We start from the raw sequence: 144,179 nt of genomic DNA, 5'->3' as shown, positions 1-144,179 counted from the left end.
CTGAATGAGAATCCCCAGTGAATAAACCTTTTAATTTGCATTGATGTTCAGAAATTGACTTCATCTGCAAACTTAACCAAACTGGTTGACCAATTACCCCACGAAACAATTCAACATTGTGTCTAGAATCATGATTTCATGCTTATTTTCAGCCTGTAGTTTGTCCAATCTATTCCTGTTAAATTGAACTCCTCCATAACATCTGTTCCCGTGCATGCTTCCCTCATTAAGGCTCTTAGTCCAATTCTTTCTCCTGACCTGGTGCCCTATAGCAGATGTTCAGTTTCCTTCCTGTCAAATGTCTAATCACTGTCCAAGTATATTTAAACCACCATCGCTCTTACAACCATCTTCTCGTCCCAGTTTGTCTGTACTAAGTTTTGAAGAAATCTGTTTTTCTTTACGGTCTGTAACACTGTAGATTTACCCAAATGGTTATTGAGTTAGCTCTCTGGTGCCTATTATCATAATATCCATCTCTGGGAGAGGCCTCTTCCATTTTATTCCTAAGACTCCGAGCATTGATATATAGAACTTTGAGGGCTCCATTTCCTAAATGTGGTAGTTTTGTCATTGTTACCTTGTGTGATCATATTCTTGTCTAGGGCACATTTACTTGCTTCATCAGTATCTTGCTTAATCTGTATCATAATGTAAAGCTTCAGCATTTTTTTCAACCTCTAACACTTTATTTTCCCCCTACCATTTCTGCTGTTAATCTTTTCCGGACTGTTTTATTTATCCTCTTTGCTAGTGGGACTGATTTACTTGGTCTGCCTCATTTCTAGAACTGAAACCTTCCTTTCCATGCCATCCTTTCAACCACACCATCTGCCTCATCCTGTGCATGGCACTGGGAGTAATCCTGAAATTATTACCCTCAATGTCTTGTAGATATTCTCCTGGATACTTTGCAGTTCAGTGAGGTACCGAATCTCTCTCTCTGCACACATCAGCTGATAATGCAATTGCTGTACTCCTGCCATTTATGCTGCTCTGGACTAATCTCATTTACCTGTCTAGTTATACTGATCAATACTCCCACTACAAGGAACCATAGACCGATCAATACTGCCACTGCAGGGGAATCATAGACTGGTCAGTACTCACTTCTAGCTGCACTGGAACCAATTTGCAAAGGAATAGAGAGTTCCAGTAAACATAACCATCTATATAACAGATGTTAAAAAATTAATATGGTAAAATCGAATGCATTATGAAGGCCCCTGGGATGTGATTTATATTCCTCGTGGCTCCAACTGTAACTCTCTCACAACTTCAGTGATCATGAGTTATCCGGTCAGTTCACTTGTGAGAGATAAATTATAGCCTTTGGGTCTTCATAATGTACTATTCGTTTACAGCCACTCATGGCCTCGCCTTCAAGCCACATGCTTACCTCAAAAGCACAACAGGCTAAAAAGAAAAATTCTCCTTTAGTTTACACATCAGGGAGTGGAATAACTTAGTTAAATGTTCACTAAATATTAAGTGCTTTCAAGGGAGGCGACAGAGGATTTAAATCTTTCGCATCGCGTGCTATGTGCCAGGCTATCCACTCTCTGGCCAGGGGTTGTTTGCTGTGGTTTTTTTAAAATTAATTCTCAGGATGTGGGTGTTTGCTGGCTAGGCCAGCCATTATTGTCCATCGCTAATTGCCCTTGAGAAGATGTGCTCAGCTGCCTTCTCGAACCACTGCAGTCTGTGTGGTGAAAATACATGCACAGTATTGTGAAGGAAGGGGGTCCCAGAATTTTTGGCCCAGCAGTAGTGAAGGCACGGTGATATACCTCCAAGTCATGATGGCGTGTGGCTTGGAGGGAACTTGGAGATGACAAGTGTTCCCATGTGCCTACTGCCCTTGTCCTTCTAAGTGGTGGAGATGCAAGTTTGGGAGATGCTGTTTAAGGAGCCTGAGTGAGTTGCTGCAGTGCATCTTGGGGTACATGGTAGGTACACAGTGCTGCCACTGTCCACTTGTGGTGGAAGGAATTGTAAACATTGCTAGAAATAATGCATTTAAAACTTCATTATAAAGTTAGAAGTGAGGATATCATCCCTCTTCCCTCCCTCCGACACTGCATTTTCCAGTTAGAGAGAGCTTGGATTTATCGCCTGCCTGTCATGTCACCAGGACATTCCGAGGAGTTCAGAGCTGTTGAATTAAATTTGAAAGGTAGTCACTGCTTCCATGTAGGCAAACGTGAAGACAATTTCAACCCCAGCAGAAAGATAAATGATTCATTACTGTGTATTGATCCTATTGAGGGATAGATGTCAGCCAGGGGATTAGGTTAAAGCCCATATAATATAAGGGCAAAATACTGCAGATGCTGGAAATCTGAAACAAAAACAAAAAATGCTGGAAAAGCTCAGCAGGTCTGACAGCATCTGTGGAGAGAAAGACAGAGTTAACGTTTCGAGTCTTCTTCAGAGGTTAAAGCCCATGCTTTTTTAAAATTATCATAGAGCATGTACACAGAAGGTGGCCATTCAGTTCATTGAATCTGTGCTGGCTCTTTGAAAGAGCTATCCAATTAGTCCCACTCTCCTGCTCTTTCCCAACAGTCCAGCAAATTTTCCCTTTTCAAGTATTCATCAAATTTCCTTCTGAAAGTTACTATCCACCATCCTTTCAAGCTGCATTCCAGATCACACCAACTTTCTGTGTAAAATCATTTCTCTTCGCCTCATCTCTGACCCTTTGGAATTTAAAATTCTCACCCTTGTTTTCAAATCCCTCCATGGCCTTACCTCTCCATATCTCTGAAATCTCCCCACAACCATCGGAAACATCTGCACAACCCCAATTGCTACACTATTGGTGGTCATGTCTTAAGTTATCTAGACCGCAAGCTCTGGCATACTCTTCCTACACCTCTCTACCTTGCCTTCTGCCTTTAAGGCACTCCTGCAAACCTACCTCTTTGACCAAGCTTTTGGTCATTTGACCTAAAATCTCCTTATGTGGATCGGTGTCATACTTTGCTCCCCTGAAGTGTCTTGGGACGTTTCATTATGTTAAAGGTGCTATATAAATATGAATTGTTGTTTTGCCAATTACCTTAAATCTGTGTCCCCTGGATCCTCCTACCTGTGAAAACAATTCATTCCTAAATACTCTATCAAAATCCTAAATGATTTTGAATGCTCCCTATTATATCTTGCCATGACCTTCACCAAGGCTCCTTTGACAGCACCTTCCAAACCCATGATCACTACCACCTAGAAGGACAAGGGCAGCAGATAGATGGGAACACCACCACCTGGAAGTTCCCCTCCAAGTCACTCACCATCCTGACTTGGAAACACATCGCTGTTCCTTCAATGTCGCTGGGTCAAAATCTTGGAACTCCCTCCATAACAGCACTGTGGGTGTGCATACATCACATGGATTGCAGTGGTTTAAGAAGGCAACTCTCCACCACCTTCTCAAGGGCAACTCAGGATGGGCAATAAATGCTGGCCCAGCCAGCGAAGCTCACATCCTGTGAATGAACTTAAAAAAAACTCAGGAGACCAATCCCAGCTTCTCTAGCCTCCATATAACTGAAGTCCCTCATTCTTGGTATCCACAAGAACACAAGAATTAGGAGCAGAATCTTCTCTGCACTGTCTCCAATGCCTTGACATCCTTAATATTGTTGGATAAGAATTGAGCACGAAACACCAGCTGAGGCTTAACATATGATTTAGGTAGGTTTAGCATAATTATATTCCTCTATTAATAAAGCAAAGGATCGCATTTTTTTTAAACAGAACTTCTCACCTTCAAAGATTTATGTACATACACCCCCAGGTGTCTGTTTCTGCAGCACCTTTAAAATTGTACCATTTGGTCTATATTGCTTCTCCTCATTCTTCCTTCCAAAATGTATCACTTCACACTTGTCTGCATTAAATTTCACCTGTTATGTATCTGCATATTTCACCATCCTGTCTATGCCCTCCTGAAGTCTGCTACGTTCCTCCTCACTGTTTACCACATTTCAGGACAGAAATCCTCTTTTTCTTTCAATAATACTTTGCGATCTTTAATATTCACCTGGTTCAAGAGAGAGGGTCTTGATTTGACCTGTCATTCAAAAAGTGAACACCTATAGTAATAAGGCACTCCCTTTGTATTGTAGCTTGAACCCACAACGTTCTAACTCAGGAGCAACAGCATTACCAACTGAGATAAGCGCACATGTGAATTGTGATCTTCTCCTCCATAAACAAGGAGCACATGGAACAGCTCAGCTGGGATTAGTTAACTAGAAACAAATTTCTATTATGTACGGCTCAGGCAGTATATTTATACGTATATAGTATATTTATGTATGCTCAGGCAGTATATTTATACGTATATAGTATATTTATGTGTGCTCAGGCAGTATATTTATATGTATATAGTATATTTATGTGTGGCTCAGGCAGTATATTTATACGTATATAGTATATTTATGTGTGGCTCAGGCAGTATATTTATACGTATATAGTATATTTATGTGTGGCTCAGGCAGTATATTTATACGTATATAGTATATTTATGTGTGCTCAGGCAGTATATTTATACGTATATAGTATATTTATGTATGGCTCAGGCAGTATATTTATACGTATATAGTATATTTATGTGTGCTCAGGCAGTATATTTATACGTATATAGTATATTTATGTATGGCTCAGGCAGTATATTTATACGTATATAGTATATTTATGTGTGCTCAGGCAGTATATTTATACGTATATAGTATATTTATGTGTGCTCAGGCAGTATATTTATACGTATATAGTATATTTATGTGTGCTCAGGCAGTATATTTATACGTATATAGTATATTTATGTGTGGCTCAGGCAGTATATTTATACGTATATAGTATATTTATGTGTGCTCAGGCAGTATATTTATACGTATATAGTATATTTATGTGTGCACAGGCAGTATATTTATACGTATATAGTATATTTATGTGTGGCTCTGGCAGTATATTTATACGTATATAGTATATTTATGTATGGCTCAGGCAGTATATTTATACGTATATAGTATATTTATGTGTGCTCAGGCAGTATATTTATACGTATATAGTATATTTATGTGTGGCTCAGGCAGTATATTTATACGTATATAGTATATTTATGTGTGGCTCTGGCAGTATATTTATACGTATATAGTATATTTATGTGTGGCTCAGGCAGTATATTTATACGTATATAGTATATTTATGTGTGCTCAGGCAGTATATTTATACGTATATAGTATATTTATGTGTGGCTCTGGCAGTATATTTATACGTATATAGTATATTTATGTGTGGCTCTGGCAGTATATTTATACGTATATAGTATATTTATGTGTGGCTCAGGCAGTATATTTATACGTATATAGTATATTTATGTGTGCTCAGGCAGTATATTTATACGTATATAGTATATTTATGTGTGGCTCTGGCAGTATATTTATACGTATATAGTATATTTATGTGTGCTCAGGCAGTATATTTATACGTATATAGTATATTTATGTGTGCTCAGGCAGTATATTTATACGTATATAGTATATTTATGTGCGGCTCTGGCAGTATATTTATACGTATATAGTATATTTATTTATGGCTCAGGCAGTATATTTATACGTATATAGTATATTTATGTGTGGCTCAGGCAGTATATTAAGTCACTGATGGAGCCGACCTCCCGATTGAAATGAGGGGTATATTTTCAAGTTACCATCCTTCTGTCAATGTGGTAACCATAACTGAGGAAACGAGAGTCACTGGATCAGATAATCCAGGCTGTTACTTCAGTAATAACACTGAGAGAGTGCTGCATTGTCAGGGGCTCCATCTCTTGGATGTAGTAAACATCCCTATTTCCTATTCAGTTTCTTAGATGAAATGTTAAACTGAAACTCCGTCTCCCTGTTCCCTGTGCAGAATCCCGTGGCATCATTTGAAGAGAAGGCATACGTCCCACTGTCTTGGCCATCATTCATGCCACAATCAATTTGACTTGAATGGGCCCATTTGTCACTTAACTCATTGCGGTTTGTGGGAGTTTGCTGCGCACAAATTGGCAGCTGTGTTTGCAAAGAGCAATGACTACATCAGCAATTCATTGGCTGAATGACTGTTGGTATGTGCTGAGGATGTGTTAGGTGTTACACAAATGCTAGTTCATTCCTGTTATGAAGGCTGACACCTTTGGGCCAGTGTGAGCTAATTGGGAGTGTGCTCCTCTGTATTTAGAAGTTGTTTTCTGCTCTATATGCAGTATTTTTCCCAGTGTTGAGTTTGACAGATGTCTGTTTGTCAAAGCGTTGCCATGATTAATTGGCCTGTTGTGCACATTTAGTTTGGCACAAAGCCTCATAATATGCGGCTTGAATGCTTTTGTGTATTGAGTGAGTTCCAGGAGTGATCTGCAGGGTTATTAATGGAAAGGCCCGACCACGTATGGTCCAGTTTGCTGGGACTCTTCACTCGTCTGCTATGACAGAGATGCCGCAACTAACCAGATCGCTTTCAGCAAGAGTCCCTATCGCTAGGGTTCCTCGGATGAATGAATAGCACACAAGTATGGCTGTGAGTGACTCAGTGCCTTGGGGGAATTTGCTGATCTGTTCTAGTGTTAACACACAGGCACTGCAGCAGCACCTCCCACCTAACACCACCCCTCCCCGTGTAAACATTTTATTTCTAAGAAACTAAGTCAACAGACCGAAGTTTTGCAAATTGAAACAGAAAATTGGGTAAACATTTAACAATTCCAGGTCCAATCACAATTCATGCCTTGAATTTTCCTACCAGCAGAATTAATCTGTTGTTGACTCCTTTTATTGTTTTGAAACATTATTATTTTAAATCAAATTCCCTCCCCTTGTCTCCAATCTTCTCATTTTGTGGGAATTAGTATCTACTAAACCTTTCCTCATACCTCTGACAGCCTCACACCTGGTAACATCCTGGTAATCTCTGGTGCCCACTCTCGAGCATTAATCTATCACTTTCATAGTGGAAGACCCAGAACGTCACGCAGTAATCCAGATGTTGCCTAATAGTACAGGGCCAGCATGATCTCTTTGCTTCTTGCATTCAATTCCTTTCAATGTATGTCTACTTGCCTCCTCCAAAGGTTTTCTCTCTCCACTCATTTTAAGGATTTCGGTATCCATGCTTCTATTTCATTTTTGCTCCTGCACTGAAGCGGAAATTGTACCATTTAACAGGAATGTCCGGTCTTTATTCTTGCTTTCCTCTCACAATGCATTACTTCACCTTAAACTGCATCTGCCGCTTATCTGCCCATTCTCCCATAATTTGTCACTCTCTTCTTACCAGTTTGCAGTTCCTCTCAGCATGGCGTTCTCAGCAAGTAAAGGAGTAGGAAGATGGAAAATTCTAGAACAAAATCGGCTCTTAAGAAGGGTCATACGAACTCAAAACATTAACTCTGGTTCTCTCTCCGCAGATGCTGCTAGACTTGCTGAGTTTTTCCAGCATTTTCTGTTTTGGTTTAGTGTGCTTCATTAACCAGTGCCTGGCATCTTGGAAACCCTACACCCCTTTAATGTGTGCTGTGAAACTATCTCTCCACCCATACTGCTTGTTCCCCCTTTATTCCTGGGCTCAAATTTCCTCAACTGATTCCTCACGCAACACATTATCAAATGCTTTCTAAGAGTTCTCATAAACTACATCTATTGCACCCACCCACCCCATCAACACAATCATGTCTACACTCTCCAGTCAAACATAACCTAACCAGCACAAATCCATATTGATTCCATTCTGTTGGATGACATTCTCGATAATAACCGCAGGGCTGGGCATGTGGTGAGTCAACAGTAAGGTGCATTTATGTAGCAGCTGCGATGTAGTAAAATATCCACAGATGCATTATCAATCAAAGGCTGACAATGAGTCATATAAAAAATACAGAAGACCACAGTCCTGCATATAGGGTTTAAGAAACGCTTTAAAGGAAACAGTGAGGCAAAGAGGTTAAGGGAGGAAATACCAGAATTTAAGTCCTTGCTAGCTGAACACGTGACTGCCAACGATGGAGTGAAGGAAATCACGGATGCACAAGAGGCTGGATATCGATGGTTTGTTGGAGAAGTTTTAGCTCCTCCCCCTCCGGTGGAAATGAGGTGAAATTTGGATTTGAAATAGAAGTGGTGGACTTACTGCTTCAATTCCTATACTGCAGCCTTCCACCGGTCAAGATGCCGCCCTGAAACGGCCTGGTAAATCTACAGAAATTGAGAGGTGGGGGGTGGTGGGGAGGGGGAGGGGGATATGCTATGGGGTTATGCAGGATGCTAAACTCATTTTAACTGCTACCTGGACAGAATGACAATATATAAAACCTTTCGGTATCACAGAAGAAGACACAAACATAAGGGATAGTGTATTGGATAGTTCTTTCAAAGAACTGGCATAGATATGATGGACTGAATGGCCTCTTTTAGTGCTGTCTCAATCTATAATCCTCCAACAGGTTGAAGAGGTGCATGCTGTAAAGAGCAGACACTCACTACTCTATCACCTGACTTGCATGTCAATGGAAGTCCTTGTGTCCATTACATGGAAAGGACATGTGATTACAGCTCTTACACCACACCTTCAGCTACACCACACTGCCACTGCCTACTTATACCTGTGGATTACAAGTCACCTGTCACTCCCTTGCTTATTATATTTCTTATTTCACAGACCAACACTGCATTTCCTCTGTAACATTGTGCATTGCATTCAGGAAGGGCCACCAACTCATGTTCAAGGTAGATCTATAATCGCTACCTTAAAGGTCTGGCACCATGAATAAAATATTGAGGGTAGATTTTGACAACGAGTGATAGTGTAAAAGGACTGATAGTGAATTGGCAGCAAGTTTTATATCTCTCTCCACCTTTATATCCATTGTCTTCAACAACTTCCAAAATCATCGAAAACCCCGACACATTCCCAATCATCGAAAACCCCGGCACATTCCAAATCATCGAAAACCCCGGCACATTCCCAATCATCAAAAACCACGACACATTCCCAATCATCGAAAACCCCGATACATTCCGAATCATCGAAAACCCCGACACATTCCCAATCATCGAAAACCCCGGCACATTCCCAATCATCGAAAACCACGATACATTCCGAATCATCGAAAACCCCGACACATTCCGAATCATCGAAAACCCCGACACATTCCCAATCATCGAAAACCCCGGCACATTCCAAATCATCGAAAACCCCGGCACATTCCCAATCATCAAAAACCACGACACATTCCCAATCATCGAAAACCACGATACATTCCGAATCATCGAAAACCCCGACGCATTCCCAATCATCGAAAACCCCGACGCATTCCGAATCATCGAAAACCCCGACACATTCCCAATCATCGAAAACCATGACACATTCCCAATCATCGAAAACCACGACACATTCCCAATCATCGAAAACCACGACACATTCCGAATCATCGAAAACCCTGGCACATTCCCAATCATCGAAAACCCCGGCACATTCCCAATCATCGAAAACCCCGGCACATTCCGAACCATCGAAAACCCCGGCACATTCCGAATCATCGAAAACCCCGACACATTCCGAATCATCAAAAACCCCGGCACATTCCGAATCATCAAAAACCCCGACACATTCCCAATCATGGAAAACCCCGGCACATTCCCAATCATCGAAAACCCCGGCACATTCCGAACCATCGAAAACCCCGGCACATTCCGAATCATCGAAAACCCCGACACATTCCGAATCATCAAAAACCCGGGCACATTCCGAATCATCAAAAACCCCGACACATTCCCAATCATGGAAAACCCCGACACATTCCCAATCATCGAAAACCCCGGCACATTCCCAATCATCGAAAACCCCGGCACATTCCGAATCATCGAAAACCCAGACACATTCCCAATCATGGAAAACCCCGACACATTCCCAATCATCGAAAACCCCGACACATTCCCAATCATCGAAAACCCCGACACATTCCCAATCATGGAAAACCCCGGCACATTCCCAATCATCGAAAACCCCGGCACATTCCGAACCATCGAAAACCCCGGCACATTCCGAATCATCGAAAACCCCGACACATTCCAAATCATCAAAAACCCCGGCACATTCCGAATCATCAAAAACCCCGACACATTCCCAATCATGGAAAACCCCGGCACATTCCCAATCATCGAAAACCCCGGCACATTCCCAATCATCGAAAACCCCGGCACATTCCGAATCATCGAAAACCCAGACACATTCCCAATCATCGAAAACCCCAACACATTCCCAACCATCGAAAACCACGACACATTCCGAATCATGGAAAACCCCGACACATTCCGAATCATCGAAAACCCCGACACATTCCGAATCATCAAAAACCCCGGCACATTCCGAATCATCAAAAACCCTGACACATTCCCAATCATGGAAAACCCCGGCACATTCCCAATCATCGAAAACCCCAGCACATTCCGAATCATCGAAAACTCCGACACATTCCCAATCATCGAAAACCCCGACACATTCCCAATCATCGAAAACCACGACACATTCCGAATCATGGAAAACCCCGACACATTCTCAATCATCGAAAACCCCGACACATTCCCAATCATCGAAAACCCCGACACATTCCCAATCATCGAAAACCCCGACACATTCCCAATCATCGAAAACCCCGGCACATTCCCAATCATCGAAAACCCCGGCACATTCCGATTCATTGAAAACCCCTACACATTCCCAATCATCGAAAACCCGGCACATTCCAAATCATCAAAAACCCCGGCACATTCCAAATCATCAAAAACCCCGGCACATTCCGATTCATCACGAATTGCAACACACTACAAATCACCAAAACTCCAACATATTCTTCTTCTTGGGCTGTCCCTCAGGGTCTAGGATGACTTGCTTCCACACTAAAAATAAGTTCTCAGGTGACGGAAATGACCAATGCGTGACCTACAGTCTCTGTCACAGGTGGGGCAGACGGTGGTAGGGGGAACGGGTGGGTTGGGTGCCCGGGTTGCCACGCACTCCTTTCAATGTCGACACTTGGCTTCAGCTAGCCCTTGACGATGAGACTTGAGGTGTTTGACTACTTTCCGGATGCTTCCCCTCTACTTTCGACTGTCTTAGGCTAGGGACTCCCAGATGTTGTTGGGGGTGTTACACTTATTCAAGGAGGCTGTGAGGGGGTCCTTGAAGCGTTTCCTCTGCCCTCCTGGGGCTCGCTTGCCATGTAGAAGCTCTGAGTAGATCGCTTGTTTCAGGAGACTCATGTCAGGCAAGTGGCCGTGTGACCTGCCCAGCAGAGCTGATCGAGTGTGGTCAATACCTCGATGCTGGGATGTTGCCTGAGTGAGAACACTGACATTGGTGTGTCTATCCTGTCAATGGATTCGCAGGATCTTGCGGAGGCAGAGCTGGTGGTACTTCTCCAGAGCTTTGAGGTGCCTGCTTTATGTAGTCCACGTCTCTGAGCCATATAGGAGGGCGGGTATCACTACTGCCCTGTAGACCATGAGCTTGGTGCTGGGTTTGAGGTCATAGTCTTCAAACACTCTCTTCCTCAGGCAGTCGAAGGCTGCACTGGCACACTGAGGGCGGTGTCGAACCTCGTCGTTGGTGTCTGCCTTTGACATTAGGCTCCCAAGGTATGGACAGTGGTCCACATTGTCCAAGGCCTCGTTGTGGATTTTGATAACCAGGGGGTAGTGTGGTGAGGAGGGGGCAGGTTGGTAGAGGACCTTTGTCTTATGGATGTTTAGTGTAAGGCCCATGCTCTCGTACGCCTCGGTGAAGGTGTTGACGATGGTTTGGAGCACGGCCTCCGGGTGTACGCGGACACAAGCATCATCTGCATACTGGAGTTCAATGACAGAGGATGGGACGACCTTGGATCTGGCCTACAGGCGGTGGTGGTCAAACAGGTTCCCGCTTGTTCTGTAGTTTGGCTCCATTCCAGCGGGGAGCTTGCTGAGGGTGAGATGGAGCATTGCAGCAAGGAAGAACGAGAAGAGTGTCGGTGCAATGACACAGTCTTGCTTAACCCTGGTCTGAACATGGATCGGGCCTGTGGTGGATTCACTGGTCAGGATCACAGCTTGCATGACATTGTGGAGCAGGCAGAGGATGGTGGCAGACGTTTGGCGTCAGCCGAGATGGAGGAGGATGCTCCATAATGCTTTGCAGTTGACAGTGTCGAAGGCTTTTGCGAGGTCAAAGAAGACCATGTACAAGGGCTGGTGCTGTTCCCTGTATTTCTCTTGTAGTTGCTGCACGGTGAAGATCATGTCCATTGTGCCCCTTAGTGTGCGGAATCCGCATTGCGACTGTGGGAGGAGCTCTTCAGTCACAGGGAGAAGGCGATTGAGGAGGATTCTTGTGATGACCTTCCCTGTGGCCGACAGCAGGGAGATCCCTCTATAGCGACCACAGCCCGACTTGTCACCTTTCTTGAAGATGGCCACGATTATGGCGTCTCTGAGATCTCCTCGCCGGCTCTGTTCCTTCCAGGTAAGGGAGATGAGGCCATGTATTCGTGCCAATGGTGCTTCTCCGTGTGCTTTAGTGCTTCGGCGGGGATTCCATCTACTCCTGATGCCTTGTTGTTCTTTAGCTGTCGAATGGCCCTTTCTACCTTGTGCCGGGTTGGGGTTGTGCCGAGATGGCGGCGGGTAGCATGCTGCGGGATGAAGTCGAGGACACTCATGTTGAAGACAGAGTCCCTGTTAAGATCTTTGAAGTATTCCTTCCAGCGGGCACTGACTGCCTCTCTGTCCTTGGTGATAAGCTCTCCACTCTTGGCCAGCGGTGGAGTGGGGCCTTGGGTGCTTGGGCCGTAGGTGGCCTTGACTGCGCTAAAGAAACCTCACAAGTCACGGTTGTCGGCTAACTGGTGGGTCTCCTGTGCTTTCTCCACCACCATTGGTTCTTTAGGTCGTGGAACTTCTGCCTTCAGGTGATGTCAATGTCAAAACGTCTGAACTCCCGGCTAATGATGGCAGTACGCCGTTCCAGTCTGTCATTGTTGGGGCTGTCCATGAGGGTCCTTACGTTCCAGGCCCCGAACTTCATTTTAAGGGGGTGGAAGACGCCTGTATGTGAGTTCTTTTAATGTGGAATGGCCATTGCACACCAGCTACCACACGGGCTTCATGGAGCAAGGCCTTGGTCCAGTGACAAGGGGGTCTGAGACAACTGGAGGCCAGGCTCCGCTGTGTGGGCCTAGGATACAAAAAACTTATACTTCATTCCCTCGGATGTGAGGGATGCCAACTCCTCCCTGTAAGATCTTGTACAATTTGCTCTCATAGAGAAGCCGAGGACGCCTCGCTTTCTGTGATTCCAATTTCACTGCCACCTCCTCCCTGTTGGTGATTTACATTACAAATCACCAAAACCCCCACACATTACAAATCACCAAAACCCCCACACATTACAAATCACCAAAACCCCCACACATTATAAATCACCAAAACCCCCACACATTACAAATCACCAAAACCCCCACACATTATAAATCACCAAAACCCCCACACATTACAAATCACCAAAACCCCCACACATTACAAATCACCAAAACCCCAACACAGTACAAATCACCGAAACCCCAACACATTACAAATCACCAAAACCTCCAACACATTACAAATCACCAAAACCCCAACACATTACAAATCACCAAAACCTCCAACACATTACAAATCACCAAAACATCCAACACATTACAAAATCACCAAAACCCCAACGCATTACAAATCACTGAGAAACCCCAACACGTTACAAATCACTGAAAACCTCCAACACATTACAAATCACTGAGAAACCCCAACACGTTACAAATCACTGAAAACCCCAACACATTATAAATTACCAGGAAGATCAAAAATTTCCACAGAACAATCAGTCCCGCCCAGTCGAAACTGGATGGAAGTGCAAAGTGAACTGGGATTTGCTGGGACAAGACCTCTCTCCATTGTGTGCTTTTCTGTGGAACCATAATTCCTTCATGACAATGCCTTTGTGAGAGGAGGGAGGGAACATTAGAGAGTTGATTGCCCTCGTGTTGTTCTGATTCCCCAGCCACGATCAGGATTATGGGTCCACAGCGTGAAAGGTATGAATCGTTCAGAATGGATCTGTTGGGGATTTTTTTTCTCATTTATTGTAAATTTAACTATTGATTAGATCATGTTTATCTGGAATTTTTTTTATTTTTACAGGTATAGCTTTATGCCATTGCGTATTAGAAAATCTGAGACAGCTGGAAAGACAAAGCAGTTCATTCCACATCTGAGAACTTGTCAAGATTGTAGGCTTAGGAAGAAACAAATATCTATTAGTTTTCAAAACTCAGGTGAGGAGAGGCCAGAGTACGATGCATTCTTTTGTCCAAATGAGTAAAGGAGTCAAAGAGACACGTAACAGGCAAATTATTAACACCCCAGGCAGCCTGTGTTTTATGGGATGTGTGGGGGCCTTTTCCCCCACTTTGCTGTTTTGCTCGAGGGGGTCTTTCCGTGATCGACTGGCCTGGATTCTCCATCTGGTTTGTGACCATTCCAGGGTTTGTTAATTGTGCTGCTGCTGTTGTGAATTTTCCAAATTGTTCTCGGATGTTGTAATTTTGCGGTGGTACTTTTTGCATGTTTTTTTTCTGACGGATCCTTCTTTTGTTTCCCCCCTCCCCGCCCCCCTCTGTCTTTTCCCTCTCACCCTCCCATCTCCCAACCCCCTCCCCACCGTATGCTGCTCACCAGATGTGGGGAGCGAAGGAAAAACACTTTTTTACATTTATCATTTTAACAAATTCCATGCTTTTTTAAAAAACAACTCCAGGGTTTGGGGTGGAAACAATCGATTGCTGATTGGCTGCCTGTTTTGCACACTGTCTGAATGGAATTGAGAATCGCTGGGAGCCCACCCAGACTGCCCACCCTCTACTGCCCAACCTATACTGGCCACTCAGACTGCCTACCCAGACTGCCCACCCAGACTGCCCACCCAGACTGCCCACCCAGACTGCCCATCCAGACTGCCCAACCTATACTGGCCACTCAGACTGCCCACCCAGACTGCCCAACCTATACTGGCCACTCAGACTGCCCGCCCAGACTGCCCAATCAGACTGCCCACCCAGACTGCCCAACCTATACTGGCCACTCAGACTGCCTACCCAGACTGCCCACCCAGACTGCCCACCCAGACTGCTCACCCAGACTGCCCAACCTATACTGGGCACTCAGACTGCCCACCCAGACTGCCCACCCAGACTGCCCACCCTCTACTGCCCAACCTATACTGGCCACTCAGACTGCCTACCCAGACTGCCCACCCAGACTGCCCACCCAGACTGCTCATCCAGACTGCCCAACCTATACTGGCCACTCAGACTGCCCACCCAGACTGCCCAACCTATACTGGCCACTCAGACTGCCCACCCAGACTGCCCAACCAGACTGCCCACCCAGACTGCCCACCCAGACTGCCCAACCAGACTGCCCACCCAGACTGCCCACCCAGACTGCCCAACCTATACTGGCCACTCAGACTGCCTACCCAGACTGCCACCCAGACTGCCCACCCAGACTGCCCAGCCTATACTGGGCACTCAGACTGCCCACACAGACTGCCCACCCAGACTGCCCACCCAGACTGCCCAACCTATATTGGGCACTCAGACTGCCCACCCAGACTGTCCAACCAGACTGTCCACCCTGTACTGCCCACCCAGACTGCCCACCCAGACTGTCCACCCTGTACTGCCCACCCAGACTGTCCACCCTGTACTGCCCACCCAGACTGCCCAACCTGTACTGCCCACCCAGACTGCCCACCCAGACTGTCCACCCTGTACTGCCCACCCAGACTGCCCACCCTGTACTGCCCACCCAGACTGCCCAACCTGTACTGCCCACCCAGACTGCCCGCCCAGACTGTCCACCCAGACTGCCCACCCAGACTGTCCACCCTGTACTGCCCACCCAGACTGCCCAACCTGTACTGCCCACCCAGACTGCCCACCCAGACTGTCCACCCTGTACTGCCCACCCAGACTGCCCACCCTGTACTGCCCACCCAGACTGCCCAACCTGTACTGCCCACCCAGACTGCCCGCCCAGACTGTCCACCCAGACTGCCCGCCCAGACTGCCCACCCAGACTGCCCACCCTATATTGGCCACCCAGACTGCCCAACCTGTACTGCCTACCCAGACTGCCCACCCAGACTGCCCACCCAGACTGCCCACCCTGTACTGCCCACCCAGACTGTCCACCCAGACTGTCCACCCAGACTGTCCACCCAGACTGCCCACCCAGACTGCCCAACCTATACTGGTCACCCTGTACTGCCCACCCAGACTGCCCAACCAGTCTGCCAATCATGTGCTGCCCACACAGACTGCCCACTCAGACTGCCTACCCAGTCTGTCCACCCAGACTGACCGCCCTGTACTGTCCACCCAGACTGCCCACCTTGTACTACCCACCCAGACTGCCAATCGTGTACTTTTCACCCAGACTGCCCGCCCAGGCTGCCCAACCTACACTGGCCACTCAGACTGCCTACCCAGACTGCCCACCCAGACTTCCCACCCAGACTTCCCACCCAGACTTCCCACCCAGATTGCCCACCCAGATTGCCCACCCTGTACTGCCCATTCCACCCAGTTTCCTACTGAGAGCAGTCAACAATTGTGCTTGTTTGCACAATTTCGTTTGCTGACTATTCCTCGTCACTGGATGGTTTTTTTTTGCCTCTGATGAAGTACTTTTTCAAGTATGATTAATGTTGAAATTTAGGAAATGCAGGTGTTCTGTACAGCAAGATCCCACAAACAGCAATGAGGTAATGAATGATCAGATAATCTATTTTAGTGAAAGGAAAACAGAAAATTCTGGAAATGCTCAGCAGGTCTGGTAGCATCTGTGGAGAGAGAAATAGAATTAGCATTTTAGGTGGTTTGCTGTTCCGATGAAAAGTCATCAAGCTGGAGGATTGACTGGACTCTTGCTCCACAGTTTTTGCCTGACCTGCTGAGTATTTCCAGCATTTCTGTTTTTGTTTCAGGTTTCCAGAATCTGCAGTATGTTTAATTTCTGTTTCAGTGATGTTGGCTGAGGAATAGAGATTAGCTCAGTGGAGCTCTCCCTCAAAACAGTGCCAGAGAGCTGGCAGGACCTCGGCTTAATGTCTTATACAAAGGCAATACCCCCTGCCAGGAATTTCAGCTCAGGTTATGCGCTCAGGTCTCTGGAGGAGGACTTGAACCCACAACGTTTGGACTCAAGAGGTGAGCGCGCTACCACTGAGCCACGGTGATGGGAATCTTCAGCTGTTCCTGACCCCGGCCTCACTTGACATTCACACACACACAGCTCACTGCACAGTGAACAGGAGCCCGGCCTTCGTTCCCCATCTCAGCTCCCAGACACAGAGACCAACCGTAGTGCAGACTGAGGGGGGGATTTTCTGTACTCGCCCACCGCTGGGATCTTCCTGTCCCGCCGCAAGTCAATGGACTTCTGGCTGGTGGGGGTGGGGTGGGGGTGGGGTGGTTGGGGGGGGTGCAGACTCGCCCGGGGCAGGTCCCACCCCCGAGTGGGGCTGTAAAATCCTGGCCTGAAAGTGCAATCCTCCTAGCCTAGAGAGCTCAGTTTTACACTAAACCAACCACAAGTAATAGTTATGTTACTGGATTAGTAATCCAGAGACATGGATTAATGGTCCAGGGACATGAGTTCAAATCTCACCATGGCAATTTAAATATATCTGCAAGGAAAAGTTAGTATCAGTAATGGTAACCAGATAACTAGCGGGGCAGGCTTGAGGGGCCAAATTGTTTCTTATGTAACTACCAGATTGTCATTCAAAACCCACCCTGTTCATTCATTCAGGAAATTAAATCTGCCGTCCTTACCTGGCCTGGCCTACATGTGACTCCAGACCCACAGCAATGTTGTTGACTCTTAACTTCCCTCTGAAATGGCCTAGCAGGCCACCCAATTGCCAAGGAGGTAGCTCACTACCACCTTCTCAAGGTCAGCGAGGGATGAAGAACAAATGCTGACTTTGCCAGCAGCTCCCACATACAACGAATGAATGAAAAATAAGCGTCATGGAGCGTTGGTCAGGGGAGAGAGGTATTGGGAAATGGATGGGCACTGTGGGAAGAGTATTATCCATGACCTTCTTAGTCAGTCATTCGATGAGCTCAAAAAGCATAAGAATAGTAACACGAGGAGCTATTTCAGTTAATGCCAGGAGTCCATGTACTGACACTGCCAGTAATAGGTTAGGTCAAGTGTGGAGAGATAAGCTGCTGAATTATTTTTGATATCACAACCCTATCCCCCACCCCCCTCCATTACCCTGACATCTGTTTGCCAACCTCAAAGTTTGTCTCACACATACCATTAACTAATTAGCTCATTAAATGGAAAGGATGGTGATAAATTAACTTGCATTTGTATAGTGCCTTTAACGAAGAAACACTTAATCAGCATCAGAGCCAAGGAATAACTAAATAAGACTTGCATTTATATAGCGCCTTTCACTACCTCAGCAATTCTCTAGTACTTCTCTGCCAATGAAGTATTTTTAAAGCATTATCATAATGTAGGAAATGCAGCAGCCAGTTTGCCAACTGTAAACTCCCACAAACAGTAATGTGAGAATCACCAGACAATCTGTTGTTTTTTAGGTGTTGGATGAGGAATAAATTTCTGACCAGGACACCGGAGAGAACTCCCCTGCTCATACCACGGGATGCTTTATGTCCATTTGAACATAGGAAGGTGCTGTCAAGGAGCCTTGGTGAGTTGCTGAAGTGCATATTGTAGGTGGTACACACTGCTGCCACTTTGCGCTGGTAGTGGAAGGAGTTAATGTTTAAGGCAGTGGATGGGTGCCAATCAAGTGGGCTGCTTTGTTCTGGATGGTGTCAGTCCTCTTGAGTGTTGTGGGAGCCGCGCTCATCCAGGCAAGTGGAGAGTATTCCATCACACTCCTGACTCGTGCCTTGTAGATAGTGGACAGGCTTTGGGGAGTTAGGAGGTGAGTTACTCGCTACAGAATTCCCAGCTTCTGACTTGCTCACAGTAGGAACAGGAGTAGGCCATTCAGCCTATTGAGCCTGCTTCCCCATTCAATGGACACATTTCAAGTTTTCTCACACTTGGGGGTGGGGGTGTGATGAGCAATTTTCGGAAAGATAAGGTTTGGCGCAACATTAAACATGAATTTTTTTTAAAAAGCTGCATATGATTAGAAATAACTTGCTGAGCAAAAATTCATAATTAAAAATGAGTAATAAATAAAGATGACCGTTCGAGCGTGAAAGGGTGAGTGTGAGTGTCCAGCTAACTCCGAGTCTCAGGGTTCTCACTCACTCACCCTCACCCACTGTGAGAATGCCTCTTGCTGTTTGGGGGTGAAGGTGAATGAGAGCTCTGAGACTGGGAATAAGCCAGACACACAGTCTCCCCTCCCTATCACCCCCCTCTCTCTCTCTCTCATACACACACACACACACACACACACACACACAGACACACACACACACATGCAAAGGTGCACGAGCTCACCATCTCTCCCTCAACCACACTCACCCACCCTCGCGTGTTCACCCACCCACCTACTCATCCACTCACCCACCCTCACACCCACACACCCACCCACCCCCATATTCACTCACCCACCCTCACACCCACCCCCACACTCACTCATCGTCATTCATGAGATCAGCTTGGGGGGTGGGGGTAGGCGCGACGTGAGCTGGAACGAAGCCGGAGGCCTAGCGGCGCCTGTACTCGGGTGCCCGCCCAGGGGCAGGCCCAGAACCGGGGGGGAACCAGGGGAGAACCGGTGGAATGCAGCCGGGCCAGAGCACTGGCAACCGTGGGAAAGCATGGTGAACATGCGCTCCAAAGTCTCTCTCTCTATCTTTAAACACTCGCAGTTACCAGCGTACACTGCTCCTCCAATCACAGCCTGTTTCTCTCCCATGTTTGATGCTGATTGACTCACTATTGATCCCATCAGCAGCAAAAGCAGGAGAAAACCAGGCTGTGATTGGAGGAGCAGGCCCCTGAAGAAATCTTCAAATGCACTGAGCCATCTTACTGGCATATTTAATAATCGCTCTGGAGGGCCTTTGGGCCATGGGTTGAACAAGCCTGAATTAGATCATGGCTGATCATCCACCTCAGTGCCACTTCGCCGGACTATCTCCATATCCCTTGTTGTCATTAGTCTCCAGAAATCTATTGATTTTTGTCTTGAAACATGCTCAATGGGGTAGAGAATTCCAAAGATTCACTACCCTCTGAGTGAAGAAATTTCTCCTCATCTCAGTCTTAATTGGCCTACCCGTTATCCTGAGATTATGTCCCCTGGTTTTAGACTCACCAGCCAGAGGAAACATCTTATCTACATCCACCCTGTCCTGTAAGAATTTTAGTAAGTTTCAATGAGGTCACCCCTCATCCTTCAAAACCCAGGGGCATACAGACCCAGTCTCCCCAACTTCTCCTCGTAAGACAGGCCCACCATCCCAGAGATTAATCCAGTGAACCGCTGTTGTGCTCCCTCTATGGCAACTATATTCCTCCTTAGATAAGGGGACCAAAACTGTGCACAATACTCCAGGTGAGGTCTCACCAAGGCTCTACACAACTGCAGCAAGACATCTTTACTCCTGTTCTCAAATCCACTTGCAATGAAGGTCAACTTATCATTTGCCTTCCTGAGTGCTTGCCGCATCTGCATGCTAGCTTTTAGTGACTCATGAACAAGGACACCCAGGTCCCTTTGGACACCAACATTTCCCAACCTCTCACCATTTAAGAAATATTCTGCATTTCTGTTTTTCTAGCTAAGTGAATAACTTCACACTCATTCACATTACATTCCATCTGCCATGTTCTAGCCCATTCCATGTCCTCTTGAAACCTCCTTGCCTCCTCCTCACGACTTACGTTCCCAACCAGTTTGATGTCATCAGTAAATTTGGAAATATTACAATTGGTCACCATATCCAAATTATTTATATAGATTATGAACAGCTGTGGACCTAGCACTGATCCATGTGGTACCCCACTTTTCTTTATTCATTCATGGGATGTAGGGGTCACCAGCATTTATTGCCTATCCCTAATTGCCCTTGAGAAGGTGGTGGTGAGCTGCCTTCTTGAACCACTGCAGTCCATGTGGTGTAGGTACACCGACAGTGCTGTTAGAAAGGGAGTTCCAGGATTTTGACCCAGCGACAGTGAAGGAACGGTGATATATTTCCAAGTCAGGATGGTGAGTGACTTGGAGGGGAACTTCCAGGTGATGGTGTTCCCGTGTATCTGCTGCCCTTGTCTTTCTAGATGGTAGCGGTTGTGGGCTTGGAAAGTGCTGCCTAAGGAGCCATGGTGAATTCCTGCAGTGCATCTTGTAGATGGTACACACTGCTGCTACTGTGTGTTGGTGGTGGGGGGAGTGAATGTTTGTGGATGGGGTTCCAATCAAGCGGGCTGCTTTGTCCTGGACGGTGTCAAGCTTCTTGAGCGTTGTGGGAGCTGCACTCATCCAGACAAGTGGGGAGTATTCCATCACACTCCTGACTTGAGCTTTGTAGATGGTGGACAGGCTTTGGGGAGTCAGGAGGTGAGTTGCTCACCTTGTAGCCACAGTATTTATATGACTAGTCCAGCTCAATTTCTGGTCATTCCCAGGATATTGATAGTGGGGGACTCAGCAATGGTAATGCCATTGAATGTCAAAGGGCGATGGTCAGATTCTGTCTGGCTGGAGATGGTCATTGCCTGACACTTGTGTGGCATGAACATTACATGCCACTTGTCAGCTCAAGCTTGGATATTGTCCAGGTCTTGCTATATTTGGACATGGACTGGAAACAGCCTGCCATTTTGAGAATGATCCATTTATTTCTACTCTGTGCTTTCTGTCTGTTAACCAATTCTCTACCCATACTAATATATTTCCCTCAACCCCATGCGCTCTAATTTTATTTACTACCCTCCTATGTGGGATCTTACCAAAACCCTTCTGAAAATCCAAATACAGCACATCACTGGTTCTCCTTTATCAATGCTACAAATAATATGCTCCAAAAGCTCCAATAAATTTGTCAAATATGGCTTCCCTTTCATAAATCCATGTTGTCTCTGCCCACTTTTACCTTTCTTTCCTAAATGTCCAGTTATCACATTCCTTATAATAGAATCCAACTTTTTCCCTACTACTGATGTCAAACTAACAGGTCTGTAGTTCTCCATTCTCTCTCTCCCTCCCTTCTTAAATAATGGGGTTACATTTGCTACTTTCCAGTCTGCAGGAACCTTTCCAGAATCTATAGGAATTTTGCAGGATAACCACCAATGCATCCACTATCTCTCTAGCCACCTCCTTCAATACTCTGGGATGAAGCTCATCTGGTCCAGGGGATTTATCAACCTTCAATCCAGTTAACTTTTCAAGTATTACCTTTTTACTAATACTAATTTCTTTTAGTTCCTCAGTTTCACAAATTTCTTGGTCGTCTAGTATTTCTGAGAGATTGTCTGTATCATCTTTCGTGAAGACAGACACAAAGCGACTGTTTAGTTTCTCCGCTATTTCCCTGTACTTAATATAAATTCTCCTGTCCCCACCTGTAATGGGCCCACATTTGTCCTAACCAATCTTTTCCTTTTCACCTACCTTAAAGAAGCTTTTACAGTCTGGCTTTATGTTTCTGGCTAATATGCATTCATATTCTCTTTTCCCTTAATTAGGTTCTTGGTCTTCCTTCGCTGGGTTCTAAATTGTTCCCAATCCTCAGGCTTACCACTTTTTCTGGCATCCTTATAAGCCACTTCCTTTGATCTAATGCAATTTTTAACTTCTTTTGCTAACCATGGTTGATTTACCTTTCCCTTTGCGTGTTTGTACCTTAGAGGAATGTACATCTGTTATAGACCATAAAGTATTTCTTTAAATACTAGCCATTGCCTGTCTACTATCAAATCTTTGTGTATTTTCCCAATCCACCATAGCCAGCTTGCCCCTCTTCCTTCATAATTTCCATTCTTTAGATTCAAGACCCTAGTTTCAGAATGAACTATATCACATTCAAACTTAATGCAAAATTCTATCATATTATGGTTACTCTTTCCCAAAGGCTCCTTTACAGCAAGGTTATTAATTAGCCCTTTCTCATGACACAACACTAAATCCAAAGTAGCCCAATCCCTAGTTGGCTCCTCACCGTATTGTTCCAGAAACCCATCTTGTACACACTCCAGGAATTCCTCCTCCACCACGTTAGTGCTGATTTGGTTAACCCAGTCTATGTGTAAATTGAAGTTCCCCATTATTACTTTATTACTCACATTACATGCATTTCAAATTTCCTGATTTATACTGCGCCCAACATTACCACTACAGTTTGGTGTCCTATAAACAACTCCCACCAATGTTTGCTGCCCCTTGCTGTTTCTTAGTTCCACTAAACTAATTCTACACCTTGATCCTTCGATCTAAGATCCTCTCTCACTAATGTACTGTTCTTGTCCTTTATTAAGAGTGCTAACCCCCTCCTTTTCCTTTTTGCCTATCCCTCCTAAATGCTCAACATCCTTGGATATTCAGCTCCCAATCATGGTCGCCCTGCAGCCATGTCTCCATAACGGCAATTAAATCATAGCCATTTATCTCAATTTGTGAATTCAAAATCATCAACCTTATATGAATGCTACATGCATTCAAATAGAGTGCCTTTAATTCTGCTTTTCTAACATTCTCTATTCTCATCCTATTTGATGCTTCCCCATGCTTCATCTGTCTACCATTTTTGCTTTCTACTTCCTTTCACCAGTTTTATTTGCCTTGAATCTGAGCTCTCTCCCCTGCCAATCTAGTTTAAACCCTCCCCAACAGCACTATTGCGTCTCCCTGTGAGGATGTTAGTCCTGGTCCTGCTAAGAAGCAGCCTGTCCATCTTGCCCAAGAACCGATCCCAATACCTTGGAAATCTACCGGTGACCGAGACGACCACATGTGCAGGAAGTGTCACCAGCTGCAGAAACTTGAGCTCCAGGTTTCAGAGATCGAGTGGCAGCTGGAGTCACTGCGGTGCATCCACGAAGCTGAGAGCTATGTGGATAGCACATTCTGAGAGGTGGTCACACCAAACCCTAGGAGCATGGAGCCCTCCCTACTATGCCAGCTCTCTAGCCATGTGTTCAATCGCTCAATTCTCCTATTTCTATGCTCACTAGCACATGAGACAGGAAGTAATCCTGAGATTACTGCTTTAGAGGTCCTGCTTTTCAATCACCATCTTCACTTCCTGAAATCTGCTTTCAGGGCTTTATCCCTCTTCCTACCTAAGCCATTGGTACTGACGTAGACCATGACTTCTGGCTGTTTACCCTCCTGTCCCAGAAGAATGTCCTGCAGCCACTCTGTGACATCCTTGACCCTGGCACCAGGGAGGCGACATACCATCTTGGAGTCACGTCTACAGCCACAGAAACGCCTGTCTGTCCCTCTAACTAATGAATCCCCTATCACTACTGCTCTTCCCCTCTTCTTCCTCCCCTCCTGTACAGCTGAGCCACCTGTGGTGCCACGAATGCATTCCTCTGAGGAAACAACACCCTCACCAGAATCCAAAACAGAAAACTGATTAGCGAATGGGACCTCAGGGGGATCCTGCAATACCTGCAGTTACTCTTGGACTGTCTGGCAGGCATCCATTCCCTTTCGGCCTCCATGCTCCTAGCGTACAGTGTGACCACCTCTCAGAATGTGCTCTCCACATAGCTCTCAGCTTCACGGATGCACAACAGTGACTCCAGCTGCCACTCGATCTCTGAAACCCGGAGCTCAAGTTTCTGTAGCTAGTGACACTTCCTGCACATGTGGTCGTCTAGGTCACCGGTAGTGTCCATGACTTCCCACATACTACAAGACGTGCATTTCACGCGTTCGAGCTGCCCTGCCATTTCCTATCTTTAGTTCACTTACGTCAATTTTATTTTACTTTGGTTTACTTATATTAACTTTATTTTATTTGGCCTTAACTTAATAACCCTTGCAACTATTGATAAACCTTACTAGTACTGATAAATCCAACTAATACTTAACACACATTACTAGTTACAATAAACCTTACTTGAAACACCTCTTTCCCCCTTGCACCAAATTCCCACATGAACCTAATTCACCATTCACTCGGTCTACAACTTACTCAGGGGTAGTCTCTGAACCATGCACCTCTTACTGACCATATTTATAGGGCTGGTCTAGTTCAGTTTCTGGTCAATGGTAACCCCCAGAATGTTGATCATGGGTGACTCAATGATGGTAATGCCATTGAATGTCAAACGAAGATGGTTAGATTCTCTCTTGTTGGAAATAGTCATTGCCTGGCACTTGTGTGGCATGAATGTTACTTGCCTCATATCAGCCCAAGCCTGAATGTTGTCCAGTTCTTGCTGCATTTGGACATGGACTGCTTCAGTATCTGAGAAATTATGAATGGTGCTGAACATTGTGTAATCATCAGCGAACATCCCCACTTCTGACTTTATGATGGAAGGAAGGTTGTTGATGAAGCAGCTGAAGACAGTTGGGTTTTGGACTCTACCCTGAAGAACTCCTGCAGTGATGTCCTGGGAATGAGATGAATGACCTCCAACAACCACAACCATCTTCCTTTGTGCTAGATAAGACTTTGGACAATTGGAGAGTTTTCCCCTGATTCCCATTGACTTCAGTTTTGCTAGGGCTCCTTGAAGCCACACTCAGTCAAATGCTGCATGATGTCAAGGACAGTCACTCTCACCTCAACTCATAAGTTCGGCTCTTTGGTCCATGTTTGGACCAAGGCTGTAATGAGGTCCGGAGCTGACTAACACTGGCGGAACCCAAACTGAAAATCAGTGAGCAGAATTATTGCTGAGTAAGTGCTGCTTGATTGCCCTATCGACGACACCTTCCATCACTTTGCTGATGATTGTGAGTAGACTGATGGAGCAGTAATTGACCGGGTTGGATTTGTCCTGCTTTTTGTGTACAGGACAAAACTCAGCAATTTTCCACATAGCTGGGTAGATACCAGTGTTGTAGCTGTACTGGATCAGCTTGGCTAGAGGCACCACTAGTTCTGGAGCACAAGTCTTCAGAACTATTGCGGAATATTAGAAACATAGAAACATAGAAACTCGAAGCAGGAGTAGGCCATTCAGCCCTTCAAGCCTGCTCCACCATTCATTATGATCATGGCTTTCTCCCCATACCCTTTGATCCCTTTTGCCCCAAGGGCTATATCTCAGTCCTTCTTGAAAACATACAATGTTTTGGTCTCAACTACTTTCTGTGGTAACGAATTCCACAGGCTCACCACTCTCTGGGTGAAGAAATTTCTCCTCATCTCAGTCCTAAATGGTCCACCCCATATTCTCAGACTGTGACCCCTGGTTCTGGACTCCCCCACCATCGGGAACATCCTTCCTGCATCTGCCCTGTCTAGTCCTGTTAGAATTTTATAGGTTTCTATGAGATCCCCCCTCATTCTTCTGAACTCCAGCGAATATAATCCTAATCGACTCAATCTCTCATCATATGTCAGTCCCGCCATCCCAGGAATCCGTCGGGTAAACCTTTGCTGCACTCCCTCTATAGCAAGTACTTGTCAGGGCCTGTAGCCGTTGTAGTGTCCAGTGCTTTCAGCCATTTTTTGAAATCATATGGAGTAAATTGAATTGGCTGGAGACTGGCATCTGTGATGCTGGGGACCTCAGGAGGAGGCCGAGATGGATTATCCACTTGGCACTTCTGATAGAAGATATTTGCAATGCTTCAGCCTTGTCTTTTGCACTGATGTGCTGGGCTCCCCCATCATTGAGGATGAAGATGTTTATGGGGCCTCCTCCTCCAATTCGTTTTTTAGCTTTCCACCACTGTTCACAACTGTGGCAGAGCTTTGATCTGATCTGCTGGTTGTGGGATCACTTAGCTCTGTCTATTGCATGCTGCTTCTGTTGTTTGGCTTGCAAGTAGTCCTGTGTTGTAGCTTCACCAAGCTGACACCTAATTTTTATGCATTTTTGGTGCTGCTCCTGGCATGCTCTCCTGCACTGCTCCTTGAACTAGGGTTGATCCCCCAGCTTGATGGTACTGGTAGAGTGGGGTATATGCTGGTCCATGAGGCTACAGATTGTGGCTGAGTCCAATTCTGCTGCTGCTGCTGATGGCCCAGAGCAACTCATGGATGCCCAGTTTTGAATTGCTAGAACTGTTCTGAGTATATCCCATTTAGCCTGGTGGTAATGCTACACAACACGAATGCAATTGGGATTTCTTAATTACAGGATTGAGAAAGAAGTCCTGGATAATTATTCAAAGCAGGATCTATAAGGGTCTGAAGAGAGAGCAGGAAATTGGCACCTTGTCAAATCAGCACCCACTCCCAATCCCACTCCCAAAAAGGGTTCCATTTAATGCAAGCAAGATAGAAGATGAACTTCCAAGCCTGCGGCCCCTGACACCAAGAAGAACAAGTGCAGCAGGGAGTGGGAACACCACCAGCAGCTAAGTTCCCCTCCAAGTCACACATCATCCTGACTTGGAACTATATCGGTGTTCCTTCACTTTCGTTGGGTCAAAATTCTGGAATTCCCTCCCTAACAGCACTGTGGGTGTACCTACATCGCAAGGGCTGCAGTGGTTCAAGAAGGCAGCTCACCACCGCTTTCTCAAGGGCAATTAGGGATGGGCAATAAATGCTGATATAGCCAGTGACTCCCACATCCCATCAATGAACATAAAAAAAGGCCTCTACCTGGTGAAAAGCGTTCAAAGTTTTTGAAAAGCTTTCTCGCTTATAAATGAAATTAAATATGTGGTTGTTTGTTAAAAATGTAATTTTTTGAAATGCAAAATTGTCAGGAGATGCTCACTATCTGTTATACAGTTCCATGGGACTCACTGAGATTGAATTTACTGCTGTGTTGCTGTGGGCGGAGGCTTTTCTTGAGGCTGGTGGGGAGGGGGGGCGCGGGTGCATTTTCTACATCAATTAACAAGCTGAAGCCTCCTCTCAGGGGCACAGTTCATATCAAAATCTTTTTCAGAATCTATTGCATGTGAATTATTCAGAACTGGAAAAGACCATTGGGCCCAACAAGGCCATCCTATTTATTTGATTGATGTGCATCAGCAGACACTTCTCCCTGTGTTAAACATCACACCGAAATCTCCAAAGCTCACACATCCCCATAAATCTGGTCAGTCAGCAGCTGCAGCATTTCCTGGTGTTTGATTTGTTTGTCTGGGTCCTAAGCTCTGGAATTCACTTTTTAAACCTCTCCGCCTCTCTACCTCTCTCTCTCTCTCTTCCTTTAAGACGCTCCTTGAAACTGACCTTTTTGACCCAACCTTTGGTCATCTGTCCAAATTTCTCCTTACGTGGCGCGGTGTAAAATCTTGTATGGTAACACTCCTGTGAAGCACCTCAGGATGGTTTTAACTGTGTTAAAGGTGCTATATAAATGCAAGCGCACATTTGGTGAAGTGGGGCTATTGTTTGAATCTCCAACATAAACTCACCGGTCAGTGATTGGCAAAACCTGCCAGTCTCTGCTCTTGTGTAATTCGAAAAATGCATTCCTTGAACTGTCGCAGTTCCAGATCTGGGTCGGTTAATTGCAGTTAGCCCAAAGGTAACTAACTCCAGAAGCTAGCAGCAAGATGTACAGTGCAAAATTTGCTGTGTGTACTATTTCTTTCCCCATTGATCTGAGATATGTACTGGAAAATTTACTTGCTTCAATTTGTTGCAGGAGTTCGATTGTAATAGATTTTCTGGTCTTGCACTGTTGCTGTTTTTGTCTGGGAGCTTAGCGTGGTTCAATAGATTGTATTTGATTTCATGAGTCACTAAGTGCACAATACTAAACGAGGTCCTCTTACAATTGCTAGTTCCAAGTTTTTAGGATTGAATGCGATAGGTTTTCACACAGTACAAATATTTACTTAAAATTTTCTTAAAATTTTCAGCCTTGTCTATGGTTGCTACTTTGGGATTTTTGTTTCAGTTCCATTCCTGCAATAATCTCCCAATGGAATTTCTTTTCCCTCTCTGTCTTGTCTGTGCTGATTGGAGTGAGGAATATCAGTGGTGGGAGGGAGAGAGGGATGGGGATGGGAACTGAGGGATGGGGGGGAGGGGAGGGGGGAAATGGAAAATTATTCCACTTTGCAAGCATCTGTAACTCCGCCACTCTTCCCCAGCTCCCTTGGCACCTCAGAGGTCAAGGCGCAGGGAAGGGCTGGGATTGGTTGGCCTTCCTGATTATGCAATGCGGCGAAGTGCACAGACAGGAGAAGCATCTGCTGGGCAGTGTCTGAAGCCAGGGGGGCCGTCTGGGCATGCGTCTGGTCTGGCTCCATACGGCCCATTGAGCTTGCTTTGCCATTGACTCAACTCCGCTTTCCCACCCTAAACCCATATTCCTTAATTTTCTTAATGCCCAAGAATCTATTGATCTCAGCCACGAATATACTCAATGATACAACTCTGTGTGGGGTAGAGGATTCCAAAGGTTCATAATCCTCAATGAAAAAAAATTCTGACCAGCCATCATCGTCAGATTACAGAGGCCACTTGTTCAATCCCATCCACTAGGATTCCAATTAATGTAGACCCAAGCTGCTGGTTATGCTATGGCGTCTTTTGTATGTTTTTGTAGAGGGATAACCTTTATTCCAGATTACACAACACACTGAAATGCAACAACTAAAGGAATTCTTCTATATCCCCAACTGGCAATAGGGTCAGCTGCTAAGCAGCTGTGAGCTTTTTTTTTTGCCAATAATCTCACGCTTCCTAACTCCATTCTCGGAGCTGCAACTTGGTGACTCCATTCCCATTCACCATCAATGCTGACATCGAGTCTGTGAGATGCTGCCAGTTTTGGAGTAGTTTGTGTGTAGTGTTTTGATGGATGGAGAATGCTGACTCTAGATGGGTATATTGCTGCAGATTTTATCATTGACTTCCCACCTCCAACCACCCTACTACCTCAGCACTCCCGCCATTGGCCACCCACCAGGTCCATCTCAGTGTCAGTCGGAAAGTTGCCAGGCTGTTCATTGGCCGATTGGATGAAGCTTGACTGTCAGTCCAACAACCTTTTCCCCTGTCTTCAATAACTGTTCATAGCATTCTTTTTTCAAAAAAAATGCACAAGGTTATTTTAGTGTCCCTCTGATTTTTCTCGAGGCTTGCTTTCAGCAGTGTCCAGGAGAATTCCTGGAGACTCCAGGGCCAATTCTGGAGATTTGGTAACGCTAATCAAGACTGAAGCAAGCTCACTGCATGGAGGAAGGATCCTTGTGGCAGAGTGAGACAGAGGGAGAAGATTTTAATCCCATTTTTCTGGGCTGGATTCGATCCTGGGTATCAGATAGTGGAAGGAAGTTATCCAGTCAATTAGACCCTCCTGTGATGATGCTCAATGAGAAATCCTAAAACTATTTACAATATCAACTGAGCCAAGATAATAAATAGAAAACGTTCAAATAAAATTTTAAAAACACAATTTTCTTAATGCCTCTGATTTTCCTCTGGATTCTTGCTTGTAGCAGAGCCCCTGAAGATTAATCATCAATTGTCGAAAATTACAAGAAAGTCCTGGAAAGTTAGCAGCCCTTGTGAAGGCCCATATTCAGGACCAAAAACCCCAATACAAAAGGAGAGAAAACAAGCTATAAGGATAAGAAATAGGAGCAGGAGTAGGCCATATGGCCCATTGAGCTGGCTCTGCCATTGTCTCAACTCCGCTTTCCCACCCTATCCCCATATTCCTTAATTTTCTTAATGCCCAAAAATCTATTGATCTCAGCCACGAATATACTCAATGATACAACTCTGTGTGGGGTAGAGGATTCCAAAGATTCATAATCCTCTGAATGAAAAAAAATTCTTCTTATCTCAGTTCCAAATGGCCGACCCCTTGTTCTGAGCCCATGGGCAGGATTTTTTAGGTAATCAGGCGGGCGCAATTGGCAGGCCCAGGATCGACAGGGGAACGGACAGCTGCCCGCGATCAGCACCTGACCGCGATTTCAAAGCTGGCCGGCCAATTAACAGCACTGCTGGGGTGGGGGCAGGAGGAGGGCAGGCACTGACGTAAGCATGGGGGCGGGCGAGCGCTGAATGAAAAGCGCCCTGAAGGCAGAGAGCTGCCTCAGGGAGCTGAAGACTTGAAAACAATTGAATAAATTTTTTTAAATCAGGGAAAAATGTCCAAGCATCACAATCAGTGACCTGAACATATACATGGTAAAAATGCTGTCCATAGATTTTTATTGTTTTTTTTATTTAATAACGGAAACCTCATCCCGCCCTTGGATGAGGTTTCAGGAAAAATGCAAAGTCCGCCTGGCCGTAGGGTTGGACGCACCATGAAAAATCGGAGACAATTGCAACTTTAATGACATTAATTGGCCTCTTAATCGTTGGCGGGCGCTCTTCCGACTTTTGCGTGTGGCTGCCAACCGAAGTATTGCGTGAACGTGGGATGACATCGGGACGCTTGCCTGACATCACCTCGCGCGATTTCGCATCCAATTGGGTCCGACGCTCGCCCACATGCTGACCTAAAAATCCTGCCCCATGTCCCCTAGTTCTATACCGTCTAGTCAGGAGAAACAGCCTCTCAGCATCTACTCTGTCAATCTTTCTGAGGATTTTTATGTTTCAATGAGATCATCTCTCATTCTTCTAAACTACAAAGAATACAGGTACATCCAGACTGAGCAACTGTGTTGACGCCAGGTTTGGTTTTGAAAGCCTTTAGGCTGTAGGAGGGAGGGCGATCGGGAGTTATATAGGGTTCAGGTTTTGGGAAAGAATGGATTCAAATTGGGGTTGCCAACTCTCTCCAGGGTTCTTCAGGAATGAAGGAACTCTCCAAACTATAGTCTCCACGATGTATGGAATTAAGAACCTGAGACAGTTAAGGGGAGATTTAGTAGAGGTGTTCAAAATGATAAGGGATTTTGATACTGTAAATAAGGAGAACAAGGCAATCAAAGGGGCATTACTAACATTGTATGAATGTTTTTCATTGTTTTTGGATGCTTTAATTTATTCATTATAACAATATTGGATATAGAATACTGCATGACTAATGGTTCAGAATTATTTTTTACTGGTTTATGAGATGTGGACATTGCTGGCTAGGCCAGCATTTATTGCCCATCCCTAATTGTCCTTGAGAAGATGGTGGAGAGCTGCCTTCTTGAACCGCTGCGGTCCATGTGGTGTAGGTACACCCACAGTGTTGTTAGAGAGGGAGTCCTGGGATTTTGACCCAGTGACAGTGAAGGAACGGCGATATATTTTCAAGTCAGTATGGTGAGGGGCTTGGAGAGGAACTTGCAGGTGGTGGTGTTCCTATGTGTCTGCTGCCCTTGTCCTTCTAGATGGTAGTGGTCGTGGGTTTGGAAGGTGCTGCCTAAGGAGCCTTGGTGAGTTTCTGCAGCGCATCTTGTAGATGGTACACACTGCTGCCACTGTGCGTCGGTGGTGGAGGGAGTGAATGTTTGTGGATGGGGTACCAATCAAGCGGGCTGCCTTGTCCCTGATGGTGTCAAGCTTCTTGAGTGTTGTTGGAGCTGCACTCATCCAGGCAAGTGGAAAGCATTCCATCGCACTCCTGACTTGTACATTGTAGATGATGGACAGGCTTTCGGGAGTCAAGAGGGGTGTTACTTGCTGCAGGATTCCTAGCCTCTGATCTTATCCAGTCAGAACCAAAGAATGTCTTCATTGTGGTGGGAAGGAATTATGCCCCAATGATGGATGGATCACGTGATCAATGGCAGGAACGTGGGATGAGACCTGATCGGAAATACTTACAAGCAACTCTAATAATAGTTGGAGGGGGCTTGATTAGCCCTGGTTTTGACATGGTGAGAAGTGGGGAAGAGGAATGTCCTTTCAGTTAAAGCTGCCCACTCCACAGGCAAGCTAAAAAACCGGGTCTGTCGTGACTGACCAAAAACACAGCTATTTAATGTGTGGAGGCTGTTACGCTGCAGCTACCACATGGCTCTGGTTGGACCAGGAAACTCTCCCGATCTTACCACCTCGCCATAGGCCTTTCAGAAGGATTTGCAGGTTGACTACCAACCCGCACACCACAAACGCACCTTCTTGTGGCCATCAATCCTGGGGGGGGGGAACTCAAACCCGGAGCTTCAGCTGGGATCGCTACCCACTGTGCCACAAGACCTCCCTCACAACCCCAGCTACTCTTCCCCCATGGGCCTGCAAATATTCAGTGCATTCCATAACAGCACGGCCGGCCGTTTGAATAAGTTGTGCCGTGCTTGAGTATTGCACCCCGAGGCGGGGGGGATTCAGAAAATCTGTGTTTATGTTTGCTTTGGCCTGGCTGAGTGTTAAACCTGGGAGAATGCAATTAATGGATTTCTTTCAGGTTAAGTGGGGGAACGGCTCGGGAGGTCTGTGAAGTGTTGCTGACCCAGCAGGGGATCCTGTTTCATATCCTCCCAGCGGGCCCGGTCAGCAGCAAAGATATGGCTCGCCGACAGTTAAGTTGCTCCTCACTAATCTTCGTCAACTCACTGCCTTCCAGCCAATTACTACCCCGGTTGCAAGGGATGGGGAATGGTCTAAACTCGAGGAAACAAAACAGGTTACCTTTCCGCTCCCTCGGGGGACTATACACAGACCCTTTCTTCTGTGGTTCAAAAACATTTCTGTGCTCCATGAAAGTCATATGCTGAGTTTTTGCTGCTGACATCTGAAGCCCAGGTCCCCTCCCCTCCAGATATCCTCTGGCAGAAATACTTAACAGATTTAGGCACAGGTTGATGAGTGAAACCCACCCACCACAACCCCTCCCCACCTCCTTCACAAATGCAGTCATCAATCTTTATCTGAGCAGTGATTGCCTGAAGCTTTCTGTTTCAGTCAAAGATGAGCTGAGGGAACATTATAAAGGTGTCAGGTTCCACTTTTTTTAAACTCCTCCAAACTTCACATTTTTTTCCCATTCCTCTCTCGAAGGGGGTGTTGACTCATGTTGATTAGGGTTTATTAGTGTCAGTACCCAACACAAACTGGCCTTTTATTATGCGTGGAACTTGCTCACTGGCCTATTGGCTCCCAGTCTGGCGACAATTCCATTTTAAATTTCTCATCCTTGCTTTCAAATCCTTCTTTAACGGATTTACCTCTCCCTAGCTCTGTAATCCCCTCCAGGCCTACCACCCTCTGAGATTTCTGCTCCTCCAATTCTGGCCTTTTGTGCAAACCCAATTTTCATCAACCCACCATTGCTGGCCAGGCCTTCATCTGCCTTCTTGAACCGCTGCAGTCCATGTGGTGTAGGTACACCCACAGTGCTGTTAGGGAGGGAGTTCCGGGATTTTGACCCAGTGACAGTGAAGGAACGGTGATAGTCCCCCACTAAACCTCTCCACCTCTTTCTCAGTTATTCCTTGAAACCTGCCTCTTTGATCAAGCTTTTATGTTTTGTCATCAGATATTGTCTGATTACGCTCCTGCAAAGTGTGTTTTTACTACATTAAAGAAACTATATGAATGCAGGTTGTTGCTGTTGTAAACTCTTTGAACATCTCAATTAGATTCCAGTCTGTAACTCACTCCCAGGTATCTGTTATTCTGCTTATAAACCATCTGAATCCCTTGATTCGATTAAGATCCATCTGTGTATTGTTCCTGTCTTCTCTAATCCTTCCATGTAGAGTCGACCCCTCTTAATTGAAAGCTACTTAATTTAGATTATTCAATAATTCAATTTCTCATTCAAATTCCCATTTAATTTAAATTATTGGGTAATTCAAACTTTTAGGCAATAAAAATCCTTTAAACGATAAGGAGTTCAGATGCTGGTTTCTTCACTGGTGATGTGATTCTACCTGTACATTAGTGTTATATTTGGTCCTATGATAACCGAAGTGCTCATTTGTTGTCTTATTCCAGTTGCAATCTTACTTGTCTTTCAGATCACTAATGTCTTTATTCTATAATTCTCATCCCTCCATGGCCTCTCCTTTCCCTATCTCTGTACCTCCTCTAAACTACAACCCTCCAAGATCTCTGTAGTCCTCCAATTCTAGTCTCTTCTGCGTCCCTGACACTCACCACTCCATGATTAGTGGCCATACTTTCAGCTGCCTGGGTCCTAAGCTCTGGAATTCCTTCCTTTGTCTTTCTCCTTCTTTAACAAACACCCTAAAACCTATCTCATATACATGAACATATGATTTAGGAGCAGGTGTAGGCCACTCGGCCCTTCGAGCCTGTTCCGCCATTCAATAAGATCATGACTGATCTGATTGTAACCTCCACTCCACATTCCTGATAACCTTTCACCCTCTTGCTTATCAAGAATCTATCTACCTCTGTTTTAAAGATATTCAAAGACTCTGCTTCCACCGCCTTTTGAGGAAGACAGTTCCAAAGACTCACAACCCTTTGAGAGAAAAACATTCTCCTCATCTTTGTCTTAAATGGGTGACCCCTCATTTTTAAACAGTGACCCCTAGTTCTAGATTCTCCCACAAGAGGAAACATCCTTTTCACATCCACCCTGTCAAGACCTCTCAGAATCTTAAAGGTTTCAATCAAGTCGCCTCTTCCTCTTCTAAACTCCAGCCGATACAAGCCTAGCCTGTCCAATCTTTCCTCATAAGACAACCCCCCCCATTCCAGGTATTAGTCTGGTAAACATTCTCTGAACTGCTTCTAATGCATTTACATCCTGCCTTAAATAAGGAGACCAATACTGTACACAGTACTCCAAATGTGGTCTCACCAATGCCCTGTACAACTGAAGCATAATCTCCCTACTTTTGTATTCAACTCCCTCACTATAAACGATAACATTCTATTAGTTTTCCTAATTACTTACTGTACCTGCAAACTAGCCTTTTGTGATTCATGCACTAGGACACCCAGATCCCTCTGCATCTCAGACCTCTGCAATCTCTCACCATTTAGATTATATGCTTCTTTTTTATTCTTCCTGCCAAAATGGACAATTTCACATTTGTCCACATTATACCCAATTTGCCTAACCTTTGCTCACTCAACCTATCTATGTCCCTTTGTAGCTTCCTTATGTTTTTTTCACAACTTACTTTCCTACTTATATTTGTGTCATCAGCAAATTTAGCAACCATATCTTCAGTCCCTGCAGCAAAGTCATTTATATAAATTGTAAAAAGCTGAGGTCCCAGCACTGATCATCTGGCACACCACTAGTTACATGCTGCCAACCAGAAAAAGATCCATTTATGGCTACCCTCTGTTTCCTGTTAGCTAGCCAATCTTCTATCCATGCCCATGTGTTATCGTGTACACCATGAGCTTTTATTTCCTTCAATAACCTTTGGTGTGGCACTTTGAGAGAGACAGTGTTACCACAAGCACAGTCGTCTATCAAGGATGGAGGGAGGAATTTATCCCTTGACAGCAGGGAATGAAAGGTCAGATGTATTTGAAACAATGCAAACACCTCCTCGTTATGTGAGCCCGCCACCAACAATCCTATAGCAATGAACGAGGCTCCGTCTATTTCTAACTGTACTCCAGCCACGTTATCCAGTTTCTATCACCCTTTCAGCCTCGGCTGCACTCTTCGCATGTGGGGCATTGAATTATAGGAAGAAACCATCATCCCTTTTGCATTTAATCATTCCCACACTCCACCCTAATACACACATTTCCCTTTGTTCTTTCCTCCCCATCCATCCCACCCTTTCCATGGCTCCGTGTTCATTGAAAAACTATTTGAGCTCTAACTACTTCTTCTGGTCCTGATCATCAACCTGAAACATTGGCCAGAATTCTATGCTGGTTGCGCGGGAAATCAGATGCGTGCCCCGACGTCATTGCGCACCCGCGCCAATATTTCGCTCGGTGGACATGCCCGGCAGTTGGAAGCGCGCCCACTGACAATTAAGTGGGCAGTTAAGCCCATTAAGGAAGCAATTGAAATCGATTTTACGTGGCCCGTCCACTTTTATGGTCGGCGGATGGGCCGATCGGCCAGGCGGCCTTCACATTTTTGCTGAAGCCTCGATCCAGGGTGGGGTGAAATGCCAGGGGTGGGATATAATGAAATGATATCCGGGAGCTGATGTCTTTTGAATTCTGCTGTCAGGTGCTTGAATGTGTTGCATAGACACAGTTTGGTGCATTTTTATTCTTGCCATTTAATCTGTCCAGGTCTGCGGCTGCCTGAGGCAGCTCCGCAGCAGCTGCCTGCCTTCAGGGAACTCGCTAGAAGCGCCCACCCGCACCCTCACTTTTGTCGGCGCCCGCCCACATCCTGCCCCCACCCCTGCAACGCTGAGGCTTTCTCAATGCGCGTTTTTTTTAATTCGTTCACGGGATGTGGGCTTCGCTGGCTGGGCCAGCATTTATTGCCCATCCCTAGTTGCTCTTGAGAAGGTGGGCGGTGAGCTGCCTTCTTGAACCGCTGCAGTCCATGTGGTGTAGGTACATCCACAGTGCTGTTAGGAAGGGAGTTCCAGGGTTTTGACCCACTGACAGTGAAGGAACGGTGATATATTTCCAAATCAGGATGTTGTGTGGCTTGGCGGTGAACTTCCAGGTGGTGGTGTTCCCATCTATCTGCTGCCCTTGTCCTTCTAGGTGGTAGTGATCGTGGGTTTGGAAGGTGCTGTCAAAGGAGCCTTAGTGAGTTTCTGCAATGCATCTTGTAGATGGTACACACTGCTGCCACTGTGCATTGGTGGTGGAGGGAGTGAATGTTTGTGGATGGGGTGCCAATCAAGAGGGCTGCTTTGTCCTGGATAGTGTCAAGCTTCTTGAGTGTTGTGGGATCTGCACTCACCGAGGTAAGTGGGGAGTTTTCCATCACACTCCTGACTTGTACCTTGTAGATGGTGGACAGGCTTTGGGGAGTCAGGAGGTGGGTTACTCGTTGCAGGATTCCTTGCCTCTGGCCTGCTCTTGTAGCCACAGTATTTATATGGCTAGTCCAGTTCAGTTTCTGGTCAATGGTAACCCCCCAGAATGTTGATAGTGGGGGATTCAGTGATGGTAATGCCAAAGAACATCAAGGGGCGATGGTTGGATTCTCTCTTGGTGGAGATGGTCATTGCCTGGCACTTGTGTGGCGCAATTGTTACTTGCCACTTGTCAGCTCAAGCCTGGATATTGTCCAGGTCTTGCTGCATTTGGACAAGGACTACTTCAGTATCTGAGGAGTTGCAAATGGTGCTGAACATTGTGCAATCATCAGCGAACATCCCCACTTCTGACCTTATGATGGAAGGAAGGTCATTGATGAAGCAGCTGAAGATGTTTGGGCTGAGGGCACTACCATGAGGAACTCCAGCAGTGATGTCCTGGAGCTGATATGACTGACCTCTAACAACCACAACCATCTTCCTTTGTGCTAGGTATGACTCCAACCAGCGGAGAGTTTTCCCCTGATTCCCATTGACTCCAGTTTTGCTGGGATTCCTTGATACCACACTCGGTCAAATGCGGCTTAATGTTTCACGCTGGCTGGCCATTAACTGGCCAGCTGAAATGCTGGAATTGCTTCTGAAATGGGTTTGGCAAAGTTTCAGTGAGTGGACGTGAGTGTACAATACAAACCATCAGCTTTGCTCAGTGACACTGGCCCTACTGGGAGGCACAAGGTGTGGCTATAAAATCTGCTCTAGCTTTCAGTGCGGCACTGAGGGAGTGTGGCACTGTCAGAGGTGCGGTCTTTCAGATGAGATGCTAAATCAGGTCCTGTCTGCCTGTTCAGGTGGATGTCAAAGATCCCATGGTACTATTTTGAAGAAGAGCAAGGGAGTTCCCTCAGTTGTCCTGGCCAATATTTATCCCTCAATCAACATCAATAAAAATCTGAATATCTCTGTTGTTTGTGGGACCTTGTGTGTTAATTGCATGACTATATAACAACTGTGATTTATATAAAGAGCAGAAACCCAGTTTAGACAGCTTCACCCCAATAGAGAGTCATTTATATTAACAATTCTAACAGTCCTTATATAAAGGTCTCCAGTGCAAAACAGAACCCCTTACAGTAACTGCTTCATTTCAATGCAGATCTACAGCATCACCCCAATACAGAATCCCTTAAATAAACAGCATTATCCCAATACAGAATCCCTTAAATAAACAGCATTATCCCAATACAGAATCCCTCAAATGAACAGCATTATCCCAATACAGAACCCCTGAAATAAACAACATTGTCTCAATTTGGAGTCCCTTAAATAAATGGCATCTAGTGTTTGGTTCATCCCGCAGCACTGTCAATTAGGGATGGGCAATAAATGCTGGCCTAGCAAGTGACGCTTCTACCTGATGAATGAATAAAAAAATAGCATCACCCCAATACCAAGAACCTCTTAAATAAATAGCCAAGTAACAGCCTGATGTAGTCATCCTCATGGAATCATACCTTACAGATAATGTCCCAGACACCACCATCACCATCACCATCCCTGGGTATTTCCTGTTGCACTGGCAGGACAGACCCAGCAAAGGTGGCGGCACAGTGGTATACAGTCAGAATGGAGTCTTCAACATTGACTCTGGACCCCAGGAAGTCTCATGGCATCAGGTCAAACATGGGCAAGGAAACCTCCTGCTGATTACCATGTACCACCCTCCCTCAGCTGATGTATCAGTGCTCCTCAATGTTGAACACCACTAGGAGGAAGCACTAAGGGTGGCAAGGATGCAGAATGTACGCTGGGTGGAGAATTTCAATGTCCACCACCAAGAGTGGCTCGGTAGCACCGCTACTGACCGAGCTGGCCAAGTCCTAAAGGACATAGCTGCTAGGCTGGGTCTGCGGCAGGTGCTGAGGGAACCAACAAGAGGGAAAACATACTTGACCTCATCCTCACCAACCTGCCAGCCGCAGATGCATCTGTCCATGTCAGTATTGGTAGGAGTTACCACTGCACAGTCCTTGTGGAGACGAAGTCCCGTCTTCACATTGAGGATATCCTCCATTGTGTTGTGTGGCACTACTGCCATGTGAAATGGGATAGATTTCGAACAGAACTAGCAACTTAAGGCTGGGCATCCATGAGGCGCTGTGGGCCATCAGCAGCAGCAGAATTGTATTCAACCACAATCTGTAACCTCATGGCCCAGCATATCCCCCACATTACCATTACCATCAAGCCAGGGGATCAACCCTGGTTCAATGAAGAATGCAGGAGGGCATGCCAGGAGTAACACCAGGCATACCTAAAAATGAGGTGCCAACCTGGTGAAGCTATAACACAGGACTACTTGTGTGCCAAACAGCATAAGCAGCAAGTGATAGACTAAGTGATTCCACAACCAATGGATCAAATCTAAGCTCTGCAGTTCTGCCACATCCAGTTGTGAATGGTAGTGGACAATTAAACAACTCACTGGAGGAGGAGGCTCCACAAATATCCCCATCTTCAATGATGGAGGAGCCCAGCACAGCAGTGCAAAAGATAAGGCTGAAGCATTTGCTCCAATCTCCAGCCAGAAGTGCCGAGTGGATGATTTATCTAGGCTTCTGCTGGAAGTCCCCAGCATCACAGATGCCAGTCTTCAGCCAATTCGATTCAGTCCACGTGCTATCAAGAAATGGCTGAAGGCCCAAGATACTGCAAAGGCTATGTACCCTGACAATATTCCGGCAATAGTACTGAAGACTTGTGCTCCAGAACTTGCCGCGCCCCTAGCCAAGCTGTTCAAGTACAGCTACAACACTGGTATCTACCTGACTATGTGGAAAATTGCCCTGGTAGGTCCTGTACACAAAAAGCAGGACAAATCCAACCTGGCCAATTACCGTCCCATCAATCTACTCACGATCATCAGTAAAGTGATGGAGGGGGTTATTGACAGAGCTATCAAGCAGCACTTGCTTAGCAATAACCTGCTCACTGATGCTCAGTTTGGGCTCCACCAGGGCCACTCAGTTCCTGACCTCATTGCAGCCTTGGTTCAAACATGGACAAAAGAGCTGAACTCCAGAGGTGAGGTGAGAGTGACTGTCCTTGACATCAAGGCCACATTTGACCGAATGTGGCATCAAGGAGTCCTAGCAAAACTGGAGTCAATGGGAATCAGAGGAAGAAAACTCTCCACTGGTTGGAGTCATGCCCAGCACAAAGGAAGATGGTTGTTGTTGTTGGGGGTAAATCATCTCAGTTCCAGGACATCACGGCAGGGGGTAGCGTCCAAGGCCCAACCATCTTCAGCTGCCTTATCAATGACTTCCATCATAAGATCAGAAGGGGGATGTTTGCTGATGATTGCACAATGTTCAGCACCATTCGCGACTCCTCAGATACTGAAGCAGTCCATGTCCAAATGCAGCAGGACCTGGACAATATCCAGGCTTGGGCTGACAAGTGGCAAGTAACATTCCTGCCAAACAGATACCAGGCATTGACCATCTCCAACAAGAGAGAATCTAACCATCACCCCTTGACTTTAAATGGCATTACCATCGCTGAATCCTCCACTAACAATATCCTGCCAGGTTACCATTGACCAGAAACTGAACTGGCCTAGCCATATAAATACTGTGGCTACAAGAGCAGGTCAGAGGCTAGGAATCTTGCAGCAAGAAACTCACCTCCTGACTCCCCAAAGCCTGTCCACCATCGTCAAAGCACGTCAGGGGTGTGATAGAATAATCTCTGCTTGCCTGGATGAGTGCTGCTCCCACAACACTCAAGAAGCTTGACACCGTCCAGGACAAAGCAGCCTGCTTGATTGGCACCCCATTCACAAACATTCACTCCCTCCACCACCGACGCACAGTAGCAGCAGTGTGTACCATCTACAAGGTGCACTGCAAGAACTCACCAAGGCTCCTCCTGGAGCCACCTGAAAGTTCCCCTCCAAGCCACCACCATCCTGACTTGGAAATATCGCTGTTTCTTCACTGTCGCTGGGTCAAAATCCTGGAAGTCCCTTCCTAACAGCACTTTGGGTGTACCTACACCACACGGGCTGCAGCGGTTCAAGAAGGCAGTTCACCTCTCAAGGGCAATTAGGGACGGGCTTAAATGCTGGATCCCATGAATGAATTTTTAAAAATTCACCCCAATAGAGTACTCCTTAAATAAACAGCATCACCCCAATACAGAACCCCTTAAATAAACAGCGTCACCCCAATACAGAGCCCCTTAAATAAACAGCATTATTTCAACACAGACCCTCTATGTATCCATTCCACCCTAACAGGCCCACCAGGATACAAACAGCTATTGCCTCATCTGAAACCCTATACACAACAACTCAAATAAAAAGAAAATGCTACAAACTTAGAATTCTGAAGCTTATACAGAAAATGCTGACAATACATGAGGCAATAAACTGGACGACGAGACCAGTTAATGTTGATAACTGGGCTCTTTGTCAGAGCTCAGACTTATTAACCTATCTTTATTTTGAAGGGATAATTGATTGGTTAGTCGCATTGATCCTTTGGTCAGTTTCTAACTGGACTCTGGTCATGTGAGTACCTCACAACATAAGAATGCCTCAGCTCAAGAGTGCAATTGGCTTCCTCCCACCCGCTCACCATGGCGAAATAACAGCCTCCCCCAACTCCACAGTGTAGACCATGTCATTCTTTGGTATAAGATGTTAAACCGAGGCCCTCATGTGGATGAAAAATACCTCAAAATGAGCGGGGAAGTTCTACCTGATCTAAAAACAGAAAATGCTGTAAACACTCAGCACGTCAGGCAGCATCTGCAAAGAGAGAAACAGAGTTAATGTGTCAGGTGGGTGACATTTTGTCAAAACTAGAAATGTTGGAGATGTGACAGATTTTCAGCAAGTTCACAGGCAGGGAAAGTGCGGAGGGAAGGAAAGATCGAAAGGGAAAGTCTGTGATGAAATGGAAGGCAGCAGTATTTAAACGGCGAAAGGGATGAGGGTGCAAGACAAAAGGGGATGGTCATGGCACAAGTAAAGGAACAAAAGATGGACCGATAGGAGGTGTAAACAGTGAATGCAAAATCATTACCGACAGCTGCTGCCTGAAAATATGGGCGCAGAGGTTATGATCTGATAGAAGCAAGAAACTACAGATGCTGGAAATCTGAAATCAGAACAGATTGGCAGCATGATCCGAAAGTATTGAACTCAATGTTGAGTCTGAAAGTTTGTAAAGTGCCTAACCGAAAAATGAGGTGCTGCTCCTTATGCTTGTGTTGGGCATCATTGGAACAATGTAGGAGGCTGAGGACAGAGAGGTCAGAGTGGGAGCAACGCAGAGAATTAAAATGACAAGTCACTGGAAGCTCTGAGTCACGCTTGCAGATTAAATGGTGGTCACTATATCTGTGTTTGCTCTCCCCAGTGGATAGGAGATCAGTGACTACAGAATACTAAGTTGAAATAAGTACAAGTAAATTGCTGGTTCATCTGGAAGGAGAGTTTGTGGCCTTGGATTTCTTCCAGATAAAAGGTGTTACTATGGGAACCCATATGCCTGCTTTTTTCTGTGGGATATGTGAAACATTCCTTGTTCCAGTTCTTCTCAGCCCTCCCTCCTTCACCTCGTTATTTGATATATTGATGAATATATTTATATATACATATTTCTGATACATTGAAATATCAGTGCCATTTCCTACTTTCACTCTGAACTGGGTAATTTAAACAATGGTGCATCCTACTTTGCAGCCTTCTCACACCTTTACGTGGTCCATCTTCAGCACTTCCCTTCACTTCCTTGACTTCTCTGTCTCCTTTTCTGGGGATAGACTATCGATCAATATCCACCACAAGCCCACTGACTCCCATTGACTACCATTCGTCACACTCGCTTCCTGTAAGGACTTCAGTCTATACTCCCAGTTTTTCTATTTGTGTCTCATCTGTTCTGACAATGGTACTTTCCACGCCAACACTTCTGATATGTCCTCCTTTTACCTCAACTGAGGATCCCCCTCCACCATGGTCGACAGGGTCCTTCATTGTGTCCCTCCCATTTTCCTGCACTTCTTCCCTCACTCCTTCCCCTCCCTCCCAGACCTGCAATAGGGCTCCCCTTGTCCTCAGTTTCCACCCCACCAGCCTCCACATTCAATGGATCATTTTCCACCACCTCCGGTGTGATGCCACCACCAAACACATCTTCACCTCTCCTCCTCTTTCAGCATTCGGGAGGGACTGTTCCGTCTGCGAAACTGTGGTCCATTCCTCAAACACCCGCAGTATCCCCACCCCTTCCCAGGGCACCTTCCCATACAAGTTCAGGAGCTGCAACACTTGACCTTTTACCTCCTCCCCTCCCACTGTCCAAGGCCCCAGAAACAGCAAATTACTTGTATTTGTTCACTTTAGTGTATTGTATTGGCTGCTCATGATATGGTCGCCTCTACATTGGGGAGATGAACGTAGATTGGGCGATGGCTTTGTGGAGCACCTCCATTCTGTCTGTAAGCGTGAGCTTCTGGTCACCTGACATTTTAATTCTCTGTTCAATTCTGAACTCTCTGGCGTCTGCCTTCTACACAGTTCCAATGAAGCTCAATGCCAGCTTAAGGAACAGCACCTCATCTTTCAATTATACACTTTACAACCTTCTAGCCTGAACACTGAGCCCAACAATTTCACTTTGTAACCTCTGCCCCTGATTTTCCCCAACAGTTGCTATTGGTAATGATTCTGTTTCCATTTAAACCTCCTCTAGACACATCTTTTGTTTCTTTACCATCTCCTTTTCCTTGCACCATCGTCTCTTTTGCCATTTAATCTGCCTTCCATCCTATCACAGAGCTTCCTGCCTATGCCTTTTCCCTGCCTCTGTACCTGTTCAAAATCTCTCACGCCTCTAACATGTCCAAGTTCTGACAAAAGGTCATTGACCTGAAATGTTAACTCAGCTTCTCTCTCCACAGGTGCTTCCTGACCTTGAGCATTTCCAGCATTTTCGGTTTTTGTTTCAGATTTCCAGCACCTGCAGTATTTTGCGTTTGTTTTAGAATCCTCCCCTGGTGACCTGGTTCATTTTTATCCCTCAACCAACATTATTAAAACTCATGTCTGGTCATTATCACATTTCAGTTTGTGGGAGCTTGCTGTGTGCAAATTGGCTGCTGTGATTGGTTGCCATGTCTCCAACAATATTACAGTCAGTACACTTCAAAAGAAACTTTAATTAGCTGTAAAGCACGATGAGACATCCTGAGGTTGTGAAGGGCTATATAATTGCACACCTTTCTTGCTTGAGATCTGTATAAGCCTCCATTTTTCTCCTCTCCATTCCTACTGTTGCTGTGGTAGACTGGCATAGATGCTGATAGGTTGTCTGCTACTCCTTAATGTGTGACCTCTCAGTGTCGAGTGTCAATAAGCCATTCAGCAAAGTGAGCAGCAGGAAGTGTCCAATCTCCTCCTCTCTCCACACGTGCTGTGTCCAGCAGCGGTAAATGGACAGTGATGGGGATGTACTAATTCTGGCTACTTCACCCATCCATAACCCAGGAGCCATTGAGCCTTGTTGCTTCACCCTCACTGCCATCTTGGCCAGGGGTCAGCTAACTCAGCACAGATCAGGGATCGAACCTGGGGCTGTTGGTGATAGGATTCACTACCATACCAGAGGAACAGGAGTAGGTCGTTCACCCTCTCGAAAGAACATAAGAAATAGGAGCATCTGTAGAGAGAAAGACAGAGTTAATGTTTCGAGTCCGTATGACTCTTCTTCAGTTCTCTGTCTTTCTCTCCACAGATGCTGTCAGACCTGCTGAGTTTTCCAGCACTTTTTGTTTTTGTTTCAGATTTCCAGCATCCGCAGTATTTTGCCTTTATATAAGAAATAGGAACTAGAGTAAATTGTTCAGCTCCTCGAGCCTGCTCTGAAATTCAATAAGAACAGGACTTTCTGATATTTGACCTCAGCTACACCTTCCTGCACTATCCCCACTTAATGCCCTTAGCATGCAAAAATCTAGCAATCTCCATCTTGAGTACACTCAATGATTGAGCATTCACAGCTCTTTGGGATCGATAATTCCAAAGATTCATAACCCTTTGAGTGAAGAAATTTCCCCTCAGCTCAATCCAAAATGCCCGGCCCCTTATTCTGAGGCTATGACCCTGTATTCTAGATTCCCCAGTGAGGAGAAACACTTTTTCAGATCAGCATTAACCCCGTCAGGTCGCTTAAGAATTTTATACGTTGCAATTAGACCACCTCAAGCCTGTTGCGCCATTTGAAGACTGACTTGTACTTCGACTCCTTTCACCAGCCTTTGCTCCACATCCTTTGATACCCAACGAAAAAAATAAATCCATCGAACACAGATTTGAAAATTTTCAATTTCCGGTTTCCACAGCTTTCGAGGTGGAAGTTGGGGCGAGTTGTGTGTTTCCACTACCCTTTGTGTAAAAAAAAATTGATCCTAAATTCACCTGTGAATTGCTTGACTCTGATTTGAAGATTGTACTTCCTCCATTTCTGACTGGAGACTGAACTCACAATACACACGGCAGAACATGGGCTCCAGCCTAACTTTTTTTTTTCTTTTTTAATTAGAAAAAGGTTTGTCTGTGAAAATGCAAACAATATATGCAGCTGGGATACCTTCAAACTACGGTACAGTGTAGAATGCATTTATTTTGCATTAGCTTATGACTGTAGGAACTGCACTTGCAGACTGCCAAACATGAACATACTGATATGAAAACAGAAAATGCTGTAAAAACTCAGCAGGCCTGGCCAGCATCTGCGGAGCGAGAAACAGCGTTAACGTTTCGAGTCTGAATGACTCTTCTTCGAAGCATTCTCTGAAGAAGAGCCATAGGGACTGGAAACATTTAACCCTCTTTCTCTCGCCACAGAGGATGTCAGACCTGCTGGGTTTTTACAGCATTTTCTGTTTTTATTTCAGATTTCCAGCATCCGCAGTATTTTGCTTTTATATTAACATACTGATAGTAGTGTAAGAATTATTACAATATTTTAAAAAAAAAACATTCTTAAACCATATAAAGTTCAGGTGAGTTGCACTATTGAAATCAGCAGCAGTGAACCAGAGCCTCATTCTTAATGTCTTCACAGACTTCCTGTTACAGTTTGAAGGCTTATATGGACGCGAATCAACGGATAGATTAGTTATAACCAGGCAAGTCCCTCTATCACTCTCACTCGCGTTGTCTCCCTCTCTCTCTCTCTCTCTGCTATCCTCTTGTAGCTAATGTTCATAGTGCAGGTTGTCTTGTTAATACAGAGTTATACAACTGCCTTCAGAAAGTGCAGGCCCTTGTTTCTCGTGCAGAATCGCAGCTTCACATCCTTCTGAATGATCTTTAGGAGCGGTCAGCAGCTTTTCCACTTATTAATAAGGCATTGACGTACCAATAAAAAAAAAACAAAAAAAAAAAAATACCAGATTGGAGAAATTAGTCGCATGCAGCTGGTGTTACAGGGAGATCCTCATCACTTGACAACTACAGAAGCCGTGGTGTGCTTCACCTTACAGAGTCTCTTGTTTAATGGGCAGTTGCACTGTCCCATTCCAAAAAAAAAATTAACATTGCGAATGATAAGGTTCAGGATTTACGCTTTATATTGCAATTCCCCCTACTGATAAGGAATATGCGATGATTTACTGAACATGTCCAGCGGTTCACCATGGTCCCCTGGGAGGTGTAGTCCATTCTTTAGTGCTTCACAGGGTATTAATTAAAGACAAAAGCCATGCAGCTAAACTACAACTCCCCAAAAATGCCACGCGCCTTCACGCATATCCCATATTAAGGCGGCTCTGCTCGCTGAAATCATGTCTGGTCAAGCCAGTCTGCACGTTTAGGCGCTTTGCAGGTGTGAAAGTCGACTGTCTCCTGGCACTCTTTGCACTTCACCGCACAGCACCAGTGGAACTTGCACTCGCACTTAGTGACTCGCACGACTCGAGTGGTGTCATAGCCCCGACCGCAGCACATCACTTCGCACCCATCCGTATCCCTCGAGGACTTGTTGCACATTCTTCCTGCTGTACCCAAAGACCCTGGAAGAAAGAACAAAGGTGGGACTGTTGAAAGGTGGTAAATGCAGCGAGACACACGAGACAGGCATTCCCTTTGTAAAAGTTCAATGTTAAACAGACGTCAGGTAGATTTGGAAACCAAATGACTTTGGTTGAGGTCACTCATTGGCCAGGTCACTCAAGAGAAGCCCCTGCTCTTCCTCAAAACAGTGTCACGAAATTACACCCGCCTGACTGGGGGACCAGGGCCATGGTTTAATGTCTTATCTGAAAGATAGCACCTCTGACAGTGATTCAGAGACAAGAGGATGCAAAGCTTAATGAGCTGGGGCAAAAACAAAAATAGCTGGAAAAACTCAGCAGGTCTGGCAGCATCTGCGGAGAGGAAGACAGTAAACGTTTCACGTCTGTATGACTCTTCATCAGAACTGAAGTTCATGAAGATCTGATGAAGGGTCATACGGACTCGAAACATTTACTGTCTTCCTCTCCGCAGATGCTGTCAGACCTGCTGAGTTTTTCTAGCTATTTTTGTTTTTGTTTCAGATTTCCAGCATCCGCAGTATTTCGCTTTTATCTTAATAAACTGGGACTTTGATTTGAGGTGCCTGTGATTTATATCCTGTGCTCCACAGCACAGTTATGGATATGCATAGATATGGATGGACAAAGTTTCTGTGAAACACAAAGGGTCCATTTCAGCTTGAACTATGGGAATTGTACAACAATTTCCTTTTATTGAAATATAATCGGAACATTCACTATGGAGAAGGACGATATAGGTGTAGAAATCAGGGAGGAGGACTCTGATATACTTGAACAAATTAGCATTGAAAGGGAGAAGGTGTTAATGGTTTTAGTGGGCTTAAAAGTGGATAAATCCCCAGGGCCAGATGAGATGTATCCCAGGCTGCTGTGTGAGGCAAGGGAGGGAGATTGCAGGGGCTCTGACACTAATTTTCAAATCCTCTCTGGCCACAGGAGAGGTGCCAGAGGACTGGAGGACAGCGAATGTGGTACCATTATTCAAGAAGGGTAGTAGGGATAAACCAGGTATTTGCAGGCCAGTGAGTCTAACACCAGTGGCAGGGAATCTATTGAAAAAAATCTGAGGGACAGGATTAATCTCCACTTGGAGAGGCAGGGATTAATCAGGAATAGTCAGCATGGCTTTGTCAGGAGGAGATCATGTCTAACAAATTTGAATGAATTTTTCAAGGAGATGACTAGTTGTGTAGATGAGGGTAGTGCAGTTGATGTAGTCTACATGGACTTCATAAGGCTTTTGACAAGGTACCGCATGGGAGAATGGTCAAGAAGGTAAGAGACCATGGGATCTAGGGCAATTTGGCAAATTGGATCCAAGATAAATTAGTAGCAGGAGGCAGAGGGTGATGGTCAAAGGTTGTTTTTTGCAATTGGAAGCCTGTGACGAGTGGTGTACCACAGGGTTCGGTGCTGGGACTCTTGTTGTTTGTAGTGTACATTAATGATTTAGATGTGAATATAAGAGGTATAATCAGTAAGTTCACAGATGGCACAAAAATTGGTGGTGTCATAAATAGTAAGGAGGAAAGCCTTAAATCACAGGACGATATAGATGAGCTGGTAAAATGGGCAGAGCAGTGGCAAATGGAATTTAATCCTGAGAAATGTGAGGTGATGCATTTTGTGAGGACTAACACGAAGGGAATACACAATGAATGGTAGGACCCTAGGAAATACAGAGGTTCAGAGGGTCCTTGGTGTACATGTCCATAGATCCCTGAAGGCAGCAGCACAGGTAGATAAGGTGGTTAAGAAGGCATATGGGATACTTGCCTTTATTAGCCGAGGCATAGAAAAAAGAGCAGGGAGGTTATGTTGGAGCTATATAAAACACTAGTTAGGGCACAGCTGGAGTACTGTGTGCAGTTCTAGTCGTCACACTGTAGGAAGGATGTGATTGCACTGGAGAGAGTGCAGAGGAGATTCACTAGGATGTTGCCTGGGCTGGAGCGTTTCAGCTCTGAAGAGAGACTGGATAGGCTAGGGTTATTTTCCTGAGAGCAGAGAAGGCTGAGGGGGACCTGATAGAGGTATACAAAATTATGAGGGTCATAGATAGGGTAAGAAGAAACCTTTCCCCTTAGCGGAGGTGTCAATAACCAGGGGGCATAGATTTAAGGTAAGGAGCAGGAGGTTTAGAGGGGATTTGGGGAAAAATCTTTTCACCCAGAAGGTGGTTGGAACCTGGAACACACTGCCTGAGGGGGTGGTAGAGGCAGGAACCCTCACAACATTTAAGAGGTATTTAGATGAGCACTTGAAATGCCATAGCATACAGGGCTACAGGCCAAGTGCTAGAAAATGGGACTAGAATAAATAGGTGCTTGATGCCCGGCATGGACATGATGGGCCGAAGAGCCTGTTTCTGTGCTGTATAACTCTATGACTAAAACTTATGAAATGGCAAAAATCAGAAAAGGTCATTAAAGTTCATCTCTCAAATTCGGCAATTGTCTGATTACAACATCCAGTTCCATTTGAAACACCCTTCATGTTTTTATCTCTCCTATCCTGTCCTTCAGATTATTCTAAATGCTGAGTTGAGTAAAGAGTTGTTCCTAATTATCTATTTTAAATTTGCTTCCCACTAATTTCTGTTTGTATCCTGTAGTGTTCACTTAATAACTGCTGAAGATCTTAGTGTTCAAACATTTAACTTGCACAGACCTCATCTGGAGCAACTGCGTTCAGTCTTGGGGACCACAAACCAGGAAGGACATATTAGCCTTGGAGGGGGTACAGTGTAGATTCACCGGAATGAAAACAGCGTTTAAATTATGAGGACAGGTTGTAGAAAATCGGCAGGCATTCGCGTGAGTTTAGGAAGGCAGCTCACTACCACCTTCACAAGAGAAATTAGGGATGGGCAATAAATGCTGGCCTAGCCAGTGACACCCACATCCCATGAATGAATAAGAGAAGGAGGTTGAGGGGGTGATAAAATCAAGGTTTTTCAAATAGCACAGGGATACAAAGAAACTGTTTCCTCTGGTGGGGAAATCCAGGACAAGATGGCATCAGCTTAAAATTAGAGACAGGCTGTTCACCGAATCACAAAATTGTTACATCACAGAACAAGGCCACTCAGCCCATTGTGACTGCACCGGCTCTCCAAATGAGCGATTCACTTTCCTATCCTTCCGTCTTCTCCCCATAACTCTGCACATTCTTCCTTTTCAGATAACAGTTCAATTCTCTTCTGAATGCTTTGATTGAACCTGCCTCCATAACACTATCAGGCAGAGCATACCAAACCCTACCCACTCGCTATGTGAAAAAGATTTTCTCATGACGCTTGTGCTTCTTTTAGCAATTACTTTAAATCTGTGCCCTCTTGGTCTCGATCCTTTCACAAGTGGGAACAGTTTTTCCCCATCCACTCTGTCCAGATCCCTCATGATTTTGAATACCCTCTATCAAACCTCCTCTCAGCCTTCTTTTCTCTAAGAAAAATGGTCCCAACTTCTCCAATTTGAATAAAAGCAAAAAACTGCGGATGCTGGAAATCCAAAACAAAAATAAAAATACCTGGAAAAACTCAGCAGGTCTGACAGCATCTGCGGAGAGGAACACGGTTAACGTTTTGAGTCCGTATGACTCTTCAACACAACTAAGGAAAAATAGAAGAGAGGTGAAATATAAGCTGGTTTAAGGGGGTGGATGGGACAAGTAGAGCTGGATAGAGGGCCAGCGATAGGTGGAGATTGCCATAAGATGTCATAGACAAAAGGACAAAGAGGTGTTGATGGTGGTGATATTAGCTAAGAAATGTGCTAATAGGTGACATTAAGGGTAGAAAGCAGGGCGAGCAAGGGACACCCCCACTAGGGCTATCTGTTCCTTCCCTAGAGTTTCAAAGAATGAGGAGTGACCTCACTGAAACTTACAAACTTCTTACAGGACGTAACAAGGGGGATGTAGATAAGATGTTTCCTCTGGCTGGTGAGTCTAAAACCAGGGGACATAATCTCAGGATAAGGGATAGGCCATTTAAGACTGAGATGAGGAGGAATTTCTTCACTCAAAGGGTGGCGAATCTTTGGAATTCTCCACCCCAGAGGGCTGTGGAAACTCCGTCATTCAGTACGTTCAAGAGAGAAATCGATAGAGTTCTGGAAACTAATGACATCAAGGGGTATGGAGATTGTCCGGGGAAAGGCATTGAGGTTGATGATCAGCCATGATCTAATTGAATGGTGGAGCAGTCTTGACAGGATGAATGACTACTCCTGTTCCTATGTTCCTATGTCTGAAGTCCTCATTCATGCCAGGACACAGAGATTTGAAGTTCCAGTTCCAAGCTGGAGACTCTTCACCTTTTTTTCTTGGCTACCCATTTACCATTTGCTTGTCAGGGCAGGATCCTTAATCCTCATGCACCCATCAAGGAAGGCTGCTTTTTGGGGGTCAGTACTTCATTGGCTGGGGCTGCCCAGCTGAGGCAGGTGATGGTTGGCGAATAGAATGTGATGATCTTTTCCACCACTGGGGGCAACCCTTCCCCTTCCTCTTCCCTAGCTCTCCCCCTACACTAATCGAACTGGACTTCTAAACCATAAACTGCTACCTCCCATTCCCTGTTGAGATAAGGGTGAAATGTCCACTCTATTTGTTATGGAGGATGAAGCATCCTCTTCATTTGTTTTTTGGCTACATAGCTTGGGTAGGATTTGGAGACACAGATTGCCCAGTATCTGCATCTCCTACATGACCGAATCCAGAGGCAGTGATTCCCTATGCTCGGAACTCACTTTGTTGCCGGAGTTGCTGGAAGTTGCTTGCTTAAAGGGGTCACCAGCCACTTACAGGACACCACTCCATTTCCTTCGACTCTTCCAAGCTGGACCCACAAGGCAGTGGGTAATATTTGATGCATAGCTGGGACCTGGTTGATGGATGCCAGGCCGTACCCACATGCCAGTGGTCCTATATATTGCCTCTCTGGAGGACCAAGGTTCCCCTGAGATCCCCTGCAGTTCCGCCTAGGGCCCAAGGGTGCCTAGTTGCCATGTGTCACTGCGAGGAGGCAGTACAGGTGATCTTGGTAATGCAGAGGCTGGGCAGTGGCAAAAGAGACTTACGCAGTCGGCTCCCTTTTTGCAGTAAGCTAGATAGTGGCAGTGGATCATGCAACTGCACTTGACGCATAACATCACACTGTGGCAAAACCATTGACACACAAGCAAGTCAATGCTAAGAGCATGGAACCACGGTGCAAATGGAATTTTTTTCCCCTCCATAGAGATGATGGCAATTAGTGCAATGTTGGGCTGGGTAAATATCAGAATGGAAGTGTTATCAAGGTTATATTAATGGTCTGAGGTGATCAGCAATCATTGGGCTTAGTGGTTCCAACTCATTGCTGAAATCATGGGAAAGTTATCCCTGGAAAGCAACCATCCTGGGCGGGATCATTGGGACTGAGGTTGGCTAAATATTCTGCAGTTGGTGAAAGAAATCATTAGCATAGTTTATGACCTGCCCATTTCACTGTCCAGCTGAGAACCAGTTTCACCTCCTAACTTGTCTGAGCTAAAAGCAGAAATGCTGGAAATACTCAGCAGGCCTGGCAGCACCTGTGGAGAGAGAAACAGAGTTAACGTTTCAGGTCAAATGGATGACAGCCGTATACCCAAAGACCAGTGAAATGGCCACTGGGTCACAGCCTCCTGGGTACCCATACCTGCAAGCAACATATGAAGATGGCGGATATTGGTACAGACAACTGGGAGACAGTCGCTGCCGACTGTGACCTCTGGTGGCTGACTGTTTGGAGGGGCATTGGAAGAGGTGAGCAGAAATAAAAAGCACAGCTGGCCGAGGAGAGGGCCCAGGGAAAACAGAGGCCAGCGCATCGTACACCTTCTCAGCCCACTGTCTTCCTCAGCAGCAAAGTGGCAGAGAGTGCCATGTAAGAGTGGGGATACTGAGCCACACCATGTGATGCTTAACACCGAGTGGACCACCAGGGCGCAAACCACCGTCTTATGTAACATGATTGAGTCCTTGATAGGGAAAATTTTGTAGGATTGGATTTGATGACATTTTGATTAACACGCTTCATTTGTCATAATGTTCTCATTAAGTACTTTTGAATATTCATATGAAATCCCACTTAGCTTTTTCTGAAGGCTCATTTTCCAAATTGAAACAATATGTGTTCAAACATTAAGAGAAGTCAATATCGGCAGTTGAGTGCTAGTCTTGTGTGATGTAAAATCTTTGATCTAATACATGAATCGAGTGGTCCCCACTTTGTGTGCTAATCTTTACATTCAAAGCATGATATGATTAAAATGCCCCCAGTGTGGTCTTAGTAACATTAATGAGCCTAATTCTTGCTTTTGTGCCAATTTATCATAACAACCAGTAAATTACAAAGGTTAAATGCCAGATGCAGTACATTGCATACGCAAATCTGCAGGTTACAAAAATTCTAGCAGAAGTCCTTCAAATGTGCAGTAATTTCTAATTGTGCAGTTACACGAATCCCAGGGTGCAGATATATGGATCTCAGGGTGCAGATACACCGATCTAGGGGGTACAGATACACTGATCTAGGGGATGCAGATACACTAATCTAGGAATGCAGATAGACTGATCTTGGAATGCTGATACAATGATCAAGGAATGCAAATACAATGATCCTGTGGGTGCAGATACACTGATCGAGGGGGTGCAAATACAGTGATCTATGGGTGCAGATAGACTGACATAGGGAATGCAGATTCACTGATCTAGCAAAGCAGATACATTGATCTGATGGTGCAGATACATTTATCTAGGATGGCAGATACACTGATCTTGGAATGCAGATACAATGACCTAATGTGTACAGATACAATGGTCTAGGGTGTGCAGACAAACTGACCTAGGGAATGCAGATTCACGGATCTAAGGGGTAGAATATACTGATCAAGGAATGCAGACTCACTGATCTAGCAATGTAGATACACAGATTTAATGGGTGCAGAAATATTGATCTAGGAATGCAGAAACACTGATCTGGGAAAGCAGATACACTGATGGAGGAATGTAGATAAATGCCCTGGGGGTGCAGATACACTGATGTATGGATGCAGATATACTGAAATAGGTGTGCAGATACACTGATCTAGAAATGCAGATACACTGATCTAGGGGAGCAGTAACACTGATCTAGAAAAACAGGTACACTGATATAAGAATGGAGATACACTGATGTGGGGGAGCAGATACATTGATCTAGGTGGAGCAGATACACTGACCTAGGAGTGCAGATACATTGGCCTAAGATGCAGATGCACAAATCTATGGGGTGCAGATACATTGATGTAGGAATGCAGATACACTGATCTATGAACGCAGATACAATGATCTAGGAATTCAGATACATTGATCTTGGATTGCAGATACAATGGTGTAGGGGTGCAGATACGCTGATCAATGGGGCACAGATAGTGACATTGGAAAGCAGATACACTGATCTAGGACTGCAGATACACTGATCTAGGGGAAGCAGGTGCAATGGTCTATGAGGAGCAGATGCAATATCTAGGGGGACCAGATGCAATGATTTAGGGGGAGCAGATACATTGATCTAGGGGTGCAGATACACTGGCTTAAGATGCAGATACACTGATCATGGAATGCAGATACAATGATCTAGGAATTCAGATACACTGATTTGGAATGCAGATACACTGATGTAGGGGTGCAGATACACTGAGCAATGGAGCGCAGATGGTGACATTGGAAAGCAAATACACTGATCTAGGGTGTGCAGCCACACTGATCTAGGAATGCAGATATACTTATCAAGGAAACCAGTTACACTGATCAAGGAATGCAAATATACTAATCTAGGAATGCAGATACAATGATCTGGGAATGAAGATACACTGATCTAGTGGGTGCAGTTACACTGTTCTAGCAATGCAGATACACTGATCTAGGAATGAGGATACACAGATCTTGGAATTCAGATACACTGATCAAGGAATGCAGATACATTGATCGAGCAATGCAGACACACTGATTGAAGAATGAAGATACACTGTTCTAGGAGTGCAGATACACAGACATAGGACTGCAGATACACTGATCTAGACAGTGCAGAAACCCTGATTTTTGGGGTATAGCCACACTGATCCAGGGGGTGCATGTAAACTGATCTAGGGTGTGTAGATACACTGATCTAGGGCGTGAGTATACATTGAACTTGGGGGTGCAGATTCACTAATCTAGAGGTGCAGAGACATTGATCCAGTCTAGTCGTTGGTTTGTAGTTACACTGATATTGGAATGCAGCTAAATGTTTCTTAGAGGTATAGATACAGTCATCTAGGAATGCAGATACAATGATCTAGGCGGTGCAGACACACTGATCTAGGAGTGAAGATACACTGGTCTAGGAATGCAGGCACACTGATTTAGGGGTGCAGATATACCGGTTGAGGAATGCAGATACACTGATCTATGGGTGCAGATGCACTGATGTATGGGGTATATATACATCACTGATCCAGAGGTGAAGATACACTGATCTAAGGGCTACAGACACACTGATTTAGGAATGCAGATACACTGTTCTAGGGGGTGAAAATATACTGATCTAGGTGGTGAGGACACACTGCTCTAGGGTGTGCAGATACACTGAAGTAGGGGTGCAGATACACTGATCTAGGAGGTGCATATACACTGATCTAGGAATGCAGATACACTGACCTTTGCAGTGTAGATAAATTGATCTAGGGGCTGCAAGTACACTGATCTAGGAATGCACATACAATGATCAGTGTATGTGCATTCATAGATCAGTGTTTCTTCACCTCTAAGGTCAGTGTATTGGCATTCCTAAAATACTGTATCTGCACCCCCGAGATCAGCGTATCTGCACACGCTTGACCTGTGTACCTTCATTCCTGGATAAATGTTTCTACACCCTCTTAATCAGTGTACCGGCATGTCCTAGATTAATCTATTATAACCCACTAGTTCAGTCTATCTGCATTCCTATAGCAGTCTACTGCATTCCTAGATCAATATATCTGCAGCACCTAGTTCACTGTATTTGCTTTCCTAGATCAATGCATCTGCATTCCTCAATCATTCAGTTCCTGTCCAAGTCACTCGCCATCCTGACTTGGAAATATATCACCATTCTTTCACTGTCACTGGGTCAAAATCCTGGAACTCCCTTCCTAATGGCACTGTGGGTGTACCTACATACATGGACTGCAGAGGTTCAAGAAGGCAGCTCACCACCACCTTTTCAAGGGCAACTAGGGATGGGCAATAAATGTTGGCCCAGCCAGCAAGGCCCATGTCCCATAAATGAATTTTTAAAAAATGCACTGATCTAGGAATGCAGGTACACTGATCTAGGGGGAATATATACACTGAAATGGTGGGAGTAGACACACTAATCTAGGGCGAGCAGATACACTGATCTAGGGGAGCAGATACACTGATCTTGGGGAGCAGATACACTGATCTTAGGGTGCAGAAACACTGGTCTAAGAAAGCAAGTAGACTGACCTAGAGGGAGCAGATATACTAATCAAGGAGTGCAGATACAGTGATCTTGGAATGCAGACACACTGATCTAGGAGGTGCAGATAAACAGATGTAGAAGGGCAGGTACACTGATCTTGTAATGCAGACAGAGTGGTGTAGGGGTACAAAAACAATATCTATAGAGTGCAGATACACTGGCCTGGGAATGCAGATACACTGATCTAGGAATGCAGATGCACTAATCTAGGAATGCTGATACATTGATCTAGGAATGCCGATACACTGTTCTAGGATTGCAGATACACTGGTCTGGGGGTTGCAGATACACTGGTCTGGGGGTTGCCGATACACTGATCCAGGAATGCAGATACACTGATCCCAGAATGCAGATACACAAGGGGTGCAGTTGCACTGATCGAGGATGCATGGGTCTAGGAATGCAAAAACACGGATCCAGAGAGAACAGATGAGCAAATCTAGGAATGTAGTTACAGTGATCGCCGAAGGCAGATACATTGATCTAGGAGGTGCAGATGCTCTGATCTAGGAAGTGCAAATTCACTGATCTTGGAATGCAGATAGAGTGGTGTATGGGTACACAAACAATATCTTTGGGGTGCAGATACACAGACCTAGGAATGCAGATACACTGATCTGTGGGAATATATACACTGATCTGGGGGTTGCCAATACACTCATCCAGGAATGCAGATACATTGGTCCCAGAATGCAGATACACAGTTGAAGGGATGCAGTTGCACTGATCAAGGAGTGCGGATGCACGGGTCTCGGAATGCAAAAACACTGATCTAGAGGGAACAGATAAACTAATCTAGGAATGCAGATACAGTGATCTCCAAAGGCAGATACATTGATCTAGGAGGTGCAGATACTCTGACCTAGGAGGTGCAGATTCACTGATCTTGGAATGCAGATAGAGTGGTGTATGGGTTCAGAAATGATATCGTTGGAGTGCAGGTACACAGACCTAGGAATGCAGATACACTGATCTAGGAATGCAGATACTCTGATCTAGGAAAGCAGATACATTGAACTGGGAATTCCATATATCGATCTTGGAATGCAGATACACTGATGTAGGGGTGGAGACACACTATCTAGGGCATGTACATACACCGATATAGGAGGAGTAGATGTACTGATCAATGGGGTACATATACACCGATGTAGGGGTTACATATACACTGCTCTACGGGGTGCAGACCTAGTAAAGCAGATAGACTGATCCAAGGAGTGTAGATACACTGAGGTTGGAATGAAGATACAGTGATTTTGGGCTGCAGAAACACTGATCCAGGAGGTGCAGTTACATTTATCCAGGAATGCAGATATACTGATCCAGGAGCGCAGGTACAGTGATCTCAGAGTGCAGATACACTGATCGAGGAATGCAGATACACTGACCTAGGGGAGTGGATACATTGATTTGGAGTGCAGAAACTCTGGCCTAAGAATGCAGTTACATTGACCTAGGAGTACAGAAACACTGATCTAGGAATGCAGATACACTGAACTAGGAATGCAGAACCATTGATCTGGGATTGCAGAAACAATGATATAAAAATTCAGAGACACCGATCTTGTAATGCAGATATACTGATTTATGGGGAGCAGATGCGCTGATCTGGGAATGCAGAAAGACCGATCTCATATATGCAGATTCACTGAAGTCTGAATGCAGATATATTTATTCTCAGTGTGCAGATACACTGATCTAGGTGTGCAGATACAGTTATTGAGGATACACTGATCTAGGAATGCAAATGCAATGATCTCGGAATGCAGATGCACAGATCTTGGAATTTAGATATACTGAGTAGCGGGTGCAGGTGCAATGATCTAGGGGGAGTAGATACATTGGTCCATGGGTGAAGATACACTGATCTATGGTATGCATAGATGCATAGTGTGTACTTATCAAGAAATACAACTACACTGACCTAGCAATGTAGATAGACTGACCAATGAATGCAGATACACTGATCTAGGAATGCAGGTTCAGTGATGTAGGGAGTGCAGATGCACTAATCTAGAGGGAGCAGATACACTGATCCAAGGGCGCAGATACACTGGCCTAAGATTCAAATACACTGATCTATGGGATGCAGATACACTGATCTAGGAATGCAGATACATTGATAGAGGAATGCAGATAGGCTGGTGTAGGAATACAGATAAACCGATCTAGGAATGCAGATACAATGATCTAAGAATGTAGATACACTGAACTTGGAATGCATATTCACAGATCTGGGGGGGGGGGGGGGGGGGGGTGGGTGACAGATACACTGACCAAGGATACATTGATCTAGGAATGCAGATACATTGATTTGGGAGAGCAGATACATTGATCTAGGCACGGAAGGGGGCCATTTGGCCCATCGTATCAGCACCAGCTCTCCAAATGAGTATTATGATCTAGTGTCATTGCCCTGCCTTTTTCCCATACTCTTGCACATTGTTTTCTATTCAAATAATCATCTGATGCCCTCTTGAATGCTTCGATTGAACCTGCCTCCACCACACTTCCAAGCAGTGCATTCCAGGCCCAAACTACTCATTGTGTGAAAAAGTTTTTTCTCACATCACATTTGCTTCTTCTGCAAATCACTTTAAATCTGTGCCTCTTGTTCTTGATCCTTTTATGAGCGGGAACAGCTTCTCCCCACCTACTCTGTCCAGCCCCCTCATGATTTTGAACATCTCTATCAAATCTCCTCTTAGCCTTCTTCTCTCCAAGGAGAACAGTCCCAACCTCTCCAATCTATCCTCATAGCTGAAGTTTCTCATCCTCGAAACCATTCTTGTAAACCTCTTCAGCACTCTCTCCAATGTGTTCACATCCTTTCTATAATATGGTGCCCAGGACTGTACACAATATTCCAGCTGAGGTCTAACAAGGGTCTAATATAAATTCAGCATAACCTCCCTGCTCTTGTACTCTATGCCCCAATTAATAAAGCCCAGGATACTAAATGCTTTGTTAACTGCTCTCTCCACCTGTCCTGCCACCTTCAGTGATCTATGCACATATACACCCAAGTCTTTCTGCTCCTGCACCCCCTTCAAAATTCCACCCCTTATTTTGTATTGTCTGTCCATGTTCTTCCTATCAAAATGCATCACCTCACATTTCTCCACATTGAACTTATCTGCCACCTATCTGCCCTCTCCACCAACTAGCCTATGTCCTCTTGAAGTTCCATACCGTCCCCCTCGCAGTTCACAACACTCCCAAGCTTCGTGTCATTCGCAAACTTTGAAATTGTCCCCTGCACAGCAAGTCTAGATCATTAATATATATCAGGAAAAGCAAGGGTCCCAATACCGACCCTTGGGGAACTCCGCTACAAACCTTCCTCTAGCCTGAAAAACATCCATTGACCATTACTCTGCTTCCTATTTTTCAGCCAATTTGTATCATGTTGCTACTGTCCCTTTTATTCCACGAGCAATAACTTTTCTCACAAGTCGGTTGTGTTGTACAGTGTCAAATGCCTTTTCCAAGTCCACGTACACCACATCAACAGCATTACCCTCATCGACCTTTTCTGTTACCTCTTCAAAAAACTCCAGCCAGTTAGTTAAACTCAATTTCCCCTTTAGAAATCTATGCTGGCTCTTCCTTATCAACCCGTATTTTTCCTTGTGACTATTAATTCCATCCTGAATAATTATTTCTAGACTCTTTCCCACCACTGAAGTTAAACTGACTGGTCTGTAATTGCTGGGCTTATCTTTACAACCTTTTTTGAACAAGGACATAATGTTTGCAATTCCCCAGTCCTCTGGCTCCACCCCCAAGTCTAGGGAAGACTGAAAGATTATGGGCAGTGCCCCTGCAATTTCTACTCTCGCTTCCCTCAATATCCTTGGATGCATGTCATCTGGTCCCGGTGCCTGGTCAACTTTAAGTACCGAAGTCTATTCAACACTTCCTCCTTGTCAATTCTGAACCCTTCTAGTGACAGAGTTTCCTCAGAGTCTGTCCCCATGGCCTGGATAGCTCCTTGGTAAAGACAGATGCAAAGTATTCATTTAATATCTCAGCCATGGCCCCTTGGTCCATGTGTAAATTCTCTTTTAGGTCCCTAATCATCCCTACTCCTCCTTTTACCAGCCTTTTGCTATTTATATGCCTATAGAAGACTTTGGGATTCCCCTTTATGTGGATTGCCAATCTTTTATCATAATCCCTCTTCGCTTCTCTAATATGCTTTTTCATCTCCCTCCTGAATCTTCTGTATTCCTTTTGGTTCTCAATTGTATTTTCTACCTGACACCTGTCATAAGCGCATTTTTTCTTCTTTATCTTAATTTCAATCTCCTTTTTCATCCAGGGAGCTCTGGACTTGTTTGCCCTACCTTTCCCTGTCGATGGAATATACCTTGACTGTGCCAGAACCAATTCTTTTTTGAAGGTAGTCCATTGTTCAGCTACAGTTTTTTCTGCTAATCTTTCATTCCAATCTATCTGGCCCAGCTCCGTTCTTGCCCCATCAAAGTTGGTTCTTGTCCAGTCTATTGTCTACTGTCCTTTTCTATCATCATCCTAAAACGCACAATACAATGATCACTGTCTCCTAAATGTTCCCCCAATGACACTTGATCCACTTGGCCTGTCTCATTTCCAAGAGCCAGGTCCAACAGTGCATCTTTTCTTGTTGGATTGGACACATACTGCATAGAAAATTCTCCTGAACACAATCTGGGAACTTTTGCCCCTCTCCACCCTTTACACTACCACTGTCCCAGTTTACACTTGGATAATAAAAGCCCCCATCATAACTACTCTGTAATGCTTGCATCTCTGTAATTTCCCTGCAGATTTTTTCTTCTATGTCCTTCTTACTAGCTGGTGGTGTGTAGACTACACCGAGCAATATAATTGCACACTTTTTGTTCCTTAGCTCTAGCTAAATTGATTCTGTCCTTGAACCTTCTGGGACATCCTGTTTCCCCAGCACTGCAATGCTCTCCTTAACCAATACCCCACCCCTCCTTTCCTTCTTTTCCTATCTCTTCTGAACACCTTGTACCTGGGAAAATATAACACCTAGTTCTGCCCTTCCTTGATCCAGGTCTCTGTTATGGCCACAACATCATGTTTCCACATGGCAATCTGTACCTGTAACTCCCCAATCTTATTTAATATACTCCATGCATTCACAAACATGCATAATAACCCTGATTTAGATTTTTTTAACTTTATCCCTTGTCCCAACTTTACCTATTAACTTAATATTTTTTATACTAGTGCTATCTGTCCCTCCCAGTTCACCCTGGTATTCCTCTCTAATATTTTCTCTTGGTTCCTGCACCCCTGCCAAGGGCAGGGGAAGAGCAGATACACTGATCGAAAGGTGCAGAAACACTGGTTTAAGGATGCAAATACACTGTTAAAAGAATGTAGATACATTGCTCTAGGAATACAGAAACACTGATCTAGGTGTGCAGATAAACTGACCTATGAGTGCAGATACACTGATCTAGGAATGCAGAAATGCTGATCTCGAAATGCAGATGAGCCTTTCTTGGAATGCAAACACACTAATCTAGGAATGCAGATAGACTGATCTAGGAATGCAGATACACTGATCAATGAATTCAGATACACTGACCTTGGAATGCAGATATAGTGGTATGGGGTGTAGATACAATGATCTATGAGGTGCAGAAAGTGACATAGGAATGTAGATAGACTGACCTGGGGGTGCAGATACACTGATCTGGGGGTTGCAGATACACTGATGTGGGGGCGAAAATACACTGATCTAGCGAGTGCAGATACACTGATCTAGGGGTTGCAGATACACTGATGTGGGGGTGAAAATACATTGATCTAGCGAATGCAGATACACTGATCTAGGGGTTGCAGATACACTGATGTGGGGGTGAAAATACACTGATCTACTAAGTGCAGATACACTGATCTAGGAGTTGTAGATACTCTGATCTAGGGAAGTAGATATACTGATCTAGGAATTCAGATACACTGATCTTGGAAGACAGATACAGTGGTGTAGGGGTGGAGAGAAACTAATCTACGGGGTACATTCGAATGCAGATACACTGATCTGGGGATGAAGACACACTGATGTAGTGAGCGCAGACACACTGAGCTAGGGGATGCAGATAAACTGATCCACGAATACAGATACACTGATCTAGGAATTCAGATACACTGGTGCAGAGATGCAGATACAGTGATCTACGGGGTACAGATGCACTGATCTAGGAATGCAGTTACCCTGAACCAGAGGGTGCAGATACTTTATTTTAGAAATGTAGATACATTATTCTAGGAATGCAGATATACTGATCTAGGGCTGCAGATACACTGATCTCAGGGATGCAGATACGCTGATCTCAGGGATGCAGATACACAGATCCCGGGAATGCAGATACACTCATCTAGGGGCTGCAAATACAATGATCTCGGGGATGCAGATAGAATCATCTCAGGGGTTGCAGGTACATTAGTGGATGCAGATACCGTATTCAAGGAATGCAGATACACTAGTCTCAGAATGCAAATACAGTGATCTAGGGGGTGCAGATACACTGATCTTGGGCTGCAGATAAAGTACTCTAGGAATACAGATACACTGATCCAGGTGGTGAAGATACACTAATCTAGGGGGTGCAGATGCACTGACCTAGGAATGCAGATACACTGATTGAGGAATGCAGACACAATGATCTAGGAATGAAGATATACTGACTGACCTGGGAATGCAGGTGTACTGATCAGGGAATGCAGATGAATCCATGCAAGAATGCAGATAAATGATCTAGGGCATGCAGATACACTGATACAGGGCATGCAGATGCACTGATATAGTGGATGCAGGTACATTGATCCAGGAATGAAGATACACTGATCAAGGAATGGAGATACACTGATGTAGGGGGAGCAGATGCACTGATGTAGGAATACAGAATCACAGATCTTTGAATGCAGATACAGTGATCTAGGAATGCAGATGCACTGACACTGGAATGCAGAAACATGGATGTAGGGGGTGCAGGTGCTCTGATCCAGGGGGAGCAGACACATTGACCTATGGGATGCAGATACACCGATGTAGGAATGCAGATACACAGATGCAGGAATGCAGATATACTGATCAAGGAATACAGATACACTGATCTAGGAATATAGATATACTGATCTGGGAATGCAGATGTACTGATCACTACACTAATCTAGGAATGCACATAAATTGATGTAAGAATGCAGATACACTGATCTAGGAATGGAGATACACTGATCCAAGATTGCAGATACACAGATCTAGGGGAGCAGATATGCTGATCTAGGAATGCGGGTATACTGATCTTGGGGTGCAGAAACACTGATCTCAGAATTCAGACAAATTGATTTCTGGGGCGTAGATTGATTGAGGGGTGCAGAAACAATGGTGCAGGAATGCAGATACACTGATGTAAGAATGTAGATACAATGATGTAGGAATGCAGATACATTGATCTAGGACCAAATACACTAATCTAAGAATGCAGATATACTGATCTAGGTGTGCAGATACACTGATATATGGGCTGCACATACACTGATCCAAGGGCTACACATACAGTGATCTAGGGGCTGCACATACACTAATCTAGGGGCTTGAAGATACACTGATCTAGGGGCTGCAGATACACTGCTCAAGGGGCTGCAGATGCACTGACCTAGGGTCTGCAGATAATCTGATCTAGGAATGCAGATACACTGTTACTAGAATGCAGATACACTGATCTAGGCACGCAGATAACCTGATCTAGAAATTCAGATGCACTGATCAACAAATTCAGATACAATTATCTTGGAATGCAGATACATTGATCATGGGGTGCAGGTGCACTGACGTAGGAGTCACACAAGGATCTAGGAATGAAGATACACAGATCTAGGCAGTGCAAATACATTGATCTAGGAATGCAGATACACTGATCTAGGGGGAGCTGATACACTGATCTTGGGGATGCAGGTACACCGATCTCAGGAATCCAGGTACACTGATATAGGGGGTGCAGATACAGCATTCTAGGAATACAGATGCACTGATCTAGGTGGTGCAGATACAGTCATCTCAGATCTGCAGATACACTCATCTAGGAATGCAGATACTATGTTCGAGGAATGCAAATACATGAATCTTGGAATGCAGTTACACTGATGTAGGAGTGCAGATACATGGATCTAGGGGGTGCAGATACACCGATCTAGGAATGTAGATATACTGATCTGGGAATGCAGGTGTACTGATCTGGGAATGCAGATACACTCATGTATGAATGCATATAAGCAATCTGGGGGTTCAGATACACTGGTCTAGGGCATGCAGGTGTACTGATTTAGGGTGTGGTGATACACTGTTCCTGGAATGCAGATAGGCTGATCTATGAATACGGGTACACTGATCTAGGAATACAGATATACTGTGCCTGGAATGCAGATACACTGTTCCTGGAATGCAGATACACTGACCTAGGCATGCAGATAACCTGATCTATGAATGCAGAGGCACTGATTTAGGAATGCAGATGCACTGATCTAGGAGATGCAGATACACTGATCTAGGGGATGCAGATATAATGATCTAAGGGATGCAGATACACTGACCTAAGGGATGCAGATACAGTGACCTAAGGGATGCAGAGTCACTGAGGTAGGGGATGCAGATACACTGATCTAGGCGATACAGATACACTAATCTAGGGATGCAGATACACTGAGCTATGGGATGTGGATACATTGGTCTTGGGGACGCGGATACATGGATCTTGAGGATGCAGATACACTCATTTCGGGAATGCAGATACACTCATGTAGGAGCTGCAGATGCAGCATTCTAGGAATGCAGATATAGGTGGGTTAAGGTAGACTTATCTCGGATGTGAAGATATACACTGATCAAAGTGGTGCAGATACATTTATCCAGGAGTGCAGCTATACTGGTCGAGCGTGTGCAGATACACTGATCCAGGAATGCAGATACACTGATCTGGGGGTGCAGATACACTGATCTGGGGGTGCATGCATTGATTTTGGATTGCTGATATACTGATCTGGGGGTGAAGACACACTGATCTAGGGGTTGCAGACACACTGATCCAGGGATGCAGATAGACTGATCCACAAATGCTGATACACTTATCTAGGAATTCAGATACACTGGTGCAGGGATGCAGATACATGAGGTGCAGACACACTGATCTAGGAATGCAGATACACTTATCTAGGGATGCAAAAACACAGGTCTAAGAATGAAGATGCACTGTTCAAGGACTGCAGATACACTGATCTAGAAATGCAGACACACTGATCAAGAGATGAAGATGATTGAGGAATGCACTGATGTAGGAATCACACAAGGATCTAGGAGTGAAGATACATAGATCTAGTTTGTGCAAATATACTGATTTAGGGGTGCAGATACAGTATTCCAGGAATGCAGATACACTGATCTAGGAAGGAAGATACACTGATTTAGGAATGCAGATGCACTGATCTAAATATGCAGACACACTGGTGCAGATACAGTAATCTCAGGTCTGCAGATACACTCATCTAGGAATGCAGATACAATGTTCGAGGAATGCAAAGACATGAATCTTGGAATGCAGATACACTGATGTAGGAGTGCAGATACACTGATCTAGGAGGTTCAGGTACACTGACCTAGGAATGCAGACACACTGATCAAGTGCTGCAGATTCATTGATCAAAGAATGCAGATACACTGATTTAGGAAAGTAGATATACTGATCTAGGAATGCAGGTATACTGATCTGTGAATGCAGATACACTCATGTAGGAATGCAAATAAATGATCGAGGGGGTGTAGATACACTGATCTAGGGCATGCAGGTACACTGATCTAGGGCATAGTGATAAACTGATCCGGGAGGGCAGATATACTGATCCAGAAACACAGATAGACTGATCTAGGATTTCAGATAACCTGACCTAGGAATGCAGATATACTGGTCTAGGCATGCAGATAACTGGATCTAGGGATGCAGATGCACTGCTCTAGGAATGCAGGTACACTCTTCCTGGAATGCAGATACACTGTTCCTGGAATGCAGATACACTGATCTAGGCATGCGGATAACTTGATCTAGGAATGCAGATACACTGGTCTAGGAATGCAAATGCACTGATCTAGGAGATGCAGATACACTGATCTAGGGGATGCAGATATAATGATCTAAGGGATGTAGATGCACTGACCTAAGGGATACAGATATAGTGAGCTAGGGGATGCAGAGTCACTGAGATAGGGGATGCAGAGTCAGTGCAGTAGCAGATGCAGATACACTGACCTTGGGGATGTGGATACATTGATCTCGGGGACGCAGATGCATTGATCTGGGGGATGCACATACACTCATCTTGGGAATGCAGATACATTGATACAGGGGCTGCAGATACAGCATTCTAGGAAAGCAGATACACTGGTCTAGGTGGGTTATGGTAGACTGATCTAGGATGTGCAGATACACTGATAAAGGTGGTGCAGATACATTTATTCAGGAATGCAGATGCACTGGTCAAGCGTGTATGGATACATTGATCCAGGAATGCAGATACACTAATCTTGGAGTGCTAATACACTGATCCAGAGGGTACAGATACCATATTCTAGGAGTGCAGATACACTGATCTAGGAAGGCAGATACACTGATCTGGAGTGCAGATACAGTATTCTAGGGGCTGCAGATACACTCACCTAGGAATTCAGGTACATTGATCTATGCGGCGCAGTGACAATTATCTAGGGGCTGCAGATAGATTAACTTAGGGGCTGCAGATACACTAATCTAGGAATTCAGATACACTGATCTTGGAATGGAGATACACTGGAGTAGGGGTGCAGATTCAATGGTCTACGGGTGTGCAGGTGCATTGATCTAGGAATGCAGGTACATTGATCATGGGGTGCAGGTGCACTGATGTTAGAGTACAGATGCCAGGATCTAGGAATGAAGATACACAAATCTAAGCAGTGCAAATACGCTGATCTAGGAATGCAGATGCACTGATCTAGGTGTGCAGATCCACTGATCTAGGTGTGGAGATACAGTGATCTAGGAATGCAGATACACTGATGTAGGAATTCAGATACACTGTTCAATGGGGATTAGATACATTGATTTAAGGGTGCAGAAAAACTGGTCTAAGAATGCAGATGCACTGCTCTAGGAATACAGAAACACTGATCTAGGAAAGCAGATACATTGACCCAGCAGTGCAGATCCACTGATCTATGGGGTGCAGATACACTTATCTGGGGGTGAAGATATAATATTCACAGAATGCAGAAAGACTGATCTAGGCGGTGCAGATACACTGAACTCAGAATACAGGTGCACTGATCTAGGGGGCACCGATACACTCCTCTAGGAGGTGCAGATACACTCATCCAGGAATGCAAATATATTTATCTAGGAATACAGATATGCTGATAAATGAATGCAGATACACTCATCTAGGAACGCAGATACACTGATCTAGGGGTGCTGATATGCTGGCCTAAGATGCAGTTACACTGATGTGTGGGATGCAGATACACTGTTACATGAATGCAGATACACTGATCTAGGAATTCAGATAAACTGAACTCATGGTGCAGAAACAATGGTCTACGAATGCACATACACTTATTTGGTGTGCCGATACGCTGATACATGGCTACAAATTACTGCTATCATAACTTTTAACAAATTCCCAAATTAATCTCCATTAAGGCAACAGCAACCCATAGACTTAACTAGACACCAGGCAAAGCGTTTTCACCTTACAAATTCAAAATGAGGTTCTTTTCACTTTGGTTCCTGTGGAGGCAGTTGGAGGCTTACAGCTGCTGTTGATCTCACATTGCCTCTGCTCTGCACACCCGAAAACTGCTGAAGTTATGCCTACCATTGCCCATTGAATGTAAATTCTCATTGTATCACCAGCCTCTTCTAACAATAAAACCCTTCCATAGTACCAATTTTATTAGTAATATAAACATATGGCTTGGTATCTGCTTTCATTATTTTCACCCCACTTCTTGAATGCTCTATTCAAACAATGCAAATGCATGCTATCTCTCTTACATATCAAAACTAGTACACATCAAATCACCCAGACTAGCTGGCTTTAATCCAATTAAGACACACCCACAGACTAAACCTCTATTTTAAAAGAAAAATATTTTCCACTAATATTATATACATTAATAGTTTCATGATACAGATACGCTGATCTAGGTGAAGCAGGTGCACTGATATAGCAATGCAGGCACACTGATGCATGAATGCAGATACATTGATCTAGGTGGTGCAGATACACTGATCTAGGGGGCACAGATACACTGATCTAGTAGGTGTAGAAACACTGATCCAGGCATGCAGATACACTGACCTAGGAATGCAGATACACTGATCTAGGAATGCACTCATACATGGGCTGCAGATATACTGATCCAGGAATGCAGATACACTGATCTACAAATGCAGATATACTGATCTAGGTGTGCAAATTCATTGACCTAGCATTGCTGATGCTCTGATGTAGGAATGCATATACGCTAATTTAGGAATGCAAATACACTAATCCAGGAATGCAGATACACTGATCAAGGAGTGCAGATACACTGATCAAGAATGCAGATACATTGATCTATGAATGCAGATACACTGATCAATTAATGCAGACATACTGATCTAGGAACACAGATATACTGCTCTGGGAATGCAGATAAATGATCACAGGGTTACAGATACACTGATCTAGGGCCTGCAGATGCACTGATCTCGGACATGTTGATACACTGATCTGAGGGTGCAGATACACTGATCTAGTTGCTGCAGATACATTTATCTGGGGGTGCAGATATAATATTCTAGGAATACAGAAAGACTGATCTATGTGGTGCAGATACACTGATCTCAGAATGCAGGTGCACTGATCTAGGGGGTACAGATATACTCATCTGTGAATATACTCATCAAGGAATGCAGATACAATGTACAATGAATGTAAATACGCTGATCTTGGAATGCAGATACACTCTTGTAGGGGTGCAGATACACTGATCAAGGAGCACAGATACATTGATCAAGGAATGCAGATACACTGAGCAAGGAGCACAGATACATTGATCAAGGAATGCAGATACACTGATCTAGGATTGCAGAAACACTGAAGTAGAAATGTAGATACACTTATGTAGGATTGCAGATGCACTGACCTAGGAATGCAGGTATACTGATCTTTGAATGCAGGTACACTGATCTAGGAATGCAGGTACACTGATCTAGGATTGCAGATACACTGATGCAGGAATGCAGATACACTGATCTAGGAATTCAGATACACGCATCTTGCTATGCACGTGCACTGATCTAGGTGTTGCAGATACACTGATATAGGGGGCACAGATACACTAATCTAGTGGGTGCAGATATGCTGATCCAGGCATGCAGATACACTGATCTAGGAATGTAGATACACTGATCTAGGGGGTGCAGATACAGTATTCCAGGAATGAAGATAAACTGATCTAGGAATGCAGATACACTGATCTCAGGATGCACATACACTGATCTAGGAATGCAGATGCACTCATACAGGGGCTGCAGATATACTGATCCAGGAATGCAGATACAGTGATCTATGAATGCAGTTACACTGATCTAGGTGTGCAGACACATTAATCCAAGAATGCAGATAAACTGATCGATTAATGGAGGCATACTGATCTAGAAACACAGGTATACTGCACTGGGAATGCAGATAAATGGTCTAAGGGTTACAGATACAGCCTGCAGATGCTCTGGTCTTGGACATGTAGATACACTGACCTGGGGGTGCAGATACAGTAATCTAAATGTTGCAGATACACTTATCTGGGGGTGCAGATATAATATTCTCGGAATACAGAAAGACTGATCTATGTGGTGCAGATACACTGATCTCAGAATGCAGGTGCACTGATCTAGGGGGCACAGATACACTCATCTGTGAATATACTCATCAAGGAATGCAGATACAATGTACAATGAATGCAAATACACTGATCTTGGAATGCAGATACACTGATTCAGGAATGCAGACACACTGATCAAGGAGCACAGATACCCTGATCAAGGAATGCAGATACACTGATCTAGAATTGCAGAAACACTGACGTAGGAATGCAGGTACACTGATCCAGGATTGCAGATACACTGATGCAGGATTGCAGACACACTGATCAAGGAGCACAGATACACTGATCAAGGAATGCAGATACACTAATGTAGGATTGCAGATGCACTGATCTAGGAATGCAGGTACACTGATCTTTGAATGCAGGTACACTGATCTAGGAATGCAAGTACATTGATCTAGGATTGCAGATTCACTGATGCAGGAATGCAGATACACTGATCTAGGATTGCAGGTACACTGATCTTTGAATGCAGGTACACTGATCTAAGAATGCAGGTACACTAATCTAGGATTGCAGATACACTGATGCAGGAATGCAGATACACTGATCTTCGAATGCAGGTACACTGATTTAGGAATGCAGGTGCACTGATCTAGGAATTCAGATACACTCACCTTGCTATGCACATACACTGATCTTGGTGGAGCAGATACACTGATCTAGGAATACAGACATAGACTCATAGACTTCTACAGCACAGAAGAATGCCATTCAGCCCATCATTTCCATGCTAGTCAACAAAGATCTGGTTACACTAATTCCATTTTCCAGTGCTTGGCTCATAGCCCTGGAGGCTATGGCAACACAAGTGAGTATCTAAATACTTCTTAAATGTTACAAGAGTTTCTGACTCAACCATCTTTCAGGCAGTGAGTTCCTGACTCCCCTCTGGGTGAAAAATATTCTCCTCAACTCCCCCCTTAGCCCTCGACCGCTTACCTTAAATGTATGCCCCCTGGGTTATTGACCCCTCTACTAATGGAAAAAGTGCCTTCCTATCCACCCTATCTATGCCCCTCATAATCTTATACACCTCTATCAGGACCCCTCTCAACCTTCGCTGCTCCAAGGAAAACAGCCCCAGCCTATCCAATCTTTCCACATAGCTCAAACCCTCCAGGCAGCATCCTGGTAAACCTCCTCTGAACCCTCTCCAGTGCAATCACATCCTTCCCATAATGTGGTGACGAGAGCTGTACACAGTACTCCAGTTGCTGCCTAACCAGCATTTTATACAGTTCCAGCATAACCTCCCTACTCTTGTATTCTATGCCTCGGCTAATAAAGGCAAGTATCCCAGATGCCTTCTTAACTACCTTATCTACCTGCCCTGCTACTTTCAGGGATCTGTGGATATGCACACCATGGTCCCTCTGATCTTCAGTACTTTCCAGGGTCCTACCATTCATAGTGTAATCCCTTGCCTTGTTAGCCCTCCCCAAGTGCATTATCTCACACTTTTCCAGGTTGAATTCCATTTGCCACTGCTCTGCCCACCTGACCAGTCCATTGATATCCTCCTGCAGTTTATGACTATCCTCCTCACTATTTACTGCCCTACCAATCTTTGTCTATTCCGCGAACTTCTTGATCATACCCCCTACATTTAAGTCCAAATCATTTATGTACACCACAAACAGCAAGGGCCTCAGCACTGAGCCCTGCAGAACCCCATTGGAAACAGACTTCCAGTCACAGAAATATCCCTCTACCATCACCCTCTGCTTCCTGCCTCTCAGCCAATTTTGGATCCAATGTGCCACTATGCCTTGGATCCCATGGGCTCTTATTTTCTTGACCAGTCTGCCATGAGGGACCTTATCAAAATCCTTGCTAAAGTCCATATAGACCACATTAAATGCATTATCCTCATCAACACTCCTGGTTACCTCCTCAAAAGACCCGATCAAATTTGTCAAACATGACCTTCCTTTAACAAATCTATGCTGACTATCCCTGATTAATCCGTGTCTCTCCAAGTGCAGATATATTCTGTCCCTCAGAATTCTTTCTAGTAACTTCCCCACCAATGAGGTTAGACTGACTGGCCTGTAATTTCCTGGTCTATCCCTTCCTCCATTTTTTAGTTATGGGACGACATTAGCAATCCTCCAGTCCTCTGGCACCTCACCTGTGGCCAGAGAGGATTTGAAAATTACTGCCAGGACCTCTGCTATCTCTTCCCTTGCCTCCCTCAACAGCCTTGAATACATCTCATCTGGGCCTGCGGATTTATCCACTTTTAAGGCCGCTAAACCCACAAGTACCTCCTCTCTCTCTATGTTAATTTCCTCTAAAATTTCACAGTCCTCCACCCTGATGTCTATATCTGCATGTTCTTTTCCATTGTGAAGACTGATGCAAAGTGTTCATTGAGCACTGTACCTACGTCTTCTGGGTCCACACACAGATTACCTCTATGGTCCCTAATTGGCCCTACTCTTTCCCAGTTATTCCCTTGCTCTTTATCTATTTAAAAAACCCCTTTGGGGTTTCCTTTGTTCTACCCACTAATGCTTTCTCATGCACTCTCTTAGCTTTCCTAATTTCCTTTTTAAGTTCCCCTCTTCACTTTTTATACTCCTCTAAGGACTCTGCTGTATTGAGCCATTGGTATCTGCCCTAAGCTTCTCTTTTTTTCTTAATCCTAACCTTTATGTCCCTTGACATAATACTGTAGTATACACTGATCTAGGAATGCGGATACACTGATCTGGGGGAAGCAGATACACTGATCTAAGGGTGCAGAAAAACTGGTCTAAGAATGTGGATACACTGCTCTAGGGATACAGAAACTAGGATACTAGGGAAGCGGATACACTGATCCAGCAATGCAGATACACTAATCTATGAATGCAGATACACTGATAAAGGAATGCAGATATGCTTATCTAGGAACATGGATACACTGCTCTAGGGGTCCTGATACAAGCTTCTAAGATGCAGCTACACTGATGTATGGGATGCAGATACACTGATCCAGGAATGCAGATACACTGATCCAGGAATGCAGATAAGCTAATCTATGGGGAGCAGATAAACTCATGGTGCAGAAACACTAGTCTATGAACACTTGTACACTAATCTTGGTGTGCAGATACACTGATCTAGGAATGGCGATACACTGATCTAGGAATGAAGATATACTGATCTAGGAATGCAGATGCACTGATCTAGGAATGCAGATACACTGATCTAGGAATGCAGATTAACTGATATAGGAATGGGGACGCAATGATCTGGTTGGATGAAGATACACTGATCTAGGAATGCAGGTACAATGATCTAAGAATGCAGATACACTGATCTACATGTGCAGATACACTGACTTAACAATGCTGATGCTTTGATGTAGGTATGCAGATATGCTGATCCAGGAGTGCAGATACACTAATCTGTGGGATGCAGATACTCTGATCTAGGATTGCACTGATGTAGAAATGCAGATACACTGATGCAGGAATGTGGAAACACTGATCTAGGACTGTGGATACACTGATCTAGCTGTGCAGATCCACTGATCTATGTGTGCAAATAAACAGATCTAGGGGTGCTGATACAATGATCTAGGAATGCAGGTACGCTGATCTAGGAATTCAGATACACTCATTGTGGAATGTAAATACAGTGATCTAGGGGGTGCAGATACACTGATCTAGGGGCTGCAAATACACTTATCTGGGGTGCAGATATACTGACATAGCAATGCTGATGCTCTGATGTAGGTATGCAGATATGTCAATGCAGGAGTGCAGATACACTGATCTGTGGGATGCAGATACCCTGATCTAGAATTGCAGATACACCGATGTAGAAATGCAGATATACCGATGTAGGGGTGCAGGTACACTGATTTAGGAATGCAGACACACTGATGAAGGAGTACAGCTACACTGATCGAAGAATGCAGTTACACTGATCTAGGAGTGCAGATACACTGATCTAGCAGCTGCAGCTACACTGATCTGGGGGTGCAGATACAGTATTCTAAGAATGCAGATACACTGATCTAGATGGTGCAGATACATTTATCTCAGAATGCAGGTACACTGACCTAGGGGGCACAGATACACTCATCTTGGAATGTAGATACAATGATCTAGGAATACAAATGAACTGATCTTGGAATGCATATACACTGATGTAGGAATGCAGATACACTGATCTAGAGGGTGTAGATACTGTATTCTAGGAATGCAGATACACTGATCATGGGGTGCAGATAGACTGATTGAGAATCCAGATACACTGATCAATGAATACAGATGCTTTGATCTGCGAATGCTGGTAAATAATCTGGGGGGTGCAGATACATTGATCTAGGGGCTGCTGATGCACTGATCTCGTGCATGGAGATACAATAATCTAGTGGGTGCAGTTACACTGATCCAGAAATGCAAATACACCAATTAAGGAATACAGATACACTGATATAGGAATGTAGATACACTCATCTAGGAACACAGATACACTTATGTAGGGTCCCTGATACACTGGCCTAAGATGCAGATACACTGATGTATTGGATGCAGATACACTGATGCAGGAATGCAGATATACTGACCTAGGAATGCAGATACACCAATCTAGGAATACAGATACACTGATATAGGAATGCAGATACATTCATCTAGAGCACAGATACACTGATGTCGGGGGTGTAGGTGCACTGATCTAGGGGGAGCAGATACACTGATCTATGGGTCCAGATGCACTGATCTATGGGATGCAGATACACTGATCAATGGGATGCAGATGCACTGATCTAGGAATGCAGATACACTGATCTAGGTATGCGGATACAATGATTTAGGACTGCAGGTACAATGATCTAGCAATGCAGATTCACTGATCTTGGAATGCAGATACAATTATCTATGGGTGCAGAAGCACTGATCTCAGAATACAGATACACTGATTTAGGAGATGCAGATACAATATTCCAGGAATGCAGATACACTGATCTAGGAATGCAGACACACTGATCTAAGAATGCAGATCTACTGATCTGGGAATGCAGATATACAGAGCTGGGAATGCAGATATACAGAGCTGGGAATGCAGATACGCTCATTTATGAATGCTGATATACTGAATCTAGGACTGCAGATACACTGATCTAGTTGGGTTAAGATAGACTGATCTAGGATGTGCAAATACACTGATCTAGGTGTGCAGATACACTGATTGAGGAATTCAGATACACTGATCTGGGGGTGCTGGTATAATGATTGAGGAATGCAGATACAATGATGTAGTAATGCAGATGCATTGATCTAGGAATGCAGATACACTCTTATAGGGGCTGCAGATGCATTGATCCAGGGATGCAGATACATCTAGGGCTGCAGATACAATATTCTAGGAATGAAAATACATTGATTGAGGTAGGTTAAGATAGACTGATCTATGATGTGCAGATAGAATGATCAAGTGGGTGAAATACATTCATCCAGGAATTAAAATACACTGGTCGAGCAGGTGCAGATACACTGACCCAGGAATGCAGATAAACCAATCTAGAGGATGCAGATACACTGATCTGGGGGTGCAGATACTGTATTCTAGGAATGCAGATACGCTGATCTAGGCAGTGCAGATTCACTGATCTCGGAATGCAGGTAAACCAATTTAGGAGGTGCAGATACATTCATCTACGGTCTGCATATACACTCATCAAGGAATGCAGATACAATGTTCAAGGAATGCAAATACACCAATCTTGCAATGCAGATGCACTCATACAGGGGCTGCAGGTACACTGATCCAGGAATGCAGATACACTGATCGAGGAATGCAGATACATTGATTGAGGAATGAGGAAACACTGATCTAGAGGGAGCAGATACACTAATCTAGGATTGCAGATACAGTGATCTAGGAATGCAGATACACTGATCTAGGAGGTGTGGATACACTGACCTTGGAATGCAGATACAGTGGTGTATGGGTACAAATACACTGATCTAGGAATGCAGGTATAATGATCTGGGAATTCAGATACAATGATCCAGGAATGCAGATACACTTATGAAGGGGTGCAGTTGTAACTGATCTAGGAATGCAGATACACTCATAGGGGCTACAGATACATAGATCTGGGAATGTAGAAACACTGATCTAGATGTGCAGATCCACTGATTGAGGAATGCAGATACATTGATCAAGGAATGAGGAAACACTGATCCTGGAATGCAGATACATTGATGTAGGGGTGGAGACACACTGATCTTGGTGGTCAGATAGATTGATCAAGGGAGTTCAGATACACTGATCTAGGAACCTAGCTACATTGATGTTGTGAGTGAAGATACACAGATCTAGGGCATGCAGATACACTCAACTAGGGGGTGCAGATATGCTGATCTAGGGGGAGCAGATGTACTGATCTAGTTGGAGTAGATGCAGTGATCTAGGGGGTTCAAACACATTTATCTACAGGGTGCAGATACACTGGTCTAGGAATGCAGATACACTGAGATACACTGATCTTGCAATGCAGATATACTGACCTTGGAATGCAGATACACTGATGTTAGGGTGCAGATACAATGATTTGAAATGCATATATACTGATTTAGAGGTGCAGATACATTGATATACACTGACCTTGGAATGCAGATACAGTAACCTTGGATGAAGAAACATTGACCTAGGAATGCAGATACACTGACCTAGGAATGCTGATACATTGATCTGGGGTGTAAATACACTTATCCGGGTTGCAAATATATTGATAAAGGAATACAGATACACTAATCTAAAGAGTGCAGATACACTGATCTAGGGGGTGCAGATACACTTTTCTAGAGGCTGCAGTTATACTGATCAAAAGGGTTGCATATACAATGATCAAGAGGGTGCAGATACACTGATCAAGGGAGTGAAGATATAGTGCTCTATGAATGCAGATACACTGATCTAGGAATGCTGATACACTGATCTAGGGGTGTAGAGTCACTAATGTAGAGGTTGAAGATACACTGAGCTAGGGCATGCTGAAACATGATCTAAGGCATGCAGAAACACTGATCTAGGGTGTGCAGATACACAGATCCCAGAATGCAGATATGCTGATATAGGAGGTAGAGATACACTGATCTTGTGGGTGCAGGTAAACTGATCTATGGGGTGTAGATACACTGATCTATGAATTCAGATATAGTGACCTAGCAGGTGCAAATACACTGATCTACCTGTACAGAGCCATTGGCCCATGAATACATATACACTGATTTTGGAATGCAGATACATTTCTAGGGGTGAAGATATGCTGATCTAAGAGTGCAGATACACTGGTGTATGCGTGAGGATACACTCTATGAGTGGAGATACAGTGATCTCAGGAGTGGAGGTACACTGATCTAGGGTGTGTCGATACACTGGTTTATGGCAGCAGATACACTTATCTAGGGGGTATAGATACATTGATTCAGGAATTCAGTTACACTGGTCTAGGAATGCAGATGGAATGATCTAGAAACTTTAAAATTCATTCACAGGATGTGGGCTTCGCTGGCTGGGCCAGCATTTATTGCCCAACCCTAGTTGCCCTTGAGAAGATGGTTGTGAGCTGCCTTCTTGAACTGCTGCAGTCCATGTGGTGTAGGTTCCTTTGTGCTAGTTATGACTCCAACCTCCGGAGAGTTTGCCCCCTGATTCCCATTGACTCCAATTTTGCTAGGGCTCCATGATACCACACTCGGTCAAATGTTGCCGTGATGTCAAGGGCAGTCACTCTCACCTCACCTCTGGAGTTCTGCTCTTTTGTCCATTTTTGACCCAAGGCTGTAATGAGGTCAGGAGCTGAGTGGCCATGGCGGAACCCAAACTGAGCGTCAGTGAGCGGGTTATTGCTAAGCAAGTCCTGTTTGATAGTACTGTTGATGACCCCTTCCATTATTTTACTGATGATCGAGAGTAGACTAACGGGGCCGTAATTGGCTGGGTTGGATTTGTCCTGCTTTTTGTGTACAGGACATACCTGGGCAATTTTTAAACATTGCTGGGTAGATGACAGTGTTGTAGCTGTACTGGAACAGCTTGGTTAGGGGCGTGGCAAGTTCTGGAGCACAAGTCTTCAGTCCTATTGCTGGAAGATTGTCAGGTCCAATAGCCTTTGCACTATTCAGTGCCTCCAGCCATTTCTTGATATTGTGTGGAGTGAATTGAATTGGCTGAATACTGGAATGTGTGATACCTGGGATCTCTGAAGGAGGCTGAGATGGATCATCCACTCAGCACTTCTGGTTGAAGATTGTAGCAAATGCTTCAGTCTTATCCTTTGCACTGATGTGCTGGGCTCCCCCATCATTGATCCTCCTCCTCCAATGAGTTGTTTAATTGTCTACCACCATTCACGGTTGGATGCGGAAGGACTGCAGAGCTTAGATCTAATCTGTTGGCTGTGGGGTTGTTTAGCTTTGTCTGTCACTTGCTGCTTATGCTGTGCTTATGCAAGTACATTATCTTGGAGTGAAGGTGCGCTGATATAGGGGTGCAGATACACTGAGCAATGAGTGCAGATACACTGATCCTCAATGCAGCTGTATTTCTATGGGTGAAGATACGCTGATCTAGGAGCTGCAGATACACTGATCTTGGAATGCAGATACAGTGGTATAGGAGTAGAGATACACTGATCTAGGAATGCAGATACACTGATCTAGGAGGTGCAGACACACAGATCTAGTGGATGTTGATAGACTGATACAGGAATGCAGATAAACTCATCCAGGAATGCAGATACACTAATCTAGGAATGCAGATAAACTAATCCAGGGGTGCAGATACACTGATCTATGATTTCAGATATCCTGATCTGGTAGGGCAGATACACTGGCAGTTGAATGCAGATACACTGACCTAGGAATGCAGACACAATGATCTAGGAATGCAGATTCACTCATCTAGGAATGCAGATACTCTGATCTAGGGGTGTGGAAAACCTGATCTTGGGATGCAGATACATTGATTTGGGGTGCAGATACACTGATCTAGTCGTGCAGATATACTGATATAGGGGTACTGAAACACTGATCTAGGGGTGCAGGCACACTGATCTAGGGGGTGCAGATTCACTGATCTAGCGGGTGCACGTTGTCTGCTCTAGAGGGTGTAGATATACTGATCTAGCTTGCAGATACACTGATGTAGGGGATGCAGATACACTGATCTTGGGGTGCATATTCACTACCTTGTTGTGCAGTTTCTAGGTTTTATATCTAGCTGCTGCTAAAGATTTAAGTATTTTCTTGGTTATTCATTTGGGACAGATACTTCCGTAATCCACCCGAAAGCCTTACATTTAGGGATGTGATCATCCTTCCCAATTTCCAACTACAAGGTAGCGTAATACAGAGGTAGTAAAAATATTACCTCCTCATGAACTTAGCTGGATATTTATGCCTTTTGCAAATGTACTTCTTCAATCTAATAAAAGGGTGGAGTGGATTGAGAAAGCCCTTAGTAAACGTACCAGATATGAATTATTACATGGTTTTATTTCTCAGCAAGTTAAAATGGCGTACAATAATCATCATCAAATTTACTAAATTCAATCACTACAACTTGACTTTGCGTAATAATAGGAAAAAATGATTATACCACATTGCCTCACATCAGCCTTACTTAACAAACAAAATGACTCCTAGTTAACTTCCTAAATTCTCCTTCCAAGTCTAGCCTAAGTTTTCCCTTGCAGCTTTTCACTTTAAAATCTGACTGATTTTTCTGTGTCTTTATATCTCTCTGCTCATAGCCAGGAGGGACCAGAGACCTCCAAGAAGGATGGCCGTGAGGTTTTTAGCAATTGTTCAGACAGGCTAATAAGCAACTAATATCTTCTAAGGTGAAACAACATCGAGGCTCAGCTCATTAATATTTTAACCATTGTTGGTTAACATCGCTGTGTCTTCCTTAAAATTGTATGTATACACTTTCCTTTAAAAACCAAGCATTTAAAAATAATTCAACTTTTTTCCCTAATTAATTCTATTGAAAAGAAACTATCCTAACATCCTGATGTATGGCAAGGGCGCGAAATACAAAAGTGAATAAAAACTTGTGGTGAGGCCACACTTAGAGCAGTGTGTGCAGCTTTGGCTCAGTTGGCAACACTCTCGCCTCTGAGCCACAAGGTTTCAGGTTTAAATCCCACACCAGGGGTTGTGCACAAAAATCAAAGCTGACGCTCTAGTGCAGGGAGTGCGGATGTGCTGCACTGCAAGATGCAGTCGTCTTTCGGATCAAATTTGGCTGCTTGGGTGGATGCAAAAGATTCCATGGAACTATTTTGAAGAAGAGTAGGGGAGTTTTCCCAATAGTTATCCCTCAATCAACATTGCAAAAGAACAGATTATCTGGCCATTATCACATTCCTGATTGTGGGAACTTGCTATGTGCAAAATTGGCCGCAGCATTTTCTACATTACAACATTTCAAACGTGCCTCATTGGCTGTAAAGTGTGTTGAGATGCTGGGTAGTCTTTTATTCCATTTTAGAAATGATATTTGATCCATAGGAAAGATCATTAGGTATTCATTGGGCTAATACCAGGGATGTGACAATAATTTTATAATGGGAAATTTCAGAAACTGGTGTTTGTGTTAGGAATAGACAAAGCTAAGGATGAATCTTAAGAGGAATGTTCAAAATTATGCAAGGGTTTGAGAGGCTGGATACATTATTCCTTATATCATACACCACAGAAGGAGACCACTTGGCCTTTTGTACCTGTGCTAGCTCTTTGAAAGACCTACCCCATTAGGTTCATTCCTCCGCTCCTGTCCCATAGCCCGGTAATTATTTTCCTTTTCAAATATTTATCTTATTCCCTTTTGAAAGTTATTAATGAATCTGCTTTCACCGCTCTTTCAGGCAGAGCGTCCTAGATCATAACTTGCTCAATAAAAAATTCTCCTCATCTCCCCTCTTGTTCTTTTGCTAATTACCTTAAATCTGTGCCCTCTTGTTACTGACCCACCAGCCAATGGAGGCAGTTTCTTCCTATTTACTCTACCAAAATCTCTCTTAAACATGCATTTTTTGATGCGTGAGGTGAATTACACTAATAATCCGGAAAGGTTATTCACAATGGTTTGTGATTTAGTAACAAATGAGCACCCACTCAGGATTAGTACTGGAAACATAAAGGGGGTTGGGGGGGATGGGGAGTGTGGGGGGAGCGTTTGCCAGGGTGGGTAGCTCCTCTGTGCTGCAATTCCTACGACTAGCATTCAAAACCAATCCCAGCTTCAGTACTCACGACCTGTTCAAAAAGGGTTAAATGTGGGTCAGACCCATTGAATGTGCAGTGACTTGTCACTCTTCAAAATAGTGACGTGGGATCTTTTACGTCCACCTAAGAGGGTGGATGTGGCCTTGGTTTAATATCTGAACTGATGGGCAGCACCTCTGACAGTGCTGCATTCCCTTAGGGTGTGAGCTTAGGTTATGTGCTCAAGACTCGAGCAAAGAAGCTTCTGGCTCATAAGTGAGAATGCCAACCACTGACATGCCCAAACTTAGTGCCAGCCAGTCAGCAATCCTTTCAGCCTTGCTGACTGACATCTTGCCTTGGCCCTTCACATTGAGTGGCAGGGGTCGGGCTCCTTGATTCAACAAAATGCTTTTAATTCTTCGGTTTCAGGTGAATGATTTAAAGTGACTCCCATAAGATTGTCTTGTTGCAAGTTCTGTTTAGCCTCTGTGGAAGGGGAGCTTAAGTTGACAGAGTTCAATGATGGGATCTGCCATACACTGTTGCTATGGTATGTTGCTAGGATTTATTAAGGTCCTGGAGACGTATCAGAGCAGCTGCAAGGTCATTGTCATTGTGTAACACGTCCTATCTTGCCACGGGAATGTAATCATGCTGCATGCATTGGGAAATTCAGTTAATCTTATATTTGGACAGAGAGAAAAGGAGGTGTATTTAATTTACAGCAGCAGTTGTGCTGTTTTCTAAATTACTTTCAACGTTTTCTGAGAATTTTAATTTTCAGGATGATTAGATGTGATCATGTTGGAACCAGAGGAATTCCATTCAACTCCCTCCACCACCAATTTACCCAGATTATCCCAATCAAAGAAGAGCACTCGTTAGACGCCTGTGTTCAGTCCAGACAGTCCCTGCACAGATGCTTAATGGATTCCGCCCATTTTATATTATTTATTTTATTTTATACATTGGGTCAGCCTCAGTTGAAGTATTGTGTCTAATTCTTGGCACCACACTTCGGGGAGGATGAGAAAGAATTGGAGAAGCTGCAGAAAACATTTACCGGAATGGGTCCCGGGATGAGAGGCTTTAGTTACGTGGATAGAATGGAGAAGCTTGGACTGTTCTCCTTGGAATAGAGAAGGATAGAGAGGAGGTTTGATAGAGGTGTTCAAAATCGTGAGGGATCTGGACAGAGTGGATAGGGAGAAGCTGTTCCGTTGGTGGAAGGGCTGAGAGCCAGAGGGCACCAATTTAAGATGTTCCATAAAAGCAACATGAAGAAAAACTTTTTTATGCAGTGAGTGGTTAGGATCTGGAATATGTTACTTGGGAATGTGGTGGAGGCAGGGTCAATTGTGGCTTTCAAAAGGGAATAAAATAAACAGAAAATAATTGAAAGGCTGCAAGGTAAAGGCAGGGGAGTGGGACTAGCTGAGTAGCTCTTACAGAGAGCTGGCAAGACCCATGATGAGTTGAATGACCTCTTTCTATGCTGTAACGTTCTATAATTTTATTCTCTTCTATTCAGGTGACTGATCGTTGAATTGGAGTTGGTGGTAAAGTTTCTGGCTATTTTACTCTGTCCTCTAGAACATGGGCTCTGACTGTTCACAACTTAGATCCCAGATCATAACCACCACTCCCATTTTCTTGGGCAGAAGGTGCCGGCAGTACCAGAGCAATTGGGAGTGGGGAAAGTGTGGGCTGGAGCTTGGGATGGAAGCCCCCAATGATACACGGCCAACATGTACTCTACAGCCCCAAGCTCCACCAACCTTGCTTCCATCATGTTCCTGTATTCCTGTTTCATGGGAACCTTCTCTTTACCAGATTGCGCACCAACCCTCCCCCTCCAAGGCCACCCCTCACCCCTTGCTATCCTGTTGTAACCACTTACACCTCCTCTGGACCTAACTTTTGTTTCTTTACTTGTCTCATTATCCTCTTTGCCTTAATGCACCATCATCCTTTTTGTCATTTACTCTCTCCTGCTCTCCACCTTAACACAGAGCTCTCCTTTTCGTTCTTTCCCCCCATCACCAAACCCCCATCCCCACTCTTCTCTGGCTCTTTGTTTGCTTAAAAACAGTTAAACCTATTCCAGTTCTGATTTTAGAAAAAGGTTGCCGACCTGAAACATTAGCTGTTTTCTCTCTCCACAGCTGCTGCCAGACCTGCTGAGTATTTCCAACATTTCTGGTTTGATTAAAGATTAAGAAGTTAAAGGGAAAATCACTGGGGAATTCTTTTTTTACCCATTGGGTAATAGGGTTGTCATGTAGGTTGCATAGAGATGGGCAATAAATGCTGGCCTTGCCAGTGACACCCACATTTCATGAATAAATAAAAGTTGCTGGTGCTGGAGGATCAAGATCCATCGAGTTCTTCTCCATACTGGTAGTCACATGATACAATGAAAACGGAGTTGTTGACTAATTGTAACTATCAACCTGTATTAATTAGTCAAGTGAGAATATATACTGAAGTTGGCAGTTCAAATGGTGTCAAGAAATAATCACGCTTAAAAATGTGTGGCCATTTGTGGCGGACAACTGCTATAATTTGTTGAGGTCTTGGACAATATTCACCTTTCAATGAACAACATCATGTTCATAATAGGCAGAGTACAGACCATAATCAACCAGCCCGTGCTTACAAACCCCAAAACAAAATGCTTACTGTTAGATGTGATTCTGTGATTGTGCAGAACTTGCTGAACAATCCTGAGTGTGCTAATAGCTACACTAACAACCAATTTAAGATAATCAGTTGAGATCATAATGTGGCTCATTTATAGTTGCTAGAAGCAACATACATTCATATGCTCAGACCAATTCTCTGCAAACAAAAGGAATATGTTCAAGTCTGCACCTTTTATCAATTATGCGGGATCTTGGGGAGCCTATAGTTCACCATTGCTTCCTCCATGGCAACACCTCAGCCAATCAGAGTCAGCTTGGCAACCAATCAACATCCTTTTCTCCTGTAGTACAAATTGTTGTGATTGTTTGAAATTTGGCATTATTGTGTTTGTCCTGATAAGTGCAAGATGAAAAGCTTCAACAACATGTCTCTCTTTTTGGCAATATTAAAAAACAGATTACCTGCTCATTATCACATTGCTGTTGCTGGGAGCTTGCTTTACCCAACTTGTCTACATTTCCCTACATTGCAACAGTGATAACACTTCATTGGCTGTGAAAGGCTTAGGGACGTCCTAAGGATGTGAAAGTTGCTATAGGAATGCAAGTTCTTTCTCTTTTCTCAAGTCTGGCAGGAGAGCAGTAGAAGGTCTGGAACATAGCTCTGGGCCTGGACACATTGGGTTCTAGCCTTGGCTGAGGACTTCTGTCTGTGAACAAAGCTTTGCCTGTTTTCTCCTGCCTGTTGGAGAGGCAGGCACTCCCTACACTGGGATTGCCCACTTACCAGGTCTCAGCAGGACCTGGTGTAACCATGAAGGCCAATATGCCCAGTGGGAGGAGGGAATCATCTGAAAGTTGCAAGCGGACCCCACTTAGGGTTGCAAAATTCATGACAATGTGATCGAGGTAGAAGGAGCAAAGTGAAAAAGGACTTGAAGCGGCCTATCTAGCAAGACCATTACAGACTTTTCTGTAATGGTACACTCAAAACCCTTCTGCTATCTCAAGCTGTAATCTATTGAAATGACAATTCAAGATCTTTGAATGCATTGTTACTATCCAACAGTATCCAGCTCTTCCAGCCTTCCAATTCTCTAGTCTAATTTCTGAAACACTCACACGCAGACACCACCTTGGTCAACCGCACCAAGGACATTGTAGATGACTTTGACCATAGCTCACTGACTCTTTTTGACCTCTCCATCAGTTCGTTGACAACTCCATTCTCCTTCACATGCTTCCCCGTCACCATCCTCCATCTCCATGATACCTTACTCTCCCAAGTCCTCCTATTTATCATCCACAGATGAAACCAAAGCCATCTCAGCATCAAGTTATCTGATTCCACCAACTGCAAGGTCCCCAGTTTCCCACTGACCGTGTCCCTAGTAACTCAGTTTGAGCCTGAGCTGACCCTGCTCTCCCACATCTGCTCAGTCACCCATTCTGCATTTTTTCACCTCCAGAGCATTCATCTCCACTTGTGCCACCCTTTCCCCTGTTAAAAAAAAAAAATTCTAGTCCATATCTTGAGATCTCTGCCACTAAGACTGCAGCTTGTGACAGCTCCCACCGCGTGTGACACAATCTGGGTCTTACCTGCTGCCTTGTCCAGGACGCAATAATCGGGTGAGTTTTCGAAGTACACCAACTCATTTTTGATCAACCTGTCTGAATGTTTGTTGGTGACAGTGAAACCAGTTCCATCCTGGTTCATGGTGACCTGAATCGCCAGGTTGTATTTTTTCCGCAGGTAATCTCCGGTCTTTCTAAAGTCCGACATTGCTAACCAACAAGTCCTTAATGTACATGATCCGCTGACACCGTGGCATTTACACTCCAGCTTCATGAACCTTTTCACAGCCTGCCGGGGTAGAGAGAGGCAGAGTTATCACAAGAGACACAGACCTTCCATCACTGACCTTAAAGGATTTTCAAAAGAGAGAAGCTATTCCCACTGCTGTCTTCATCAGACGAATGGGATTGGAGGTAGTCGAAGGACAATACAGCTCTAGATCACTACAGCCCTAGAACATAAGAGTTCTAGAATACTACAGCTCTAGAACGCTACAACTCTGAAGCTGCTGCGGGGGTGGATCCACAAACTGACCTCATTAAGTAGAGACATGACGAGAACGTCAAGTGTATTGTAAAAGCAAAATACTGCGGATGCTGGAAATCTGAAACAAAAACAAAAATTGCTGGAAAGACTCAGCAGGTCTGGCAGCATCTGTGGAGAGAAAGACAGAGTTAAGGTTTCAAGTCGAAAGTGTACTGGGTCAAGTGTATTGTGTTAGCCTTGGTTCATTGTGTAGCATTCTTTCCTCTGAGTCAGAAATTTTTGGGTTGAAATTCCACTCCAAGAGACTTAAGCATGTAACCTAGGTTGACACTCAAATAGAATACTGAGGGAATGCACCATGATTTACATGAGTTATCACGTAAAAGGGCAGATAACCTTCTTTAGTGCTATTGAGTCAATGTGGCATGTCCTTGCTGAATATATAAGTTGCACTCATGGACATTAATGCAGCCTAAATCTCTCTTGAGAATTTTTCCCCTGTCCGAAATTTCTCTTTGTTCCTCTCCTAAGAGGTGCTAAATTGTACTGGAGTACAGCAGGTGCTGAGTGCTGCAATCCCTCTGGAATTTCACCCGACTATCATTCATTCATGTTAGCCACGGCCCAGTAGGTAGCTCTCTTGCTTCTGGGCCTAACGGTCATCGGTTCAAGAGCCTCTCCAGAGACGAGCACCAGCTATAGCAGATACTCCAGTGCAGTACTGAAGCAGTGTTGTGCTGTTAGAAATGCCATCTATTGGAAGAGATGTTAAAACCGAGGTCCAAACTGTCCTTTCAGGTGGATGTAAAAGATGTCGAGGCACTGTTTGAAGAAGAGAAAGGGAGTTCTCCTGGTCAAGATTCAGCCCTCAACCAACACAAGGCGAATGATCTGAACATTTATCTCATTACTATTTGTGGGCGCTTGCTATGCCTTTATGCGCTAGATAACAAAAACAACTGCACTTCTAAATTATGTTATTGGCTGTAAAGTTCATTCGGATGTCCTCAGGCCATGATAGGTGCTATATAAATGCAGGTTCCTTTTTTAAACAGAATGATTAACGTTAAGAATACAAGGATACAACAAGGGAGGGTCAGTATTGAATGCTAGATCTAAATTGTTAAAAATTGTAAATTGAAAACCAGTGTGAATACTATATCAGGAAATATTAAAAAAATATATATACTAAGTGAAAAGCTGCTGAAAAATTGACGCAGGATGAACAGCAAAAATTAGAAAATAATTTCTACGAGACTTGTGGGTGAATGAAAGCAGGTTTTTGGGGGGTTTATTGTTGATAATCAGGAGAGAAACTTTTCTAAATTTTATTTTAAACAATTTTCACTGTAGGAACTGTGACATTTTCTGCAGAATCAGAAATTATAGAATAAAATGAGGTCATATGGATGGTAGCTCTAAAACTGGTGCAGTCTACATTAACCCCATTACTGGAACCTTTTATAATCTATAGATTCTAATCTTTTTTAAAAAATCATCTCTCCACTCCCTTTTAAATGGTGGTTTACTTGCTCATTGCAAAATATTCTGAGCATTCTGTATTTTAATAATAGAACCATAGAAAAGTTACAGCACAGAAGGAGGCCATTTGGCCCAACTTGTCCATGCCAGCCCAAGGACACCCAGGTGCCCTTTCTAATCCCACCTTCCTGCACCCGGCCCATAGCCCTGCAGCTTACAGCACTTAAGGTGCAGATCCAGGTACTTTTTAAAAGAGTTTAGAGTTTCTGCCTCTACCACCAACTTGGGCAGCGAATTCCAGACACCCACTACCCTCTGCGTAAAAAAGTTCTTCCTCATGTCCCCCCTACACATTCTGCCACTTATCTTGAGCAAAAACAATTCTTCTAACTTTCCCTCTTTATTCTCCTATTAAAAACCTTGTGGTTTAGTGGATAGAGAGAAACTGTTCCCATTGGTGAACACATTTAAAGTAATTGGCAAAAGAACCAAAGGCAACATGAGGAAAAACCTTTTTACACAGCGTATGGTTACAATATGAAATGCACTGCCTGAAAGCGTGATGAAGGCAAATTCAACTGTGGCTTTCGAAAGAAAATTGGATAAATACCCAAAGAGAAAAAAATTACAGGTTTTGGCAAAAGGGTGGGGGAGTGGGGCTACTTCAATTGCTCTTGCAGAGAGCTGACATGGTTCCAATGGGCCGAACGACTTCCTTCTGTGCAGGTCGACTCTGATTGGTCAGGGCGCAACATTACCCCTTTTTGAACTAAACAAGAGCTTGGGGAACAGCCATTCCCTGGTTCATTCCTCAGGGCAATGCCTTGACCAATCAAAGTCGACCTGCCCAGTTTGAATTTGAACAAAACTGGGCAGTTAACAGTTCCATGCAGCATTCTCCATGACAACACCTCAACCAATCAGAATCCACTTGCCAACCAATTAACATTCTCTTTTCATGCAGTATATACTGTTGTTCCCTTTTAATGATGGTGATTTCTTGCGAACTGTCCTGATGAGTGCAAGACAAAAAGCTTTGACATGTCTCTTTTTACAACAATACTCAAGCTCTGTACTACCAAACAACTATTTAATTCTGTAAACCTACGATTCTGTGAAAATGAGGCTGAATCTCCTTCGTCCAACAATACATCTTAAAACTTACTTCAGAAAACCAAAAGAAAGGTATGCAGATGTTGGAAATCTGAAATAAAAACAGAAAGTGCTGGAAATACTCAGCAGGTCTGGCAGCAGCTGTGGAAATCTTAACTCTATTTCTCCCTCCAAATAGGCTGCCACAGCTGCTGAGTATTTCCAGCATTTTCTGTTTTTAGCCCAGAAAACCAAACCCTCTCCTCTCATGACATTAGGAAACATGCTTAAAATTTACTGCGATTTACTAAGGTGACAAATTTCTATTGATAGACAGGCTGGATTCTAAACCATCCTTCCCTACTTCACGCAGATCCAGATTCTTAACAAGCAACGAACAATGGAGAGAGCAGAAATGAGGTCCTCCCAAGCCCATTAGTCATATTGGACTAGCAAGAGTCAGTACCTGAATATGATGCCCAAAAATATCTAAACGGACAGCGCAATGAGTGAAATATCTCTTTATATTTCCTTTGAGATTCTTTTGATTTTTTTTTCAATGCTTTAAACTATAAAATTGACGATGAAATATGTTCACTATGATAACTGATGCAAATTGATTTAAAAATCATTAACCCCTTGAGGTTAGCGTTTCCTTTGCATGTTTCGAACATGTGGATGTTGTCTGCAATACATCTGATACCAATCTCACTCTGCTGGCGCATTGCCTGATACAGAATTCAACAGATTTTTGAAAAAAAATTTGTTAAAAGCTATTTTTGTCCCTGAACAAAATGTACGAGGATTGGCAGAGCGTCTCACAGCAGCCTAGAGCAACAATAGGACAGACGGAAGACATTCAGTCCCACAAACCCATTCCACCGTTCAGTACAACCATGGCTGATCTGTGATCTAACTCATATGCCACCTTTGCCCCATCTCCTTAACATTCTTGGCTAAGAAAAATACATCAGCTTCAGATTTAAAATTATCCACCATCAACTGCCATTTGTGGAAGAGAGTTCCAAACTTGTACCATCCTTTGTGTGTAGAAGTTTTTCCTAATTTCACTCCTGAAAGGCCTAGCTGTACTTTTAGACTTTGTCCTCTATTCCTGACTTTCCAACCAGTGGAAATAGTTTCTCATGGTCTAACTTATCAGTTCCCCTTAATATCTTGAAAACTTGGATTAAATCACCCCTTAATTTAAATTCTGTGGAACATGGACAAGGCAGTTGCAGTCTATAGCCCTAAGTCCAGAGCTTTCCTGGAACCCAACTATTGTTTTAATTGAGATAGAGGATTTTAAGAACATTATGAATGGGATTAGGCCACTCAGCCCCTCAAACCTCTGCCCTTCAATTAGATCTTGGTTGATCCGTAACTCTACTTTATTCACTCACCTTTGCTCCATATCCTTTGCTATTCTTACCTAACAAAAATCTCTGCCTTGAAAGCCCCAGTCGATCCTCTCAGGCTTTTGGGTCAGGGAGTTCCAGATTTCCACCACCTTTCATATGAAGATGTGCTTCCTGATTTCCTTCCTGAATGGTCTAGCTCTAATTTTAAGGTTATGCCCCATTGTTCTGGTCTCCTCCCTCAACTGGAAAATATCGTTTCTCTCTTACTACAATATCTAATATATTTTATCATGTTAAACACCTCAATAAGATCACTCCTCAACTATGCAAGCTCAAGGGAATGAAAACCAAGTTTATGTAAGCTGTCCTCATAAGGGGGACGGTGAACAGCAAGAGGTTGTGGTCCATATCAGTACCAACAACATAGATAAAAAGAGGGATGAGGCCCTGAAAGCAGAATATTGGGAGCTAGGAAATAAATTAAAATTAATCTCAGGATTACTCCCAGTGCCATGGACTAGCGAGATCAGGAATAGGAGAATAGACCAGATGAATGAATGGCTGGAGAGATGATGTAAGAGGGAGGGATTTAGATTCCTGATGCATTGGGGCCGATTCTGAGGAAGATGGGACCTGTACAAGTTGGAAGGGTTACACCCCAGCAGGACCGGGACCAATATCCTCGCAGGGGTATTCGCTCGTACCGTGGGGGAGGGTTTGAACTAGAGTGGCAGGGGAACGGAAACCTGAGTGGGGAGACAGAAGAGAGGAAACAACGATAGGAAAGAAAGACAGAAAATTAGAAAGCAAAAGTGGAAGGCAGAGGAGAAAACGGCTAGCAGCAAATAGGGCCATAGTACAAAAAGATGTGTACAAATGTTAAAAAGACAACTCTAAAGGGACTGTATCTGAAATTAGAGTCCTAAATCTTAACAAAGGAAACTATGAAGGTATGAAATGTGAGTTGGCTAAGATAGATTGAGGAATTTCATTAAAAGGCATGACGGTGGATAGGCAATGGCTAATATTTAAGGAACAAATGTATACATTGCAACAGTTTTACACATTCCTTTCTTGTGCAAAAACACAACAGGAAAAGTGACCCAACCATAGCTAACAAAATAAATTAAAGATAGTATTAGATCCAAAGAGGAGTCACATAAATTTGTTAGGAAAAGGAGCAAGCCTGAGGATTGGGAGCAGCTTAGAATTCAGCAAAGGAGGATCAAGAGATTGATTAAGAGGGTAAAAATAGATTATGAGAGTAAATTTGCAAAGAACATAAAAACGGACTGTAAAAGTTTCTATAAGTATGTAAAAAGAAAAAGATTAGTGAAGACAAATGTAGATCCCTTACAGCCTGAAACAGGAGAATTTGTAATAGAGAACAAGGAAATGGCAGAGCAATTAAACAACTACTTTAGTTCTGTCTTCATGAAGGAGGACACAAATAACTTCCCAGAAATACTAGGGAACCAAGGAGGAATTGAAGGAAATTAGTATTATTAAAACAACAGTGCTGGAGAAATTAATGGGACTAAAAGCCAATAAATCCCCAAAGCCTGATAATTTACATCCCAGGGTACTAAAGGAGGCGGCCATGGAAATAATGGATGCGTTGGTTGTCATCTTCCAAAATTCTGTAGATTCTGGAACAGCCTCAGTAGATTGGAGGGTAGCAAATGTAACCCCACTATTTAAAAAAGGAGGGAGGGAGAAAACAGCAAATTACAGACCAGTTAGCCTAACATCAGTAGTAGGGAAAATGCTAGAGTCTGTTATAAAGGATGTGATAACAGGACACTTGGAAAATATCAGTGGGATTAGGCAAAGTCAACACGGATTTATGAAAGGGAAATCATGTTTGACATACCTACTGGAGATTTTTAAGAACGTTAGTAGCAAAATAGACAAGGGAGAACCAGCGGATGTGGTGTATTTGGATTTTCAGAAAGCTTTTGATAAAGTCCCGCATTAGAGGTTAGCGTAATGGGATTGGGGTAATATATTGGCTTGGATTGAAAATTGGTTGGCAGACAGGAAACAGAGAGTAGGAATAAATGGGTCTTTTTCAGAGCAGCAGGCGGTGACTAGTGGGGTACCATAGGGATCAGCTATTCACAATATACATCAGTGATTTGGATGAGGGAACCAAATGTAATATTTCCAAATATTTCCACTCTCTTTCTCTCCATAGATGCTGTCAGACCTGCTGAGTTTTTCCAGCATTTTTTGTTTTTTGTTTTTGTGTGTAATATTTCCAAGTTTGCTGATGACACAAAACTTGGTGGGGATGTGAATAGTGAGGAGGGGGTTAAGAGGCTTCAAGGTGAGTTAGACAGGTTGAGTGAGTGGGTAAATACATGGCAGATACAGTATAACGTGGATACGTGTGAAGTTATCTACTTCGGTAGGAAAAACAGAATGGCAGAGTATTATTTAAATGGTGATAGATTGGGAAACGTTGATGTACAAAGGGATCTGTGTGTCCTTGTACATCAATTACTGAAAGTAAGCATATAGGTACAGCAAGCAGTTAAGAAGGCAAATGGTATGTTGGCCTTCATTGCGAGAGGACTTGACTACAGGAGCAAGGATGTCTTACCGCAGCTGCACAGGGTCTTGGTGAGACCACACCTGGAGTATTGTGTACAGTTTTGATCTCCTTACCTAGGAAAGGATATACTTGCCATAGAGGGTGTGCAGCGAAGGTTCATCAGACTGATTCCTGGGATGTCAGGATTGTCGCATGAGGAGAGAATCGGCCGACTCGGCCTGTATTCACTGGAGTTTAGAAGAATGAGAGTGGACCTCATTTAAACATATAAGGGATGGACGAGCTGGATGCAACAATAACGTTTCCTTCTGGCTAGGGGGGCCTCAAGAACAAACGGTCACAGACTCAGGATTTGGGGTAGGCCATTTAGGACTGAGATGGGGAGAAACTTCTTCACTCAGAAGGTGGTCAACTCCACCACAGAAAGCTGCGGAGGCCAAGTCATGAATATATTTAAGAAGGAAATAGATTTTTAGACTCTAAAGGTGTCAAGCGGTATGGGGAGAGAGCAGGAGTATGGCGTTGAGATAAAGGATCAGCCATGATTATATTGAATGGTGGAGCAGGCTCGAAGCACTGAATGGCCTACTCCTGCTCCTATTTTCTATGTTTCTATGTAATTTTACCCTCCATGCCCTGGTATCATTCTAGTTCAATTCTATCTTCATGTCAGGTGAGGGGTCTCTCACCAGGGTCAAAACCAGATGCAGGTAGATGAAATGGGGCAGAGAGAGGGGATGTGATATTTGTTGATGCTGAAAATCAGTTGAAGACTTTAATGTCTTTTTGTCAATAACTAACACCTTTAAGATCAATAACTAATAACTTTATATCAATAACTATAATTTTAAATATGTCAAGCCTTAGGTCTGAATTTTTGCTCCCAGTTTGGGAGCGCAGAGTCAGGACAATTTCTAGCTCCAGAAACTCGACCCAGGAAACACTGCCCCAGAGCTTTCGTTTTTGGTCTGGGGAGGGGGGTGAAAATGGGAGTTGTGACGGGCGACCCCGGAAATAGCTCTGAGGCTGCGCATGTAAAAGTGGGCTAGGCGGATGGTCTGACTCGGTGCCCTAGCACTTTGGCGAAGATATCAAAAATTGGATCAAACAAAAACAGCCCTTCAGCCCTCGCTCCTCACACCCCATTAACCCCCCCCCCCACACACACTCTGCATGCCCCATCTATGCCAACCCATGGTCCCTCATACCCTTCATGCTAACCTATGCCCTTCTCCATCCCCCATGGCCCTTTATAGCCCCTATGCCAATTTAGTGGCAACTCATGCCACCCATGCCCCAATCACCTTTTGCCCTTACAATTACCATGCCAACTCAGCCAGTATCCACAATGGGCAGATCTCAGGAATCATGTTAAGATTCTTAAGTTCTTAATAATAAATTTATTAATATTAAGTATAAGTTTAATAATAGGGTTCTTAGGTCCCTACTGATGAATTAATTATTTTTTAAAAAATCACTCTCGTTGATAAAAGCTTATTCACTACATTTAACATCCTGTAATCTCTTATGAAAACAAGCATTTGTATTCATAGTCCCAGTTCAAAGTATTTATAACCATTTGGAGCTGTCAGTCAAACTGTGATAATGATAGGTTGTGAAATCAGTCATGCAGCAGTAATCCTGTAATGATAGCCTCAGGCTTATGTCAATAGACAGAGTGAAATAGCAAGCACTTTTTTGAAAACTGCACAGTTTTTAATCAAATATTTAAAGGACAGGACATTTAAATCGTTGAAAGCATTACAGTTCTCTTGACAGTTCCAATGAGTTTATACACATCTAATGCACATTTATGTATAATTTTAACAATTCCAAAGGGCACCTGACAACTCCCAAACAGCACCTTACTGCTCCCAAAGGCCATATCCAAAGGGATACCTTACCTCTTCAAAGAACTCTGGCAGCTTTAGCCCTTCTCCTGCCAGGTCTAAAGTACACAAGCTCTTTCTTTTTATTTGCTCATGGGGTGTGGGCATTGCTGGCTAGGCCAGCATTTATTGCCCATCAATAATTTCCCTTGAGAAGGTGGTATGGTGAGTAGTCTTCTTCAATTATTGCAGTCCATGTGGTGTAGGTACACCCACAGTGCTGTAAGGAAGGGAGCTTCAGGATTTTGACCCAGCGACAGTGAAGGAACGATGATATAGTTTCAAGTCAGGATGGTGTGTGACTTGGAAGGGAACTTGCACTTGGTGGTGCTTCCATGCATCTGTTGCCCTTGCTCTTCTAGGTGGTAGAAGCTGTGGGTTTGGAAGGTGCTGTCGAAGGAACCTTGGAAAGTTGCTGCAGTGCATCTTGTAGCTGATACACATTGCTGCCACTCTGCCTTGGTGGTAGACAGAGTGGATGTTTAAGGTGGTGGATGTGGTGCCTATCAAGCGGGCTGTTTTGTCGTGGATGGTATCAAGCTTCTTGAGTGTTATAAAAGCTGCACTCATCCAGGCAAGTGGAGAGCATTCCATCACATTCTTGACTTGTGCCTTGTAGATGGTGAACAGGCTTTGGGGAGTCAGGAAGTGAGTTACTGTCCACAGGATTCTCAGTCCCTGACCTGCTCTTGTAGCCACAGTATTTATATGGCTGGCCCAGGTCAATGGTAACCTCTAGGATGTTGATATTGGGGGATTCAGCAATGGTAATGGCATTGAATGCCAAAGGGAGATGGTTAGATTCTCTCTTGTTGGAGATGATCATGGTCTGGCATGTGTGTGGCACGGTGGTTACTTGCCTGTATTTTGACCAGGTCTTGCTGCACATGGACATGGACTGCTTCAGTATCTGAGGAGTCGCGAATGGTGCTGAACATTGTATAATCATCAATGAACATCCAAATTCCTGACCTTATGAAAGAAGGAAGTTCATAAATGAAGCAGCTGAAGATGGTTGGGCTGAGGACACTGCCCTGAGGAACTCCTGCAGTGATGTCCTGGGACTGATTGACCTCCAACCATCTTCCTTTGTACTAGGTATGACTCCAACCAGTGTAGTGCTTTCCCCTGATTCCCACTGACTGCAGTTTTGCTAGGGCTCCTTGATGACATACTCAGTCAAATGCTGCCCTGGTGTCAAGGGCAGTCACTCTCACACCATCTCCTGAGGTCAGCTCTTTTGTTCATGTTTGGACCAAGGCTGTAATAAGGTCAGGAGCTGAGTAGCCCTTGCGGAACTCAAACTAAACATCGGTGAGCAGGGTTATTGCTGAGTAAATGCAGCTTGATAACACTATCGATGACCCCTTCCATCACGTTGCTGATGATCGAGAGTAGACTGACAGGGTGGTAACTGGCCAAATTAGATTTTTTCTGCTTTTTGTGGACAGGACATACCTGGGCAATTTTCCACATCACTGGGTAGATGCCAGTGTTGTAGCTGTAGTAGAACAGTTTGGCTAGGGGCGCGGCAAGTTCTGGAGCACAAATCTTCAGTACTATTGCCAGGATATTGTCAAGGCCCATAGCCTTTGCAGTATCCAGTGCCTCCAACTGTTTCTTGATATCATGTGGAGTGAATTGTATGGTGTGAGGACTGACATCTGTGGTGCTGGGGACCTCAGGAAGAGGCTGAGGTGGATCATCCACTCGGCACTTCTGGCTGAAGATTGTTGCAAATGCTTCAGCCATGTAATGTTTTGGTTGTTTTGGACGTCCCAACATCCAAAATCAGATCCGGCCGAGGCAGCTGCACCTTAACATCACCAGCTGCCTCCGTGAAATACGGATTTGCACATTAAAACCCGCCCCCATTCCCCCTCTGAGAAAATGGCGGATGCCGGGATCGGGGGTGGAACTTCCAGATTCAGGCCTCCGCTGTCATTTTCACTAAGACGGAAAGCCTCTCCATCTACGCAAAGATCCTGGCCTTAAAATCAATAGTTATTAACAGTCCCTCAATAATTAATGTGATAATGTCAATAATGAATGCCTTCATATCCACAAGTGATGAATTAGTCTCAGTAATTAATAGCTTTATTTCAATCGTTCATATTTTTTCTTAATAAGTGCGTTTATGAATAATTTGTTGCTTCAATCAACTATGTTGTCATTCCAATAATTGTTTTTCCATCGCTAATCCACACTTTGAAATCAATTACTAATGATTTCTTCACAATGACTAATAATTTCAATAATTAATACCTTTATATCAAGTTAATATTTTATCCTGAATAATTAATACCGTCACATCAATAATTCAGAATTTGATATCAACAACTCATAAGGTATAATTGATACCTTTACATTGGTTGTTAATGACTTTTCCTGAATAATAAATGCATTTACTTAATATAGAGGGTGTGTTCCATCAATTATTGATCTCATTACTTCAAGAATTGCTTTTCCACATTTATATTACACATTTATATTACAAAACATTGAAATTAATGGAAAAGAAAGGTATCATTTAAAAAAGAAAACCGGCTTTTGCTGCTCAGTTTACATCTTATTTCTAAAGCCTCGTTGAACTCTGGACTGGTTGGCTGAGCACCAGTTCTGTTTTGTAGGTGGATTTTAGCTGCAAAATTTGGAGACCATGTGCGGCTAATTCTGAATGCAAACTTCTGGCAAGAAGGGTCTGATAGTCATGCAACGTTTCATTGGAAAGGTCTATCTATCATCTACTCACCGTTCTGCCGCATCGGTTGTTGTGGAGGTTCATCAGTGCCCTGGCATCCTTCTCCTTCTTCTCCTTGGCGTCCACAAAGGCTTTAGAGAACTTGATTCCATAGTTGATGTTGTCGCTGCAGCCTCCCCAGTCGAACTCCCCTCTCGGGTCCCGGGCTTTGCCCCTCTTGCGCGGGTCACAACTGCAGCTGTTCAGGTCTCCCTGGCTGCAGGCTCGTGTGATAGCGTACACAACCCCAGCGGAGGAAATCGCATAGACAAAAGCAGCCTCTCGGCTACCTGAGGGGAGCAGGAGGAAATAGGGGGAGACGTGTTTAGAAACAGGGTAAGCGGGCATTATTCTTCCCCCTTTAGAACACGAGCGAGGAATGATCAATTCCAGTTTCCTTTATCTTATTCAGTCACAGATATGGCATCACTTGGCAAGGCTGATATTTATTGCCTATGCACAGTCCCCTTGAAATAGTGGTGGGCTTTTTTGATGAACTGCTGCAGTCCCTAAGATGATCTGATCGAGGTGTTTGAAACATTAGAAGGATCTGAGAGGATAGATACGGAGAATCTATTTCCTCTAGAGGGCGAAATGAAGGACCAGGGGACTTAACCTTAAAATTAGAATTGTTCCCAAATCACCTTTTCACATGAAGAGTGCTGGAAAACTGAAAGCCTTTTTCCCAAAAGGTTGTGTGTGTGGGGAACAACTCGAGCTTTCAAAACTGATATTGATAGAATCAGGGGACTTGAAACAAAGGTAAATGGTGTGGAGATGAAGATCACCTATGATCTAATTGAATGGCGGAACAGGCTCGAGGGGATGAATGTCCTCCTCCTATTCCTAATATTTATTCCTAAGATGCTCCCACAATTCTGTTAGATAGGTAGCTGCAGGACTTTGGCACAGCGAAGGTGAAGGGATGGCGATATATGTCCAAGCTGGGATTGTGTGTGTGACCTGGGTAGAACCTGCAGGTGTTGGTGGTGTTCCCATGCGTCTGCTGCCCTTGTCCTTTTAGGTGCTAGAGGTCCTAAACTTTGGGAAGGAGCCTTGACAAGTTGCTGCAGTGCATTGGTAGATAGTAAACACACTGCAGCCATGATGCATCGATGATGGAAGGAGTGAATGTTTAGCGCAGTGGACGAGCTACTAGTCAAATGTACTGCTTTGGCCTGGATTAAGGAAATCAACACTTTGATAGCTCAGTTATGTGACAGAAACAGAAGTAAAATGAATGCCGTTTTACCCTCACAACAACCACAGCTGTATTGCACAATATAGTGAGTGGGTTGGAGGGAATGTGTTTGTTTGGAATGTTGTAAAGGGACTCAATGACTTGTGATATTTTGTTAAACATCCAGTGATATTATTTGTGCTCTGAAGCCATGAAAAATTAACCATTGTTCTGAAGATGGTGCACAAGGGCTTCGAACACACAGATCATCATTATCCCTGGGCAGTGTGATTAGGAGGCAGCAGTATAACTCAGGTCTGCTTGCTTTGCATTGTTAAGATCTTTCTGCTTAGAAACAGTGAGATAGCCTTTAGCATTTAACAACGATGGCAATTTGCATTTATATGGCGCCTTTAACATAGTAAAACCTCCCAAGGTTCTTCACAGGTGTGTTACCAGACAAAATTTGACACACAGACACATAAGGAGGACAGGTGACCAAACGCTTGGTCAAAGGGGTGGATTTTAAGGAGGTCTTAAAGGAGGGGAGAAGAGCAAGAGGCTGAGAATTTAGGGAGGGAATTCCAGAGCTCAGAACCCCAGCAGCTGAATGCACAGCTTTCAATGGTGGGATTATCAAAGTCGGGGATGCTCAGGAAGCCTGAATTGCTGAAGTGCAGAGATTTTGAAGAGTGGTGGGGCTGGAGCAGATTCCAGAGATAGGGAAGGGCAAGGCCATGGGGGGGATTTGAAAATAAGATGAGAATTTTAAAGTCGAGGTGTTGTTTAACTAGGAGGAAACGTAGGTCTGTGAACAGATTGGAACCACAGGCAAAGCCTTAAATAGAAACATTTAACAGTATCTATATTTTTAACTGACACAAACACTGATGCAAAAGGGAAATTTAATTCCATTCCATTTTTCCCACATGCAGTCTTTTACTATTTCTTTCCTTGTGAAAGGTGTCAAGTTGCATGCACATAATTTATTGAGGGCAACTAACTGCTAACAAGGAAGCGTAAACAGCAGTAAATCCGTGGGAGTCCCTCACTCACCAGCGGACACGTTATGTCACGTCCTGATTTCACAACACATCCCGTCCACCGCTGCTCTGTGCTAACAGTCTCAGGTTGTATCTGTCTCATCTGCGCCATCTTTCTATGCTCTATTCCTCCAATTTGCTCTGATCCTGTCCTATTGTCAACATACACTTTGTCCATAGTTCTGTAGGTCAGTTAACTAATCTTCAAAGCTGTCCTCTTCCATTCTCCTTTACTCTAATAGTCAGAGACCGAGGGGTTATCCTGCAATCCTGATACAACAACAAAAAAACAACTTGCATTTATAGCGCCTTTAATGTAATAAAACGATCCTGTGAAGAGGAGCACTATAGAGCAAAATCTGACACCAAATCGCATGTGGTTTATTTGAACAGGTGAGCCAGAGGGATAGGTTTTAAGGAATATTTTAAAGGAGGAGAAGAGATACAGAAGCAGAGAGTTTTAAGGTGGGAATTCCAGAACTTAGAGCCCAGGCAACTGAAGGCATGGCTGCCAATGGTAATTAGGTAATTTGGTAATTGGCCATAGTCCACAAAGGGCCATAGGCATCTCTCTCCATTAGAGAGAGTCAGTTGGGTTATATATAGCTTGAAGGGCATCACTGCGCAAGTGTGGGACAAAGCAAGGAGGCAGTGATCAATCTCTATCAATGAGTCTACAACAGAGCCTGACATGAGGTGAGGAAAATCCCCAGTGGGGAAGAGCTTTGGCAGCCGTAGGCCCAAAGTCACAGAATCACAAAATTGTTAAAGCACAGAAGGAGGCCATTCAGCCTGTCATGTCTGTGCTGGCTCTCCGAATGAGTGATTCACCTGGTTGCATTTCCCCTCCTTCTCCCGCAACCCCTTTTCCTTTTCAGACAATAATCCGATTCCTTCTCGAATGCCTTGATTGAGCCTGCCTCCACTGCACCTTCAGGCAGTGCATTCCAGATCTTAACCACTCGTTGCGTGAAAAAATTTGTCCTCATGTCTCCATTGCTTCTTTTGCCAAAGACCTTAAATCAATGCTCTCTCATTCTTGATCCTTCTACCAGTGGGAACAGTTTTATCCCTATCTACTCTGTATCTCTCCCACATGCTACTACCCTCTTCCTGTACTCTCACATCCATCATATAGCTCCTATCCTCTATTAATCATTTTCTGAAAGAAATCAATCTAATTTGCATTGGAATTAATTAATACAGACTCTTTCCACTGTCACCACCCTCCCCATGGGGCCTGTTCCATATCTTGACCATGGGCACATTAGTATTTTCTGTAAGTTATTCTTTTGTGGAATGTGGGTGTCACTAGCAAGGCCAGCACTTGTTGCCTTGAACCAAGGGCAGCTAAGAGTCAGGCACATTGCTGTGGGTCTGGAGTTGTATGTAGGCTAGACCAGGTAAGGATGGCAGATTTCCTTACCTAAAGGACATTAGTGAACCAGATGGATTTTGGCAACAATCAATGATGATTGTCATGGTTACCATCACTGAAACTAGCTTTATATTCCAGATTATTAATTGAATTTAAGCTCTACAAACTGTGGTGGGATTTGAACCCATGTCTCCAGAGCATTAGGCTAGGGCCTACTGGATTACTAATCCAGTGTTATACCACTATGCCACCATCTCCCCACTACTGGACTACTAATCCAGAGACCCAGACAATAGGTTCTGGAGATGTGAGTTCAAGCCCAGCCATGGCAGCTGAGGTAATTTTAATTAATTAATGGAATTAAAAAGTTAGTCTCAGTAAATGATGATCATGAACCTACCGGTTTGTTGTAAATACCCAGCTGGTTCACTGATGCCCTTCAGGGAAGGAAATCTGCCGATATTACCTGGTCTGGCCTACATGTGAATCCAGACCCACAGCAATTCGGTTAACTCTTAACTGCCCTCTGAAATGGCCTAGCAAACCTCTCTGTTTTACATGGCTCACCAGCAGTTCAAGGGCAATTAGGGATGAGTGATAAATGCTGACCTTGCCAGCAATGCTCAAGCCCCAAGAATGAATTAAGAAAACCTACTCACTGTAATATTAATTAGACCGAATTTTAACCCACTCAAAACCCATTCACTTATGCAAGTTAGAATTACACTCATCATTTATTTCTACAGGTTAGATTTGAATTTACCCCAGTGACTAGGCAATTACCTCAGATGTGACGCACATGTGATGAGTGTTGAGTGAGTTCTTGGGTTGGCAATGATGCCTCCCACAGCCCATCAACCTGTTGTCAGTCACTGCCTTCACTGACACGTGAAGAATAATCTGATTGGGTGAGGTACCAATGGTGCCTGGCAACTCTTGGAACATTAAGAGAAAAGAAAAACTTAGGGTCTGCAATGCACTGCTGAGAGTATGGTGGAGGTACGTTCAATTGAGGTATTCAAAAGTGAATTAGATAGTTATCTGAAAAGGAAGAACGTGCAAGGTTGTGGGGGGAAGGCAAGGGAGTGGCATGAGGTCAATTGTTCCTATGGAGAGCTGGTGCAGGCATGATGGGCTGAATGGCCTCTTTCTGTGTTGTAATAATCCTGTGATTCTGTGCAAAAGCTGTAAACCTGAATTGAGTCATTGCCAGGCCCGCATGTGTCCATACCCAACACTCGTCATACCCATCATCCATCCCTATCTCTGTTACCCCCTCCAAACCTACAACTCTCTGAGATATCTGCGCTCCTCCAATTCTGGTCTCTTGAGCATCCCCAATTTTAATTGCTCCATCATTGGTCATTGTGCCTTCAGTTAGGCCTTGGCCTTAAGCTCTAAAATTTCCTCCTTAACACGTTTTGCCTCTCTTCCTTACCTTCCTCTTTTAAGACGCTCTTTTGACCAAGCTTTTCATCATCTGTCCTAATACCTCCTAACGTGGCTCATTGTCAAATTTTGTTTGATAATGCTCCTGTGAAATGTCTTGGGAAAATTTAATAAAAAGGTGCTATGTAAATGCAAGTAGTCCTTGTTATACAATTGAACATGACTGCTTTCCCCGTTGTATTCTAGCCCCATTGCAATAATGGCCAACATTTCATTCATCTTTTTCATTGCATTTTGTGCCTGTCCACTAGTTTATAGTTGTTTGTATTTTTTTTATTCATTCATGGGATGTGGGTGTCGCTGGCTAGGCCAGCATTTATTGCCCATCCCTAATTACCCTTGATCAGGGGCATTTTTATTTTAAGAGTCAACCACATTGCTGTGGGTCTGGAGTCATATGTAGGCCAGACCAGGTAAGGATTTCCTTCACTAAAGGGCATTAATGATCCAGATAAGTATTTACGACAATCGGCAATGTTTTTGTGGTCATCATCAGACTTTTAATTCCAGGTTTTTTACATTGAATTCAAATTTCACCATCTGCCATGGTGGGCTTTGAACCCAGGCCCTCAGAGCATTACCCTCGGTCGCTTTGCTTCCCCACCTCCCTGGTTTCCTCACCATTTAGCAAATGCTTGAGATCATCCTTTGTGGATCCACAGTAGATGACCTCACACTTCCCCCACATTGAACTCCATTTACCATGTAAGCCTATCATGTCCCTTTGTAACTTTCTGCTCTGAATTATTAAGTTATTGCGCTGCTGAACTTAGTGTTATCCGCAAAACTTGGGTGTACAACTTTCTATTCCTGCATCCTAGTTATTGAGAAATATGGTGAAGAGCTGAGGCCCCAGTACAGATCCCATGTGTTCCACCAATTGGAGACTCTCCCAACACAATGATGACCAGTTTCACAAGGTTATTCCCAACTCTGGGTACTTCTATTTTCTCTAATAATCTCTTGGTGCAGAACCTTATCAAATTCCATTTGGAAGTCCATATAGCCAACACCAATAGATTCTCAACAAAAACAGAATTACCTGGAAAAACTCAGCAGGTCTGGCAGCATCGGTGGAGAAGAAAAAAGTTGACGTTTCGAGTCCTCATGACCCTTCAACAGAATGAGGACTCGAAACGTCAACTTTTTTCTTCTCCGCTGATGCTGCCAGACCTGCTGAGTTTTTCCAGGTAATTCTGTTTTTGTTTTGGATTTCCAGCATCCGCAGCTTTTTGTTTTTACCAATAGATTCTCCCCTGTCCATCATCCTCGTGACCTCCTCGAAAGTCTCAACCAGATTAATCAGACATGATTCTTCACAAGTCCATGCAGTTTCTCTTTGAACTGCTGATACCTGTTCTCTCCATGTGTTCGGTCAATCTGTCGCTAATTGCCATTTCCAGGAATTTCCCTAAAACTGACATTTGATTAATTGTGTTATAGTCTGTTGAATGTGAAATTTAACACGGAGCCATTGGGCTGAATCTTCTGGCCCTGGGGTGTTGGGCTTGAAGGGGATGGGGTCCCGAAAATAGCAGAGAGCTGTGTCGGAACAGGTCCCAATGAATCTTTCGTTTAAATGTATGCGTTCAATGGTACCCCTAAGTTGAGGTGCCCTTGTATTCTCAGACCTTCCTCAGAATAGCCTAAGTGGTTGTTATCATTACCAACAGAGATTTAAAATTCTGGAATCCATATTCATGCAGCCCTGAACGTTAAGCCATTTGGCTTGTTAACCTGCCAATCTTGAAGTTGTGATTGCAGCGCTCCACATTTGAACTCTGCAGGGATATCCTAGCATTTGTGCATTTCAGCACACCACAGTTTCTATCTAAGCTAGTGGACGGGTACAAAATGCAATCAAAAAGGTGAATGAAATGTTGGCCATCATCTCAAGGGGGCTAGAATACAAAGGAGAGGCGGTAATGCTTCAATTGCATAACAACAATTATATAGCATTTATATACAGCATTTATAAAGCACCTTTAAAGTATTAAATTGTCCCAAGATGCTTCAAGCCCTCGATGGGGCTGTCAAGGCTCTTGAGCTACCAGCCCTGTGATTGGACTGGCAGCATTGGCAGACCACCTGTCGACCTTAATAGGATGGCAAATGTGGAGGGGGCCAAATAGGAGACTGTCTTTGGGAAATTAGCTCCCCCGGTTCTGGCTCCCGACAAAAGCAAGTTCAGGATCCCCAGTTGGTCCCCAATGTCAGGGTTCAGGAGCCTGTGGAAAAATCCTCCTCATTAGGCCAGTAAAAAGGGAGATTTAAGGAGCATCTTAAAGGAGGAAGGGGAAGTGGCGAGGTAGATAGGGGTAGTGAAGAAATTCCAGAACTTAGGGCCCAGGCATCTCAAAGCACAGTGACCACTAGTGGATGAGTAGGAGGGCATAATTGGAGGTGCGTAGGGACCTCGGAGAGTTGTAGGGCTGGTGGCGATAAGGAGGGGTGATGCTACAGGGGTCTTTGAAAACAAGGAAGAGAATTGCAAAACATCACCTGCCTTTGTTCCTTATCCATTGATACGCTTCCCGAACAACTATCGATCAATGGCAGTCTTGAAAAGTCCAACTAACCTCCAACATCCACAGCTTTTTGAGGCAGTGTGGTCTAATTTCAGTACCCTTTGTATGAAAAAGTGTTTCCCGAATTCAATCCTGTGTGGCCAGCCCTAATTTTCAGATTATGCCATGTTGATTTGGGCTCCTCCAACAGAAATGCTTTTCTCTCTATCTGCTCAATCAAATTGCTTTCTCATTTTAAACACCTCGATTAGATCACCCTGAAACTGCATTATGTCACATTTCGGTAGCAACTCATAGTTTCAGAGCACGATAGCCCTGTCGAGTGGACAACGGGTTATGTGCACCGCCCTGGAGGAGCAGGAAAGCTTTTACCTTTACGGTTACTGACTGGGGCTGTGCAAATAGATGCAACCAGTTACTCCCTGAATTATTTCTGTTTGACTTTTCACCAGTTTGCCTGTGGAAATATTTACATCTCTTATTACTGTTTACACAACTTGGCATAAAGACATGCTCTAACTTTAGCTAGTTTAGGAGAGCAGCCCGCTGCCTGACCCCTCATAAAACACGTGCTCCCTCTCTCGCTCTCTCTCTCTCTCTGCTCAGAGCTGTTTAAGCAGTGATTATACACAAATATTGATCAAAACAATGCTGACGAACATTTATGGTGTTTTTCCTTGAGCATGTCCATAGCCAAAACCAATGGCAACTATGTGTGTGTGTGTGTATCAGTATGTGTGTTTGTGTGTACGTGAGTGAGTGTGTGTCTATGCATGAATGTGTTTGTGTGTGTGTGATATGTGTATGCGTGTGCGAGTGCATGTGTGTGTCTGTGTGTGTGCCTATCAGTGTGTGCATGTGCATGAGAGTGAGTGTATGTGTGAATGTTAGTGAGTGTGTGTGTGTTTGTGTGGGTGTGAGTGTGTAACTGTTTGTGTGTGTGAATGTGTGTCTGTGAGTGTGTGTGTTTGTGAGTGTGTGTTTGTGATTGTGTGTTTGTGAATGTGTGTCTGTGCATGTGCATCAGTGTGTGTTTGTGTGTGTGTGAGTGAGTGTATGTCTGAGAGTTCATGTATATGTGAGAGTGTGAGTGCGTGTGTGTATGAGAGTGTGTGTGTGTGAGCATGAGAGCATGTGACTGCTTGTGTCTGAGCATGTGTATGTGTGTGTGTGTGAATGTGTGTCTGTGTGTGTTCATATCAGTGTGTATGTGCATAAGAGTGAGTGAGTTTATGTATGAGTGCTTGTGAGTGTGTGCGTGTGCATGTGTGTGTTTGTGTGAATATGAGTGAGTGACACTGTGTGTGTGAATGTGTGCGATTGTGTGTATGTGAGTGTGTGTGAATGTGTGTCTATGTGTGCATATCAGTATATGTGTATGAGCGTGAGTGACTGTAAGTATGTGTGAATGTGTGTGTGTGAATGTGTCTGTGTGCATGAGAGTATGTGTGATTGTGAGTGTGTGTGAGTGTATGAGTCTTTGTGAATGTGTGTGTGTGAGTGTTTGTGAATGTGTGTGCATTCCACTTAATACCAATGTGACATTGCTAATGTGTTAATTATTAAAAGAAAAATCAAAAATGCTTTAATTTCTATAATGTCATTCACTACCTCAGGACCTCCCAGAGTGCTTTGCAGCTAATTAAATACTTTGAAATGTAGTCACAGTTGTAACGAAGGAAACATGGCAGCCAATTTGCACACAGCAAGATCCCACAATGACCAGTGGAATAATGATCAAATAATCTATTTTAGTGAAGCTGATTAGGGGATAAATATTGACCAATGCAGTGGGTAGAACCCCTTCTACACTTCTTCAAAATAATACCCATGGGATCTTTTACATCCACCTGATGGGGCCTCAGTTTAACTTCTCATTAAGAATAGATGCCACCAACAGTGCAGCATTCCCCCAGCACTGCGCTAGAAGTGTAGTTGTAGATTTCTGAAGTCTCCTGGAGTGAGACTTGAACCCCAAACCTTCTGACTCAGAGAAAAGTGCCGCAGTTAATTCAAGTTGTGGCAAAAATGACTGAGAACCTGTCCTTTGGATGGGAAGGATCGTCAGGTATCTGTGGTAGAGCTGGGGCCACAGCGGATGGGATGCCCTGCTCAGGCTTGCTGCTGTCATGTGCATGTTTTCTCCTGTGAAAGGAGCCTTATTTACTGCAACGTGAGATCTCAATCCCTCCTGGGTTTTGTTCCTTTTACCTTAAATAAAATGGTCATTTAATCTCTGATTGTGGGTGGCTGATAGTTTGATAGATTAAATGCTTGCAGACTATTCCCTACTCACCATCTCTGAGAGCCTTGAAAAATACTACAGAATAATACAATATTACAGAGAATGTACAGGACAGAAACAGGCCATTTGGCCCAGCTGGCTCTTGCTAGCATTTATGTAAAAGCAAAATACTGCAGATGCTGGAAATCTGAAACAAAAGCAGAAAATGTTGGAAAAAGCTCAGCAGGTCTAACAGCATCTGTGGAGATAAAAACAGAGTTAACGTTTCGAGTCTGTATGACTCTTCTTCAGAGCATTTATGCTCCACATCAGTCTCCTCTCAACCCTCTTCATCTCACCCTATCAACAGATCATATATCTTCCTCCCTCCCCTGTTTATCTAGCTTCCTCTTAAAGGTATCAATGCTATTCGCCTCAACTACTTTGTGTGATAGTGAGTTCCACATTCACTCTGGGTAAAGAAGACTTTTCTCAGCAGGCTGTGTGTGAGGGCAGATTGAATAAACACTACAGGAGATTATCCCCACTTCCCAGATCCCGAATGAAGATCTCCACTTGCTTAAAAATTTATTCTTTCATGGGACATGGGCGTCCCTGGCAAGGCCAGCATTTGTTGCCCATCCCTAATTGCCCTTGAATTGAACGTCTTGCTGGACCATGTCAGAGAGCAGTTAAGCATCAACCACATTGCTGTGGGTCTGGAGTCAGGTATAGGCAAGACTACAAGAATGGCAAACTTTCTTCCCTAAAGGGTATTAGTGAACCAGGTGGGTTTTTACAACAATCGATGATCGTTTCAGTCACCATTACTGAGTCTAGCTTTTAATTCCAGATTTATGAATCGTGCCGTGGTGGGATTTGAACCCGTATCCCCAGCGCTTAGACCGTGCCTCTGGGTCAGTAGTCCAGTGAGGGTACCTCCATCTACTCCGTTTTATTCTGAAAACTCTGCTTATGTTTTGTGAGCCGTCCCTTTAATTCTTTGAAGAAACAGTTCCCAGGAAGTGGTGTGCTGGCCAAGACACAGCGCCCAACAGGTCGTCGGGGCTTTTGATACTCTTCAGGCTGTTGGCTCAGTTTTGCCACACCTGAAAAGCACAGCCAAGCAATTCTAGCCAGGGAATCCGCGTGCTTGTGACTTGTTTTTAATTGCAGGAGCTGGGCAGCAGCGTGCATTCTAGGAACCAGGTCACAACCTGTGGCATCCACACAGAACTCAGCCGCTTGGCTACAGTAGAAACACGTCATAAATGGGAGGATGAGCTGGAAGAGAACTTAATATATTTTTTATTCATTTATAGGGTGTGGGAGTCACTGGCTATTGCCCATCCCTTATTGCACTTGAGAAGGTAGTGGTGAGCTGCCTTCTTGAACCGCTGCAGTTTATGCAGTATAGGTACACCTGCAGTGCTGTTAGGGAGGGAGTTCCAGGAATTTGACCCAGTGACAGTGAAGGAACGGCGATATATTTCCAAGTCAGGATGGTGAGTGGCTTGGAGGGGAACTTCCAGGTGGTGATGTTCCCACCTATCTGCTGCCCTTGCCCTTCTAGACGGTAGTTGTCGTGGGAGCCTTGGTGAGTTCCTTGTACATGGTACACACTGCTGCTACTGTGCATTGGTGGTGGAGGGAGTGAATGTTTGTGAATGGGGTGCCAATCAAGCCGGCTGCTTTGTCCTGGACAGTGTCAAGCTTCTTGAGTGTTGTGGGAGCTGTACTCATCCAGGCAAGTGGGGAGTATTCCATCACACTCTTGACTTGTATCTTGTAGTTGGTGGACAGGCTTTGAGGAGTCAGGAAGTGAGTTACTCACCGCAGGATTCCTAGCCTCTGACCTGCTGTTGTAGACACAATATTTATATGGCTAGTCCAGTTCAGTTTCTGAGCAATGATAGTCCCCAGGATATTGATAGTGGGGGATTCAGCGATGGTAATGCCATTGAATGTCAAGCAGTGATGGTTAAATTTTCTCTTGGTGCAGATGGTCATTGCCTGGCACTTGTGTGGCATGAATGTTACTTGCCACTTGTCAGCCCAAGCCTGGATATTGTCCAGGTGTTGCTGCATTTGGACATGAACTGCTTCAGTAGCTGAGGAGTCGCGAATGGTGCTGAACATTGTGCAATCATCAGCGAACATCCCCACTTCTGACCTTATGATGGAAGGAAAGTCATTGATGAAGCAGCTGAAGATGGCTGGGCCGAGGACACTACCCTGAGGAACTCTTGCAGTGATGTCCCGGAGCTGAGATGACTGACCTCCAACAACCACAACCATCTTCCTTTGTGCTGGGTATGACTCCAACCAGTGGAGAGTTTTCCCCCTGATTCCCATTGACTCCAGTTTTGCTAGGGCTCCTTGATACCACACTCTGTCAAATGCGGCCTTGATGTCAAGGGCAGTCACTCTCACCTCACCTCTGGAGTTCAGCTCTTTTGTCCATGTTTGAACAAAGGCTGTAATGAGGTCAGGAACTGAATGGCCCTGGCGGAACCCAAACTGGGTGTCGGTGGGTAGGTTATTGCTAAGCAAGTGCCGCTTGATAGCATTGTTGATGATCCCTTCCATTACTTTACTGATGATGGAGAGTAGACTGATGGGGTGGTAATGGGCCAGGTTGGATTTGTCCTGCTTTTTGTGTACAGGACATACCTGGGCAATTTTCCACATTGCTGGGTAGATGCCAGTGTTGTAGCTGTACTGAAACAGCTTGGCTCGGGGCACAGCAGGTTCTGGAGCACAAGTCTTCAGTACTATTGGTGGAATATTGTCATGGCCCATAGCTTTTGCAGTATCCAGTGTCTTCAGCTGTTTCTTGATTTCACATAGAGTGAATTGAATTGGCTGAAGACTGGCATCTGTGATGCTGGGGACCTCCGGAGGAGGCCGAGTTGGATCATCCACTCGACATTTCTGGCTAAAGATTGTTGCGAATGCTTCAGTCTTATCTTTTGGACTGATGTGCTGGGCTACTCCATCATTGAGGATGGGGATATTTGTGGAGCCTCCTCCTCCAGTGAGTTTAATTATCCACCACCATTCATGACTGGATGTGACAGGACTGCAGAGCTTAGATCTAATCCATTTGTTATGGAATCATTTAGCTCTATCACTTGCTGCTTATGCTGTTTGGCACGCAAGTAGTCCTGTGTTATAGCTTCATCAGGTTGACACCCCATTTTTAGGTATGCCTTGTTCTGCTCCTGGCATGCCCTCCTGCACTGTCATGGAACCAGGGTTGATGGTAATGGTAGAGTGAGGGATATGCTGGGCCATGAGGTTACAGATTGTGGTTGAGTAAAATTCTGCTGCTGCTGATGGCCCACAGCACCTCATGGGTGCCCAGTCTTGAGATGCTAGATCCGTTAGAAATCTATCCCACTTATCACGGTGGTAGTGCCACACAACACGATGGAGGGTATCCTCAATGTGAAGATGGGACATCGTCTCCAAAAAGACTGTGCGGTGGTCACTCCTACCGATACTGTCATGGGCAGATGTATTTGTGGCAGGCAGGTTGGTGAGGATGAGATCAAGTATGTTTCTCCCTCTTGTTGGTTCCCTCACCACCTGCTGCAGACCCAGTCTAGCAGCTATGTCCTTTAGGACTCAGCCAGCTCGGTCAGTAGTGGTGCTACCGAGCCACTCTTTGGTGATGGACATTGAAGTTCCCCACCCAGAGTACATTCTGCACTCTCAGTGCTTCCTCCAACTACTAATCCATCATCTGAGAGGTGGGGAGAGGGGGTTGGCATGTGGTAATCAGCAAGTTGTTTCCTTGCCCATGGGGGCGGTGAGGACTCCCAGGGCAACTCCCTCCTGACTGTATGCCACTGTGCCGCCACCTCTGCTGGGCCTGTCCGGTGATGGTGGTATGTGGGATAAAGAGGATGACTATGTCAGGCTGTTGCTTGTCTTGTCTGTGAAACAGCTCTCCCAATTTTGACACAAGCTCCCAGATGTTAGTAAGGAGGACTTTGCAGGGTCGACAGGGCTGGGTTTGCTGTCATCATTTTCGGTGCGTAGGTCGATGCCAGGTTCATTCCTTTTTATTGACTTTTCAGTGGTTTGATGCTTGTTTCATGGCTTGCTAGGCCATTTCAAAGGGCATTTAAGAATCAACCACATTACTGTGGATTTCTTAAAGGAAATTAGTGAAGCAGGTGGGTTTTTACAGTAATTGACAATGGTTTCATGGTCATCATCAGACTTATTAATCCAGATTTTTATTGAACTCAAATTCCACCATCTGCTGTGGTGGGATTCGAACCTGGCTCCCCAGAGGATTACCCTGGGTTTCTGGATAACTAGCCCAGTGACAATTCCACTACACCACCACGGGCATTTTTTTCTTTATTCTTTCATGGGATATGGGCACCACTGGTAAGATCATGCCCATCCATAACTGGTCTTGAAATGAGAGGCCATTTCAGAGTCAATGTGGTTCTGGAGTTACATGTAGACCAGACTAGGTAAGGACGGCACATTTCCTTCCTTAAAAGGACATTAGAGAACCAGATGGGTTTTTAACATGGTAGTCTCAGTAATGGTGACCTTAACTATGGGTGGAATCATCCCAGATTTGCACTAAGTGCGATAACCGGCAGAAAAACACCATTTTACCCGCCAGCTGCAATAGCAGTTTTTCACGCCACATCATCCCAAACCCGCTGCATTATTTATACATTCCCGGGATACCGGCCTTTTCCATTGCGAGCGGGCTCTCATTTGCCCACCACGCCGTCACCTCGCCGCCTCATCACGCCAGGCACCACATTTAAAGTCCAGCCCCGCTCAGTGCAGCAAAGAAGACATGGCCCCCGAAGGGCAAGAAGATTGAAGACTGCGAGTGCCTTTTGGACACCGTGGAGGCCCCACTGTGACGTCCTCTACCCCCGCTCTGACCGCAGGAGGGGCAGCTACATTACCACTCCGGCTTGGTAGGTGAAGGCAGCGGTGCTCAGTGCCAATGCCGCTCAGATGAGGTTGGTCATCCAATGGAGATAGAGGATGAATGATCTAATTCGTGCAGCCAGGGTAAGGCAACCATCTCTTTACTCTAAACTCACACACTCAAGCCCATCACACATTCACTGGCATCTCGCTCACTGCCAGCTCAAGGGACATCACCACTCGCTCCCTCACACACACACCCTCACATGTCCATCTGGCCTCCTCAGCCCTCACTATCTTATGGCCACTTGCACAGATCAACATGTACCCCACACACACTCTGGGATACCCTCCTTCCCCAGTACAGCCCTCGTCCTGCAGCCTCTTCCCTTGCCTGAGGCCACTTCTCCCCCTTCCCCAAGCAAGCCCTAGCCCTTCAGCTGTTGAAAAGCCACCCACATATGGCTGGTCTGGTAGGTAGAAACCTGCTCGTGAGCCCCTGTAAAGTGATGTGGTGCTGTCTGTGAAGCCTGGCGCTGATGACTGCGAGTTCTGACCGAAGCAAGGTAGGCAAATAAACCTTAAAGTCCCGAGTGAAGTGCAGCCCGCCAGGTACACACCTTATATATGCTGTTGTGAAACACGTGGGCTTGTTTTCCTGCCAACGTGGGCGGACGATCCGATGATCCAGCAGGGAGTGGTGGGGGGGATGGGGGAATGAGTCTGGTGGACTAGCCTTATAATGATATGCTGATATATTACAGTGAGGTTCCCAACCTCTGATTGTTGGGAACGCAGCCCGGCATCAACGAGCTGAGTGGACGATCGCAAACTGGTTTCACGCGTTGTGAAATCATTATTTGACCTTCTTGCCGTATTGCCTGCTCACGCCACCAAACACACCCGACGCCAGCGGGCAAGGAGACTCCAGGCCTATCTTTCAATTCCACGAGTTGCTGTGGTAGGATTTGAACCCATGTCCCCCAGAGCTTACCCTGGGCCTCTGGATTACTCGTCATTATCACTATGCCATCATCTCCCCTAGTCCCTGCCCAAAGCTCATCATGTTGCCATTCTGTATACTGGTGGGCCTCCTTCTAGAACCATCAGTTCTCTGTGTAGTCTCCTCAGCTCTACAGCCACCCCCACGCCCACACACCACCACCCCCATCCCCTGCAGCTCCCTGGAGACTCCAGCCTCTTGTACAGCCTAGTACCTGCATGCTTAACAATAATAACCCTATAAACCTCTCTATCTCTCCTCTCTCCTCCTTTAAAATCTTTCTAATGCTCTTGATCTTGCCCTCCAGGATTGGGAAACAGGAGTCGGAATTGTTTCCGGGAGCTGCAGGAGTTTGGCAGCAGTGTGCCCTCTTACGAACCAGGTTACAACCTGCGGCATCCACACAGAACTCAGCCGCTTGACTAGAGTAGAAACATATCATAAATGGGAGGATGAGCTAGAAGAGAACTTAATTCTTAATAGAGAGAATGAATTTACATTTATATAGCACCACTCAGGACATTTTTTTCTTTATTCTTTCACGGGATATGGATGCTCCCAGAAGGAAACAGTCGCTCATTAGGATTTTCACAGGAGCGCACCCTTAATTGGCCTGGAGATAATTTCATCATCCAATTGAGGACAGTGAGCAGGATCTTGAATCTGGAGTGCCAGTTAAACTGCCTTTCAGCTTGAAAGGAGTGTCAGGGTGCCACAGTGGGTAAGTAAGAGCGAGGGTGCTTTAATATGGAAGCACCCGCTCTCCAAATTTTTCAAACCTAAATTTAAAAATAGTTCTTGCACCCTGGCCACCACTGTTGGGGTTAGGGGGGGGCCTCTCTATAGGGTGGCCTGTGGCTCCTCCTTCCCCCCAGGCAAACAGGGTGAGGCTTTAGGCCTGCCTGAAGCATTGGTGCCCTGGCCTGCTGCTGGGAGACCACGTTCGAGGCATCAAAGTTGTCCCCTGCTGCCTGCAGGAGTCTGGAGGCTAACTGGAAAGACCAGGTCAGCCTCCTTTAATTGGCCTCAGTAGGCTCTGAATGACCCTGGTTGGCTGCTTCTTGCTGTCCCCAGACCATCTCCGCAAAAATGGCCCAGAGGCAGGTGTGCCAGCTGGTGGGGCTATTTTTAGTGCCTCCCCACCGCCGATCCAGACTCTGGTAGAGGCTGAAGTCCAACCCTATGCCTCATGTCAAGCTTCTCATCTCCCATCAATGTCTCCTATTTTGGTTTGACGTCTATTCTGGTCTGAGTCGCCCTCTATGGGACATTTTTCAATATTAAGGGGGCTATATAAATGCAAGTTGTTGCAATGTGGGTAACCATGGCAGCCAATATACAGCTCAGAAAGATTCCATAAACAGAACTTAGATAAACAAACAATTAATCTGTTTCAGGAATAGTGATTCATTGATAAATGTTGGTCAGGACAGATAATTCCCCTGCTCTTAGAACAAAGAACAAAGAAAAGTATAGCACAGGAACAGGCCCTTTGGCCCTCCAAGCCTGCGCCGATCATATTGCCTGTCAACTAAAACATTTTGCACTTCCGGGGTCCGTATCCCTCTATTCCCATCCTATTCATGTATTTGTCAAGCTGCCTCTTAAACACCACTATCGTACCTGCTTCCACCACCTCCTCTGGCAGCAAATTCCAGACACTCACTACCCTCTGCGTAAAAAACTTGCCCCACATATCTCCTCTATAGTTTCTCCTCTCACCTTAAATCTATGTCCCCTAGTAATTGATTCTTCCACCCTGGGAAAAAGCTTCTGACTATCTACTCTGTCCATGCCACTCATCATTTTGTAAACTTCTATCAAGTCGCCCCTCAATCTCCGTCGCTCTAGTGAGAACAATCCGAGTTTCTCCAACCTCTCCTCATAGCCAATAAGCTCCAGACCAGGCAGCATCCTGGTAAACCTCCTCTGCACCCTCTCCAACGCCTCCATATCCTTCTGGTAATGTGGCGACCAGAATTGCACACAATATTCCAAGTGTGGCCTAACCAACGTTCTATACAGCTACAGCATGACTTCCCAGCTTTTATACTCAATACCCCGGCCAATGAAGGCAAGCATGCCATATGCCTTCCTGACTACCTTATCCACCTGCGTTGCCACTTTCAGTGACCTGTGGACCTGTACACCCAGATCCCTCTGCTCGTCAATGCACTTAAGTGTTCTGCCATTTACTGTATAATTCCTGCCTGTATTAGACCTTCCAAAATGCGTTACCTCGCATTTGTCCGGATTAAACTCCATCTGCCGTTTCTCCGCCCAAGTGTCCAACTGATCTATATCCCGTTGTATCCTTTGACAATCCACTTCACTATCTGCAACTCCTCCAACCTTAGTGTTGTCTGCAAACTTACTAATTAGCCCAGTCACATTTTCCTCCAAATCATTTATGTATACTACAAACAGCAAAGGTCCCAGCACTGATCCCTGCGGAACTCCACTAGCCACAGCTCTCCATTCAGAAAAACACCCTTCCACTGCTACCCTCTGTCTTCTATGACCAAGCCAATTCTGTATCCATCTTGCCAGCTCACCTCTGATCCCGTGCGACTTTACCTTCTGTACCAGTCTGCCATGAGGGACCTTGTCAAAGGCCTTACTGAAATCCATGTATATAACATCCACTGCCCTTCCATCATCTTTGTCACTTCCTCGAAAAACTCGATCAAGTTAGTGAGACACGACCTCCCCTTCACAAAACCATGCTGCCTCTCACTAATATGCCCATTTGCTTCCAAATGGGCGTAAATCCTGTCACAAAGAATCTTCTCCAGTAATTTCCCTACCACTGATGTAAGGCTCACCGGCCTGTAATTTCCTGGATTATCCCTGCTACCCTTCTTAAACAATGGAACAACATTGGCCATTCTCCAGTCCTCTGGGACCTCACCTGTAGCCAGTGAGGATGCAAAGATTTCTGTCAAGGCCCCAGCAATCTCCTCCCTTGCCTCCCTCAGTACTCTGGGGTAGATCCCATCTGACCCAGGGGACTTATCCACCTTAATATTCTTCACGATGCCTAACATCTCCTCTTTTTTGATCTCAACATGATCCAGGCTATCTACACACTCTTCCCTAGACAAATTGACTGCTAAGTCCTTCTCTTTGGTGAATACTGATGAGAAGTATTCATTTAGTATCTCTCCCATTTCTTCCGGCTCCACACACAGATTCCCACCTCTGTCCCTGAGTGGGCCTACCCTTTCCCTGGCTACCCTCTTGCTTTTTACATATGTATAAAAGGCCTTGGGATTTTCCCTAATCCTGGTTGCCAGTGACTTTTCATGACCTCTTTTAGCCCTCCTGACTCCTTGCTTAAGTTTCTTCCTACTTTCTTTATATTCTCCACGGGCTTCATCTGTTCCCAGCCTTCTAGCCCTTACGAATGCTTCCCTTTTCTATTTGACTAATCTCGCAATATCCTTCATTATCCAAGGTTCCTGAAACTTGCCATGCTTATCCTTCATCCTTGCAGGAACATGCCGGTCCTGAATTCTTATCAACTGACGTTTGAAAGCCCCCCACATGTCAGTTGTTGATTTGCCCTCAAACATCCGCCTACAGTCTAGATTGCTCAGTTCCTGCCTAATGTAGTTATAATTAGTCATCCCCCAATTAAGCACCTTTACCCGAGGACTCCTGTTATCCTTGTCCACCAGTATCTTGAAACTTACTGAATTATGGTCACTTTTCCCGAAATGCTCCCCTACTGAAACTTCGACCACCTGGCCGGGTTCATTCCCTAATACCAGGTCCAGTATTGCCCCTTCCCTAGTTGGACTATCTACATGTTGTCTCAGGAAGCCCTCCTGGATGCACCTTACAAATTCTGCACCATCCAAGCCCCTAGCACTAAGTGATTCCCAGTCAATATAGGGAAAGTTAAAATCACCCACCACAACAACCCTATTGCTTTTACATCTTTCCAAAATCTGCCTACATAACTGTTCCTCAATCTCCCGCCGGCAATTGGGGGGCCTATAGTAAACCCCCAACATTGTGACTGCACCCTTCCTATTCTGGAGCTCTACCCATATTGCCTCGCTGCATGAGCCCACCGAGGTGTCCTCCTGTCGTACAGTTGTGATATTCCCCTTAACCAGCAGTGCAACTCCCCCACCTCTTCTACATCCCTCTCTATCCTGCCTGAAACATCTAAATCCTGGAACATTTATCTGCCAATCCTGTCCATCCTTCAACCAAGTCTCTGTAATAGCAATAACATCATAGTCCCCCAAGTACTAATCCAAGTTATAAGCTCATCTGCCTTGCTTGTCATACTTCTCGCATTGAAACAAATGCATTTCAGGCCCCCAGTCCCACTGTGTTCAGTCAGATCTTCTTTGAATAATGTTAAAGAATTATTTCCGACCCCCTAAACAGGCAGACGGGGGCCTTGTTTAACACCTTATTCGAAAACACCTCCTCTGGCTGTGTGACACTCCTTTATTACTGCACTGAGGTATAAAACATAACAAAGATCCCACACTGCTAAACTCTGAAACGCCACAACCAATCCAGGTTGTATTAATATCACGAATAATTTGATCCATCCAAAGAATAATACTCAGAAATTCCCACGGAATTAATTTGACTCCCACTTGGAAATGAATTGATCCCTGTTAATATTAGGGTTGCTAACTTTGGCAGGACACATATTTTTGGAGTTTCACATGATGTCCTGCCTTCCCAGACCAATTGGAAATGAACAGACTATTCATTGTCCCATTGAATGATTCTTGATTTCCCCCATCTCCAATGGTTTTTGTAACTAACATATGAAAGAGTCCAAAGAAAATTAAAATAAATATAACGTTTTCATGACCATTTGATTCTTCACAGCAGTGCCCGGCAGGTTAACCGTCAATTCCTGAAGTTTCCTGGCCAATCCTGGAAGATTGGCAACCCCTGGTTACTGTGAATGTTAGGTTTGAGTTTACAATTGAATATATAGTGAAGCAGGCCACAGGCCCCATTCACTGAATGATGCTGTGTTTGAGTTTGAGTGGGGTGTACATTGAAATGGGGGACATTTGAACACCAGCATGCTCCCTTTCTTACTGCAGGCAATCTCCAGCTTTGCTTCCTTACCATTTTAAACTTGAAAGTTTTCTTTTGAAAAAACAACTTACTACGCAACATTACTTTGCCAAATACAGTGTGGTCCCTGGCCAGGGTGCTACAGTTCCATCTATGGTGTCGGAATTGGTGCTGGCATTCGCGGATCCACTCCTTGGCTCCTTCTCCAATTGACTGCATGATATCTGGGTGCTTCTGACACAGCTGCCGCTGTTTGTTGACCAGCCCTGGGATGTTGTCACAGATCACACGGGCTCCCAGAGCACCAATGTACCTGTGGGAGAGATCAGAGCCATTAAATCACATTCACCTTGCCCCAACATCCCAAATACAATTTCAAATAATTTGCTTAGAGACAAAGAATGATACAGCACAGAAGGAAGCTATTCGGCCCATCACGCCTTTGCTAGCTCTTTGAAAGAGCTATCCAAATGGTCCCACTACCTCTGCTCTTTCCCCATAGCCCTGCAAGCGTTTCCTTTCCAAGTTTAAAAAAAAATCCACAGGATGTGGACATCACTGGCAAGGCCAGCATTTTGTTTCCTCCCCTTCCCTAATTGCCCTTGAACTAATTGGCTTGCTGGACCATTTCAGAGGGCAGTTAAAAATCAACCACATTGCTGTTGGTCAGGAGTCACATGTAGGCCAGGTATGGGTATGGATGCCAGATTTCCTTCCCTAAAGAGATTGGTAAACCAGGTGGGTTTTTATAACAATTGATGATAGTTTCATGGTTACCATTACTTTTCATTATAAGATTTATTAATTGAGTTTAAATCCCACCAGTTGATGTGGTGGGAGTAGAACCTGTGTCCCCAAAGCATTAGCCTGGGCCTTTTGATTACTAGTCCAGTGACATTACCACTACATGACTGTGTCGAAATCCAACAGTGCTTGGATTGAGTTAGTTTGGATTGAGTTAGCATTGGCTTTCAATTTCAGGTTTTATTAATTGAATTTAAACTCAATCAGCTACTATACTGGGATTTGAATTTATATCCCCAGGACATTAGCCTGGCCTCTGGAATTACTAGCGCAGTGAAATTACCACTACACCACCATCTCTCCATGAATCACTCCTAACTTTCAATTTACCAACCGCCTTCAATCTGTGGGTCCTGCTTACCAAGCCCCCTCCTGCCAGTAGAAAGTTTTTCCCTATTTACTCTATCAAACTCCTTCATAATTTTAAACTCTTAAATCTCCGCTGTGTTCAATTTCTTAATTCACTTTTCCTGAGAAAGTTATAATTAAAGTTTTAAAAACAGGGTAAACTTTAGGAAGTGGCTGGAAGCAGATGAAAGTGGGTTGGCTGCCCATTACACTCTCTGTCCGAGCTTCGTTTCCAGACTTGGGCAAGGCATAAAACAGAGACCAATCTGCTACCACCTGTTTACCTCCTGCTGAAAGCAAGATCTACCCCCACATCACTCCTGTCAACTATTTTTCATTCTCAATTCCCATGTGTCTACTTATAGTGGGAGCTCCTCAGATGAAAGATATCAGACTGTAATTGTGTCCTCCTGTCATTAGAGGTGCTGCAGCAAGAGGGTGCAATTTAAAAAAAATCATTCATGGGATGCGGGCTTCGCTGGCTGGGTCAGCATTTATTGACTATCCCTAGTTGCCCTTGAGAAGGTGTTGGTGAGCTGCCTTCTTGAACCGCTGCAGTTCATGTTGCATAGGTACACCACAGTGCTGTTAGGGAGGAAGTTCCAGGATTTTGACCCAGCGACAGTGAAGGAACGGTGATATATTTCCAAGTCAGGGTAGTGAGCAGCTTTGAGGGGAACTTCCAGGTGGTGGTGCTCCCATCTATCTGCTGCCCTTGTCCTTCTAGATGGTAGTGGTCATGGGTTTGGAAGGTGCTGTCGAAGGAGCCTTAGTGAATTCCTGCAGTGCATCTTGTAGATGGTACACACTGCTGCTACTGTGCGTCGGTGGTGGAGGGAGTGAATGTTTGTGGATGGGGTGCCAATCAAGCGGGCTGCTTTGTCCTGGACGGTGTCCAGCTTCTTGAGTGTTGTTGGAGCTGCACTCCATCCAGGCAAGTGGGGAGTATTCCATCACACTCCTGACATGTGTCTTGTCGATGGTTAAAAGTCCAATGACTTCGGCAGGACTGGAAAATTCCGCCAGCAGGAAGGGCCATAAAATTCTGCCCATGATGTTTACAGAGATTGCATTCATCAGAATGATGAACATAAGAATTTCGAATACAAATACAGAACAATAAGAACAGGGAGTATCACTTTAAAATGAGGATGGAATTAAACCTGGACAGCCTGCTCCAACCTGCTTCAATTATTACTCACCCTTCAACACCCTTCACCTAAAGTCCATGCCTGGTGTTGAGTTACCATGTGCACAGCCATGAGAAATAAACTCATTATTTCTAATGCAAGAATTAAATGACATAATTTAACACTCTTCCTCTCTGGAGTACAGGCACCTTTTAAAACCTATTAAATATTACATTTAATTTAAAAGAACAGTTCTGAGAAAGATCACTCAGCCTTTAATGTTAACTTGGTTTCTCTCCACAGATGCTGCCTGACCTGCTGAGTTTTTCTCAGTATTTTTTGTTTTCTTATTTCAGATTTCCAGCATCCATAGTATTTTGTTTTTGTATAGGTTTAAGGTGATTGGCAAAAAGAACCAGAGGCAACATGAGGAAAACTTTTTTACACAGCAAGTGATTAGGATCTGGAATACACTGCCTGCAAGTATAATGGAAGCAGATTCAATCATGATATTAAGAAAGGAATTAGATAAGTACTGGCAGGGAAAAGAATTGCAGGGTCACAGGCAAAGACTGGGGGAATGGGGCCAACTAAATTCCTCTTGTCGAGAGCCAGCACAGACATGATGGGCTGAATGGTCACCTTCTGGGCTGTAATCATTCTATGATTCTATAATTGTGCTACTTCATGGACAATGTTATGATTGGTGATAGGATCATGGGGCTTAAGAATAGGAGGAGGCCATTTAGTCCTTCAAGCCTGCTCCACCATTCCATAAGATCATGGCTGATCTGGTTGTGTTCTCAATTCCTTTGCCGTCTGCACCCCTTGACTTCCTTCTCTTTCAATAATCTGTTTAACTCAGCCTTGAATAAATTTAATGATCCAGCCTCCACTGATTTCTGGGGAAGAAAATTCCACAGGCTAACAACTCTCAGAGACAAAAAATGTCTCCTCATCTCCTTGTTAAAAGGGAGATCTATTATTCTTAAACTGTATCCCCTGGCTCTAGTCTCCCCAACAAGAGGAAACATCTGACCTTATTAAGTCCCCTCAGGATCTTCTATGTTTCAGTAAGATCACCTTTCATTCTTCTAAACTCCAGTGGGTATAGGCCCAACCTGTCCAGCTTCTCTTCATAGGATAAGCCCTTCAACCCAGGAATGAGTCGAGTGGATCTTCTCTTAACTGCTTCTAATGTAATTATATCTTTTTTCAAATAAGGAGACCAAAGCTGTACACAGTATTCCAGATGTGGTCTCACCAAGGCCCTGTACAGCTGCAGCAAAACTTTCCTGCTTTTATATTCCATTCCCCTTGCAATAAACGTGATATACAATCATGTTTGAGTGGAAACTTGAGCAAAAATAAATTCACTTTGGAAAACTGGCTCAGTTTCCAATGCAATTTGTGCCCAGATTGCCAACTGCACCCAAAGTAAAAACTCTATCTCATAATATATACGAAACCCTGAAAACGTGAAGGTGCCAGCTTGACAATTGCATGACCTGGTCAATCATGTCTCCAAGTTCCTCTTGGTGGGCGAAAGATCACAAATGTGCTTCAAATGCTTCCAGTTTCAAAAACAAGGTGGGGCCAAACAGGGAAGAAAACTCAGCCTTTATTCATAACAATCACAGATCCAAGCAACTGGAGCATGGGACTGAGTTCCCTCCCAGTAAAATCCAATGCTGGGCATGGAAACCAGGATCATTCTTTCAACTTCCCTGCACAGCTTAACCCTTCAGGCACCTCCTCAGAAAAAAAGCTATAAAAAGTCAGAAACACCTCATTGTCCATGCCTCCCCTGTAGGTCCTAAAGTGCCTATCAGTGCTGCCCATAGTCTGCTCTCCTCTGCTGGGCAGAGAGGGTGGCACAAAACCAGAAATTGTTATTACAGAATCACAGAGTCACACAGTGCAGAAGAGGCCCTGCGGCCCATTGAGTCTGCAGCGGCTCGTGAGAAACACCTGACCTACCTACCTAATCCCATTTACCAGCACTTGGCCCATAGCCTTGAATGTTATGACGTGCCAAATGATCATCCAGGTACTTTTTAAAGGATGTGAAGCAACCTGCCTCCACCACCCTCCCAGGCAGTGCATTCCAGACTGTCACCACCCTCTGGGAAAAAAAGTTTTTCCTCACATCCCCCCTAAACCTCCTGCCCCTCACCTTGAACTTATGCCCCCTCGTGACTGACCCTTCAACTAAGGGGAACAGCTGCTCCCTATCCACCCTGTCCATGCCCCTCATGATCTTGTTTACCTCGATCAGGTCGCCCCTTAGTCTTCTCTGCTCCAATGAAAACAACCCAAGTCTATCCAACCTCTCTTTGTAACTTAAATGTTTCATCCCAGGCAACATCCTGGTGAATCTCCTCTGCACCCCCTCCAGTGCAATCACATCCTTCCTATAATGTGGTGACCAGAACTGCACACAGTACTCCAGCTGTGGCCTCACCAAGGTTCTATACAACTCCAACATGACCTCCCTGCTTTTGTAATCTATGCCTTGATTGATAAAGGCAAGCGTCCCATATACCTTTTTCACCACCCCGCTAACATGCCCCTCTGCCTTCAGAGATCTATGGACACACACGCCAAGGTCCCTTGTTCCTCAGAACTTCCTAGTGTCATGCCGTTCATTGAATACTTCCTTGTCAAATTACTCATTCCAAAGTGCATCACCTCACACTTTTCAGGGTTAAATTCCATCTGCCACTTATCTGCCCATTTGACCATCCCTTCTATATCTTCCTGTTGCCCAACGCACTCAACCTTACTGTTAACCACCCGGCCAATCTTTGTGTCATCCGAAAATTTACTAATCCTAATCCCCACATAGTCATCTATGTCGTTCATATAAATGACGAATAATAGAGGACCCAGCACAGATCCCTGTGGTACGCCACTGGACACTGGCTTCCAGTCACTAAAGCATCCTTCTGTCATCACCCTCTGTCTCCTACAACTAAGCCAATTTTGAATCCACCTTATCAAATTACCCCATTATAATCCCCAAGCACAATGAACAAACTCTCAAAAACACAGCATCATAATAAATTCCTGTTTCTAATTTGATCGAGGTGTTCTCGATTATTTTAGACTTAGATAAGGTAGAAAAAGAAAAAAACATTTCCATTGGCTGATGGCACAAGGAACAAGAGACACAGATTTAAGGCTCAGGGAAAGAGATACAGGGTGGGAGGTGTGGGATGTGAGGAAGAACCTTTTTACAAGCGGTAGAAACCTGGAACTTGCTGCCTCAATGATTTGAAAAGGAAGTTGGATGGGCAGTTGAGGGAAATGAACTTGCAGGGCTACAGGGATAGAGCAGGGGAATGAGGCTGACTGGATTGCTCTACCAAAGAGCTAGCATAGACTTGATGGGACAAATGGGCTCCTTCTGTGCTGTAATGACTCTATGATTCTAGGACTTGGGTCTACTGTAGATTGTTGATTTCAGTGTCATCAGTTACTCCCATAAGTGATCTTACTGTCCTTACTAATGATGTTGACTCACCTCTATCTATGTGTATGGTAGTGTAACCTGTGGATGGAGCAATAGGTCCCTTCTGACCTGAAATGGGTATTCATGCCATTGATACATTATGTCTACAATCTCTCTGAAAACAGACTAAACATACATTTGATGAGAAAAGACTTGATATGAATTGTTAAGCTACTCTATTTCATGAATGCCCAATGCATAGAAACAGTTGAGATCTGATTCTCTTAGTTCAATCAGTACAACTCAGTGATACAAAGTAAAGAATATGCCAAATCTCCCAACATCAGTGGATCACCCTCTTAAGTTAGTCAAGATGGCACAGATATTTTCTCATTGGAAGCTCCAGGAAAATGACAGAGTCTAGTTTCCAGGGGGCTCCTGGTTGGCTTGTAAGGTGTGGAGCTGTCTGCCCTTTATAAGCCAAATGGTGGCGAGAGGACAGAACCAGGGGATTCCCAATGCTAGGAGTCCTTGCTTTTTAGATGGGACTATGACATGCCTTATCAGGGGACATTGGTAAAGTTGAATGACTTCTGATGTATCAGCCTTTACAAGGGACAGCTGTGAGCTTCACTAGTATTGTCCACAAGCTGCCTAGATGGCCAAAGAGCGGAATTAAGAAATATCCGCCTGGGGATGGATCAACTCCAGAGAGCAGGAGGAAGCTGGGAAATCCCACCAACGATACGATGCAGTGGCTGAGATTGTTGGCAAATGTCACAGGTGAGCGCCAGCGAGGCACCTGAAGTGACACTTGTGCCTACCTACTCCATTCTAGTTAGAAGCTTACCTATTGACCTAGAAAACTCTAGAAATCAACATGTTTGGGCCCCAAGGAATTTCAGTTCCAAGGAATGTCTTCTAACTGGTCCTCCAGATGCTCGGACTTTCTCTTTCTCCAACCTCACTGCTAACCTGTGAGCCTTTATTTGCCTCTTTTTCTGTCCCCACAGGAAGTTGCGGCTCGGTTCCTGGCCCCTCTCTCCACGACTTGGGGTGAAGGGCGGGAGCAGTGGGGAGGAGTTTGGCTCGAAGAGTTGCTATGCAAACCCGCTTCCACACCTATTCCTTTTCGAACTAGATTCCTGCAAAGCTCAGCTGGAGCGGACATTCCGTCCCCCTACACTCTGAATGTTTGTCGGGAGCCCTGGGGAGGAGATACCAAGCCCACTGTTGAGCCTGATGACCCTGGATAATGGTGTCAGTTTCTGGCTTTAACGTACACTCTCCAAATCTATGAACCTTTCTTTTCACACCAGCCTAAATCCACTTTGTTATAAACACCATCAATTAAAAATAGCTCCTCAGTTTCTAAATCGTTTCTGTGTAAAAATGGTTTAAATAAAGTCCCAAATAGTGGCTACACCAAGCACAGAATATATAATACTCCCCCAATATAAGATACACTATAACGCTCCCATTAAGAATATGCATTAAACCCCCAAAATAAGGAATATTAAACCTTAAACACAGAAAGAATCTAATGAAGCCACAAATAGAATTTATAATAAACCCAAGACATAGAACAGCTCTCCAACAGAGAATGTAAATGCACCCACCTACCAAGTGCATGCACACACGTAGGCCAGAATTTTTCCCTCATCGGGTGATCCTGGCGGGGGCAGGTGGGAATGGTCGGGAAACCCCACCCGAACGAGCGTAAAATGCCGCGCGATGACGTGGGGCTGAGGCACAGAGCTGCCTCAGGGAGATGAAGATGTAAAAAAATAAAAATAAAGAATTTAAGATGTTAAAAAAAACATGTCCCCTCGTGTGACTCCGTCACATGAGCAGGGACACGTTAGAAAATAGTATGAAAACTTTTTTTTTTAATGACGGGTCGAAACCTCATCCCGCCTGTGGATGAGGTTTCCTAAAAAATCCAAAGGCCGCTTGGCCTTTTCGCCCACCTGCCAACCGTAAGGTTGGATGGGCAGTGAAAAATGACATTTAATTGGTGCGTTAATGGCCTTAGTAGGCCTGTTAATTGTCGGCGGGCGCGCTGCTGACTCCCGCGCGCACCCACCGAATGAAATATCGTGCGAGTGCGCGATGACATCGGGACGCTCGTTCAGCGTCATGTTACGAGCATTTGGATCGGGTGTGCACCTGCCCGATGAGGTAAAAATTCTGGCCATACAGGCATATGTATACGCACAGAGAATGAAGACAAAATTAAAGCACCCATATCACTAGTTGGGAGCCACAGTGGGACCAGAGTGGCCAGAGAGAGCGAGGCTCTGAGTGGAGTGGTCAGAGAGAGTGTGAGGCCGGGAATGGAGCGGTCAGGGAGAGTGTGAGGCCGGGAGTGGAGCGGTCAGGGGGAGTGTGAGGCTGGGAATGGAGTGGTCAGGGGGAGTGTGAGGCCGGGAGTGGAGCGGTCAGGGGGAGTGTGAGGCCGGGAATGGAGTGGTCAGGGGGAGTGTGAGGCCGGGAATGGAGTGGTCAGGGGGAGTGTGAGGCCGGGAGTGGAGCGGTCAGGGGGAGTGTGAGGCCGGGAGTGGAGCGGTCAGGGGGAGTGTGAGGCTGGGAATGGAGTGGTCAGGGGGAGTGTGAGGCCGGGAGTGGAGCGGTCAGGGGGAGTGTGAGGCCGGGAATGGAGTGGTCAGGGGGAGTGTGAGGCCGGGAGTGGAGCGGTCAGGGGGAGTGTGAGGCCGGGAATGGAGTGGTCAGGGGGAGTGTGAGGCCGGGAGTGGAGCGGGCAGGGGGAGTGTGAGGCCGGGAGTGGAGCGGTCAGGGGGAGTGTGAGGCCGGGAATGGAGCGGTCAGAGCAAGGCTGGGAGCAGAGCTTATGAAGAAAGTTTGAGCAGGTTAGGCCTATATTCAGTGGAGTTTAGAACAATAAGAGGTGACCTTATTAAAACATATACAGGCTATGAGGGGCTTAAAAGAGTAGATGCTGAGAGGATGCTGCCCCTTGTGGGAAATCTCGTGCTAAGGGGCACAGATTGGGGTTGCCTATTTATGACGTAGATGAAGAGGAATTTCATCTCCAGAGGGTCATGAATCTTTGGAATTTTCTATTCTGGAGAGCTGTGGAAGCTGGGTCATTGAATATGTTCAAGGCCGAGATAGACAGATCCTTGAACTACGTGGGAGTCAAGGGTTATGGGGAACAAGCAGGAAAGTGGAACTGTGGCCAATATCAGTCATGATTTTATGGAATGGTGGAGCAGGCCAGAGGGGCCTCCCCCTGCACCTATCTGTTATGTTCCCATGTTCCCTCCAGTTAAATGGCATGAACATAAATGAATGTCTCTAAATTGAAAGTGTTGAAGTTATTCAGTCAAATGTGAAGGAACTGCAACAGGACTTGAGTAGATTCTGTTTTAAAGGGAATCAATGGCTGAATTTTGCCATGAGCATTGGGAGCCTGAAGTTGGGGGCGAGGTCATTTTTGAGTCGTGAATTCACTCGGGGTGGTAGAGCACCTTCTGGCTGAATTTTATTGTGTTGGCCAATTAGTAGGTGGTCTCTGCGTTTGCTGTCCAATTAGGGTTGGTGGGTGGGTTACAGAGGCTGGAGCTCAGGACAGTGTGGCCCACTGTAAAGGAGGCTGGCAGCCCTCACTATCTGACCAGTGGGAGTGCTCCTGAGTGCCAAGCGACAGGAGTGGCAGGGAATCACTGAAGCCACCCATCAGTATCAGGGGAGCAGCTGAGACCTCATTACGACCACCATGATCAGAGACATCTGTTTCCAGGAATTCTACGCTTGGTGGCAAGGCTTTGAGATGGGAAGACAGCAGCCTTGCAATTTCCTACCAGAGACCTCCAGCTGTGATGCAGCCTCGACCTCTTGCTGTGCAGCCGCGGCCTCTCGCTTGATTGCATTCCCGCTGCTATCGGACAGATTGGCATCGCCACTGCCTGTCCATCTCCAGGAAAAGTGTGAGGAAGAGGGGACAACGTTAAGGGGCCAGTATGATGCATTTTAGTGCAATTTTCCCACCGATTGAAAGTCACCTTGACAAGGCTGGGAAAATTCTGCCTCAGTGGTTTACTGGTGAGAAAGTAAGAGTTACCTCAGAAACCAGGCTGTCACAGAGATGCCCTAGAATTCAACCTCCCAGTTGGGGTACAAGTCATATCGATACAGCATTATATCCAAACACAAGGACTTCAAGGAGGTTGAAGGGCTGTGTTTCAATCGTTGATAATCCTGGGTAGGTCTGTGAAGCTGGGTCCTGAGGCTGGGAATTTGCTCATTAATTAAAGAACCTCTGCTGTAATTATTTTGAAGTGATTCTGCTCTCTTTACAACAAATAAATATACAACCACTTGTGTTTTGTAACACAATCAATGTATGAAATATTTTATAAAGAGAAAAGAAAATAAGATAAGAGGGATTAAAGCAACAGAAAGCAAGTCACGGAGAGAGAATTGGGGATCGGTGAGTGAAGGTTTGGTTGAAAATGTGGGGAGTAGGTTGTTAAGGTGAGGAGAGAAATGTCAGTAGTGGAGGGGTTTAAGGAGGGTGCTGCTGGTGTAGGGTGAGGCAAGCTGGTAGAGGAGTTTTATATACTGGTTTCCTTGATACCAAGGCCAGATGTAAGGGGCAAGTGAGAGTTAGCGAAGGACAGTGAAGGGGAGGGAATGTTGGAGGATAGAGACAGGATATGGAGAACACGGGACAATTTGGGTGGAGGGTGGGGTGGTGGAAATTGTTAATTATATATTAATTGCATTTAATTGTGTACAGTTGGTGGGCATTTACGGGGGATTTGCTTGTGCACCTGTTAATAGAAATTGACTACAACTCTGGTGATTGAGTTAGGAGGTGCATGCTTGTAAAGTATACCTCTGTAAATAAATGTTTACAACACTGTGTAAAGATTGGTTTCAGTTCTATCCTTCACCATCAGGTTTTTTGGAGTATAATAGAGAACAAGGGATGGGTGGGTTGGGGGGAATAAGGTGAATGGAGGGATGACGAGAAGGGAATTATGTGGTGGAGGGGGGGGCAGCGAGTGAGGGGGACATTAGAGAAATTGTATCCAGAGGTAACACAAACATACATAGAGTTTTCAGCAGTGGGGTGGTTGCAATAAAGCCAGGGGCAAGTGAGGTGACAGAGGTGGCAATAGCCAGTTTTGCTGTTTGACGAGGTGTGGGGCTTGAAGCTGAGCTGTGATTTCACACAGTCTGGTTCAGCTGAGTGAGAGCTTGCGAAAGAGGGACAGAGTTGGTGGTTGGGGAGCTTATGGAGGCGAAAACAAATAGATTCCACCCCCCTTATGTTCAGATGGGGGAAATACTGACTAATTGACAGCTTTCTGTCAGAGTCTGACAGCAGAGAAATGGTCATGAGGATTACATAGAAACATAGGAACAGGAGGAGGCCATTTAGCCCCTCAACCATGTTCCAGCATTCATTTCGATATGTATCTTAGCTTCATCTTCCTGCTTTTGTTCCAAAGCCCTCAAAACCCTTACCCAACAGCAATCTATAAATTTTAATGTTGAAATTTTTAATTGACCCCAACCTTAACAGCTTATTGGGGAAGAGAATTCCAGATTTCCACTACCCTTTGTGTGAACACATCACCCCTGTACGGCCTCATTCTAATGTAGAACTGGTTGTCTGTAAGTGTAAATATATAGGCCACATCCCTGCTTGCAAACAACGTCATCAAGAGGTTACATATGGGCAAGGCAGGTGGCGGTGAGAGGAGGGGAAGAGGTACAAGGAATGGATCCTTGGAGCATTGGGGGAATCTCCAGAAGTGATGAGACGTGATGGCATTGGAGTCATTACCGGAGATATTTGGGATACAAGGAGGGGTAGGGCCATCCAGGGGCAAACCAGACACAGCCCCTCAATAGAAGAGAGATGTTGAAGGAGGATGACATGGTCAGCACTGCTGGACACTGCAACAAGGAGAGAATAAACTTGCATTTCCATAGCACCTTATAACAATCTCAATCCATCCCAAAGTGCTTCACAGTCAATAAAGTGCTTCTGAAGGATGTCACTGAGCTGTTGCAGTGCACTCTAAGGGGGAGGATAAACAGCCAGTGATTGTGGTCCATATTGTACCAAAGACAGAGATAGAAAGATGATTGTGGTCCTCCTGGCAGAGTTTAGGGAGCTGGGGTAGAAATTAGCAAGCAGGATCTCATAGGCAGTGATCTCCAGATTTCTCCCAGTACCATGTACGCATGAGTATAGAAATAGGAGGATATAGCAGATGAATGTGTGACTGGAGAGATGGTGCAAGAGGGAGGGATTTAGATTCCTGGGCCATTGGGACCAGTTCTGGGAGAGATGGGATCTGTGTAGGCTGGAGGGGTTGTACCTGAATAGAGCCAGGATCAATAACCTTGCAGGGTGATTTTCTAGTACTAGTGGGGGGAGGGTTTAAATTAACTTGATGGGTGTGGGAACTAGGTAGTAATCATAATGAGGCAAAACAAGGTGCGCAGAAAATGGGGAGAGCTGGATAGCATTAGAGTAGGAACTAGTATCTTATTAGGTAGGGTCAAAGTAAGAGGGAACTTAATAAGGTCTAAATTACTATGCATGTATGTAAATATGCGGCGTGCAGTAATTAAGGTTGGTGAGCTGCAGATATATATAGCCAAATACCAATATGACTTTGTGACAAAAACAAAAACCTGACTCAAAGAAGGGCAGGACTGGGTACTAAATATTCCTGGATACAAGATATCCAGGAATGAAAGGGAATGAAAGAGAGGAGGAGGGGTGGAGGTACTGATTAAGGAGAACATTGAAGTGCTGGACAGATAGGATGTCACAGAGGGTCAAGGACAGAATCCATTTGGTTAGAGCTAAGAAATAATAGAGGCACCATTACAGAACTGGGTGCTTTAAACAGACCACTGACTAGGGGGCACGATATAGAAGATCAAATTTGCAAGGAAATTACAGAGAGGTGCAAGAACTATGGAGTAATTATAATGGCAGTCTTTAATTACCCTAATATAGACTGGGATAGCAATAGTGTAAAGAACAGAGAGGCAGAAGAGTTTATGAAGTATGTTCAGTAGAATTTTCTTGATCAACACATTGCTGGCCCAATGAGGAAGAGGTATTGCTGGATCTGGTTTCGGAGAATGAGGTGGGCCAAGTAGATCGAGTGTCCGTAGGGGAACATTTAGGGGACAGTGATCATGGTATCATAAGGTGTAGGTCAACTTCGGATAAGTGCAAGGAGCAATCCAAAGTAAAAATAATCAACTGGGGGGCAATTTGAAAGGGGTGAGAACAGACCCGGTCCAGGTAAATTGGAATCAAAGTGACAAAACTGTAATGAAACAATGGGCTACTTTCAAAGATGAGATAGTTTGGGTACAGTTGAGGTACATTGCCACGAGGGGGAAAAGTAGAACAAACAAATCCCTATCTCCCTGGATGATGACAGTGATAAGAAATAAGATAAGGCAGAAAAAGACCACATATGACAGATGTTAGGTGGATAATACCATTCAGAACCAGGCTGGATATATAGAAAGTTCAGGGGAAAGCGAAAAGGGAAATAAGAGAGAGTATGAGAAGAGACTGGTCGCAAACATTAAAGGGAATCCAAAAATCTTCTATAGGCACATAAATAGTAAAAGGATGGTAAAATGAGGAGTGGGGCTGATTATGGACAAAAAAGGGGATTTAAGCATGAAGGCCAGGGGCATGGCTGAGGTACCAAGTGAGTTTGTTGCATCTGTCGTTAACAAGGAAGATGCTACCTAAATCATAGTGAAAGAGAGGGGTTAAGGTTCTGAATGGGCTAAAAATTGATTTTGAAAGAAGGATGTAATAGAAAGGCTGGCTGTGATTAAAGTTGATAAGCCACCAGGACTGGATGAGATGCATCCAAAGATGCAGAGAGAAGCAAGTGCAACAATTCCGCAGGCACTGACTGTGATCTTCCAATCCTCCTTAGATACAGGTGTTGTGCCAGGGGACTGGAGAGTTGCAAATGTTAACTTTTGTTCAAAAAAGAATATAAGGATGAACCCAGCAACTACAGGCCAGTCAGCTTAACCTCAGTAGTCGGAAAGCTTTTAGACAAATGTGAATTAATTAAGAAAATAGCTAGAAAGGATTTGTTTAGGGCAAATTGTATTTAACTAAATTGCTTGAATTTTTGATGAGGTAACAGAGATGGTTGACATGGTGTACATGGACTTCAGAAAGACATTTGATGAAGTGCCACATAACAAACTTGTTGGGAAAGTTGGACCTCATGGAATAAAAGGGACAGTAGAACTGTGGATACAAAATTGGCTGAGTGACAGGGAACAAAGACTTGTGATGAATGGGTGTTTTTCAGACTGGAGGAAGGCATATAGTGCGAAGGCATACAGGCCTTAATGCGAAAGGCTTAGAGGGGGTAGAATTCTTAAAGTGCATCCAGGAGAGCTTTTTGAGCCAGCACATAGGAAGTCCTACAGGAAAAGGGGTGGTACTGGACCTAATCTTAGGGAATGAAGCCGGGCAAGTGGTAGAAATGTCAGTGGGGGGGCATTTTGGGGATAGTGACCGTAACTCTGTAAGATTTAAGGTAGTTATGGAAAGGGACAAAGATGGACTGGAAATAAAGGCCCTGAATTGGGGGAAGGCTGATTTCAATATGATAAGACAGGATCTGGCCAAAGTGGACTGGGAGCAGCTACTTGTAGGAAAGTCTACATCAGGCCAGTGGGAGTCATTCCAAAAGGAAATAGTAAGAGTTCAGGACCACCATGTTCCCGTAAAGGGGAAGGGTAGGACCAACAAATCCAGGGAACCCTGGATGTCAAGGGATATTGAGGATTGGATAAGGAAGAAAAAGGAGGCTTATGGCAGATACAGAGGGCTGAAAACAATGGAAGCCCTAGTGGAGTATAGAAAGTGTAGGGGGTACTTAAAAAAGTAATTGGGAGAGCGAAGAAGGAGCATAAAAACACACTGGTGGGCAAGATAAAGGAAAATCCCAAGGCATTTTATAAATATATTAAGGGCAAGAGGATAACCAGGGAAAGAGTAGGCCCATTAGGGACCAAAGTGGCAATCTGTGCTTGGAGCCGGAGGATGTAGGTGAGGTTCTGAATGATTACTTTTCACCTGGAGAAGGATGATGTAGAAATCAGGGAGGGGAACTGTGATACACTTGAACAAATTAGCATTGAAAGGGAGAAGGGGTTAATGGTTTTAGCAGGCTTAAAAGTGGATAAATCCCCAGGTCCAGATGGGATGTATCCCAGGCTGCTATGTGAGGCAAGGGAGGAGATTGCAGGGGCTCTGACACTAATTTTCAAATCCTCTCTGGCCACAGGAGAGGTGCCAGAGAACTGGAGGACAGCGAATGTGGTACCATTATTCAAGAAGGATAGTAGGGATAAACCAGGTAATTACAGGTCAGTGAGTCTAACATCAGTGGTAGGGAAACTATTAGAAATATTTCTGAGGGACAGAATTAATCTCCAGTTGGAGAGACAGGGATTAATCAGGAATAGTCAGCATGGCTTTGTTGGGGGAGACCATGTCCAACAAATTTGATTGAATTTTTTGAGGAGGTGACTAGTTGTGTAGATGAGGGTAGTGTAGTTGATGTAGTCTACATGGACTTCAGTAAGGCTTTTGACAAGGTCCCACATGGGAGAATGGTTAAGAAGGTAAGAGCCCATGGGATCTCTGGCAATTTGGCAAATTGGATCCAAAATTGGCTTAGTGGCGGGAGGCAGAGGGTGATGGTGGGAGGTTGTTTTTGCGATTGGAAGCATACGACGAGTAGTGTACCACAAGGATAGGTGCTGGGACCCTTGCTGTTTGTAGTGTACATTAATGACTTAGAAGTGAGTATAGGAGGTATGATCAGTAAGTTTGCAGATGACATGAAAATTGGTGGTGTCATAAATAGTGAGGAGGAAAGCCTAAGAAGACAGGACGATATAGATGGGCTGGTAAGATGGGCAGAGCGGTGGCAAATGGAATTTAATCCTGAGAAGTTTGAGGTGATGAATTTTGGGAGGACTAACATGACAAGGGTATACACAATGAATGGTAGGACCCCAGGAAGTACAGAGGATCAGAGGAAGCTTGGTGTACTTGTCCATAGATCCTTGAAGGCAGTAGCACAGGTAGATAAGGTGGTTAAGAAGGCATATGGGATACTTGCCTTTATTAGCCGAGGCATAGAATGTAGGAGGTTGTGTAGGAGTTGTATAAAATGCTAGTTAGGCCACAACTGGAGTACTGTGTGCAGTTCTGGTCGCCACACTATAGGAAGGGTGTGATTACACTGGAGAGGGTGCAGAGGAGATTCACCAGGATGTTGACTGGGCTGGAGCGTTTCAGCTATGAAGAGAGACTGGATAGGCTAGAGCAGAGAAGGCTGAGGGGAGACCTGATAGAGGTATACAAAATTATGAGGGCATAGATAGGGTATTTAGGAAGAAACTTTTCCCCTTAGTGAAGGTGTTAATAACTAGGGGGCATAGATTTAAGGTAAGGGGCAGGAGGTTTAGGCGGGATTTGAGGAAAACTTTTTTCACCCAGAGCGTGGTTGGAATCTGGAACACACTGCCTGAGGGGTGGTTGAGGCAGGAACCCTCACAACATTTAAGAAGTATTTAGATGAGCACTTGAAATACCATAGCATACAGGGCTACAGGCCAAGCGCTGGAAAATGGGATTAGAATAGATAGGTGCTTGATGGCCGGCACAGACACGATGGGCCGAAGGGCCTGTTACTGTGCTGTATAACTCTATGATTCTATATAGTGAGGTTCCCCAGGGGTCGGTGTTAGGGATCTTACCTTTTTAGATATATATTAATGACCTAGACTTGGGTGCATAGGGCAGAATTTCAAGATTTGTGAGTGACACAAATCTTGGGCACATTGTGAGCTATGAGGAGGATAGTGATAAAGTTCAAAAGAACATAAACAGCTTGGTGGATTGTGTGGACAGATGAAATTTAATGCACAGATGTGTGAAGTGATTCATTTTAGTCAGATGAATGAGGAGAGACAATGTAAATAAAAAAGGTACAATTTGAAATGGGGTGCAGCAGCAGAGAGACCTAGGGGTACAATTCATTAAAGGTTGCAGGGTAGGTTGAGAAAGTGGTTAATAAAGAAAACGGGACCCTGTGCTTTAAAAATTAGGGTGTGGAGTACAAAAGCAAGGATGTTATGATAAACCAGTATAGAACAATGATTAAGCCTCAATTGGAATATTGTGTCCAGTTCTGAGCATCACACTTTATGAAGGATGTGAAGGCATTAGAGAAGGTGCAGCCAAGATTCACGAGAATGGTTACAGGGATGAGGAACTTCAGTTACGTGGATAGATGGGAGAAACTGGGACGGTTCTCCTTGGTGAAGAGAAGATTAAGAAGAGATTTGATAAAGGTGTTAAAAATCATGAGGGCTTTGGACAGAATATATAGGGAGAGACTGTTCCTATTGGCAGAAGGGTTGAGAACCAGAGGTACAGATTTATGCTGACTGGCAAAATCAAGCATTGGCGACAAGAGGAAAAACATTTTTACGCAGTGAATGGTTGATCTGGAATTCTCTGCCTGAGAGTGTGGCGGAGACATATTTCATCATGGCCGTCAAAAGGGAATTGGATATTTAGCTGCAGAGAGAAAATTTGTGGGGCTACAGGGACAAGACAGGGGAGGGGGACTATCTGAGTTACTCATGCAGAGAGCTGACACGATGGGCCGAATGGCCTCTTTCTGTGCTGTGACCATTCTATGATTTGATCAAGTGGTCACTGTTGTAATTTAGGAAACACAGCAGCCAGTTTGCGCACAGTGAGTTCCCAGAAACATCAATGTGAAAATGATTAGATAGTCCGTTTTGTTGCATGTTCATTAAGCGATAAATATTGGCCAGGACGCTAGGGAGAACTTCCCTGCTCTTCTTCAAATAGTACCATGGGACCTTTTATGTCCACCAGACAGGGTCTCGGTTTAACGTCTTATCCGAAAATCAAATCTCTGGAGTTGGATCATGACCTTCTGACTCTGAAGGGGCTGAGCCATGGCTATCAGCAGAAAGGTCGGGAGGATTAGGAAGGATAAGGCACCACCATCCTCGTCACAGAACTTGATATTTATGACTTTGCCCAGAGATCTCATTGTGTTGTGAGCAGGTTCGATAGAGAATTGAAAGGAGTTGGGAACAATACAAAGTATTACATAGAATTTGCAATGCAGAAATAGGCCATTCAGTCAAACTGGTCTATGCTAGAGCTTGCGTTTCACATAAGCTTCCTTCCACCCTACCCCATTTAACCTTATTGGCAAATCCTTCTATTCCTTCCCTCCTTATGTGTTCCCTTTAAAGGCACCTATGCTTTAAGCCTCAACTACCAATTAGAAAGTTCCACAATCTTATCACTCTCTGGGTAAAGAAGTTTCTACTGAATCCCCTGTTGGGTTTATTAGTGACTATGTTATATTGAAGGCTCCAAATTCCAGTCTTGCCCACAAGTAGAAATATCTTTTCTAGACTGCCCTATCGATGCACTTCATAATCTTGAATATCTCTCTCTGCTCACTCCTCAGCTTTCTCTTTTCTAGAGAAAAAATCCCCAGCCTGTTCAGTCTTTTCTGAGTGTTATAACCTCTCAGCTCTGGTATCATCCTAGTAAATATCTTTGCACTGTCTCCAGTGCCTCTATATTCAATTTGCAACAAGGAGACCACCTTGAAATAAAAGGACACCCCATTCCGCAAAGCAGTCAGCAAAACAAGTGGAAGCGATTTTGGTCATGATTTTGAATGAATTGGACTTACCACCAGGAAGACTCCACTCGCGGTGTCAGCGTGAGTAATATTAATATAAAGGTGAGGTAAAGTCTGGAGCAGGTACTAGTCCCATCATTGCCTGCTGTCCTATTAATCTGCCTCACACCTTCTTCCCCAGAGGTGTGGGGCATTTTCCAGTGCAGCCTGGGTTCCTCAGCTCTGGTCCGCCCAGACATAGCGTTTTAACAACAAGAAAACCCCCACAATCTTGCAGAAGATCAACAAGGTTGGTGCACAAACAATTCTTCCTGATGTCTTCAAATTGCCAACGGTTGTATTTTTAAAAACCCTCGAGATTCTAACATATTAAATTCATCCTTTGATGCGGTCGGATTTTCATCCTTTGCATTGACACCTCAAATTAATCTGTAAATTTCCCTTTTGTAAAGTCAGGTCTGAGACGAGCGATCGTGGTTTTTAACTGAATGTTTTTTTTCTCTCTCTTCTCTCTCTCTCTCTCTCTCTTTCCCTTCCTCTGTGCTTTCTTGGTTGCTGCGACAGGGAGCACCTTGTTCGGGTCTACAGTGAAGCACTGGCAGTCTGCAACTGTCTCTGTTCCTCTCCTACTGAATTGAGTTGATAACAGTGCTGTGCCGGAGAAGAGCCCTGGCACTCTTGGCTGTCGACTGGCGATCTACTTGCTGACACCAAGGCTGGAACTAGAGCTGCATATTCCAAAAAGCACCACATCCCCACCTGCTGGAGTAAAATTACACACTCTCACACACGCAGACACACAAGAGTTCAGAAGATGTACAGAGGCTTAAAGCGATTAAATACCTAATACTAAACTGGTGCACCTGGGTCCTAGAGCCCATAGGAATTTGTCGAACATGCTGCTATTGAACGTTACTTGCCAATAACGCATGTTTAGAATTTGGCGACTTTCTTTTAATAGCTATGTTTAAAAGACTTGCATATAAATAGGATGACCTCAGAACATCCCAAAGCATTTTGAAGACAAGTTAAGTACTTTTGAAGTGTAGTCACTGTTGTAATGTAGTAAAAATGGCAGCCAATTTGCTCACAGCAAGGCCTCAGGGACAGCAATGTCTTAGAGGCAAAATAAGCTGTTTTTTTTAGTGATGTTTGTTGAGGGATAAATGCTGGTTAGGACACCGGGGAGAACTCCCCTGCTCTGCTTCCGCCACTGTCAACACCCCTTTGTCCTTTTGTCTATGACATCTTTGGCAATCTCTTCTTTGCCTCTACCTATCACTGGCCCTCTACCCAGCTCTACCTGTCCCACCCCCCTTCAACCAGCTTATATTCCACCTCAGTTCTATATTTCTTAGTTCTGAAGAAGAGTCATACGGACTTGAAACGTTAACTGCGTTCCTCTCCGCAGATGCTGTCAGACCTGCTGAGTTTTTCCAGCTATTTTTGTTTTTGTTTCTGCTTCCAAATAAGGGTTCTTTCACACCCTGAGAGGACAGAAAGAGATGTGTTTTAACATCTCATTCAAAAGGTGACACCTCTTACAGTGCAGCACTCCCTCAGTACTGCACTGGATGTGTCAACCTAGATTATGGGCTACAGGTCTCTAGAATGGGGTTTAAACCCATCACCTTCTGACACCAAGGCAAGAGTGCTACCCACTAACCCATGGTTGACATATATGAATAGACGTATAGATATAGTTCCTATCATCTGCAAATATGTCTCCAATTTAAATGTCAAACTGATTGCAAGTCACTAGAGTGGAAAAGCTTGAAATTGTACAATACCACAGACTCTCAGCAGACTTCACTTTAATGTAGAACTTTGGAGTTTCCTCACTTTTGTAATGGAACAGAAAGTATATGCTGTCAAAGTGATGGACTCTAGGTTAAAAAAGCAAAACATTGTGAAGGCTTCCAATGATCTAATGGATCTTGACTAGAAATATCTTTATAGCAATGTGATGGATAAGAAAAACAACTTGCATTTATACACCAGCTTGAACGTCACAAAATATCCCAGGAGTTTGCCAGCAAAAAGAATTGACATCAAGCCAGAGGAGGAGATATTAGGAGGGGAGGCTAAAGCTTAGTCAAAAAGATGGGTTTTAAGGAGGGGTCTTAAAGAGAAGGGGAAAGAGAAGCAGAGAGGTTTAGGGTGGGAGAGCTAAGATGGCTGAAGGTAAGGCTGTTCAAGAAGTGACTTGTAAAGGGCTTGATTTGGAGTGATGTGTTGTACGGATTTGAGTCCTGGACCTTCCAGAAAGAGGAGATCAACTTGCTAAATAGCTTTGAAATATAGGTTTGGAGGAGTATGGAAAGCATCTGCTAGACAGGAAAAGTAACAAATGATGAAGTGCTGAGGAATGAAGAAGGAAATTTGCTGACCTAGTAATTAGGAATAGGCAGAGAGACTGAGCAGAGCACATCGTAAGAGGAAACTGACTATTAAGAGATGTGATGGAGGGAAGATTTCGAGGAGGAAGAGGAAGAGGAAGAAAGAAACTATCATATAAATGTTTGTGGAATTTGAATATTAGTCTGTGATGCAGACGCAACTAACGCAGAAGCTTGAAAATTGAAGGAAGTTATTAAAAAATGAAAAGACTGGCACAGGATAGAGAGACATGGAGAAGACTATGTGCCAAGGAGCTGTCTTCAGGCAGAGCACATTTGATGATGAAGGCTGTCAATGGAGGGGTGAAGGAAGTGGGGGAGGCACAAGTGATCAGATGTGAAGGATGAATCATTCTCTTACAGGCAAAGGAAGGTAAACTGATTTACAAAAAACAAATCTAATTTTCCTTATTTGTAGCTTTGTTAGAAAGTTGATCGCACACTTTAGAGGGATATTTCTGGATATTTGAGAAAGGCAGCCAAGGCTGGAGGCAGTCTGAGTGTCAGATGAGGCCGATATTGCTCAGTCTTCAGGTTTATGCTATGGAATATAATTAGCTGCTTGACGTTCACAGACGATCCAGGCACTGAAGACTATGACAAACTATCATCGTACAACTGATAGATTATGTGTAGGAATGGGCCCAGTCAAAATAGACAGCTGCTGGCTGAGTTACAGCCCAGTCGCATGAGATCCCGAACTTAGAAGACAAATAAATAGACAAAGTTATTCTCTGGTTGGACAAGTCGGCTGGGAATAGAACTGAAATGAGACCTGCCTTTCCATCTTCCGAAATGTCCGCAGTACATTCCTCCGAACACCAGGGGATGAAACACTAGGCATATTTCAGTATAACATTCCCTGAAGACAAATAATTCCTGTTTATAAAGACAAATTTGACCTTTTCAGCCTTTCACAATGAGCCAGCCATGGCTCAGTTGGCAGCATCCTTGGCTCTGCGCCTGAAGGTTGCGGGTAAAAGTCCAGCTCCAGAAACTTGAACACAAAATCTTTGCTGATGCTCCCAGTGCAGTACTGAGGGAATGCTGCATTGTCAGAGGTGCTGTCCTTTGGATGAGGTTTTACACTGAGACCTTTCCTGCCTCCTGAGGTGGCTGTAAAACATCTCATAGCACCATATAAAGAAGAGCAGGACAGTTCTCCCAGGCTCTTGGGCAATATTTATCCATCAACCAACATCACTAAGAAATAGACTATCTGGTCATTATCACATTGCTGTTTGTGGGCGCTTGCTAGGCGCATATTCGTTGCTGCATTTGCTACATTATATATTACATTATACACTTCAAAAGTACTTCATTGGCTGTAAAGCATTTGGAGCATCCTGAGGTTGTGAAAAGCATTATATAACTGCAAGTTCTTTTCTTTCAGGGCAAAACGATTGAAGCATATTAATAGAAGGTTCGTGGATAACGTTAATGAGATTCAGGAAGTGTAACTATGAGTAATTAACTCCTGTAAGTTACACAGGTATCACTTGGTGGTCAGGTTGTGTATGTTTGGAATGAGCCAGTAACTATAGATCCAATGAACCCTCTGTACCTGTATCTACCTGAATAACAATAAAATTCCACCAGTAAAACGGCTTCTAGTTTGGCGAACCAATTATCTGATACAATGACCCTATTTTCATCCCCCCAGGATGGGGAAAAAAGGGGGAACTGTTTGAACTGAGTTCGGAGGGGTTTTAGCATCACCAACATTGCACAGGAAGAGAGTTTTGGCTTTTCCTTGTGTTGACCAGAATATTTGCAAGTTATATTTCATTTATTGGATGAGGTGTTAAACCGAGGTACTGTTTGCTATCTAGAGTGGATGCAGAAGAAGAGTGGGTAAGTTCCCCTTGGTGTCCTGGCCAACATTTATCCCTCAACCAATACCTAAAACAGTTGATTTCATCATTTATTTCATGATCCCTGATGGGATCTTGCTGTGCACAAACTGGCTGGCAGGTTTCCCACATTACAACAGCAATTACACTTCAAAAGTACTTCATTGGCTGTAAAGTGTTTGATGACGTCCTCAGGTCACGAAAGGCACTACATAAATGCAGGTCTTTCATTTTTCTTGCTTTTCCATTCACTGATCACCAATTATCGTTTTCTATCTATAACATATTAAAGGCTCTACAACCAAGAATTTTCTTGCAGCTGCTCCTACTCCATTGCAGTGACTTGGAGCTTTACATGTGTAGGCTGCATTCCTGGTGATCTTCTGGTGAAATTACGATAACTGGTGTGAGCAGCTCCAAGAACATTCCCAGCTCACATCACATACACTTCCTGTTGATCTTTCCCATTATAAATTCCTATGTCCCTATTTACAATGGAAATTTCCAATGTAAACATGTCACTGTAATTACACCTCCGGCCTGTGAAGATGCTAGTCACTGCCAGTCATCAGAAACTGAACTGGACTAGCCATACAAATATTGTGGGTACAAGGGCTGGTCAGAGGCTGGGAATTCAGCAGATAGTAACTCACCTCCTGACTCCCCAAAGCCTGTCCAGCATCTACAAGGCACAAGTTAGGAGTGTAATGGAATACTCTGCACTTGCCTGGATGAGTGCAGCTCCAACAACACTCAAGAAGCTTGACACTATCCAGGACAAAGCAGCTCGCTTGATTGGCACCCCATCTACAAACATTCACTCCCTCCACCACTGATGCACAGTAGCAGCAGTGTGTACCATCTACAAGATGCACTGCAGGAATTCACCAAAGCTTTTTCAACAGCACCTTCCAAACCCTTGACCACTACCATTTAGAACGGCAAGGGCAGCAGCTGCATGGGAACACCACCTCCAAGTCACTCACTATCCTGACTTGGAAATATATCACCATTCCTTCACTGTTGCTGGGTCAAAATCATGGAACTACCTTCCTAACAGCACTGTGGGTGTACCTACACCACAGGGACTGCAGCGGTTCAAGAAGGCAGCTCACTGCCACCATCTCAAGGGCAACTAGGGATGGGCAATAAATGCTGACCCAGCCAGCAACACCCACGCCCCATGAAAGAATTTTTAAAAAACTGTACTTTCTCCATATCCTTTTACATTTTTCTTATTCAGTGACTTAACCACTTCCTTGTAAAAAAAATGAATGTTGATTTTGCTTTCACCATTGTTTCTGGTCAGGTGTTCAATGTCATAAAAGCCTATCGCATAAAAATAAATTATATTCACTACTCCCTTTGAACATTTTGGTGATAATCTTAAATTTATACCTTCAAATTACTGACCAATTAAAATATATTTTCCCTATTTTTCAAATCAAAAGCTCTGATGGTTTTGAGAATCTCGATCTGATCTCTGAACTGTCTCTGCTCCATTAAAAAAGGCTCCAGGTTTTGTCATCTCTCCTAACTGTGATCAAAGCAATTACTTACATAGTTCAATATCAACTTTACATCTTTATTCTGTTACAAAAAACAGGATTGATAATTCTATTAAGTATCAATGTATTCTCTATCTAGTCCCTATTCATCTATGTTCCATCTATGTTTGTAGCAATTTATAATATTTATAATAATCTATCCATCTATTTGTGTATCTATTTATCATTTGTCTATGTAATGATCTCTTTACTTATCTCCCTTTTGATTATCTGACAATCATCTATCATTTATTGCTCTACCTAATCTTGATTTATCATCTGTCTATTTTCTATCTCTCCTAAGGTGGTGCACACACATTACTGGTTATGGAAAGTTGGTCTGGAATTGAGGAAGAAGACATTATTGACAGGTGTGCAAAAATGGTCATGGGT

At 44.4% G+C, this 144,179-nt stretch overlaps 1 protein-coding gene across 1 annotated transcript; it reads right to left on the bottom strand.

Annotated features, from left to right (window-relative positions):
- Positions 1-46,562: 46,562 nt before the first annotated feature.
- On the bottom strand, positions 46,563-138,729 carry wnt2bb (wingless-type MMTV integration site family, member 2Bb). Its single transcript, XM_078546438.1, has 5 exons — positions 138,039-138,729; positions 119,583-119,803; positions 98,723-99,000; positions 87,127-87,391; positions 46,563-48,117 (listed from the first exon to the last, which is right to left on the bottom strand). The coding sequence occupies exons 1-5, from the start codon at positions 138,224-138,226 to the stop codon at positions 47,888-47,890; spliced, it is 1,182 nt and encodes a 393-aa protein (XP_078402564.1). The 5' UTR covers positions 138,227-138,729; the 3' UTR covers positions 46,563-47,887.
- Between the last annotated feature and the right edge of the window lie 5,450 nt (positions 138,730-144,179).

The sequence above is a fragment of the Cetorhinus maximus genome, chromosome 8, assembly GCF_964194155.1.
Source record: "Cetorhinus maximus chromosome 8, sCetMax3.hap1.1, whole genome shotgun sequence".
NCBI lineage: Eukaryota > Metazoa > Chordata > Chondrichthyes > Lamniformes > Cetorhinidae > Cetorhinus > Cetorhinus maximus.
Note: the sequence above shows the minus strand (reverse complement) of the source record. Positions and strands in the feature narration are given on the sequence as shown.

Coding starts and splice junctions, on each gene's coding strand:
- wnt2bb (XM_078546438.1), bottom strand. CDS start 138,226: ATGTCTGGGCGGACCAGAGCTGAGGAACCCAGGCTGCACTGGAAAATG. Junction 119,804..138,038: donor CGAGTGGAGTCTTCCTGGTG/GTAAGTCCAATT, acceptor TCTCTCCCACAG/GTACATTGGTGCTCTGGGAG. Junction 87,392..98,722: donor ACAACCGATGCGGCAGAACG/GTGAGTAGATGA, acceptor CTACCCCGGCAG/GCTGTGAAAAGGTTCATGAA.